Below are 139,231 nucleotides of genomic sequence, written 5' to 3'. Positions count from 1 at the left end.
GCTAACCCGAGCGACCCACCCTCCGGGCCCCGCAGCCCGACCCGCCGCACCGTTTAGCAGTTTAAGAAGACGGACTCGTTGGCCAAAACACAAAGAGGAGGCCAGGTGGAGTGAGTGTCAGTGATTGTGATGCACACATGCAGGTCAATAAAAGCACTTTTTGGATGATTTGCAGGGACCATGAATTCATCAAATCAAGTGTGTATCTTTTTTGTTTTAACAATGTTCACCTGCTGACCTTGGAATGATCCGGAACGGCTAATCCAGCCTTTGGCCTCTGCTGAGACCTGTTCGGACCGCGCGTAACTACGATGTGATTCTCTGACCTCATTTTCCTAAAATCGACTCTTTTTCAGTGTTAACTGTTGTTAGCGCACTGGCTCCCCTTAGCGTGGGTCACCATTGGTGAGATGGTCGTAAAGCCCTGCTGCAAAACCCTCTGATAGTTTTCCTTTGACGGGTTCTCTGTGTGTGTGGTTTTTGTTTCTTTTTGCTAACATAGCTTAGCGAGCCTGACGTTCTCCTCTCTGATGGCTGGAACTCTTGTAGTGTCTCGTTGCTCTCGTTGCTCAAAAGACACTCTGAACTTGTACTTGACCGTCCGGAGCATCTGGACTTAATCTGGTGAAGTCGGATTTATAATCAGATTTGCACGTCCAACCACCTCCACGGGTGATTTTCATCAAATCTGATTTGATCGGATTTTTTAGCTTTACATTTATTCATGAATTGATTTTTATATTTCATTTAATTGATTGATTGACTTATCAATCAAATGAAAATACATTTTTTAATTAGTTAAAAATCTGTTCTGCTCCAGCAGTGAACAACTTCTCAGTGCGTGTGTGTGTGTGTGTGTGTGTGTGTGTGTGCTAAAATATTCTAGTTTAGGACTAGGTTATTATTCTCGGGGTTGTGAAGGGACTCAGAGGAATATTTGTGCTGAGTGCTGAGCGTCACCATTGCATGATTGCTCGGGCCCCGCTGTGCTGATTCTGGTTTGAAAGAGGAGCCCAGAGACCAAAAACATTGTTTTCATGGCTCATTAACACATAATAAAGATTCTCACGAACTGGGAAAGGTTACTGAAACGGGCGCTTGAAGCCGTATCTGGGCTAGCGTCCGGTAGCAGCCCAGTTTCAATGAAAAGCCACTGTTCATCTCTGCCAAATCTGGTTTATTCGGGGCTTCGGCACCATTTTGTCAGTATCTGCTGAGCTAATATCTGCAGTACCTTCTGAAATACTTGCGGAGTTCATTTTTCCGTCACCACCATCGGTAACAAAGAAAGTGTCAAACGCAGACGTTATATTGCAATCATAACAACGGCCATTTTTCGTCTCCAGCCTCTAACAGCAGCAGTCTTGTTGACTCTGAGCACGGCCGCAGTATCCGGTTTCAGTCCAAAAGAACGGGACCGAAAATCGGACAGTATGACGCGGAGTGCGAGAAGCAGATGTTCTCAGAGAAGGGGCGAGTCGCTGGGCTGAATATCTTCAAGCTCTAAGGACTGCGTGAGCAGGTCCTACAGTACTTTGGTCTTACTATTTGTGTGACACGAAGACCAATACACTCAGAAATAGTCTCGAAGTCCGGTTTTAGAAATGGAGTACCTTACGTATGGCTGTACCGGAGACCCCGAATGGCCCGGGGAGTCGGACGGAGGTCCCAGAACATACATTTGACCGAGGGATCGACGACCTGCGGCGTGTGGAGGGACAGCTGCAGATCAGGGGAAACTCCACCTTCGCCCTCTGAGAGTTGGACCTGTCCTTTCTCTTACAGTCACCAAGCCAGCCTCCATGGACCGGCGATAACGTCCCCGGCAGATCTGCGTTGGTCACGGACTTCAGCCAGCCCCGTCGCCCCCGACATTAAGCCGGAATGGCAGATCCCACTGGGCCGAGCTCCGAGGTGGCAGGGGCGGGCGCGGCCGACGTCGACGCCTGTAGCTTGGAAATAGAGCGGAAGTATGACGTCATCCCTGCGGTCATCTGCTCCATGTGTTGCCTCTTCGGCATCATCTACTGCTTCTTTGGTGAGTTTTTCGTAAAGCGAAGCGAAACCGACGTCGAAAGAAACGTGCTTAAATCTCCTGGCCGCTTTTCCTCACAGGCTACCGCTGTTTCAAGGCGGTCATGTTCCTGTCCGGTCTGATGTTCGGTTCGGTCATCATCTTCCTGCTTTGCCACAAGGAGCACGTGCTGGACACGCAGCTCAGCGTGGAGGCCAGCGCCGGCATCGGCCTGGGCATCGGCCTGCTCTGCGGCCTGGTCACCATGCTGGTGCGGAGTGTCGGCCTCTTCATGACCGGCCTGCTGCTGGGCCTCCTCCTGGCGCTCGCCGCCCTGCTCGTCACGCACCAGTTCTACACTCCCACCACGGTCTGGGTCCCGCTGGGCGCTCTCCTGGGGACGGGCATGCTCTTCGCCGTGCTGACGCTTCAGTGGCAAAAGCTGTTTACCATTATCTCCACCGCCGTGTTCGGCGCAGCCATCATGACGGTGTGCGCCGACTATTTCGTGGAGATGCTGGCTTTGGCCGCGCATGTGTACGAGTGCCTGCGGCTCACGACCGGGCCGCCGCTCTGCTGGTACAGCTGGGTCATTGTGGGCATCTGGCCCACCCTCAGCCTCATAGGAGTTTTGGTCCAATGGAAACTGACGGATGACAGCTTCTCGCACACGGAAGGTAAGGCCCTAAACGCCGCGGCGTGGTCGTTTCGCTCCTTTCACGGGTCGTGATGCAGCCGCCTTCGTGTTTGCCTTTTCTCAGTCGTGATCAGCCGGAGGCAGAAGAGAGTCCAGCTGATGCGGATTAGAGAGAAGGACGCTAAGAAGCGGCAGCAGGCAGGTGGGCAGGAAGGCACGTACCGCCGTAAACCCACCCCAGTCAAACGTTACGCTGGGGATCTTCTGGCTCCGGTAAATGTTACCCGACATAGTGTGTGCCGTAGTTACCGATCAATGTTTTTCATGACATCAGTTTCTTGCAAAACCATCACCGGCGCAAAAATAAGAGATTCGGATGTGTACGAGTGCACAAGTGTTTTGACGCCGCTCCCCCGTCTCTCTCGTTGCAGAGCTACCTGCAAAGTCTGCGGGACAGACAAATGGGCACGGGTACTTCCCTGAGCAGCCAGGGCACTGCCAACCACACCATGATCGATTTAGACTATGAGACCGGCTCCACCGTGCCCCTCACGGCCACGACCCCAGTCGTCAGGGTCTGAGAAACTCAGAACTTCTTCTTTTTTTTTTTTTTTTTTTTTTTTTTTTAAAGGGACTTTGCTCTCGGGCTCCAAAAGTGTCTCTCTGACGTGGTGTGGAACTTGCAGACAAGTCTTCTGACGGACCCCTGAATGGGACGGGCCGTCTCGGATTTGGATCAGCGGTGAAGGACAACCGGTGCCAGAGAATGCTGCTTTTTATTTTGTATTTTTTTAGGGGGGAGATGAGATACTCCCACAAGGTGAACGCTACAACCACTGTGTTTCTAGTAGGAACACTTAGAAAAGGAAACAAACCCAGGACGGTCCTCCATTTCCACTCGTGTATTAAGTAAGAGCCTTAAAACTAGATGTGTTTCTGTTTATAGTGAATATGAAAAACACGTTTGTTTGAAATAACCTCATGTACTTCAGATTGTCGCATTGCCACGAAGTGTCGGTGTGTGTTTGTAGGATCTCTGACTGGTTTGGTCACCTGACTTTCACTGAAGAAGGGTGCAATGAGATCTGCAGATGTGTACACCTCATGACTTTGTAACATGAGGCAAAAAAACAAAATGGTTCTGTGACTTTTTTTTTGTATTTGCGATATAGTTCCTTTCAAAATCAGTAGGCGAAGAACTGTTCTTGTGGACTATCTGGGCAGACCTCTTCTAATTTATTTTACACATCGCACAGAGAACGTGGCCGAGATGCATGCAAAAAGCATGTTTATTCATTCGTAGGTTTTCTTTGTTTTCAAGATGATTCTGCTTTCGGTTCTTTTAGGTCTGCGGGAACATCTAGTTGTCACCTGAGCCTGTACGCAGGTGTTGATAGAAATATCCACGTTAAGTCAATAAATGTGTTTGATACAAAAACGGCTTCCACTTGTTTCTCACATTAGTCGCACTGTTTGTCTTTTTGGCTCCTAGCAACACTGGCAGCTTTACTCACTAGAATTTTCATTGGCAATAAAGAGGTCAGGGGAAGGATTTCCTGCTCTGCAATTGGTCGCGGTTACTTGTGCATAACAGAAGTGTGTGTGTGTGTGTGTGTGTGTGTGTGTGTGTGTGTGTGTGTGTGTGTGTGTGTGTGTGTGTGTGTGTGTGTGTGTGTGTGTGTGCGCACGTGTGAGCGTGCATGAACGTGTATGTGTGAATGTGTATGTCAGACTAACAATTCAGGACAAACCGGCCTTTCATTGCTTTTGATGGCAGACACTGGCCTGCAGAAGCAACTTTGCTTCACTGTGTTGTTCGGCAACGACACGGTTGCAAGAATTATTTAAAATTTCATTTAAAAAAAAAACAAAGGGACAAACCAGTGTGAGTCATACATCAGATAAGGTAAGAATTCTGTATCAGGCGTCGGTTAAACAACCTGACAAAGTGAGCAGGAAGCGCGCACTCCCTCTATCATGTTGCATCTTACTGAGTGACACATAATCAAACACATGTGTGAGAGAAAAACAGGCCTCCCTTGATTTCTCCCTGAGATCATACAAAAACTGACATAATTCCCTCAGTCATAAAAACATTTCTTTGGAGGTCGCTGGCGTCCGGTCCAGGGATCGCTCGAATGTAACAACACCCGTGGTCGCGTCTGTCATTTCCCCAAATGTCTGCACCGGAGGTTGTGCGGTTGTTGGCGCCCGGCAGAACGGCACGTCCACCGTTAGCCGCTGCCGCCCCCCGATGGTCGAAGCCTCAGCATCGCATCCAGCGTTCCTTCTTGCTCAGCGGGTAGCCTTTGTCCGCCCTCAGCTGCTCATTCACGCGCCAGTAGTCGTCCCCCTTGAAGAAGAAGATCTTCCCGTTGGTCCATGTGAGGGCCGCGTCGATGCCGGATGGCACGCCGGTGAAGAGCATGCTGAGCGGTCTGGCCGTTAAGCTGTTGTATTTTAGCTCGTCCCACTGCCAGAACTCCGAACCCTGTCAGCAAAGGAGCCAAAATATTGCGACTGAGAAACAACCTTTCCGCGGGGATCGGCGAGGCGATCCGATCGGTTCGGCCCCGACGTACTTTGATAAAGATCAGCTTCTTGTTCCTCTCCAAGTACAAGGCCGCATCGATGCTGCGTGGGATGCGTTGGACGTGTTTGGGATAGCCAAAATCCAGCGTGAACCTGGAGTACCTCCACACTTGGCTGCCTGTCAACGGGCGCATCGCAGACACGTGCACACATTTATTTTCAGACGCAGTGGCAGAGCGGAACGCGGCGGCTGGTCGAGTCGCTGTACCTTTAAAGAAGTAAGTCTTGTCGGTCCTGGGAGAGTGAACAGCTGCAGTCAAGTTTCCAGGGACTCTCCTCCACAGTCTGCTAATCTTTATGGGTTTGTTGTGTCCCAGATCCGAGATGGTCCACACGTAATCCCCGCTGAAAGCAAACACTTTCCTCCACGGTCCTGAAACAGTGAGTAACAAAGTCTCTGTGAGATGTTTAGTGGACGATTTTTGGGCCTGAAAATCTTTGGCGTGTTCTGTGCTTCCCGCTGACGCGTGTCTATGCAAATCGTCACGGCTGTCGCCGAATCATCACGCCAACAAGTCAGGAAACCATCACTGCAAAAACAAGTCTTCTTCTGATGACTCTTCAGGTGAACCTTCATTCTCAGAAACGTTGCATTCGTCAATCACAAATGTTCCCAATGTGAGTTTGCATTTTCTGTATTTTCACAAACTCTTAAGAGTCATCTCAGTCAGAGCAGTGTAAGCTCTAATCGGAGGAGGGTCAAACGTCCATGCTTTTGGGGGTTTGTCCAACGACACTAACGGCACAAATCTAGTAAATACCCACACTTTTACATATATATTTCTATGAATTCTATTTTCAACCTGGAATCCAGGAGAACAGTTTTTTATATTGCTGTGCCCAACAACAGCTATTGCCCATTGAACAGACGTTTTACCATCACCCGGGTGTTTCCCAGAGTAAATACGCTACAGTATTGATTGATTGATCAAACATTTTTTCTGCTTCCGGTGCATTGGACCGTCTGGGTGTTGTCTTACCCAACATGATGGCGTCCAGGCGGGCTGTGCACGGGTCGGGGACGCTCCCGGCCTCGGGGCTGGCCTCCGAAGGGTCGACACTCTCTGAGGTCGGAGCGGCGAAAGAGCCAGTGACGGGTTTGCCTGTGAAACAGGGACGTTAAAACCCATGTTGGTTCCCAGCCATTTGTAGAATACTACATACAAAACACCAGAAATGCAAGAGAAATGAGAGAATATCTGAGAGAACAGTGTACGTATAAAAGACAAAACATTGCTATTCACACAAGTAGCTCGGTATTTGATTGTGATGCGAGTGAAACCAGCCGGTGAAGACAAGGACAAGACCTTTAAATAATGGTCATATCTGATTCAAGAAATATGCAATGCACATTGCACAATGCACAAATTATGCACATGCAAACAGGCCCAACATACTTTTTTGGAGTGATTCCCCCTGCGCCTAGATCTAAAGTTCAGTGAAACACAAATCAGACAGAAATATCTTAAAATCTGCATATAATGTAGGATTAAAAAAAATAAAGGAAAAAAGAAAAACCTGACGTTAAGATCCACGTCAGAGAGAAACGGCTTGAACAACTACATTCACAAAAATATTGTAAAAATATAAAACACGGCATCCTTTGAGAACAATTTGTTTTAAAAATATATTCATTGTCGGGTCCCAAATGTCATTATAGTGCTGTGCCCAACAACAGCTATTGCCCATTGAACAGATGTTTTACCATCACCCGGGTGTTTCCCAGAGTAAATACACTACAGTATTGATCCGGCGTATAATAAGCTGGAAACAAACACAGGCTCTTGTGTCGCGGCTGCTTTGGTTTGGGACTCATCAAAAATCTTCGAAGAACAATCTTGATCACGACACGACGACGGCCATCCTTCGCTCACCGTACAAAGCCTGGACGCCTCGCACGTCATCTGAATGCAGTCTGAAGTTGGGGCGGTAACCGTAGTGGACCGGCGCCATCAGAGCGCTCCGGAATTGAGAGTGACCCAAACCCAGAGCGTGGCCAATTTCATGGGCAGCCACAATACGCAGATTAGTGCCATAATATGTCCCTTCGGTCCAGATCTCGTCCTCATCAAAATGGACAATACCGGATTCCGGTGGCTCAGCGTGAGCCAGCACGTGACCTGCGGACACAAACGGCAGAGGGTGCGTGTTGTCGGAGGCCCCGGAGCGATGGGAAAAATAAATAAATGTCTGTCGAGACAAAAGAAAATGGACGAACCCGGGCCATCGAATGGGCAGTAGCCTTCTTTTTCATGGAAGGAAATCTTTATGTCCGCCCTTCCACGGTCCACCTCGCTGAAGGTCAACGGGGCCGCTTCACTCCAGTAGTCGAAGGCCGAGCGTACGGCTGCCTCCACCTCGGCCCTCTTCATATCCGGCGTATAATTGTAGATGCGATACGTCAGATTTTTCTTTCTCCAGCGACCTGGAAGAGCGACACATCGTGTCTGACGAGGGTTCGACCGAGATCCTTTGAGGGAGAGAAAGAATCTGACCGAAACCAGGAGAGCAGAGGAGCGGCGACTGATGACCTCGACAACGACCTTTGTCATTAAGACATAACAGCAACACTGTGTTTTCTGGTAAAATCAATAAATACTATAAAAGTTTACAGCTCAATATTACAGGTGAGATCTGTCATGCGTGACATCACTTGATATCTATTTTACTTCAAATACTGTTAAGATGCCAATGATGCCAATGTCATGTTGTTTTCAATCTCAAATCGTTCACCAAAAGCAAATCTTGGCTCCATCAAAGACGCTCCTTCATTCCAGCATCAGGAATGATTTCTTCCAAGGAATGCAGCCTCAGGAGGGCAGCGTCTCTGAGATGAACGCAGAAGGTCGCGTCGGTCAAGGCACCCGCCGTAAAACTTGTGCCAAAACCAAACGTGAGAATCGAAACTCATACCGGATCAGTGAAAGCCCTGGTTAACAACAACTGCCATCTGTGCCGATGACCTTCAGGGTACCAGTGGAAATTGGTCTGCTGTGTTTAGAGGAAGGAGAGGAGGAAGGCGTCTTCGGAAGAGAAGAGGAAGGACGAGAGCCCGGGACTGAGAGGAGGGACTTTGAATATTGAGATGATGACAGGAAAAGCTAAAGAGTTGGACAACATGGTGGCGGAGATACTGTGTGTCCAGGAGACTTAGTGGACAGGTAGTAAGGCGAGAAGCTTAGGAGCAGTTTTCACACTGTAGAAATGGAGTAGGAGTTATCTTGAAGGAGTTTGTTAGGAATGTTCTGGAGGTGAAGCGTGCCAGAGAGACTTTTTGAGTTTGGAAGTGGAAACAAGAGGTGCAATATTGTCAGTGGGTATGACCTACAGGTGGGGTTTGCATTAGAGGACAAGGAGAAGTTCTGGAATGTGCTAGATGAAGTGATGCAGAATATCTCCAAAGAAGAGAGAGTGGTCATTGGTGCAGACTTCAATAGTGAAGGCAACAGAGGGGATGAAGAAGTGATGGGCAGATTTGGTATACAGGATAGGAACGCAGAAGCACAGGTGGTGGTAGAATTTGCAAAAAGGATGGGAAAATGATTTATGGGGAAACAGAGAAATCGAGGGATGGAAAGGATGTACAACAGGTCAGGGTGACTATGGATAGATGGAAGCTGTCAATACATTGACCATACAGGACCAGAGAGGTCAATGTATTGACAGCTTCTAAAAGAGTGATGGGAATATGGAACAAGTACTTTGAAGAGATGGAAAATGAAGAAAATGAAAGCAAGGGATGGGTGATTATGGTTGATTATGGACCACAAAGTAGCAGAGAAGGTGAAGCGAGGAGGGCACTGAAGAGGATGGAGAGTGGAAAGGCAGTTGGTCCTGATGATATACCTGTGGAGGTGTGGAAGTGTCTAGGAGAGACAGTGGTAGAATAGGAATAGAGAAGAAGCGTGATGGTGCCCATTTTTAAGAATAAAGGGGATGTGCAGAATTGCAGCAACTATAGAGGGATAAAGTGGATAAGCCATACTATGATGTTATGGGAAAGAGCAGTGGAATCTAGAACAAGAGCAGAAGTCAGTGTTTGTGAACAGCAGTATGGCTTCATACCTAAGAAGAGTACTACAGATGCAGTATTTGCTTTGAGAATGCTGGTAGAGAAGTTCAGAGAAGGCCATGGGGAGCTGCATTGTGCCTTTGCAGACTGAGAAAGATCATACGACTGGGTTGTATGAGGAAGTCTGGAGTGGCAGAGAAGTATGTTAGACTGGTGCAGGACATGTATGCTCGCTTTGAGACACCGGTACGGTGTGCTGTAGGGGTAACAGAGAAGTTCAAGGGGGAGGTGGGACTCCATCAGGGATCAGCTCTGAGCTCCTTCTTGTTTACAGTGGTGATGGACAGGCTAACAGATGAGGTTAGACAGGAACCTCCATGGACCATGATTTTTGAAAGCCTGTTTAGGGAAAAGAACTATTGCTTCCAAGGATTTTTTTTGATTATTTGTCTGTCTGTCAACAGTCTCACGATAATGTTTTGTTTTGTTTTGTTTTTTCTTTGTCAAATTCTGGAAATGCAGAATTCGGCTTAGTTGTAACACAACTGCATCTAACAGACTGACTTTGGACGCCAACACCTCCGACATGACCGAATGCTGTCGGAGGAGAAAGAACTGTCTGCCTCCGCTTAGCTGTTCCAATTTATCAAAGTGTGTTGCAATTTTATGCTTGTGGCGCACTAATCCATGATGTACTGTTAATGATAGTAGTATAAGTGAAACGTTGATCCTTGTGATAATCAAATAAACAGCGGGTGTGTCAGTGAAGAGCATATCCCTTTAAATTAGTATTGGTAACTCAATACGAGTCTCCCACAGTATTGTTACATTGCATATGTCAGATCAGACAAGTGGTGATCTTAATAATGTATTAGCATACATTTTATTAGTTATTTTAACACAGTTATTAGAAAGATCAGGGAAAAAATATTGGGCAGCGGTTGCAGACAGTTCCAGACTCACCCAGCACTCTGAATTTGTGGTGTTTGCTATTGAAGGGGTCTGCCAAGCCACAGCGAGGCTGCCTCATCACCTCCAGCGTGGCTTCGCCCAACTCGCCGCTAGGGGGCAGATCATTCACCCTCTGGAAGACTCTGGAGACAAAAATATCATTTGGAAAAATAAGACCTCCCCTCTTCCCACTCTGTCCTAAGAACCTTCTTGCGGCCGGGTTTTCTCTTTGTTTTCCATTATTTACTTGAGTGCTTCGATGATTTCCTCCAGGTGCCGCGGATCCTGGGGGTCGGCGGGGTCACTCAGATAGCCGTACTTCTCTAGGTAAGCCTGTGAAAGGTGGAGAAAACGCAGTGAGCAGTAAAATCGCACCACTTTGGTGAACATGTACATTTCTCACACAGAAACTTCAGCGTGAGCGTCCGCGGGACCGACCGCCGGGCGCCGCCTCACCTTCGCTTCCTCCAGTTCGGGCCAGTGCACCGGAGAGCCGCCGCAACCCAGCAGCAGTAGCAGCAACAGCGGCCCCGCATTCCCCATGTCTACGGACTGACCCAGATACCCAGACACCCAGATACCCGGCGCCGGGAGCAAACCAGGTACTCGCTGCAGACTGCCGCTTCCACGGAGCTCCCGCGGCTTATATCCCCGGCCGGCGCATGAGTCAGACCCCAGATGATCCATCTCCTAGGAACTGGCTGTTGACGGAGAGCCAAAACACGCCTGATGTTCAAACTGTGCGGAGAGAGAGGGGCGGGACGCGACCCAAACAGATCCCAGGTTGTGGTGGAAGCCCCTCTGGAAGCTTCCGGCTCCAAAGCAATTTTTGATGTGTCAGCGTTAAACTCTTTCTGCGCTCACAGCCGGAACCTCTGGTGGATTCAGGCCGCTCTCCTGCAGGAACCGGAGCCGGATCCGCCCGGACCAAGACCCGGCTCTCAGCAGAGTCCGGCAGTTACACTTCTTTTAAAAACCCTCCCGTGGGAGTGAAGTCAGAAAGCACACAAAAGTAAATTCTTGTGGTTGAATATGTAATTTCACTCCTTGTTCTGCTACTCCCGCTGCCGTACATTACATCGTATCATTCCCCCATGGTGCCATCACACTGTTCAAATCAACATCTGCACGCCACGCCAACATACTCAACATTCCTGACATGTCTAGACTTCACCCTTATTATATCATAAGTCATTATTATATCCGTGTGTACGTGTGGATATGAATTCATCTCATTGTATCCGTAGGTTTACTCCTGTGCCATGTTTGGATCCAACTGACCGCCATCTATCTACAGTATCCATCCATCCATCCATCCATCCACCCATCCATCCATCCACCCATCCATCCATCTAGATACTCAGGCTGTCCTCTTTTTGATCCACTAAACCTACATGGGGAAAAAGAGCGCTGTAAAATGATAGTAATAATTAGCATTATCATCAGCAAACTTGATCTATATTGTAGCGAGTCACGAATGTTGGGTTTATGTTGATGCATGTTTTCTGTGTGATTTTGGGGTTGCAGGGAATTTTGTGGGAGAGGTTTGGGGTGCAAGGAATTATGTGTTTTTTTACCTGGAATTGAGGAGGAAGTTATTTGTATCGCCGGCTCGTGTGGCGTGACTGTGGCCGACAACAGCTATCGCTTATAAAACTGACGTTTACCGTCCAGCGTGTGTTTTCCCCGATTAAAATGCTACAATATTATAAACGATCAGACAATAATGTATTAAAGCCAGTCTGTCGTCCTGTTTGTGTATGAGCCATTTATTCATGCCAAATTTAAACCTATATATCTGAACTTCCATTTCTGCTCTCTAATTTTTGTCAGGTCGTCAGCCTTGGGAAGACGGTCCGACCGCTGTGTTATTTTACGTTGTACATCTCGACGAATCACTGAGGTCACTTCAGTTCAGTCGCTTCGCGCAGCATCTTTTGTGTGAGGAAGTGTTCCTTTTTTTTTAACAGGTCAGTTAATCGACTAAAACAGCTTTGCCCGAAGTGTCCTTGACTTGATCTACACGTTTCTCAATCAAATTTGACACGTATGCACATTTCTGCCGATTGTGACAGAATTCTACGACATTGAATACGGAGCGAATGTAAGAATACGTTTCACAATTTTGAAACTCATTCCTGTAAACAAGGACTGTGTTTGAGCCGCAGGTTGACAGCTGGGTTCCAGATGTGTGGTCACGTCAAAGAGGAAAAGAAAATAACTTCAAGGGTTGTCTTCACTGGTTTTTCATTTTCTGTGCTTCCAGGCAGGCTTATTATTGCATATTTTCCATGAATGAATATTAAAAATAGCACATCCTGTTGCCATCTTGTGTGTTATCAATAATTGGGCAGGTATGAGTTTTTAATCTAATTTTGATTTTCTTTTCATTTCTTTTTTTGAGTCTGGCCCCTGACACTTTTCAAGAAGGTAAACATCCAGGCCGTGTTTCAATCCAGACCTTGCAGCCTCTGTCTTCTCTTTCAGGGTAGAAACAAACACTTCGTCCCATTGGTTCTCCGTGTGGCGTCAGCGTGATGCAGGTCTCTGCGGTCGAATGAGACGAACCGGCCGTCAACTTCCGCCTGCAGTCCTGTGCCTGTTTAAACTCGTCCCAGTCGGGAGTTTTTGAAAAACTAGTAAAAAAAAGACTGCCCTCTGCATTGGTCCGTTGCTCCAAACCATTATCATTTATGTGCTCGCCAAAACACAGGGTGTTGTTTTAGTCATTTATGACTCAGACGGATCTGGAACAAAAGAACATAAAACACATAAAAATAAACACACAACTCTCCAGAGATATGGATGCAGAGTTTTCAACATGTGGGAAATACAACTTAATCTGTTTTAAGTCAAGAGTAATAATGAGTCACTTGTATTGAGAAATCACATGTAGTGGAGAAAAGAAAGACCGGTGCTCCTCGGAGTCACTTGGCAAGTCATTTCTGATGATCCTATCGGTTTGAAAGACACTAGTGTTTCTTTTTTTCTAAAGCCGGAAATAAAAAATAACCTCAGTGTAGATAAGCCGATAAGTTCTCTTATATACCATTTCTGTTATGTTCTGGAGCTTTGTAGTCACAGGGAGGGTCTGTCACAGTTGTATTTTGAAGATCTGGGATGGAATAGTCGCACAACTTAGAGTTACTTTTCATCCAAAAATGAAAAAGATGACTTCCTTGGTCCGACGATAAAAACAAACCCACACTCACCCGAAATGATCTTTGTGTTACTCAAGCTACCGCACGACCTCTGCATTGCTACTGCTTCCTCCTGAGTGGACTACACCCCACAGATACTCTTTAAGAGCAATTAAAACTGCCGGTATAAAACTGTCTGGAACTTACCTTGAGACGTTTTCCTGCTAGGAGTCTTTTTCTGATTTTTCGGGGGACCAACCCATGACTTGCATTCTGTCCCATCTCTCTTTTTTGCTGTTGTCCCCCGCTGATGCTCATTCAGCCAGATTCTCTGGTGATCCGCCTGAGTCAGCTTACTGGCAGGTTCCCTTGGGCTCGTATTCAGGACTATGAATTGCAGCTGAGAGGAAGCTGGTTAATGTGGTGGTTAAAATCTTACATGACGCGCCCGGTGTGGAGAGAAGGATGGGTGACTAAATGCATGGTCTGATGTCTTACGAGCCCAGATGTGAGTGCGGATGACCTTTGACAGAGGTCTTCCTTGCAGGCTATTCATATCTTCCCCTCAGGGTTCAAGCGTCCCTCAAATGGATGCATTTGTCAAAGTGTGTTTGAAAGCTACTCTCAAAAACCAGACATTCGGTCTTTTTTTCAGACTTTTTAAAAGCCGGGAATGTATCACCGGCATGTGAGTGCAGCTTTCTGTTATTTATGTCAGTCTCGCTCTTGACGTCAAAATCTGCGGTGGATCTTTCCAGAAATCACAGTGAGCATCAGAATGCCAGGAAGGAGATGAGCAGCTCCTGGATTTTTCAATCTACAAATGTACAGGTGGAGTTTCAGTTCTCAAGCACATCATTTGTACGTGAGCTCAGTGTGTCGACATCCCCCGTTTGGCCAAAGCCAGAAATGAATCAGTTGTATGTATTTTTTGAACAAATACTGTACTATTTACTATACTATAGTAGATACCAAAATTGCAACACTGAAATAAATAATACCAACTGGACAACTAGGTGTTGTGAAAAAAACACATAACAAACCAGTGAAAAAAAAAACAAATATCCATGTGCAACTTTAACAGTGTCAGCAGAGAAGGAGCATCATTTATTCATCTTTCTTATGATGACATGCATGTTTACAGATAACCATGATCCGTGATGAGCTGCTATCTGACCAGCATGACATCTTGAACTCACTCATAGGTCAGTGCAACTGAAATTATCAACAATCTCTCAAAAGCCATTTAAGTAAGAGGGTTTGTTATGATTGTTCAGGTTGAAACTGGGCACAAAAAGAAGGGATGTTATTTAAAGTCAATGAACGTCTTACCCAAGTGGGCGGCCTGTCTCCCATTTTATTGATCCACTTCCAACGATCCATCCTTTTCACAAAGCCTTCCCTTTACAGCCTGATCATATCTTTGCAAATACAGTAAAAACAAAACCTGCAATAAATCAGCTGAAAACTCTCAAGAAATTCAGTAAAAGAAACCCAAAAAAAAGTGATAGAGGTGAGCTGAAAATGAGAAATGACAGAACTTGCAGTAAAGCATTTTTAAAAGACAGGAACGAAACAACTTCTTTTACACACCTGCTCAAATTCTGTACTTCAGACCCACCGGTCTGTCTTTCAGTACTGAAGAAGACACTGACACTTCGGTCTTCAAATGGCCTCGTGAATATTACAATATGCCTTTTTTAAAATATCATGCGCATTTGTCTGCCCTGCCAGATAACCGGGAAGAAAATTCTAGGATTCCGAGAGGAGAGACGCCCCACACCGCAAGCGGCCTTCGGATTATATATCTGTTTAGCATTAAAAGCACATCAAACCGCAGTGACCGACTTTGCATCCATCTTCAGCGTTAATGGCAAATACAAAAATAAATACATTCTTTTCTACAAATCTCAAATATTCAGAATTACCTGATGCTGCACAGTTTACCTGAATTAAGACAAGTGTAAGAAAATCCACACTCCAAAAATGGACATGTTGAGGTTTGGTACTTTGACAGTCTTCATGAGTCTTGGCAGAAAAGATCCAACTCTCAGAATACATTAAATAATACGTCAAAAACATCATTATGACACTGCGTCGAACCGAGCAGCGCTCTGCATCAGCGCGCATATTTTAAAGTCTAGTCCTCATCCTCATCCTCATGGATCTTCACCGTCACTCTGTGCCAGGCATTACTCAACACTCCTCTCAGATTCCAGATGGGAGGACCCGTGTCCGGCTGCATGTTGTAACTGTTGTCTACCGCCTTGCAAACTATTTCTAGCTGCTGAGCCTCTGGAGGAAGAGGAGCTGTGATTTCCCACAGCTTCCAGGCCCAGGCTCTACCAGGGGGAGGAGAAGGTTCAGGAGGTTGTCCCTTCTCACTGTTCCTCAGCTGGGCCACCAGCCACGTCTCGCCGCCGTCCAGGGACACGTCGACGCGGATCACTTCTCTTCCTCCGCCGCTCCAGGCGTAGCCCTTCACCGTCACCTCCGCCTCACTGCGGTCCACCACGGCGCCGTCCGCCGGCGTGGTGATGGCGGACTGGACGGGAAGCTCCTGGATGGCGGGAGCCGACTTGAAGTCCACCGTGTCCCAGTCGGTCGTCGGGGAGAAGCCCTTGTAGTCGTTCTGCTGCCAGTGGCTGCCGCTCTCCTCGCCGCTCACGATGATCTTACCGAGCCATTTGACGTTGCGGGCCCCGACGGTGCCCGGGACCACCACCCGCACGGGGAAGCCGTGGTCGGCCGGGAGTTCCTCGCCGTTCATTTCATAAGCCAGTAACACGTCGCCTTCCTCGCTGAATGCTTTGTTGAAAGGTATGGAGGCGCCGTACGTCGTCCCCGTCACGTCTCTGTCCAGCCCTTCGAACTGAACGTGCCGGGCCCATCGGGCCACATCTGGCGTGTAACCGGCCGCCAAGAGTACGTCACGGAGCCGGGCGCCGCTCCAAGTGGCATTGCTGATGGCGGCGATTCCCCAGTTCAGTCCTTTCACCTGCTTGACCTTATTCATCTCAGAGCGGCGGTTACCCGCACACTGCAGCGTGGCGGTGACGGTGTGCTTGGGGAATCGGGACTTCAGCTCTCCTAAAGAGAGCGTCAACCCTCCGCCGGGAAGCCCCTCCACTTTTAGCTCGTACGAAGCAACGTCCACACGAGGGACGGGCAAGTGGTTCCTTTTGAAAAAGAACGCGGAGGGGGTGATATAGCTGTCGGACAGGATTGCGGGGGGCGGCTCGGCGTTGAAAGGCTTGAGGCTGTTGATGTGCAGCACGGGATGGCGCTCAGGGTCAGATGCATAGGGATCAGATGATGCAACAGTTTTCTGCTTCTTCATGTCTTCTTCTCTCAACTCACCCACCTTCAATTGACCGCAGACACACACAGTTGCCATCAGACCACACGGGACGAGACAAAATCCCGCCCTTTCCTTTCTGCCTTTCGGCAAAGCTGCAGGAGGGCTTATCTAATGGCTCTCTTGTGAAAAATTTAAAATGGACAACATAAACACAGATATGACCTCGATCCAACACAGCTCACACACTGCCATTGGCCGTCACACACAGTGGATATAACAAGCTAAGCCTGTATGTTCGCTCATCTTTGGGAGGGAGAAAAAAAAAAAAAAGGATTTCTTTGTGTGTGTGGGGGGGGTGTTCTTAAATTGATGTTTGCAGTAAACAAAGGTGCTGTTGTTTAGGATACATGCTGCACGTGTGCATAGGATTGCAAGATTATAAAAACACAGACGGCTGTCTTTTTCCGCTCTAGGATGATCAGCTGTCGCTGTAGCAGGCCCACGTGAAGCTTGTGAGTGTGAAAAGGTGAATCTGAGTCTTTCAAATTTGGAAAAAAAAATGTTTGAACTTCTATTTATCCTTTTGATAAAACTCTGCACACATTTTTTGGGATGCCTGCACATTTCTGGCTTGTTGTAAATATTGCTTTGTAGAGATGCAACTTACTACTTGCTAGAAATTTCTTTCTCAATCAGCTAAAATATTTTCAAAGGTGAAACTTTTTTCCTCACTCTCACCTTATATTCTGAGAGGATCTCCAGCACGTGCTCCTGGTTGTGGACAGCATACAAGGCCCAGAAGGGCTCCAGAGCCCCGCCGGCAGCCAGTAAGATTTTATCCCCCCCGGGGTGCATGTTCACAAACTCAGTGATGTCGTAGACGCCGCCTCTGTAGGTGACCCACACGCCGTCTTCCAGGGAGCGGTGCTTTGCAACCTCCTCCTGGCTGAAGACTGGCTGAGTAAGGGGCTTTTCAGCGGTGTGGACTTCAACCTGCTCTGCCTTCAATAGACAGATAAGACACAAACTCATTAGTTTGGGGGTTCACAGGGGGATAGCTTAAGAATGGTGAAAAAAACAATGAATGCATTAACCCACAATCATATTCATGATTAAGTTAATGACAATTTTTAATGCACGATGATTCAAAATCCAACAATTCCACCCATGATGCTGCTTGGCGCTCCAACATTATCCAGCGGCAGAAGTAAGCTGATCAAAATGAGTAACTCGAAACAACAAGGCGACCCTATCGACGGGAAGTTTGAGGGAAAAGAAAACAGATGGGGTCATCGACTGACACGAAGCAGCCCTTTGCACTCGGGAGTTTTCATTCCACCAAATCCACCTTTAGCTTAAAGTACCGCATCAACGCCAAGCAGACGTCAGCTGGGGATTCCTCTGAAAAGGATTATAAGCTCGTGACACCCGGCTCGCGCCACACACTCACGCGCTGTCAGGGCCGAGTTGGTGGACGAGTTAGTCATTTCAGCAGCCGGCTAAAACAGGGCAACATTAATATAGATATTTGTTTGATTTAAGAAAAAAATCAATAAAATGCTTAGTAAATATAATGTGGTTTGTAGGTTTTATTGATTTATATTTTAAGTTTGCAGTCTGCCCCGGGAAAATGACACATAATTGATAATGACTGGGTATAAATTACCAGTAACCTAAATCAGCCCATAGCAGCCCTGTCATTAATCTAATTTAAAAATAAATCTCTCTATCTAGAAGTCTATTTGTACGTGTTGATATAATAAAAGAAACAAAATGTAGACCGTGGTTATTTTCCAACTTCTTCCCGAAGAATTATTTGGGGGTTAATCCAGTTGTGAGATCAAATAGTTATTGCATAGTTTTAAAAATCCTATTTTGGTCACAGTTTCAAAATCTAAATTTGAAATGTAGACACTCATTAATATGTATGAATGCAATCATTGGGTTTTCTTCCAAATTTGTTGAACACTTTAAGGAAATTAAAGCATGAAAAATGTGAGAAAATGCAAAATGCCGTGGAGCTGAGAAGCACTAGATGGTGCTAATTTGACATTGTCCTCACGACAGCAGATTAATGTTTACAGTGTCTTTATCATTCCATGCATATAAACATCTGTCATGGAAGGACTGAAAATCAGTTTCGAACCTCGTGGCGATGAAGACCATAAGCCAGTACAGCTCCTGATCCAGCCAGCAGTCCTGCCAGGAGCTGCCTCCAGCTGGGACTGTGGGTCTGATGGCTCCATCCATGTCTGTCACTGCCGCCGCTCCACAAACGAACCACACATGAGGCCGCAGCCGGTGCGTTTCGATATCGATGATATCTGAACACATCGGACAAACTCAGGGGCAGATAAAGCTGCGGTCGACAAATCTTGCCTGTATCTCGGTTCAGTCTGAAATCGTGATTTATCGCTATGGTCCAAAATAACAGCATCAAGAGGGAATAGAGCGACGACAAACAATTTCTGCGATTACACTACATTAACGCGTTCTTTCCTGGTCACACGGTGCAGTAAATACCAGTTGACCGATCAAACGGTAAACCTACCTCTGGAACTTTAGATGTCCAAACAAAGCTAGACATTGGCAGCGTCTGAGAGTCAGCATGGCACTGATTTTCTGTGGGGACATTTAATGAGGAAAAAATATTTTAGCGGTACATTCAAAGAATGGTAAAAATGTGCTAAAAAAAGACAAGCAATGAACTGCTATCTGACAAAATAACTTAAAATAGGTCTAGACCAGGCTCGATATTACCAAAAACATTTCTCACTACACCTTCCTCATCAACGCTATCGACATCATTATTTTTTTCATTACGACTAATAAAACGTGAAGCATTTTTCAACATCCAATTCCCAAAATGCTTCACAGGCAGCCCTTGTTCAAGGCAATCCATGCAGACATGACTGTTACAAAATGGCAGCGTGACTCTGGATCATGGAGCGAGAGTATAAACAAGATAATATCGGAATAAAGGCGAGGACTCAGCGTCAGGCCTGCTGAATGTTGGCCTGCTGTCAGAGTTGTTTGGGAACGCAGAGTCTGTTTCCAGAGGACTCGGGAAATGGTAAACACATCGGCGATAGCAACCCCCAGACTACATATTCTTAAAGGGGCTGTTTGAAGATTTTGCCTGCTTTTGTTGCTCTGTGTACGGCTCACAGTTAACTGCTCTCCTTCTTGTGCAAGCTCTCCTCCTCCCAGACTGGCCAACCAGCGCTTCCGTACGCCTTCAAACGCAGCGAGCCGGCAGCGGCGAGTGGACGGCGGCTCGCGGGGCTGAGTCTGTCCTTGCTCCTAAGTTGTAAAGTCAAAGTCAACTTTACTGTCAATACTGCCGTACGCTCACACATACAGAGCATTGAAATAGCATTACTCTAAGACCCACGGTGCAAACCTACAAAAAAATTGTAAAAGTTTGTCACAGAGAAAAATGAACAGCGACAAGTTATACTGAGGTAGATGTGGATAGGTTTGATTTTTAAAGTGACAGAAGTGCAAACGTGCAGTTGCAAAACAGTGCTAGCAGTGTGAAAGTGCAGCGGCATCAACAGTTTTACCTGCAGTTTGTCATTGGAGTGAATGAGTCAGTGAGACCATGGAAGAGGTCTAAGGGCAGGAACTTGATGTGTGTGTGTGTGTGTGTGAGAGAGAGTGAGAGAGAGAGAGAGGGTGAGCCAGGAGAGGTGAGGGGTTGTTGAAATAATACATTTCGTTACAGTTTATAGGAAAGTGAACTTGTGTAGTCTTTACCGAGGGGAAACTGCAGCTTGTCATTGCTGATCGCATCCAAGACAAGAGAGGTCTTATTTTAAGTGAAACCACGGCCATGATGAAAAAACATCATTCAAAATGAACAGGACGTACAGATCATACAAAGAACACCTATTTGAATATCGCAACTATGACTATGACTGTATATAATGGGGGGGGGGGGGGGGTGATTTAAAAAGTGAAGAGAGTAAGAAACCGATGACCTACCGATTGTCCAGTCCGTGTATTTATCATTATTTAACAGAAACATGTGATCAGACAGGACCGTGTTCTAGATCAATCACGCCCAGAAGTTTGCGCAGCAGGAAAACACAATATGACAGAAAATGTTCCGATCCAGGAGTGGAATAATTTGGAGGAACACGGCGGGTCCCTCCGAGGAGGCGGCGGCATCTCCCGCTGCCGCGGTCCCCCACACGCCGGTGAGCCGGTCAAGGCCACGGCGGCGTCCGTCCCCGGCATCCGCCCCCGGATCACCGCTCGGGAGGTCATCGTGTGTCCGCCGGCCTCGTCCAGATCGTTTGCTCGCTTCTTCTGGCTTCTTCGATCCGCTCGCCCGGTGAGGCTTTCCGTTCAACCGAGCGATGCGAGGAGAGAGCGCGTATTAGCGCAGTGACTCGTACGGTCAGGCAACCCTCCGTGCCCCGGTAGAAGCCGCGGCTCCTCCGGTCACCGCCCGAGCCGAACGACGGAGTTAAGCAGCTGGCGGCTTCGGCGGACAAAGTCGGATATCATTTGTCGGGCGTTTGGTTTGGTGAGACCCGAGTATGAACCGTACCCCTCTTCCGTTCCGGGTGAAGGAAGGCTCACCGAGCTGTCCGCGCACCGAGCCGGTGTCTTAGCTCAGCCTGGAGCTAGCGGCGCAGCGCGGCGCCGGCCGAATCCCCGGGCGTCCCGGCGCCCGCGGGTCCTCCTACCCGGCGCCCGCGGGTCGTCCCGGAGGCTAACCTCAGCTAACACCGCCGGAGTTAGCTACTGCCATCCCGCGCCTCTCGCCCTCACACCCGCACGGGTACGCGTACACGTCGGTCGTGAGGCAGCAGCACCGGGGCCCAGCCAGATTCATGTTTCTCTTTCCCTCGCTGGTCTCTCTGAACGGGCGACAAACAACTCACGTCTGCGGGTCTCGGCCGGGGGTCTCAGTCGCTGGGGCTCAGCCGCCGGGGTCTCGGCCGGCGGGGCTCCGGGCTCGGCTCGACTCGGCTGGACTCGGCTCAACTCGGCTCAACTCGGCTGGGGTTGGCTCGGCTGGGCTCGGTTAGGTTCGATTCGGCTGGACTCGGCCCGACTCGGCTGGGCTCGGCTCTCTCTCGGCTCGGCTTTTGTGTCCTTGGGGTCTCGCGTGTGTCCTGGTGCGCGTGTCGACGCTGGCGCAGCAGTGGGAGGCGCACGAGGCGCCCGTGGTAGAGCGCATGGAGGTAAACGCGCGCGCGCGCGACGCCAGCAGCTGACGTTTCGTCCTTTCCGAGACGGGGATTTGACGCCCATCGGCCTTTTCAAAATATAAACATGGCGAGGGTCACACCGTGTAATACCGTGGCTCTTCCACGGAGAAGAAACACCTAACGGCGGCTATAACCGTCCCGGGTTGCGCAGGTGCAATTATCATCATCATCACCATCATCATCGTTATGCCGATGCAGAAGGAGGGGAGTGAGAACAAATGGATGGTTGTTCTTCACTTTGGTTTCCGACCCGCTGCAAAAAAAAAACAGCGGCTGCGAAACGTTACAGGAACAGAGCGTCGGCGTCAAAAGTAGGTTTTTCTCTAAAAATGACTTTCTACACTCGGTACAGAAAACACTTAGTGGTAAATAGTTATATACAGTGGAGGCAAAGTTACCATTCACTTTCAACTCGCGTTTTGTTGACCGTCAGGTTCCACCCACAGTCCGGCTTTTTAAGGTAAATGCTTTGAGGACTTCTGAAATACAAACATGGTGCACCGTGAATATTTCACATGAAATACAGTAAGGAACGGCCACTTTTCACCCACGTTTGAACTGATAATCCACACCAGTGTCTTAAGATTAACCTCGTCGGTATACAAAATATGACTTTATCCCAAAAATTGCGGCAGACTTGTGTTCACGGTTTTCAGTCAAGAGTGGCGACGGAAGATGACATAAGAGTATATCTTCCACTCTGAGCGCGAATGCTGAATTTCACTGGACTTTGCTGTATGTTTCTAGCTTCACGCTCAGGATCAAACAATCCTGACCAAATCCACGAATGCAAATAACTGCATGTAGCTTTGCCTTATGTGAATCACCTGCCTTCTCAAGTCCAAATGAGGAATGTAAAGATGCATCTGGGCAATGGAACTGCAGAGAGAACTTCAGAATCCTGTGTGTATACAAGTTTATTATTTAGAAAAGGCTTTACTACAGATATTAAATACAATTTAAGGATAAAACTGAGGTGGGGAGTGAAGGCTCTCCCGTAGGAAGGCCTTAAACAACAGGGTGGAAAACCTCTGAACACCACATTTGGGTTTCGGGGTACACGATTTTACTGTAGCAAGTTAAAAATCCATTTTCCAGGTTAACCCGGAGTGCGAACTGGGGCAAGACCGCTGCGCTCGGCAACAGGGGTGATGGCGGCAGCTCAATGATGCACGGACTGACTTCAGATGAGTGACAGCGCGTTAATTCTCCAGCGAGGCCGCTCGCGTTCACTGCTGCGTCATCTTGGCAGCTTCAGCTTTTATTAGCGAGATAAGTTCCAGGTTGATAAGAAAAACAAAGCGAAGGCCTGCAATCTGAGGAGAGGAACACAGCATATCAGAGACCGCTCAACAAACAAGAAGGATTAGAATGAAAAGAGCTCCCGCAGGCGTCTCCTCCACACACCTCCACCACCGAGTTGTTGTTCAGCTTCCATTTGTTACCCGACAGGACCGGTCGGCCGTCTATATAGATGGGCCGTCTGCCTTCATTGGCGATGAAGAAGTCTCCGTTATTCTTCAGTTTAATAATTCCTTCGACATTGAAAGCAGGGTCAGTTTTTGAAGCGATGCTCATATTATGACATCACTGACGGTCCGCATCGTCGCAGGTCATAGGAATGAAAATATATACAAAGGTTTATATCATGTTTCCTATTTTAAAATGGGCTTTAATCACCTTGTTTCCTCGATATTTTCCAGGCAGGTCCCTCTAGTGACAGATCGACATCTATCTGTTTGTCCTTGGTCGCCCTGCCTAACGTGATCTGTGTTCAGGATGAGCAGCATCAGAATGACATGGACAAACAAGCCACAAGTAGGCCGCTCCTCTCCACGTATCACGCCTAGAACAATAACTTACCTCCCGAGACCGCATGAGGTAGCGCACCATTCGTCCTCGAAGCGCCGCCAGGGTCTGGTTGTCAAAGTCGGGCATACTCATCCCTGGTGTAAAGGACCAACCAAAAGATAAACAGCACCGCCCAGAAAAAAGCCAAGGTCCACAAAACAAACAAGCAAACAAACAAACAAACAAACAAACAAACAAACCAACGGTTGGTGAGAGAAGATTTGTATACCTGTGATACTGTCCACAAGAACCTGCCACCGGGGCAGCTCCTGCTCTAACTGTCTAATCTCCCTTTTCTGGTGCCGATCAGAAATCATCAGCTCTGGGGAAAAGAAAAAAACAAGTCTCAATAATTCATGTCACAAAAAATCCAATGTGGAAGGGGGCCCTCTGGGAAATGGCAGGGCATATTGACAGTACAATAATGAATATAAAACCAAACAAATCCCTAATTTTTCTTAAATTAGAGATCAGAAATTGATCAACCTAGACATTCCGATCAAAACAACACAAGGAACGCAAACATCTCATTAGCCACAGACAATAATGGAAAAGGCTGAACAAACCGCTTTTCTTATACTTTGCAATAAAACCAGACAGTCCAAGACTGTAACGGAAGACAACTACAGTCATTGTAGACACACGTCTGAGAAATGTCTGCAAAGGCTTGGGATCTCCCTACATTGACATCAGGAGAACTTGGTGACAAACAACTGTGGTGATTGAAGAATACTGAAAGAATACTAAAAGTGTAACCAGACAGAAGACAGACAGACAGAGAGAGAGAGAGGCAAACAATTATATTTTCTCAGGAAACTTTTTGCATAGGAGATCCAAGAAAACTAAAAAAAAAAAGGATATATAAAAAAATATTAGGACATTAAAAATAAAAGATAATAATAAAATGTCATCGATGGAGAATATTACATCCATACCTGGTGTTATGAATGTCACATTTTCATATTTCATCTAAATACAGTTGGAATTATTGTTATATACTCGCTACCACTGGAAATAATTAGATGTGGTTCTGTCTTCAATAGCTAGCGCATTAAATATAAGGGAAGGGATTGCATTATTTTTGTCCTGAACTCAAAATTTTTGTTGGCCCAGGATTTCTTAAAAAGAAAAAAAAATTGAAAAAGAGAAAAGCAGCCATAAAGGTCAGCCTTTTTGATTATAGCCATCATTTAAAATCTGTGTGAGGCCTTGGAAGGGCACATCAGGTAATTTCTCTATAATCAACTGTTCCAACTTGCCTTAACAATAGAAAAGCCCACAATTGCATCAGTTCTTTCAATAGTCAGTATGGGCTTGGTCCAATTATTGTCCAGAAGAAAAGGAACAGGAAAGAGAACGGATTGCAGAAACAAGGCAAAAGTAAATATTTAACTGCCTGCTCTATATAGACTGTACCCACATGTCACCATAACAGGTGGGCACAGTCTCTACAAAGAAATAGAGAGGGCTGAAAATAGCCTTGATTCAATTTAAAAGATTATTTATCAAGAAGAGTTCTGTATAGCAGACAACTCCAATACAGGTCCAGTGAACTGTAGGAGACAATCAAAGGTCCTGGCCACAACTTGAGTGAACGCTTTTGTCCGAGAAATTTGTGAAATATAAAAGTTGTATAGGGTTGTTTCTTACCATGTTCCAAAACCTCATCTCTGCTCTCCCTGCATGTGAACAAACAAGACAAATTGACTGCTGTCAGTTGGCAGACACACGAAGAAGACAGAAATGACTGTATTATCCTTTGAAATGTATTTATACTTGACAGCAGAAAAACATCTAAAGGGAAAAAATGTCTTACTTCAATTTGACGTCGTCAACCATCTGCTCGGCATCAGAGAAGTTAAGGACTTGTTCACCTTTAGGGAGGGGTTGGACTGGAAAACCAAATATCAAGATCTTTATCTGACATAATCAAACCAAGGCATTTCTAATGCAACCCTGACAATGTTCATGCTGTATGTTCCCCTGCAGTTGACAAGACTTTAGGGAAATAGCATCAGATGAAAATCTTTATTGTACAAACGTACTGTACAGTGAAAAAACACACGAGCCGCAGTGATACTTGTACTTATATTTGTAATTACATTAAATGACACTGTTGATATGATTCCACACCACTTACGTTTAACTATAATTATTCACCTGCCAAACTCGAAAGCTAACCACATTCATGCTTTGCATTTGTCAATTCCGAAGCCTGCATGCGGCCACTGTCTATCTTTGGTCACATTTTTACTGCGCTCATAGCGACAAAATAAGGCACCATAAATGATAAGTGAATGTATCGTTATTGCCTCTTGTGTCTTATCTGCTCCGTGTCATGTGGGTGTGATTGCAGAGGGGAGCTGAGCATCAGCGAACTGACAGAAGGCAGACAGAGGAGCGTGACTGTCGCATATCCAATGAAAAATCCTCCGGGAGCAAAATAAACTTATCCCTGCAATTTAGGTTTGTTAAGCAAATGGGATTTTTCTCTTTTGATTTGACCCTCTACAATTTGTAAACAGCCCCCCTTTCAACAAGCACCATTGTTTTTTTTTTTAGAATGAAAAAACTAAAGTGAAAAATAAGACGTTAACTCACCACTCTGGTCGTCCAGCAGGTAATACTGCTTTAGAAGCTGCCAGTGTACAAGCAAGCTTTTGGGGGTGCGGGACTGGTGAAAGACACAGGGATGTTTGTTCAGGAGCTCCTGGAAAACATCTAGTTTGGGCTGACTGGTCTGTTTGATGACAAAGAAACACTTGTTAATTAAATATAGAGATGTCAATTTTTCCCGAGACTATAATACACATGTAACCAAAGATGAATTCCACGTGAATATAGGCATTCGCTTACTGAACCAATCTTAGCCAGCAGTGCCTCCTCAGCCTGACTGAAGAGGGCTTTGCTTTGGATCGCTGCTATCGCTTCTGGGTGAAGCTGGCGCATAGCCTGCCATGCCAACCTGTGCACACAGCCAATACATAGGGAGCTCATCAACATGCCGATCCGGACAAACCAACAGGGTTAATTGCTGCCTCCGGGTCCCTTACTTTGAGATGACTGGATCATAGAGTAGCGCGTACCACCTCTCTTTAATTTCCCGTAACGTGAAACGACAGCTGAACTTGACCCCCAGGTGGACAGATGTGAGGTCTGTGGTCTGGGCCAAAATATAAATGCAAGGGTGGTGAAACTCACAATGGTGCAACAGCGCTACGTCCTCAACGAGTCCCTGAAGTCATTATGGATATTTAACTCTTGTGCAACTCACTTGCAACACTGCGTTTATAAGCAGCAGGTCATCAGTAGGTTTCCAGCGGCCCAGGTCTTTTGTAATATGGAGGGGCTGCTTGCTTTTCTTCATTCTTTTGGTAATAGGAGCAGGGTTTATCACCATAGTGAGAGGTGGTGTCAAAGCTGTTCCCGACTTTGTCACCTGACAATGTTACATCAAGAAACACTATCAATCTATAAATCCCCCGCGAGATTTGCCTCGATAGGGCAGTGTGAACATTTTATGATCTCGTATACCTTTTTTTTCTCACTGGATGAAGGTTCACTTCCTGAGCAGCGGACGGGTTCTATAAGTGGCGGACCTTTAACCCGACTGGATGACTTGACAAGGCTACTTTCAACAAGCTCATCATCAAACTTCTTCCTCTTTATTGATCTGAATAATTGTATGCGACAATGTCAACAAATGTTCTTCGTTCTTTATCACAACACTCTCTAACAACATACAGTAATGCATCAGACCTTGAGGAACTTCGGCGTTTGGGGACTCCACTTCCAAATGCTTGCGTTGGTGTCATTTTCACATCCTTTACACCAAGTGACTCTTCATCCTCAGACCGGCTCTGGGCACCCATTGGCGCGCCAACCACGGGGTCACCTGCTTGCATCTGCTCAGGTACACAAAAACACATCACACAATCACTTGCCTTCAGAGAACGAAGAAGAATTGAGAAGATTTTAGTTATTTCAAGAATTGTTCAGGGTCACAGCGACCAAAAGCACAGCCCTTCAACTTCTTGCAGGGTGGTAACTACAATTTCAAAGAAGGAATGGTGGTAGAGTTTGGGGCTATTGAGTTGCACGTCATCTCTGCTCAACTTCACAAAAAAAGAAAAACAAAACTACAACAACCGTCAAACGATATGGCGCTAACATTTGCTGTGAATGTTGCATCGGAAGAGGGCAGGCTACTACACATACTATGACTGCGCCTTTTGTTTACATGCAACGCCAACGACAGGGCGTTAACGGCTAACGTGAATTTGTGGAGCTCGGCGTGAACGTGGGCTCAGGCTGTTGCGTGCAAGACAACTTTGGAAGACAAAGCTTGTCACTTTGGTTCACTTCTGAAATGCAGTCGATTACATCGGTATTCTGCTGGCTAATCGGTATTAGCCTAGCCAAACGCGTCTTGCAAACAGAGCTATCGGTTAGCTCAAGCGGTCCATAGTTGTTGGCACTCTCTCTCGACTCACCGCTCCGTATTATTCTCTCAATTGTGGTATTAAATCCGTTAATCCAGCGTTGAATAGTTTACATATGCCGTGTATCAACATCACATTAGCTATTAGTTCTGGCTGGGTTTTCTAGCGACATGGCTAACTGTGTAAACCGATTAGCATTAGCCTCCTCTGGTGTTCTGTTTCTTTTTGTGTGAGGCAGCGTCACAGTCAGGAAGTAGCGTCGGTGTTCGCTACTGCCACCTGCTGGACCGGAGGACAGCGTGTATTTTCCCCCTCTGTACACAAGAAAGATTGGTATTATGAGACAGGCTGTAAGTGTTTGAAGCAGCCTTTTATCCATGTATTTGTTTAAGTCGCGTAAACTGTTATCTTTTTTACAACATGTTTCATACTGTAAAGTGAAAGAAGCTGAAATCACATTTTTTATCCAGTGAATGTCAGAGTGCCATTACATCTGGATCGTGATTAGTGTCTGTTCAAACAAGACTGACCTTCTGTTGTATCTTCATTTTTATTCGAAATGTACCAATAATGGGATTGCTTTGATTGCAGTTTTACTCAAATGTAAGTTTCTTTGAAGAAATTCCAATTCTTCAAAGAAATTTAGCCATCTTGCTTCATTTTCAATAGTTGTCACTGGGCAGATGTGATGCTGCAATGAGACCCCTCGTGCTCGTGCACATGCGCACGCACACACACACACACACACACACACACACACACACACACTCACACACTCACACACACACACACTGAAACTGCCAAAAATAATAAATACTGCTGATGAATATTGCTGATATTTGATAATTAAGATGATGAGTGTGACATGTTTTTTGTGGAGAAAACCCAAACTGTTATGAGAGTATTTGACCTTCCACACACTCCCCTCATTTAGCTTACCACTGGAAAAATGACACACTTCCTTTCCTTGTATAGGTGGTGCTTCTCATGGAGGTTCATTATCACCACCTCTCTTGGAGAATTATTCTGTATATCTGTTCACATCAACAGAACTGAGAAGATAAAGAACACATTTGTTTTCCCCCCATGAGTGCTTTCCTGCCCTTGTGCAGCCCCGCTCGCTTCCTCTCAGCGAGGAGGGCAAAGTGCTGTGAGTATACCACTGTACGGTGCCGACCTCACCTTGCCTTCTCCACATTCATTTTTGGGGGGCCATGTACTCCTCCCCACAGAGTGCTTCCCCTTTGTGACACTCACAATGTGCACCGTGTATTTTTTCCCCTTTTACAGAGTACAGAATTTCTTGACTTGTCTTATTGCACTGCACTGTCTTATTGCAATATTCATGTTATTATCCATAATCGTATTTAGAATAACGTTTACACTCTTCTATAAGCACATAGCCAAATGCACTGCAAAGTAGGAATTTCACTGTACTGGGAAACAAGTTTCTACACTTTACATGTGACAATTAATGCTTTGAATCTTGAATCTGGACTTAAACAGAGTTTCCACTGCACGTCACTGCTTTACCCATATAATGGAGACTTTGGGAAAAAAAAGCGCTGCATTACAAAAGTAAGTTCAGGAAGGGGAGGAAGACGACAGAGGACTGACGCTGAAGCAGAGAAGACATTTGACATGACATGCGATGGAAAGAGCAACTTTGAAATTGAGCCAGAGGTAATGGAATTTTTGGAGGAAGGTCAGAGAAGGTCCCCCCAACCATCTTGAGAAAGTTGAGAGTCCAGGTCTGGACGCTATAAAAGCTCAGGCCCCAAGAAAGAGCTTGGTGGCGGTCAGCACCCCATCAGTATGTGCGCCCCAAGTTGGGGCAGGTGAAGTGCCAAAGAGTTCAGACAAGCAGGATGCGGGACGTACGGGAAAGGGGTTCTGTGCTCCAACGCGAGGCCTGTGACACCTGTTTGGGTGCAAGAACATGTGTAGATTTGTAGTCACCAAGTACAATACACAATAATAGAGCTGCAGATACTGTCTGTGGATATCATAGGGATTGTTAGTATAAAAAAGGATCTTTTACAGATCCATCAACGGGGTCAGTGTCAGTCTAAAGTAGGCGAAGCCAACGTCTGCTTTAGGATACTAATCATCTCAAGAGGAAGCGGACAAGGATAAATGATCATTTTCTTTCAGGTTCCAGCTCGTTTCTCACGTCATGACAGATGTAAGAATGGACAAACTGGCAAAAAAAGCGTTTAAAACAGGCAGCTGAAGTCAAAACAGGGTTCCCAAGGTCGGAGGGGAAAGCATGGTGTTGAGGAAGGTGCGTCATAGGTGGCATTGGAGGTGTTGTCATCCAGCCTGGTCCAAACAAAGTGCAGACTAGGCAAGTCACGCTTTGCAGAATGGGGACTGGAAACAGTAAATTCGGCATGCAGAATCGAGCAGATGGAAAACAGAGCTAAAAGTATCTCATTTCAGTATCAACTATTCTGTTTTTTAAGGACGACTGAACATGAAAGATTAAATTAAAAGTTGAAACCGTGAGCATGAAGGAGAACAACGCGTGAAGCTTGCAGTGAAGTATCTCGCTGTATATACGTATGCATATATAATTTATATCTATCTATCTGCAGAGCCAAACTAACTGTTGCAAAGCTGACATTTGACTCTGCACAATGGTCCAGGTGGTGACGTTTGATCATTTAGCTGCATCAGAAGAAGACACAAGCATTTCTTTTTACTTATTTATCTTGTAGCTTGACAACGCTTGTTTTTTATTACCTTTATTCTTGACACTACTTATATTTTATTACCCTTTTTATTTATTAGATTTTTTTCACAGTGTGAAGCAGCTGTGAACACTCAGGGATTGTAGTCGACTATCTCATAACTCCTTGGCCTTTTTGGACACCTTTCCTGTATCTTCACTGTCAGGAGACATTTTTTCATCAAGCGTATTAACGGTTTACAGTTTGAAATAAAACGTCATCGCTCCTTGTCTAGTGAACATGCACACACTGTCTGATGTAGTGATGCGGTTCGAAGTGTGAACCCCACGTCACAGGACCAACTGATACTCTGCCGTAATCCTTGAAATGACGGCTCGCTAGCATCACACTCTGCAGTTCAAAGGTGGCTCGATTAGCTGGATCGGATGTTGGACAAGGACTGGAATATATTTCAAATGCAGAATTGCTGTCAAAAGATGTAAAGGGACCCAACTCTCTCTCTCTCTCTCTCTCTGTCTCTCTCTCTCTCTCTCTCTCTCACACACACACACACACAGACACACACACACACACACACATACACAGAAGCATGTGGACAAAGACAATGCTACCACAAAAAGGGCTGAACTTGAGACTATTTTTTATTGACATTTGCATTTTTCAAAATGTGTTAAATTAGAATAAATATAGTTCAGATAATGAAGTTGCCAAAGTTTACATAATTGAGAAATGTCACTCATGTAAGGTTTAGATGTAGTTCTAAAAAAAAATGCAGATAAACATGCATTGTGCACTGCCCAAAATTGACATTAGTAATAAAGACTGATTTACGAAGTCCAAGTGCAGAGTAGAGCAACAGTGGCACAAAGTACTTCTTCTTTGCGGAAATATTTTTAACAGCTGCCATGTTCTGAATAATAATAATAAAAAATAAGAAACATCACCAAATATTTTTGAGTCAGCACCATATGAAAGTCTTATTTATGATGACATGAAAAAACCGACTAGAGTATTAGTGAGAGAAGAGCTGCTGAAGTTCTCCTGCTGCTACTCCATATTCATGACACGCTGCGTAGGGGATGAAAGACTGAGTCGTGTAATGCCCCTGCTAGGAAACTGGGAAAACACTAACCACACATGTGGGCCTTAAATGAACTGGTGAGAATTTACAGGAAATTGCTAATATTGCTGTTTTGCGGTCGAGAATGTGGAAATCCATGCACAGTCACGGGGTCAGTTTGCAGAAAACTAGTAAAAAGAATAAAAATGTGGGCTGCAATACAAGCCGAAGAGGCGACTATAATGAAACACCTTCTTTGAGGTTTCCGCAATAAAACTGATTTGGTCTCCGTCCTCGAGGCATTCAAACGTGCACGCTGAAGATGGACAGGTTTCGAGCTCCGAGCAACGGGCCGTCCTCGGAGCCGAAACACATCGCGTTGCCTCTGTTCAGCCTCGACCGCCTCGCCCGGATTTATCTTTTTCCGGAATGGAAATGAAAGGGGGGCAAGATGTTTTGGTCGCAGAGAAATTGGAGGACAGAGAGCTAAATGGCTAGGCAGTTATATATATATATATATATATATATATATATCATTTTACTTCATATCACTGGAGCTGGCAGATGGTTTGCTATTATCAGCGTCCGACAACATGCAAAATTCAATACTATGGCGATTTTTCATTTAGTTATGCAGTGAGGTTTTTGGATGTAAATTGTGTCTATGAAAAATTGAAAACTGTTTTTCTGCCATGACCGATTTCCAAGTTTGTTGTAATCAGTCAAAAAATTCACTCATTCATTCATTATCTATACTGCTTATCCTCCGGTCAGGGTCATGAGAGGCTGCAGCCTATCCCAGCTGCCCAGCTGTCAGCGGCTGAAAGGCGGGATTCACCCTGGACTGCCACAAGCAAAATGGTTTTATAATTCCAGTGACAAGAACATAAAGCTGGGAGGGGTTTGTGAATGTATGCAGGGCCCCATGAGGCTGGGTCTGGGAAATCATCTCAATTTTGCATGAATATTGGAAGTTGCAGAGTGGTTTCTCATGACCACAAATGGAGCTATACAGTGGTTACAGCGTCGCTACATTCAGGCGAATACAAGGTCATGTTGTTCCGGGCAAGTCCGTAACGTGGCTAATTACTTTTTCATGGATATAACATTGTAGCGGTCAAAGAGAGTAAAGTGACCCCACCCAGCACTGCGAAGACATTACAAATACGAATCTCGACTTCGCGCATAGATAATAACGCCGCACAAAAAATATTGTGATTCGGTTTTTCTGGACTGTGCTGACCGGCCATATCCTCACCCTGCATGTTGGGAGTCATTTCTTACTGGTTACAGCCCGTCGTCAGCTGTTATTTCGCATTCAAGAGCTTTATGTTTCGACAGCTTCAATACCCCAAATTGCGTACGGATAAAACAACGTCCTCTTTTCTGAATCGTGCTTCCCGAGGCTGCTGCTGCACGGATAAATTCATGAATTTCAGTAATCCTACTGGCCCAAAAAAGAAATGCAAATGACCCTGAAGCACAGCAAGGTGTAAGAGGCAGTTGACACAGACACTGCAGGACAGCTATCGATATAAAAAAAAGATTAGACAGATATTTGCCTCTCCCAGTTGCCGCCTCCAGACGCAGGCGCCTGAGTACACATGCATTAAATGTGTATGGGAATACTTGGCCACCTTGAGTTACGTAAAACACGATGATGTAGGAGGATTTCGCTGGCTTACTCTCGGCCTTTGTGCAAATGAGCGCAATCGTGGTCGTTTCTCTTCGAAAAAAAAAAGCAATGAATTTTGGAGTTACACTCCCAGGAAATACCTCAGCCACTCCTCATTCTTCTTTTCGTTTGTCGTTCTCCACATGTCAGCCTCCGCAAATAGGGTTGCAGGTACGCAGAACTTTGGTCTCTGATGTGTCATTAGTCTCGCTTTGACATGGTCCACTGTTTGCTCCAGCCGCCCCCCTCCCCGCCTCCCCCTCCCGACCCTCTCGCCGAAAGACTCACGTTCATGTAACTGAATCACAAAGAAGAGCGGGTCATCGTTCAACAAACTGAAGGTTAATGACATTTTCAGGAACTAGGAGCGTCCTTGTCATTGGCTTCACTGAAACTCTTTGCGGATCCGGTCTGACGTCAAACTCCAACAGGATCTGATGAAGGCAGAGGCAGGAAATAAGCAGATTTACAACGTTGATTAAAATTCAAGCTTGTGTCTCGTGTCTTAAAGCGAAGCCGCACGGATGGCGGATCAGTCCTTTGAGTCCTGCCAACTCACCCTGGCGAGTGCGAGGTAGAGTTCCAACTCCGCGATCCGCCGGCCGATGCAGCTGCGCTTCCCCACCCCAAAGGGTACTGAGGCGTAGGGATGATGAGTCTGGTCCTTGTTCAACCACCTGCGGGGCTGGAATTCATCTGGATATGAAAACACCGCCGGATCCCGCGATGTTGCAAAGTGGCAAAGGGTAATCAGAGTCTGAAGGGAAGTAATCCACCGTTAGATTGTGTTGCACGCGAAATGAGACCTCATCCAATGATGCTTTCCAATACTCTTGACACACTCACATTTTTAGGGATGAGGTAGCCTCCGACCTGGATGTCTCGTTCGGTTATGACTCGAGCGTTGGCGGGAATGACGGGATACAACCTGGAATTAAAACCAAACAGTCAATGACGTACGCACACTCCAAGACGTGGCCGAGGCGTTTTAAACATCGGTGCTCTGTGACTGGACGGCTGCGTTCATCACAATCACGACAGATGCGACTGATGTGACAACGGGTGGAAACAAAGTGGGAATGAAGGACCTGCACCGGGTTCACTTCTCTGCTTCCTCCGCTTTGATTTCTGTGTCTGCCGTTCCGAAGCTGCCGAAGCCTTTTTACGCCTGTTCTGTACAAGCATGAAATCTCTAGGCTTTGCCCAGACGGGCCGCTCGCATCACAGTAAAGCATCGGAGGAGGACAGACTGCTGAGCTCCGCGATGCCAATCGAAGCACGCTAGCGTTCCCGCAGGGGATTTATCGGCGTGCTGATGAGTTAAACCTCGGCCGAAGAACAGCTCGCAAATACAACCGGTGACTAAAATATTCCGTTTTTTCTGTGCGTTGGCCGACATCTCCATTGAAAAGCACAGGACGTTTGGGCTCAGAGGACCAATAAAAACATGAAACACAGACACAACGGAGCGCGCCATCAAAACGATAACTGTTGCTTTGAGCTAAAAAGGCAGCGTCGTTCGCATTTCCCATTTCAAAATGTCCGTCTCTTTTTTCCATTTGATTCTCTCTCAAAATGCTGGTACGGGTAAGTAAACATTGAGCATTATAAACCATTTCTATTATGCGTGTGTGGATGTGTCTACAATTTTGAAATTGTCGCGTGTCAGCAGACTCCTTGTAGAGCTGTTATCATCAAGTCACTGCTGCCGGGCCCAAAACTCAAGGCAGATCTTTCACTGTCTTTCATCTTTCTCTGTCTTTTTGATTTGACTTTAACCCCTGTTCCAACCTTTACAGGCTCAGGAAAGCCCAGAATCCTATTTCACAGAAGGGGAATCTCATTTATAAAATGTCCCTGAACCTCTGAAGGCATACCTCAACACTTCTTTCACCGTGGCCTTCAAGAGAGGCATCCGGGCCACGTCCGCCGCTTCCGGAACGCTGCGCCCCCCGAGTACAGACAGCACCTCGTCCCGGAGCGAGGCCTGGACTTCGGGGTGACGGGAGAGCTCGTACAAGGCCCAGGACATCGTGCTGGAGATCTGAGATGAAGCGGGGAGCAGGGCTTGAAAAAAGTCTGCGCGACTCTGGCAAAGACGTGGGCCGAGGTACGGGATTTACCGTGTCCACTCCTGCCAGCAGCAGCTCCGTCACGTTACTGTAAACGGTCTTCATCGGAAGCCCCGTCTTCGACAGGTAATAGGTGATGTAACGGCATTTCCCCGGTTCCTGGCAGCCGCTCTTCTCGGCTTCCTTCAGCCGCCGGTCGATGTGACCTTTAGCTGGAGAGGCAGCAAACGGCACAAGTACGGGTTTGAGTCTCGGTGAAAGATCGAAAGTCTTTCAGCCCAAATGTAGGTGAAGAGGTTTGCGTCATCGTCGCAAATCATGTAAACTTTTGCGTCCGATTACGGCCGGTGGTCGTTTGAGCACGGATGATCTTGTAATGCACGAGGGTTAAGGACCGCGATCTGCCGCTCCCTGAACCACTATCTTAAACATTTTTCGATTTGGACATCTAAGGTACGGGGGAATCCCTAGGAGCAGCTTGGATAACAAGCCGGCACTAAAACAAGCCGGCGCTAATCGGGAAGTTGCTGCAGAAGCAAAAAATGACAGAAAAGGCTTGTTTTGGCTTGAGCTTCTTAAAAACCGTCTTTTGTGACACTCTGCAAGATTTGCTTTCCATTCTGGAGCGGTAATATGCGCTCATGAGACACTTGTCATTTCAAGTATTTGTGCAACTTTCAGCAGTTACTTCATCTGACAACAAAGCTAAAGAATTCTGAGGATTAAAAACAAAAAAAACCTACCAAAATTAAACATGTTGTCCCAGCACTGACAGAAGATGTTCCAAGGTTTGGGGAAGATCTGGTGCAGCCAGCTGGGCATCGCCATGGTAAGAAGCGTCATTACAAACATGGTGTTGATGGACTGGATAAAAAGTTGTGTTTCTTTGGGAACAACTGGATCCAGGCAACCTATTCTGGATTCAAACAGCACCGAGGAAATGCCTGGAAAAAAAGGATTAAACCAATTTCAAGCTGCTCCATCACACTAAACCTCCAAATGAATACAATTCATTACGCTTAAACAGTAGCTACTTGGCTCGCGTGCATGTGGTATTTATTTCGGGCTCTGGCAGAAACGCAAGTTCCCGATCATGAGTCCAGTCTATGTATGACCACAGACAGAAGAGAGTAAAACGAACAGGCAGAAGAGAGAAAAAACAAACAAAAAAAAAAAACCTTTTGTGGTTTGAGTCACTGCAGAGTGATTAATACGGGTTTGTTTTAGATTCATGTTCGGCACGGTTGTGTGAGGTTTGCTTTTTTCTGACTTCCACCTCAAAATAAATGTAAATGGCAATTTGCTTGACTCAATTCTACCGGGGTCCCGACAGCCTCAGCCCGGCAAACCAAGGTGAGATAAAGGTTACTTCTAAAACAGTTAGAAGTAAAAAGTTGAATCAGTTGGGAGATCTTTGATAGGCGTGTGTTTGAAATACCTGCTTTATCACATAATGCTGCTTTCAGCTCGGAGCTGGTCCTAATTACCGACGTTTACGTGGTGCGGTACACACTACGGTGATGCGTGTCACGGCCTTACCCTCGAGGCCAAAGTAATAGAACTCGCTGGTGACGTCAGTGACGAGGCCTTGAGGACATCTGCGAAGGCGAAGTTTGCCGATGAGGTCACTGACCACACCGTTCAAGGTTTTGTCGTAAGCTTCGACCGCCTTTGGCCGCAGCATGTGCTTCCCTAGGAGGCTTCTCACGGTCTGCCACTCCTCCCCCTCGCTAGGTATGCGGTGAGGGTAACGAAAAAAAAGAAAAAAAAGAAAAAAATCAACAAATGCACATTTCACTTTGAGTGCAACTTTACTGGTCCGGACTCTTGATTGATCTCTGAGGGCTTTCGGACTTCATTCGCATGGCTTACAGAGCAAGATGAGAGACATTTATGCCCATATAGGATTCAAAGGATCATTTTATACAATAAGAAATGTTAATCCTCGCTGTCGTGCTTTTTATCGCGAGGGGTTTCGCAGCGTGCGGTTTTTCTCGAATATTGTAGGAGCCGATTTGTCTCCTTAGAGATCGAAATGCCGCAAATCTACATTTCAGCGTCATTGCCCCCTTGATTATGTGAGTCTCCCTTCTTGCCTCCTCACTCTGAAGAACCGTAGTTGAACTGACACACTTACAAATACAAATGTGGAATGCATGACTTTGAGCTGGCTTGCTTCGATCCCCCTCCGGAGCCACGCGCCGTCACAAACAACGTATGTCGTGTTTCAGGGCTTTGGACATTTAATAAAAATGGGAGGGAACGTTTCAAGGGAGGGCGTGGAGTCGAGGACACTTACGACGTTAGGAGGCCATAATTATGCCCCCTTTGCTTCCTGTAGTCCTTCCAGGAGGAGAGGTCCGAACGCATCGGATGCTGGCCCTCCTGCCTCAGAACCTGCTCGATGAGCGCCGGATCCGCCACGTGGACGGTCAGGATGGGGCCGAAGCTGGCCTTCCACATGGGGCCGTAGCGCCGCAGTCCTTCCAGCTGGGGGAAGAGGCACACATTTCACCTTAACAGAAGCAAACCCCTCCGCCGTGGCCGCGACACCGCCGACGTCACGGCTTTGACAACACGTGGAAAAAAGCATTTTTGAAAGACGGCAGGCGTGTCGGCTTGACGTTATCATGACGCGGCGCCCCGAGGAGACGCCTCCATGCGCGGCAGCGTCCGGGCCAGAGCCAAAGGACAGGTCGTGAACTCGCCGAGCTGGGAAAGCATTAACCAGAATGATCGTCGCGAGCGACGTTCAGGCCGTCGCGGGTTTTGAACGTGGCTTTCCGCACGCTCCGTTCCCGCGTGAACGCTCGACCGTGACGTCTGTCGTTTTAGAATCCGGAATGTTTTCTTTAGTCGTTGAGGGGATTTGAACGCCACGGTTTGGGGTTGTCAATCACACCGAGTCTCCTTCGGGCCCACCGGCTGATATTTTTACTCCGAGCAGACGGGTAATTATCTGGCGGCCACCGGTTCCCTCCTTCTTTATGAAAGAAGAAAACAAAATAGCGGCAGGACTTCAGGGAGGGGGCACGATCAATTCATTTTTAAGCAGAGAATGCTTTCGCACGTCCATTTAATCTGCCCTTTCCAGAGTAGTTTGCCGGCGAACCTCGGCTTACACAACCGACCCGGCCGAGCTCCGGAGGCTCCGGAGCCTGCGGCCCCAAGCGAGGGCATCTCAGCGGCCGAGGACAGGCTCCACTTAGACAGACATCCAGGGTTCGAGCACCTCAGTGCCGTGCTTTGGCTCCAGGTGAGTCAAAAGTTATCAGTGAACTCATTTCTGACCGCACACGTCCGAATGGGTATCATTATTTTTTTTTCCTGCTTTTGACGGTCTCTGTCATCAACACGCCTCCGGCTCGGCGTCCCTCTCGTCCCCTCTCATCGCTCAAGTACGGGAGAAAACGTCTACGGGTGCGCGCACACGCACGGGAGCGGGTTTCTCAGGTCTGCTCCCTTTCGCCCCGGCCAGCTCCATCCTACCTGTAACTGGTGCAGCTTCGACAGCCCCCGCCTGGCGAACAAGTCCCAGGCGAAGCTGGCGACCGACGGCCCGGGCATGTCGTCCAGGGTTCGCGGCGCCGTCTCTTCCGGTCGGGCTGCGGCCGCGGCGCCCTCGGCCCACCTCTCCATCCACTTGACCAGGGGGAAGGCGCTCCGGCCGGATACTCTAAGAGCCTGCTGCAGCATCCTTCTCACAGCGATCATGGAGCGGTTGCCGGCTCCTTTGGAAGTCGATGCTCATTTTCTCTCCCCCGCCGGCTGCAGGCTGTATTTATAACGCGCGACCTGCGCTTCGAACCCGCGGAAATAAAGCTGTAAACTTACTTATTCGGGGCCAATCATGGGTGTAAAAGCGGCCGAGGTCCCGCCCCGCCTGGATGAGGATGTGAAGCGTGAGTTGACAGGAAGGTGTGTCCAATCGGAGGCCTGGGCTCGGACCATCCCAGCCGCGGCACACGTGGAGCTCCGGGATAAATAATACATGACTCCTGCTCGGTCGGCGGGCTTATCTCCCGCCCCGGCGAGCACTTTGCTCCCTGACACCGAGCCGTCCGGGGCGGTCGAGCACCGGAGGATGCGGTGTCTCAGGGCCACCGCGACGAGAGACTCTCTGTCCGGACCGGAAGGGGGACTCCAGGTCCCGCACCCAGACCGGACCCGACGCCGGGGGATCCATCCCGGCGTCGTGCACGACTAAAGCGCTCGCTGGGAACGCCAAAATACCAAAATACCTCCGACATTATTTCGAGCTTAAATCGGAAAAATAGGCAGGTCCGGTGGGGTTCTGTTTAACCAGCTACGCTCAGTTATTTTGCTGACTTGGTGGGTTTTCCCAGCCAGGGAAAAAATCCTGACCTGATTTAATTTGAAGTGGAATTTGTGTAAAGCACCATGTGTGCACACTGTGAAGTAACAGCCCGGGGGCTCTACTCAGAATCTGCCTTGACATTTGCTCCCACATTTTGTGTGCTCTAACTAGAAATCTTGGAGCGTGCGGTTTCAGGGAAACACGGGGAGCTGACTGGCGATGGGCTGGATCCCTGCGGGAGCGGCGTGTCACGGCCTGACGCCTGCCGTACGCCCGCTTTGTTTTTCTTGTCCGCTTTTCATCACGACGCCGCTCCTCGCGCGGGATCGTCTGATCGGCTTCGGTCACGGCGGTCCAACGAGGAACCCGTGTCGTGAAAGTGAGGGCGACACGACGGTGACTCTGGCGGCGCGTACGGCCCGCTGCCGGAAAGTAAATAGCAGCATCTTGCATTTTCCGGCGGCGATGTGAAACTGTACGTTCGAAAGCTGAGCGAGACAACGAACGAGGCCGTCTCGCCGCGCCGAACGCCACGTATCCACGGTGTCCTACCAAAATGTGATCGGAAGCGCTGACTTTTAGCCGCGTGAGGTCGGAGCCGACAGACGTCACGCGCACGTACAGATGAAATGAATTACAATGGCTCTGATAGGGGGCTTCGGTGGGGACGACGGGCACGTGAACGCCCCTGCGAACTGAGTTTTATGAAGTGCTTCTGGCCACTAATGGCCCAGATGATCTCAGCCGTGTTCGTGATACATCTGCAATTGTCTGTGTGGAATGCAGGAGATTTATTGTGATACGCAGAGATCATTTTTCTATTACTTTTGAAACGGCGCGGGTGGAAGCAAAAACCCAGACCCGACCAGAGCAGGAACATCGCGGAGAGCCGTTACGTAACAGAGAAACATGAGGTTGCACAATGATCTGGGACGCTAGATCATTGAGATGAAAATCGATGGAGTGGCTGGATCGTCTCGGGCTGGAAGTGTTGCGGTGTCGTTGTTTGAACCCGAGACACCCGGCCCCGGCCTCGCTGTTTACTTGACCCGAACATGTGAATCCGCTCTGTGCTGCGGATGACACTCGCAAAGGGCACTCTTGCGCCTACGGCGATAAAAGTGCTGCAAAAGAGCGAGTGTCCCCTGCACGGGTCGCATTCACACGACTTCCACAGTGGAGGCAAATTTGGTTCCTTCACCGGCAAAAAGGAGGTAAATAATGACCTCGATGACACACACGAACACATAAACAACTTCTGCATCTTCCTGAGGGTCACCAGAGAGCATGTCCCGACAAACCATTACGCAAACAAGCCAAACACAAGAGTCACTATTTGGATGTGGATAAGATGGATAGGCCCGTCGCATTTTTTTCCTCCTTTTTTTCAATAGACATTAAAAAGCAGCGTACCTCAAATGCCTGGTCTCGCTCCTTTTGTTGTCATAAAGTCCGACAAACGGTCACATCTTCATTGGCACGGCGGCGCGGATGCTCCTCTTGGAGTCCCTGTTCCTTGTTCAGCAGGCTGGTAATGGAAGACTTCACAAGGAGCAGACACACATTCAGCCCTTGGGAGGATATTCTAGGAGTAGTTTTTCTTTTCTTTTCTTTGGCATGACGTCACACTCGCAAATTCCTCGCGGCGCTCTTGACCCATCTCGATCGCTTTGGCGACAGACCGACAGGCCACAGTGACGGCGACATTCTCTTGAATTCAGCGGGACATAAAGGTACATCTCTGTTTTGTGCTCATGATGCAAACAGAATCCTTGCAAAACAAATATCAACAGATATGATTTGAAAACGGCGATCCTGCAGGTCCTCAAAGGCTCCTAAATATATAAATCAAAAGGGTTGTTGACATGTCCTTGTGAATGAGGACTGAAACGTCTACGAGTGAGGAACTCCGACTCCAGTCGCCACGACAAGAAGATTTCGACAAGAACTCGCCGCGACCCGGACGACCGAGAACCTCCGCAGACGGCTTTTCTACATGCTTTCTTTCTTACAGATCATACAAACGCAGGTTTGCATTGGCGTTTCTATCGAGCCAAAGGGACAGTGCGTGTTCTTTCAGTTTGAGGGAAGTATTTGGAGCGGCGGCGATTAGTTCGTTACATCGGAGTCGAACGCAAAGGTGACCTGGCAACGCCTCCCGACCGGCGGCTTTCACTGAAAGCGGAAAGCTATTTTCAGAGGTTGAATCTGTCGAACGACTGAAGGTACGACAGGAGTTGCAGAAACTGGCTCATTACTGGCACAATGTTTTGATATTCAAAGATAGCGGCAGTCCGATCGGACAGTTCGGACCCTGCTGTTTCGGCACGCGGCGCAGGAGGTCGAGCCATCGGCTTGGAAAGCGAACGTTCCATCGGCTTGGGAAGCGAACGTTCCCGGTTGGATTCCCGGCTCCTCCTGGCGTGTCCAAGCGTTGCTGAGCAAGACAGCGAACCCCTCACTGCTTCCTTGGCAGCCTCCTGCTCACGGTCCATCCATGACCGCTTCATTGCAGAGAACCAATTTCCACACAGGATCAATTATTATCATTGCTATTATCATTGTTATTTCGAAAACATCCAAACCTCTGGGTCCGTTCAACCGGACACGGATATCGAAGCTGACCGGATCTGACATGAACGGGCGCTCCGTCGCTCGGACGAGAAGTCGACTCACCGGAAACCTTTGATCGGCCCTACAGGACGAGGCGGGTCAAGGTCCTCCCCCACACCGGCATATTTATTCATTGGAGTCCGGCCGAGAACCCGGGGATTATATCGATCATGAAAAACATAATAAGACATCCCGGGAAAGAATGGGCTCTTTGTGCGGTTGTGCGGCGCGAACCGACGCGGCCCGGTCGTAGATCACGCCGCAGAGTGCGGCGGGGGCGGGCCGAGAGGTATTCTCCCTGGCCCCGTTGGCCCCGAGCCCGGAGGGGAGACTGCTGTGGACCTGCTCCCAGACGAGTATGTCAAAGTTCACGGTTGCAGTCTGACTGGCTGTCTGGTGAGCTCAGAGCGGTGTCTGCATGCAGGAGAACGCCGTGCACGCACGCACGAGCAAGTGCACGCACACACATCATATGAATGAGCGTGTGCCGGCTGGTTTTGATAAGCACTTTCCTTTAATCGACAGACGGGTGCTGACGGTGCGCTTCAGGGACAATCCTGAAAACCGACCATCCTACCTGGTCTTTCACGGTCAGTGTTTGTTGTAACGCTCACCTGTACAAATGGAGCCCGGCTCCCACGGCTTTCCTTCTTTTTAAAAACCAAACAACGGTTCCCATCATTTCAAGATCAACGCTTGTGTCAACAAAGAGTGATCAACAGTGCTCAAAGAGGACAAAGCTAGTGTTTTGAATAGAGCACAGACATGTTGGCGCAACATTAGCTGTAAACCCGGGTTTGGCTCAGTCAAATTTCTATCATCCGTACAAAAAAAACAATGTTTTAGCTCCGTCTATTGATACACATCTCAGCGGTTTACACGTTCCCTTTCGTTCTCATGCCACTGTAGCCTGAAGTACAGAAAACCTCCGAGCCAGACACTTCGTACGACGGCTGGACAGGATGCTACAGTCTAGGGTGTAAGGACGCGTTGCGTTACATTACTAGCCGCAGCGCGAGTGTGTTTACGCACGCCTAATAGTTTACTGCTGTTTTTAGCGTGCCGCTTTGTGTTTTTGGAACGGGATCCCCGGGGTCCTGGACTGGTTCCGAATGCTCCGGCAGTCCCGAGAGGAAGGTTCGGATCTGCGCCGGGGTTTTGCTCAGGTGACTCTTTTTTGTTTTTTCAACTGTCGGACACCGATCCCGTCGCAGACTTTCCAACGACAAGTCAAAGTTGAAACGTGTCTTTTAGAAATACTTGCTGCATGGTGCGCTGGCGTCACAATGAGGGTAATACCATTTTAGGTCAACTAGGGACATTTAGGTATGTGTTTAAGCCGACTTAATTCAGTAGCAAATATGCAGGCTGTGTCAGCGTGTCAACAACTGTTCCGGCGCGTATCGAGGGGCTGCGTCCTCGGTCTTCGGTAAAAGAAAACTCTTCACGGTGACTGACCCCGGAGTATCGCCACCTTTCTCAATTCCACGATTCTTTGGTCAATGTGACTTTTTACAAGATGTCACGCTGTTGTCCGAATGTTCCTGGGATCTTGGCGTCACTCGAAGGCCAGCCAGGCTCCTCACGGAGACCAGTTCACGGGTTTGATCGGCGTGCACATTCTGACATTTCTAATGATTAATATGCCATTTTACGCCTTGCACACGCTCTGCATGAAGAGCAACTGACCCAAGGTAAGACCTTTAAATCCCGTCTTCAAAACAACAGCACGGCCCTGGCTTTTTCCATTGAAAAAAAAATAGGTCATCTTGAAGATGTCTGTTTTTACTGCCGCCTGGTGTGTATATATTTAGAGACAACACACACACACGATCATTCATTAATTTTCATTTTCCACAATGTTTACCCGGCACACAGGCTCATGGTGGGACTGGTTCCCATCCAAACTGACAGCGAGAGGTGGCGGGGTTAAATCTGGACCGGCCGAACGCAGGGCCGTGAACGGTGACATCCAGCCGCTCACGTTCTCATTCACACCTACAGACAATGAGGGGTCTTCGCTTCAGCCGTCGGCTGTTTATAGACTGCAGGAGGAAGGCGGGGAACCCCGGGGGAACCAGGATGCACTCAAAGTTGTTCAAGAAAAACGCTATACTTGTGTACACCTGCCGCCTCCTGGTTTCACGCGGTCCCGGACGAGGGCACGTCGTCTTTGTCCTCACCGTCCCTTTGCAAACACGTCCCTCTGAATTTGTGCTTTGGAAAGATCGGGGTGGCTGGACGGACGACTCCGGCGCGGCAGCGATCCAGATCACCGGGCACCGCGGGAGCGCTGCGCCGAGAGAGGAGGGATTGTTATTGGTATCGAGCGTGCGGCCGAGACGGACAAAGAAAAGACGTGAAATGTCTCCCTAATTCACTTCAAACCTTTATTTGTACTTGTAAGACCACCGAGGTCTCCCTCATTTTCAGGGTCGACAAGTTTACAAACAAAGCAGAGCACAGTACAACAATAAAATGGGATCAAATTAAAAAATAGTAGATAAACTAAAAGCAGGTGAAAATGAGATTAAATTAAAGACAGTACGGAAGCGGTAGATAAAACTCGAAACAAGTAAAAATGAGATCAGATTAAAAAGTACAAGGGCAGTGGATAAAACTAAAAACAAGTGCAATTGGCAGTCCATACATTTTTAACCAAGTGTTTCAAAACAGCGGCAGAGGGGAGGGCATCTAGTTTTAGGGTTTGTTGCAGAGTGTTCCATGTGTTGGGGGCATCAATACAAAAGGCTGTTTTACCCAGATCCGTGCACGCAAGCGGAGCCATAAGAGTAAGCCAACAGCTGGATCTGGTCTGGTAAGTACCGATAGCCCAGTCGAGTAGGGAAGAGATGTAGGAGGGAAGTTTGCCACTGACGGCTTTGACGATGAACAAGTACCAGTGATAATCACGCCTCAGTGAAAGAGAGGGCCAGCCAACCTTGTCATAAAGAATGCAGTGGTGAGTGTCGTAGCTATCATCGGTGATAAATGTAAGAGCAGAATGCTCTTAGATTGCTTGTCTGGAAAGTTCCAATTGAGTCACAGGGTGCCCTGACTTATTCTAAATAGCTGAGACTTAAGTTTATTTTTGGATTGGGTGGGCAAAGCGGTAATTGGGTCACTTCTCCCATCCAGTTGAATGGACCGAGGACAGGCCGGGGCAGCGGCGGGCCAGGATCTGATTAAATTGCAGGGCTGCTGTCACGACTCATCGGATCCCCAGGCAGGTGGCACAGCAATCAAGGCAGTTATCCCCTGCACCTGGTGAACACGCCTCACCAGGAAACAATCCCACTAATTAGGCAAGAGTATATAAGGTGGACCCAAAGTTGCAGACATTGTCTGATCTCGTTGCTATGAGAAGTCTGCGTAGTCTTCTCCCTGATATGTGTACGACCTCCCGGTCTATCCACTTATTAAACCACCTGCGATTCTACGAACCTGTGTCTGTCCTCTTGGGAACCAACCGTAACAGAAGATCAGACCTGGTATGGAGCCCACTAGCTCTTCCACGCCTCATCAGGTCATCCAGGCTGCCCCGATGGCTAGCCCGGCCACCTACTCCGGCGCAACAGAGAAGTTGTAAGGGCTTTCTGTTACAATGCTCGCTGATGTTTGAGATGCAGCCCGCTCGGTTCCCCACGGAGAAGTCCAAGATCACCTACGTCATCTCCCTCCTGTCGGGTAAGGCACTCCAGTGGGCGGAAGCGATCTGGAATACCCCAGGCACTGTGACGGCGACAGCGCAGAACTTCATGGAGCACTTCCGAGAAGCCTTCAGCCTGCCCGAGGGGGATTCCTCCCTCCAGGCTCGACTTTTCAACCTCCGCCAGGGGAAGGGGTCCATCGTGGAGTACGCCCTACAGTTCCGGACGCTAGCAGCCGCCAGTGGATGGAATGAGCCAGCCCTTCTGGCCAAGTTTCAACAAGGCCTGAACACCTCCCTGCGCCTCCACCTGGCGGCGTACGATGACGGCATGGGGTTGGAGAGGTTCATCCAGCTAGCCATCCGGGTATCGCACCGGAGAGAGGCCTGTTTCTCTGTCCCGGGAAGGTCTGCCACAGGGCCGTCCCGGAACCAGCCGGAGCAAGCAGGAGAGGCCATGGAGGTGGATGCCCTCCAATTATCAACCACAGAGAGACGCAGATGCATAGCCAACCGCCTCTGCCTCTACTGTGGAGATAAGGATCACCGGATATCACACTGCCCCACGAGACCTCCAACACCCCAGGTAGGCGCTGTGCTTTCTCCTAACGTCTACTTGACACCATTGACTATCCCAGCCCAGCTTTGTGTGTCTGACTCTACCCACCTGGTGCACGCCCTCCTAGACTCCGGCTCGGCAGGGAACTTCATCTCCGGTGCACTCTGCCGACAGCTACAAATTCCCCGGCTCCCGCGTTCCCCCTCCTTCACCGTGCGATCAGTGATGGGAAAACCTCTATCTTCCAGGCAAGTCAACACACAAACCTCCTCCCTTCAGATTAGCATTGGGGTTCTGCATGTGGAGAACATTTCGTTTCATGTCCTGGAGGAATCACAAATAGATCTGGTGTTAGGCAGACCTTGGTTGAGGGCGCATGAGCCGACGGTTTCCTGGGCCACTGGGGAAATCCTGCGCTGGGGTGAGACTTGCAAGGAGCACTGTTTTCCCCAGCTCCCTCCGAGGAGAATAGTGCATCTCTTTGCCACATCAAAGCCCCAAGCAAGACCACCGGGCCCAGATCCCATCCCAGTATGCGGGTTTTCAGGACGTCTTCAGCTCCCAACGAGCCGCCGCGCTGCCTCCCCATCGTCCCTGGGACTGTGCGATCGATCTACTTCCAGGCCAACCGCTACCGAACGGAAAGATCTACCCTCTCTCTCTCCCTGAACAGGCGGCCATGGAGACCTATATAGAGGAATCCCTGCGCCAGGGCTATATCCGACCGTCGAAATCCCCTGCGGCCTCGCCATTCTTCATCGCAAAGAAGGATGGAGGGTTGAGGCCCTGTGTGGACTACCGGATCCTGAACCAAGCCACCGTAAAATTCCGTTATCCTCTACCCTTGGTGCCAGCGGCTTTGGAGTCCCTCCGGGGGTCCAAAATATTCACCAAACTGGACCTCCGGAGCGCCTATAACCTGGTGCGCATTCGAAGAGGGGATGAGTGGAAAACTGCCTTCGTAACCCCCCTCTGGTCACTGGGAGTACAGGGTCATGCCATATGGCCTAGCCAATGCCCCTTCCGTGTTCCAAGGCTTCATGAACGAGATATTCAGAGACTTCCTCCAAAAATTTGTGGTCGTCTATATAGATGACATCCTGATCCACTCCCCTGATCTGTCCAGTCACGTTCGCCATGTCACCCAGGTCCTCACCAGGCTTCGCGAACACCAACTGTTCCTCAAGGCAGAGAAATTCCTGTTCCACCAGACCACCGTCCAGTTCCTCGGCTACCACCTCCATCCACAGGGAGTGAGTATGGATGAAGACAAGGTCAGTGCCGTCCACTCTTGGCCTCAACCCCAGACAATCAAGCAACTACAGAGGTTTCTGGGGTTCGCTAACTTCTACCGACGGTTCATAGAGAACTTCAGCCAACTGGCTACGCCCCTCACCTCCCTGTTACGCGGCAAACCAAAACGCCTGCATTGGAACCCAACCGCCACACGAGCCTTCCTGGAGCTCAAGAAGGCCTTCACGTCCGCCCCTCTGCTGCACCACCCGGACCCAGATCTTCCCTTCACAGTGGAGGTTGATGCTTCGACCACGGGGGTGGGAGCCGTCCTGTCCCAACCCCATGGAAAGCCAGCCCGACTCCAGCCCTGTGCTTTCTTTTCAAAAAGGATGAGTTCAGCAGAGAGCAATTATGATATTGGCAATAGAGAGCTCCTGGCCATCAAGCTGGCATTGGAAGAGTGGCGCCACTGGCTTGAGGGCGCAAAATACCCATTCACGGTGCTAACCGACCACAAGAACTTGCAGTACCTGCGCCAAGCCAAGAGGTTAAACCCCCGCCAAGCTAGATGGGCCCTCTTCTTCACCCGATTTCAGTTCCACATCCGATATCGCCCTGGCACTCAATGGGCGAGCCGACGCTCTGTCACGGATTCACTCTCCAGAAAACGCCCCAGAAGAACCGGAGAAAATCCTGCGTGACTGTGCTTGTAAACCCCATCCGGTGGAGCCTGGATTAAGAAATCCGGGAAGCATCAGTGTCCGACCCCGCACCACCCGACACTCCGGCCAATCGTACCTACGTACCACAAACCATCCGGGAATCTCTCCTCACCTCTGCACCAGGTACTGGGCATCCAGGAATGAGTGCGACTCAGAACATACTTCGAGACAAATATTGGTGGCCAGGAATGTCGAGAGACGTCCGAAGATATGTCAGCCAATGCCCCGACTGTGCCCGGGCGAAAACGCCTCGTCACCTACCAGCAGGGAAACTGGAACCCTTACCCATCCAAAATAGACCCTGGTCCCATCTCGGCATTGATTATGCCACAGACCTTCCCCCCTCCAAGGGATACACGAGCATCCTAGTGGTTGTGGATCGATTCTCTAAGGCATGCAAGTTGATCCCCATGAGGGGAGTCCCTACAGCATCAGAGACTGCAGAAGCCCTCTTCAACCAGGTCTTCCGGAACTTTGGACTGCCGGAGGACATCGTCTCTGATCGGGGACCTCAATTCATATCCAGGTTTTGGAGAGCCTTCCTTCGCCTGCTGGGGGTGACGGTGAGCTTGTCGTCTGGTTACCATCCCCAGACCAATGGACAAACAGAACGCAAGATCCAAGAGGTATGCCGCTACCTCCGAACGTACTGCCAGCAACACCCTGCAAATTGGAGTCAATTCCTTCCCTGGGCAGAATATGCTCAAAATTCCCTCCGGCAACCAACCACCGGGTTGACGCCATTCCAGTGCATGCTTGGCTACCAACCACCCATGTTTCCCTGGACAGGAGAATCCTCAGAAGTCCCAGCAGTCAATGGTTCAGAGTGAGAGGATGTGGGCCAGGGCCCACCGGCATTTGCAAGGGGCTCTACGCCGCCGCCGCCGCTGTGCAAATGCTCACAGAGCCCAGGCCCCTGCCTATGTCGTGGGACAAAGTGTGGCTCTCGACACGGGACCTTCGCATGAAACACCCCTGCAAAAAACTCAGGCCAAAGTATATCGGGCCCTTCAGGATCTCCCACCAGATCAATCCGGTTACTTTTCGCCTTCAACTCCCGCCTGAATATAAAATTCACCCGGTATTTCATGTATCTCTGTTAAAACCGTGCTATTCCTCTGACTCTGACGCTGCAGGCCCTGGGGTTGCTGTGCCGCCTCCGCCACCTCCCCTCCTTGACGAGGGACCCATCTACGCAGTACACCAGATACTCCAATCTCGACGCCGCCAGGGTCAACTGGAGTACCTGGTCGACTGGGAGGGGTACAGGCCAGAGGAACGCTCCTGGGTCCACCGCAAGGACATCCTGGACCCAGGGCTGTGGGAGGAGTTCCATAGCACCCATCCAGATCAACCGCGTCCCCGTCGCCGTGCGCCCTCGTCCAAGGAGGAGGAGGCTGGAGGGGGGGGGGGGGGGGTACTGTCACGACTCATCGGATCCCCAGGCAGGTGGCACAGCAATCAAGGCAGTTATCCCCTGCACCTGGTGAACACGCCTCACCAGGAAACAATCCCACTAATTAGACAAGAGTATATAAGGTGGACCCAAAGTTGCAGACATTGTCTGATCTCGTTGCTATGAGAAGTCTGCGTAGTCTTCTCCCTGATATGTGTACGACCTCCCGGTCTATCCACTTATTAAACCACCTGCGATTCTACGAACCTGTGTCTGTCCTCTTGGGAACCAACCGTAACAGCTGCGCAGCCCAGGCAAAGGAACGCACCTCACTTTATCGAGAGGGAACAAAAAAGGCCATTGCAACAAGTTGGCTGGACTTGTTCACACGCACCTTAATTGATAAGGAGAAAGCTGAGAAAAGCCGCCTTTCCTGCAAAATAACACAAGACTCCTGGACTTAGTTTGCTTTTAGGGAGAAATCAAGAAATTAAATAGAGAAATTGGAGGGAGTTACTCGGTACTCCAACATGGAATACTGTGCAGAAAACTGGTTTGGTTTATTGGATCAGCAGAAGCGGTGAAAAAAAAAAAAAGATTCGCTACGCACAGGAGCCTCGATGGCACATTTCAGTTCACACCTTTATAAATATTTAGGCAGATTTCAACTTTCTGTCGGCCCGTCACTATTCTATTCCTGCATTGAGCAAACCGCTCTTTCTGGATCATTGCTGATCTGCTCCCTTTCAACTGCTGTTATTTCTGTCTCAACAATTTCACTGCACCAACTTGGAGCTCTAACAACCTTCTCAAGGTGATAAAGAACCACAGTTTTTAATCGGTCCACATTTTTCACGTACGATTCAGCATTGGATTTTTTCACTGTGGCACAACCTGGCGTTCGGTGTGCAAAACAGCCACGAGAGGGTTGCCTGACACACTCTCTCACACACACGAGAATCCAAACGGACGACAATACGAGGCAAAGGATGTCGGACATGGGTTTTGAGCACGGAAACCGGCCGAATCACCTCCTCGGCCGATCTCTGCCGCCGCGGCGCCAAGTGTGCGACATCATCGTGGAAAACATCAAAAAGATTTTTTTTTTTCTATCCTTCTCGGGGGTCGGGGGGGGTGTCGGTCTTCCCCTGCATTTAGAAACTCGCAGGATTTGTGCCAGAGAACTTTCGAGCCATTTGTGCCACTCGTGGTCGACACTTGCCTCGCTGAGACATTTTATGTCTGTTTTTCCTTTTATCCCTTTATTTGTCATCCATCTGTAGGGATTTAAGGTGTGGTAAAAGGGCATCTGTTGAATTAAGAGCACATCTGGACACCATATGGCCGCGGTCATGTGAGTAAAGACTTCTTCGACGTCTGTATAATCTGGCGCACGGTCCTCCGTGGCACTGGCGCCTCTGCGAATGTAATGACGGACCTTTGGCGGTTTCTTCGAACCCTTCGGTCCGGATCCGATCGCAACGATCACAGAGGAGTCAATGAAATAAAAGATCAACCAAGATCGTGACTTTCAAAGTTATCACAAATTTCTTTTGAAATGATTTTTTAATCGGGCTTCAGTGTTGCTCATTAGCTTTGCCCTCGGCTTTGTCCTGATGAGGACGTCTGTTCCAGAATTGCTGTGGCTTGGTTTTATTTTTTGACTTGAGACGGACGCAGGCGGCCCAGCGAGTTCTCTGGGATGAAAGTCCGGGCCGTTTGGGAACGTTTGGCTTCCTCCCTGCAGTCATTTACATGGCTTTTTCTCTTTTTTTCTCCTTTTGTCCACGTCTTTTACAGAAGTGGGATTTCAACTTGATAAGCGCATCCATTAAAAGGCTACTGTCATTACGTTGTTTTTATTACCCGATCGCCATCTTTTCAAATGATTCGGCTCATGAAAATAGGCTCAGTGCAACTCGATATTCAGGTTGACAGACGGTCACATTTTTTTTCTGGCCTCAAGAAATGAGGTAAGTTATCAGGGACTTTGTCGGTGGGAAGACTTGGTTGGTTCACCTCCATTTTTCAGTTCCTTTTTCAGGCGAAAAGACACGCCGCTATTCCTGAAGTCCTGACTCCATCTCGGGAGGTTTTCATGGCGTCCACATCGAGGCGCCCCGACAATAACTACCCAGTAGAGGTTCGCACAGCTCAGAACCGCCACTGTCGCATCTTGCCGGGTTAGGGTTATTGATTGATTGACGCAGATCCAGTTTCTCCCTTACAGGCTTTGACACAGAGCCTCTCGAACAGCTCGGGATTCAGCAACACAAGATTTGTGTCATAACACAAGAGGTGGACAAACAACCGGGACAGCAGATACAAAGTGAGCGGCCGACTCAGTCCGGAGTCACTTCGGGCTGGTTTGAGTGTGATCCCGATCAATCCGACCCGTTACCTTTAAAGAGCAGATGCCCGAAATAAAACAAGATAATATCCATACTCTCCGCTTTGCACGGATGAGGCAGACCTTTCTTTGGACTCGCATGACATTCACTGTCCCACATGTGGCCATAACAACGGTGGCAGGAGGAAGACGGGAAATCAGATGATGTAAAAACAAGCAAGAGGACAAAGCTCCGGGTCTACAATGCCTCAGTCATCTCTGTCCTTCTCTATGGCTCCGAAACCTGGCCGCTGAACAACACGCTGGCAGCCAGGCTTGATGGATTTGACTCCAGGGCCCTGAGGACATTAGAAGGCATCAGCTGGACCCAGCATGTCACCAACAAGACCCTAAGGGATCGAACCCGGCGGCCCCCGGCATCTCGCCTCGCGGCAATGCGGCGAGTTCGTCGGTATGGCCACATCATCCGCTCGCCTGCCGAACACCCCGCAAGCTCCATCTTGGCCTTTAATCCCCAGCTAGCCGGATGGAGAAGACCCAGAGGTGCCCCCCGCACCCGCCGGCTTGGTGTTGTGGCCCAGGACCTCAGGGCCTGCGGTGTGAGCCTGGCACAGGCACGGCAACTTGCCAACGACAGACCCCGATGGAGAAACCTGGTAGCCACGGTTGGCTCTGCGCATCTCGTGCAAGAGGACTAACTAACTAACTAACTAAAAACAAGCAAGAGGAAGGCGGAGAAGCCGCCGCACGCTCGAGCCGATGAGCGGCGCATACAATCGAGAGTTCGATCTTGAATAACTGGTGTCCTAAGAAGGGGGAGAATGGCAGGCACGGCCGCGCTCGCCGCCAGCCCGCCGATAACTGACAACCACTTGGCACCGTGTCGCGCTGCGGTCGTCCGACGCAGGCCGACTTTCAGAGCCGGGCAGCCGCGACGTCATGAGCGGCAGGTGTAAACTGTTAGGGAAGCTGGAGAGGGCCACAGCTGCTCCTCGCTTCAAAATAATTACACTTGTCCATCAGCAGTAAAGATTACTTTGAAAAGTTTGAGCAGATCACATTTCCCACTATTTATCACTTACATATGGCGGCGGGGCAAAAATGGACTCGCCATAAAAAGGGCCATTTTGTTCCTCCTCCGTCCCGCAACCTTAGAAAGCAGCTGAGCGGGAGGGTGGCTTTCGTCATATTGAAACGGTGGGAATAAGCGGGTCAAGATTTCCACACGTTTCGCTTCAGAAAATGCAAAGAGAAGCAAATGTCTGTTAAAGCCCGGGTGCCATACGTGCTTGTTCCATGAACGTTAAAACCGTAATTGTTCCAAAAAAGATCCACATAATACTGTGCCATTTGGCTTTTTTAGACAAAGTATTACCCCGGATTAGAGATAGCGAATGTAGATGTAGAGAAATCTTACATCCCATAAGCTTTATCACAACAAACCCTCCGCGGCGGTCAGTTATTTCAGCCCGGCAGCCGAGGATCCGAATCATTTTTGGAAAATCTCGGACCACCTCTGCGATTCATGGGAAATAGTTGATTTTCCTCTTTTCTTTTCTTTCAATGGAGCAAATGAGCAAATGAAAGGGTAGGAAAGGGTGACTATTTTTTTCCTGAAAAAAACGTTCGAGAGCCGATCGAACACCGAAAAGTGATCGCAAGGTGAAGAGAGCCCGCCGGGTCGGACGGCGCGGGATCGATGAAGGACTGTTCATAGATCCTTAAGCTTCAGTATCAGCCAGGGTCGCACAAGCTGACATGGGAAGAGAAATGACGGGCGGGCGTCCGGCCCGCTTCATAAAGCACTGCAGTTTTGTCTTTTAAATGAATAGTCACAGGTTTTCATTGTTGAGTTGAAGGGCCTCAACGCTGAATCGATCACATCACAATTCTCATACCTGAAGGAAATTATGTGTCAGGATTTTTTGCAGAAGTCTGAGGAACTTTTACAAAATTGTACTTTTTAATCTGAAACTCCATTTGTTTTTTTCTCCATCATTGGGGTGTAAAACGATCCGTCGGGAAATAATACGAGCAAATGTTCTTTTTTGCGTCTAAATGACTGCAGCTTGATCCCACATGTTACTTGTGTAACATAAGCGCATTGCTCCGTCTGGGCCGAGTGGCTCCACACCGACGGCCGGTTTACTCCCTTCGGACTCGGACGTTCTCCGGAACGAGAGGGAAGTCCTTTGTCGTTGACTCCGGTATATTCGAGCCCGCCAAGTAATGCCGTGCCACCATGTCTGAACGTCTCGAGTTCGGATTCACACAAGATCAACAGATATCGCTCCCTTCGTCACCGGCGTTGCCAAACGCATTACATTTGCTGTGAATGCGCTCACACCAGCTCTCGCTCGATGACCAGACGGTATTTAAATATACAGCGTATTAAAATATACACTGGCTTACCTACGACATCAGATTCCAAACAAAAAATTGTGTCAATATGCGCCATATTTACAGAACTCTATGCAGACGTGACGAAAACACTCAGCAGCACATCCCCGCCTGCAAACGGGGTTCATCCGTTTTCACGCTAAGCAACAGCATGTGGCCAAAAACGTCAACACGAACAATCTGAAGTGAACCATTCCTTTAAGCTATTTGGTTTGGCTATATCTCCACGGAATAATTAAGGGGCACAAAGTTCACAAAGTGTTGTCTGACACCAGCATTACTTTGTTTTTGTTAATTAGTACTTGAACTCACTGTTGCCGGCTCACGTTTTCCAATATTTTACTTTCATCCCAGAGGAGCCGTGCCACTGTTCATCACTCTCCCCCTGCACAGCCGCTTCAAGACTTTGACCCTTACTCACAACTTTCATGTGAGACGGACGAAATGACAAAGCACACACTCCCAAGGCACGGGGTTCTGTTATGGATTTATTTGCGAAAAAAATCGACGACAAACATCCTCACCAGACGCCCGTGGGTGACTGAGGGTGATTTACGATCGCAGTGATTTAACAAAACAAACAAATAAGGCTTGACCTCTTTCAGTTCAGATATCTGCAAATGCATTTACGTGAAAAAAACTGACCTAAAAAAGGAAACAAGGCCACACGCTGTCAGAGAAAATGCTCTTCACTGCAGAGTCTTTCAAGAACTGTGGGTCGTGTGTCATGAAGACGAGTGAACTTAAGTAGCTGGTTTAAGGTCCTGAAATGAATAAACCAGATGAAGACTGAAAGTAAAATGAGAACTCTTACGCCGTTGAATTGGAAGAAAGCATGTAATGAGTATTATTATTACTTTTTAACAGGGGTTGTCGTCGTATTTAGCATGATGATGCTCAGGCAGGAGCAGCGCCGCACAAAAAAAGGCAACATCTGTCCATGTGGTTTCATCGGCAGGACCTTCTGACTTTGTGAGATGGCAGTTCGAAGCAGGGATGCGGCGATAACGCACACGCGACCCTTCAGTGAATGAAAGTCATCGGTGCTGGCAAACGAAGGTCATAAAAATTAGCGGGAAACCTGGTAAATGAACCGTGCGATTTGACGGCGGGCAAATTCCATTTGTTAGTCCATGAGCAGGCCCGCGGGGCAACCCTCCAGCCTGCGAGAGACTCTTTATTGCTGCTCCGAGGCTAAACTTGAATCCTCGGTCCTCCTGAAAACGGCGAGGAAATTCTTCCCTCCGTTCCTCTGCACTTTCTTCCCTTCCTCCGTGCAGGTCCCCAGACGACTTATGATGACATCATCGGCCTGCCAAGAGAAGTTTATTTTAGTGCCCTGAAAATAAATTCAGCCCTAATCAGTGCCAAAGTACACACATATGCAGGGCAGTGAATTTGAGACTTGGTGGGCACGTGTCGGGGACGTCCGCTCTTGGGGGGGGAACCCCTCCGTTTGGTTTTGACTGAATGGCCCTGAAATTCCAGGGATCCTCTCGAATCATGAGGAGGTCGCCAATCATTTGACAGCTCTGGACATTAAGGAGCAAAGCGGGCTTCAGGAAACTACCTGGCCGGTGAGCTGGAAAAAGTGCAAACAGATAAAAAACTTTTATACCTTTTATTGACTTCAATGACGCGTGATTTATACCCGCTCGACATCCCCTACACGCTTTCCAAAGAGGAAGCAGAATCTGGGACCTCGGGGGGGGACTCCCCTATTTCTGGGGCCGTTCTTGCCTTGGTGGTTAAAAAGCTCCTCGGTGACAGATCCCCAAGGGGGATTAGATCATCCCAGAGTTCCTCGGGGGCCTGGATGCTGCAGGACCGCCTTGGCCGACGCGCATCTGCGGCATCGTGTAGACTCTGGGGGCAGGGCCTCTGGATGGACAAACCAGGGCGGCGCAGCGTCAGCATTAAGGAGGACAAATTAGTCTTCCCTGGTGAAGAAAGAGCTGAGCTGAAAGGCGAACCTCTTGATTTACCGGCCTATCCAGGTTCCCCCCCCCTCACCTATAGTCACGTGATCAAAAGAACCAGATCTGTCCAGGACACCTCCTGGACGCCTCCCTGGTGAGGCCTTCCTTTCATGCCCCAGCCGGAGGAGGCTCCGGGAAGACCAGGAACCCCAGAGGGACTCTGTCTCTCCGCTGGCCCGGCAGCGCCTCCGGATTCCCCCCGGAAGAGCGGGACCGAGTCCCCGAGAGAGGGACTCTCCCGGCTTCGGTCGGCGCCGCTGCAACGCCACCGCAGATAAGCGTCGTAAAACGGATGGACGGGCATGAGATTTAAACCTGGTTTCAATAAACCTTGAACTAATCATATTCAGCGAAACCAGATTTGAAGGCGGCACGCTGACCGACCCGCTCGGCACCCATGTAAACTTTTTCATGTGGTGAAAATATTTTCTTTTTTACCGTCCTGAAAAACTCTGAGCACTTTCTCCACGACTGCGAGATCTTCAGTTCTCTTTGCCGTCGCTCAACAGTATCCCTGGTCCTGGCGGCTCGGGTTTCCTTTGAGCACAGACAACCATTTCCACTCTCCCTGACTGACACCATTAAATCTCGTCAAACCCGCTCTTTTATAATACCATCGTCGCCAATTTTGCCTCCGCAGTCATTCGGCCAGCCCTTTTTATCTGATCGCAAGAAAGAAATAGGTCAAATAAACAGGATTGTTTAGAATTGGGATCTTCGTAAATCAGGCGTCCAGGAGAGGTGGGAAACGAGAAAAGCCCCGTTCTGAGTTTCGGCCTGGGACCTGTAGTCTGCACCCTTGATTACCAGCCCGGGTAGTTTCTGTTGACCGGGAATCTTTTACAGTTAAAGCGGTTTCATGTCATTTTAATTTTCACAGAGAGCTCTTGGTTTCAGGGAATAAGATAGGGGTGCACCTTATGCAACTCATGCAACTCATGCAAACACGCCAGATAAAATGCCATTTTCCTTAAAGGTCTATTCCTATAAAATTCGCAATTTCAGAACCAAAAAGATAAAATTCTGACCTCATTTCTTTGCACTGAGCAGATGAGCAAACAAGGATGTCATGACATGCAAACACTGGGATGCAAACGTCACCGTACCAGGTCTCCACTGGGAACCCGTGTGAATAGCGGATGTTCATCGAAATGCTTCACCATCCAGAGGTGGACTTCCTCCACGTCCGTTATGGTATACACCAAACCCTGAGGGGGGGAGATGCAGAAAAACGATCAGTTTATTTAGTCCTTGCAATTAGTGCAACCCTGATCAGACGGTATGCTCTTCACGACTGGGTTTTGATCTGCCGTGTCAATCGCGTCGGTCCGAGTTACGTTGTTTCATCAGCTCTGCGGAGCAGCGGTCTTGCACAAAAGATAAAAATAACCTACAGACAACACAGAGGTTAATCCGCAGTGTCACTGTACTTTACTTTGGAGGCTGGAGAGATAGTGTAACTGGAAAAAGGATTCATAGAAGCATCGGCGAATGGCACACATTTCTGCTAGGACGCTCATTAGGCACGTATGCAACTTGTTTTTTTTTCCTCTTTCAGAGAACCCAGGATCGGAATGAGACCGGGCGCACGTTAGCTCCGTACCCGCATGGCACGAGGCCTTGAAAACCATTCACTTTCAAATGTTGTCATTAATAAGGCCTACGTTCAGGCTAATTTGAGTGTGAAACTGCTGGTGTAAATGAGCACTTTTCCTGACAGCCTCCCCGGCCTGCAGCACAGTCATGGCCACGAGCCAAAAGTGAAGGCCCTCGTGGTGAACACACACACACACACACACACACACACACACACACACACACACACACACACACACACACACAGCACATACATGCACAGGGGTACATACATACACAGACACACAAGAGGAAAAACGATAAAGCCAAATTTAGACACAAGGCCTTCCATTGTTCCCCGCAGCCTCCATCAGCGCTCGCGCCCCATTCGAGTGTCCCAGTGCTGCTCTGACAGGCGGGAGCAGGGCGTGCACAGATTGCAGCCAGCTGCGGGCCACACCGGCTGCTTAAATGCTGAGGAAGGTGGCGATATATTATTTGATGAATTGATGTTGGCTGACTTTACATGCAGAGGGTTTGAGAGTTTTTTGTTGCTCTATAAAAATCGATAAACCAGCTTTACTTTCCACGTTTTGATTTTTTGAGAGGAGGGAAGTGTGATGGGCAGACATTTCGAAACCTCTTGGAATACAAGAGATACCAGTGAAAGCGGGTGTTTTTTTAGTATTTCTATATCTTCTTGCAAAAAGAAAGAGCAAAACCAGTAGTCGAGTGATCCCGCTCGCCCCCGAGCCAAAGACAACTGAATAATGAGGACAGTCTTAGTAGTTTCTGCTCAAAAGATTGGCGTGCTCACCGTCCTGCTGCTGTAAATCCTCGGTAGATCAGCCCCCTTGACTCAAGAGACATTTGGATTCACGGCTAAGCGGGATCCTTTGGTACATGATTTGCTGTATCCAGTTGCAGCTCACATTCTGCCGCTTTGAGCAAATACTTGTACGTAACGGCAGATCAGTTTGTCTATTGGATCTAAAACTTTGAGAGGCAGAATAACTATTTCTTTGGCAACAGCAGCAGCATACCTGGGCTACTTAGAAATCTCAGGGAGACCCAGAGGACAGGAGGATTGGAAGAACACAAAGCTCCGATGTTGCGAGTGCTTTATGTCACGTATTCAATACTTTGGTCCAAAACTTTAAGTCGCACTGCCTCTGCCTCACATAGATGGTCTCTGTACAAATCCAGAAAATAAAAAGCAAATCTGGGCACTTTACCAGCCAATTACTGGGATCATTGACATATGGCGCTATCAGTCAGAGTCAGTGGCAATTATTGCAGCAGAAGATGAGTGGAACCATATGCCGATGACTCAAAATATAGAATTTGTGTTTATTCAAGGGATGTCGTAGTTTCCTCGTCGCCCTTTGCGTCGCCGCCATTTTCCGTGTTTCTGTTCATCACCAGGTATTCACACTGACCTGCATTTATGATTCGCTGATTGTTCCCCCGTGAACGAATTTGAAGTGTGCATTAAAACAGAAAGACGGAGACCCCACTGAGCGGGTTTTCCACATGTGATTCTCTCATTTCAGTTTTGGATCAAACCTCTGTGAACGTACAAGCCATGTGAACGCGCCTTTAATTTGCAGCTGCAAATCCCAATAAACTCTACTTTTACTGCTGTTTAGAAACTGCTGTAGAACTGCACATTTTGGAGGATTTAGTGAATGTTAAGATATAATGTGATCTTTGTAAGTTTAGGCAAAAGAAATAAAGGCTAAAAGTTCAAAGAATCTGTAAAGAAGTCCCTCACTGTTGCCTAGGAAACATCCACATGTTGGACACCAGCGCGTATCTCAAATATCACTTTGATAAGCGTCACTCGCTAATAGAGCTGGAGGGTTTCGGCGCTGCACACTTACCCCGACCCTCAGCGTGTAGGCGTACTCTGCTAGCAGCGTGGGACTGATGATCCTCCACTTGTGTTTGGTCTTCTTGAAATGGGGGTCGGGGAAGAGGAAGAACATCTTACTGAGCTGAAAGACAGAGAGCCAGAAGAGGTGAGGTCGGTGGGCCCGCGTCCCGCTTCTTTGACTTCTGCCCATTAGTTTACATCATTCCTGCGTTCGTACCAGACAGGATTCTGTCCTTACGAAACGTACTTTGATACCGCAACGCGAAAAGGAACGGACGTCGACGCTTAAACATAGGCCGCATTATATTGCGGTATACAGACGTTAAGTACCCCGGGCTTGCAAAACTACAAATTTCCTCTTTCAATTTTCTTCCATAAAATTCCCCCGTGTCTCCATCTCTGACAAGTGCACAAGTGCAGGCTCAACTTCTGTTAGTCTGGCTGATACATGGAAAAAAGATTCCTGCAACTTTTCATTAGTTGAGATAAATGATGTCAGGTACAGACAGAAAGATGAGGGTACAATCAGTGGGGACTGCTGGTGCAGCGCCGGCAGAAAATGGAAAAACCCTAAAATGTTAAACTATTTTGGGCAACAAAAACATTCTATGAAGAGAGAGAGAGAGACAAGATTCCCGGGTCTTTAAAATGTGCTGTTTCAACTGCTGAAGCCCATCATGCATGTGAAAGGTTTGGAAATAGATTGAGCGCTGGTCTGGGTGGTGCAAAAAATGCACCGGAGGTGATGGTGGCCCAACAGAGTGACGCCGCCGTGGGAGAAAGTCGCTCGAAACTGACAACCTTAGGTTCTGCTCAAACCATGAAAATGCCGGGATGTTCGGCTCAAGGGGTCTCAAACCTCAGCACAGTAACAAGCACTGATGCACGTTGGAAAAATAGATTTGCATCATTCTCATATCTTGAAATAGCGCATTCAAAGGAAACCGGATCACTTCTGCCAACAAGTCAAATTGCAGTTAATATCAATATCTCTATGACGCTTATAGGAACAAAATCCAAGGTCATAATTAAGTCTTTGGTTCCGGATTTACAGCTTTGACTATTGTCTGGAAAAATGTATTTTAGAAATATTTAGATGTCCACAAGCATATGGGACAACGGGGAAAAAACAGTTTTTCAATAATTCTGTCTCATTGCATCCAATAACTCCGAAAACAGACTTGCTGACAAAGAGGGGAAAAAAAATGGCTTACCAAAGGAAACAGACCCTAAGAGACCAAGGTCCGATAAAGTGCAGTATTTCAGCCTGCCATGACATGCACCCCCCCTTCACACACACACACACACACACACACACACACACACACACACACACACACACACACACACACACACACACACACACACACACACACACACACACACAGCAGCGAGGGTAGGGGAGTTAAGCGAGATCTGGTGTTGATCAGCGTCTTTAAGAAGTCAATCAAGTGAGCTAAGTGACGTCCAACCTCCGGAGCCAAACCACATTTCGCAAGATCTCGGGCCCCCAGTATCGGCCCCTGCAGCCAGAAACCTGTGAGTGGGAGGTCTGGGAGGAGGGAGCCCCCAAGACAGTGTCGTGACAATAATTCACCTTTTGATTTGGACGAGATAACTTTATTCTTGGGAAATCAAATAATTCATTTTCAAATGATTTCCAGAGACACGATTTTCAAAGTCACGACGACCCCCAGAATTCGAGACTAGCTTCCAGTCCAAGAGCGCAATTGTTCTAGATGTAATGAAATTTGCTCAGAGCGTCCCTGAGAAATCGCACTCGCTGGAGCGGGCCATATTTACTCTCTGAGAAACGGTTGCCATGGTGCATGGAAACAAAGAGATGAAATTGAATTTGTATATCTGGATGGAACCCAGTGCATCCTGTGGGACAAGAGGTCTGGTTCGGGGCCCAGAGGACATTCAAGGTCACAACAGGCTAATTGTGCAGTCCTGTTATAGACGGCTGAATAAAAGCCCTGCTCAGTCTCTCCTCTCTCATATTATCCTCCCTGGATGGCGTTCCAGAAAGCGGGTCAGGGGGTTTGATCGGCAGAACTATCTCACCTATCTTGACTTATCGAAGAAACTTAAATTCCAGAACCCCAAATATCCTGCATTTGCTCGTGTTCTTGCGCCACGGCGACAACACGACTAATGTTTCTATTGTCCAAACATGAAGCCCGTTGTCGGTCCGTGGTATCACACCACGCTCCTGACTCACGGCTCAGGGATAAACCTCTCCTTTCAAATACCGCTGTGACCGGCTTTCGCCAGCAGGGCCGTGACAAAGGAAGCACCTCTCTTTTCTTTTATTTAATTTTCTGCACCACTTCTCTGCACTCAGGGATCTTGGAGGCCTGGTGCCGATTGCAGCTGTGGAGCAGGATTTGACCAAGACCAGTCGGCAGTCAATCACAGCGGCCACAGATTGAAATACTCATTCAAGCCGGTTGACAATATGGAGTCTACAATTAACGTACTTCTCATTTTTGGACAGTCGAGGGAAATGGTTGGAGCCCGAGCGTGGGAAGATCATGCGAGCTCCACACAGAAAGAACTCTGCTGAGTCGTGGAATCAAACCGGAGACCTTCTCCCCTGCGAGGACGAACGAGTCGATCGCCGCACAACCGTGCCACCTAGGATTCTTACAAGAGGTAAACTGACCAATGCCAAGAGAAGATGAGAAGGACGCCGGGTGTAAGAGTGCGCGTTTCAGACGTTTGTGTGAAGTGATGGTGCACTAGATTGAAAAAAAAAAATCCCAGGTGGTTAACGGTTGAGGCTGATTGTTGGTAAATAAATACTGAAACTCCTCCGAAACCGGTCTGACTTCCCGTGGTCCGACGACCATGTTCTTCAAGCCATAACTGAGGCGGTGATATAATGGCGACTCTCGAGTAGCTTGTTGTTTTTCTTTTTCCTCTCCCTTTTTCACTTGAGTTTATGTTCGCTCCGGGGCATTTGAGGTGAACCTTTTATCTGGGGTCCCTCGATTAACCCCAGTACAAAAAGCCCACTGTGTAATCTATATGAGTTTTAAGAAGTCATAGATTACCGTGGCTAACTGGAACGGATAAAAAGCGTCTTGCCCTGCCTGGTTCTCAGCTGATGCGATTCAATGACCCCATTGTTTTGAAATCCCGGCTTTATTAGGCGATCCGTGTAAAGTGATTCAATCCATATGTTTTACCTGGAAAGGAATTAATTTTGGTAAGACAGTTTCTGGCCTGCGTTCTCTCGTTACCCCGGCAGTCCCAGGACATAGTGTTAGGATTCATTTAACCTGGTTACAGGAACTTGTGATACTGAGCTCTTACAAGTGGAGCGGGGATGGGAGACATTGTGGGAAAAAAATAGGTTTATTTGTGGTAAGTAAATAAATGACTGTTATGGTTAACTTGCATCAAACGCACCCATGAAATCATCATGAGGATCGCTGCCTTTAGTCGGTTCACATTCAGATATCCACGATATGGAAACATTTCACACGTTCCTTTTTGCCACCTAACAATGTCACAAAAAAACTATTCAGAACTGGTGATGCAGGTTTAAGACGTTACCTCGTCATACTTTTATTACATTCCAGAGCTGCAGAATCCACAGTCGCGGGGCTGCAGAAATTGCATCTATTCACAATGCAGTGTGGAAACAGATCCAGTTGAGAAGGGACATTAACAGTTTAATCAGCGTTTTTTTCAAAGTCATTTTTATGATTTTTCCCATCTGTGTCTCAGCCTTGACTGGTTCCACTAATGCACTGCAGAACCCCATTCTGAAACCTGTCGAGGCCCAAAAGGTGTAATTTAATTTTGGATGGCTTCTCTTTCTGTTTTTGATCAACAATTTCCTACTTTGAATCAAATCACCGTCGCTTTCTTTTTAATTATGGAAAAACTAAAGCTGTTTTCTTTCCTTTTGTTTTTAACACAACATTCAGAAATTAAGGCTTGAGTAACGTAGAAAATCCACAGGTATGGCTCAAAAAATGCAAATATCATATTCACAGCGAAACTTGCGTATTATATAGTGTCATTACACATAGAGCAAAGTATTTCATGCCTTAATTTCTCGAAATGTTGATGAGTATGGCTTACAGACAATGAAAACAAAAATTCAGTGTCTCGGAAAATTGAATACTACACAGGATCAATGAAAAAAGAGAGTGTTTTAAACAGAAATGTCAGGCTTTCTGAAAAGCATGTTTCTTTCTATGCACTCAATACTTGGTCGGGTCTCCTTTTTGCACCAACTACTGCATCGCTGCGACGTTGCATGGAGGGGATCTGCCAGTGACACTGCTCAGGTAGCTGTGATAGCAGCCTTCAGGTCATGTCTCTGGTGCACCTATTCCTAGCGCGCTTTCCTTCGCCTCAACTTTCACTGAACATTCTTGCATACAGTACTTTGTGAACAACAAGCAACTCTCGCAGTGACCTTTCTTGGCTTCCCCTCCTTGCGGAGGGTGTCGATGACTGCCTTCTGGACATCTGTCGAGTCAGCGGTCTTCCCCATGATCGTGTGGCCTACTGACCCAGACAGAGAGCATTTAAAGGCTCAGGAAACCTTTGCAGGTGTTTTGAGTTAATTTGCTTCATTTGGCACGTGGCACCATACGTTCCAATTTTGAACTTTTGCACAATATTGTAATAATCCGAGACACTTAATTTTGCACTTCATTATCTGTAAGCCATACTTTCAAGAAAAAAAGGCTTTAAATAATTCGCTCAGTGTGTAATGAATCTGTTTATGGGCTTCACCTGTGGAATCGAGGGACAGACTGAGTGTTTTCACTGTGTTTTTCAAGCCGTATTGGTGATACATAAAGGATACCTTGCTCTGGTTACAAGTGTAGTGTGATAGAGTGATCTCCTCTGGAGCTGGTCCAAGCCCAACTGTGGAAACAACAGGCTGAACCTACAACCCGTCAGGAATGAGATGCTGCCCACAGAACTGTTGCAAGTCCAGCAAGAAAAGCTTTATGGACTTAAACCAACCCTGGACAGTCACAGGATGAGGAGTGTGTCTGATGTGACCCTCTACTTCCTAGCTTACATTGTGACGTAAATGCTTTTTCAAGAAATCTGAACCTCATGTGATGCTTGTGAGATCTAACCTGATGCATAATAAAAACTGCATTTGCAGACTGGGGAATTTGGATTTTTGATGCTGAGATGAGTGGTGTTGATTAATCTGAGCTGCAGTGTGTGACAGGCGCAGAACCTACCTGACCTTTGGAGAAAAAGTTGGGGAGGTACTTCATGGCGTTGCTACGGATACACGCGATGTTCTGGTAGCTTCCTGGTTCTGATGCGCGCAGGGATTTGATGCGATCCTGAACGTAATCGGACACTTTCACTCGAATCTCCAGACCCAGCATGAGTTTCTTAGGAAAAAGTGTCGATAACTCAACTGAAAAAATATAAAAGTTAATCTTAAATGGGGTCAATGGGGTTCACATGTGATGGGTGGGAAATCGACAAACGAAGTACCTAAAAGCCCCCCATATCCACAGCCAATATCCGCAAACTCGACCTTGGCGTCCCCTTTATCGGACAGAGAGCCGGTGAAAAACTCTGGATACAACCTGGACCAGGTCATCTCCTCCGGGCAGACGGGGCTGACAAGAGAGGGGTCAAGCACAATCACCACAGGGGACGAATATCTGTTCGGGAATGGGGTCGAGACAACTTGAAGCAGAAAGAAGAGACGTTTTTATTGTCACACACAGAGCACAAGGTCAGTGAACTTGGAGGCCATCACGGGAGAACCATGAGCATCGGGCTGCTAACCCTAACCCTGCCGTCCACCAGCGCCAGGACACCACCGAGGGCTTCGGCGTGTCGCTCAACAACAGCCCGGGGACTGGCTAGGAAGAGCCGGGAACCCGACCAGGAATGTCTACCTCCTTAGCCCTAAGCGTAACACGGCTACGTGCGGGTCGGCAGCCGGGCGTACCGAATGACCTGGCTGGCGTGAAGAGGAGCGGCGAACCCGGACGTCACTCACTAGTCGAACGTGTGATGAGCCATCGGGTTCGAGTGGGCTCTCTGTCTGTAGTAGCGCTTCTGAGGCATCGACGAACTCATCTCGGCTTCAAGCAGAGACGCCTCTATCATTAAGACTCAAAACACTCGGCGGGTCGTGCGCGGAAACCAACGATCCCCGTCGGACTCGCCGGCAAGTTGGTCTCCCGGTAAACACCGGAGAGTCGCGGCTCTACTACGTCATCAAAGTGCGCCCGCTGCGGGTGGCTAGCTCGCCGCGGCTAGCCACCCGCAGTAGCTAGCTCCGCCGCAGCTAACTCGCCGCTGCTAGCTCGTCCGGCTAGCACCCCGCAGCTAGCTCGGCGGAACAAAACAGCGCCGCTCACATGCAAGTACTCTGTCACGGCTGCAAAATGGCAGAAAATAGTCCGGCACGGACCCTTGAAAGAACACGTTAGGAAACCACAAGTATCGCGTTGAGTGCAAAAAATGACCGATATGGTTTCTGGGGTCAGATGAGACCAGATTGATCGAAAGGATTTCCAGCTCTCAGATTAGCTCATCGATTGTGTTTAAAGGGAGAAAAACCTTCTCGTCCGTGACTCATCTCCAGATCCAGGTCACTGATCATCACAGCCGACCAGTCTGAAGGACTTTAAACAAACTGACCAAAGCCGAGAGAAATTGATTTTTCAATGAAATCGTTCAAAAGACTGGATCTTCCGCCAGGTACATCTTTTTCCTTCAAATAAAAATGGGTCAACAAGTTGCAAAAGTTGGGGTTTTAAACCGGTGTAAACTAAGTAAACACATCAATAGGTAGTGTTGTTTCTCTCACTCTCACGAACACAGCTGTTATCTAACTATATCACATTTCACACAAACACACAGTATATATGTATACATATACATACATACACAGACAGACAGACACACACACACACACACATATATATATATATATATATATATATATATATACATACACACACACACATGTGCACAATGTGCAAGAATGTGCCCCTCCAGCTTGTCCCTGGACTGGCGCTCATCGCCACACTCTCCAATTTGGACTTCTTCCCAATAATTCTGTGTATGTTCTTTTCCCTCTGTTTTTTTTACTTGTGAAGCGTCTTTGAGTGTCATGAAAAGCGCTATAAAAATCCCATGTATTATTATTATTATTAAGAAGTGCATCCGCTTTGTTGAGTTGACGACCAGGCTGAAACACTGCAAGCGTGCTCATGAGTTTTCCATCTGCCTTCCCAAGTATCTCTGTGTTGATGCATTGTTGTCAACATCTTCCACCTCTGTTGAAAGATTGAAATAGATTGATGTTTTTAAGGACTGCAGATTTAACAGTGAGCGCTCCAAACGTGTACGCCGCCTCTCACCCAGTGACAGCAGGAAATGGCTTCACACGGAAAGTACGATTCTTTTTATTGAAAACTGTAAAAAACCCCAGTGATGTCAAATCTAACTCTGAATCATTATTTACAGTGTCTTGTCAGAAAAAAGCAAAACATACCATGACAGACAAAATTCATAAAAAACAGTCTTGTTTCAGTCTTATATTTTTGAGATTTGTATTTTTTTCTGATAATTTAATGTAAATAACATTTTTCTGTGGCGCATTTTGTGAGTTGTTTCCTAAAACATCCAATGTGCAAAACAGCATGCAATGGCACATTTGTCTGTCCCAAGTCTTTAATAGAAAACATGACTAGCACTTTGAGGGTATGCTTGAAGTGACGGCCATGTCACAAAGAAAGGAAGAAAAGCACAAATTACATTGTGTGATAATTAATCATCATGACGGTAGAAAACAGGGATAATAACCGTAAGAATCAACTTTTTTAAATAGTCCAGTCCTTATTTTTTAGAGTCAGATAAAACTGCTCTATTTGGGCCCAATCAAAACCTCTGCCTCCATACTGTCAGAGGCCGGTTCTGTTGGCAAAGCATTAAACCAAATTTTATTCGCAGTGTTTGTTCAGCAGATTAGCTTTGTGTGTATGTGGTGTGCCCCCCCCCCCACAAAAAAAAAAAACAAAAAACTTTGCGACTCCCCAATCTTGAGAGCACATTAATCTCTAACACCAGGCTTCATACAGTGGTCACCCTCATGACCATCTCATGATTGGTACCTTGAAGGTTGTTGAGTCTTAATTCGCCGAGAATGTGCAAAATAGTATAGCCACAGTGGTGGTGGAGGAAAGTCCTGACTCGATGCCTCGCCCTCCGCCTGCTGTTCGTGACGGAAGGGTTTGTCTCGGCGCCGCTGGAGCTGACAGGGTCACCTAAGTCCTTTGCTTTCTCGTAATTCAGCACTTTCCACTTCTGGTTCACCGCCTGCCAGCGCTTAAAGATCCGGTAAACAGACGGTCCTTCATGGATTATAAGTCCTGGGTATAAGGGGCGGCAAGGAAACAAGGTTACATACAGTTGTTTGTTCGGGGACAATCTGGAAATAGCAAACAGGTGCAAAAATGCACTGAGTTTTGAGTTAAGAACTCTGGGACTGGAAGTTCCCACGCAATAAAGAGATTAAAATGTAATGTGCTTGTTTGTGGATCGTTTGGATTAATGTCAGTTTGTATTCATGTCATTACGCATGAATGAATAAACAAAGGAACAATCATCAAATAAAAATGGACATTATTTAAAAGAAAACAAATTAAGAAAACCATGTTCCCACTTTAGTTAATTCTGTCTTTTTTCGTCTGTGTTCATGTTAATGGTGGGGGATAGCCGTGCACGGGTGGGGGGGTCTGTCTGCCGTTTGTCTGTGCTGGTTTGGTCATGAGGGAGAAGTGATGCCTTGGATTTGATTGCAAAATGTAATGCTCCCCACATGACCCAAAGTTATATGGGTAAATAGATTGAGGAATATTACCAAGTATAAATAGACTTGTGGCGGAAAAGCATATGCAAATTGGAACAGCAGCAGGCAGCGGTTGTCTGACCCGCACATCTATTGGTTGAAGCCTTTATTTAAAATATCTAATGTGTACTTTAGTGGAAATTCCTTCCCTGCATTGAACCCATTATGGATGAACCATGAGCGGTCGGCTGCCGTCCATTAGCGCCAGGGGAGCAGCGAGGGGTTCAGTGTCTTGCTCAACGACACTCGGACACGCTAAGAAGAGCCGGGAATCCCGCCGTGAATGTTTGGTTCCAAAGACGATCGCTCGACCTCCTGCGCCACGCCGCCGCCATCTGCTCTCTTTGTATTCAAGTCTTTGTCAGCTTTTGCTACTCACAAAACAAAACCCATTTAAAAAGAGATGTTTTGTATTCCGTATGTGACCATGACCTTTATAGCAACTAAAGTACAGACTAATACATCAGCTAAGAGGGTGATTAACTGCTTGTATTAAAAATAATCCTTTTACAGACACAAGCTATGAGTCAGTTGAGGAGCTCTAGATGCAAATGAAGAGACCAAATGGCAACAAGCCAATTTAAGTGAAACGTGGCGAGTGAAGCGTGTGTTCGAAAATCCTCCTTGCCAACATCTATAGTACAGCTTGTTAAAGTTCCTCATCATTTCACTTCATCTGTATGTCAGCAGGGAACGGCACGGCCGCGCTGCGGTTAGCGCTTCGGCCTCACAGCACCAAAGACCCTGGTTGGATTCCGACAAGGGGACCTTTCTGTCTGTGTGGAGTTTGCGTGTTCTACTGTGTCACCGTGGGTTTCCTCAGGGTTCTCCGCTTTGCTCCCACTGTCCAAAAACATGCAGCAGGTTCATTGGAAAACATTGGGAAAATCGCCCCTGATGAGTGACTGAGGATAAGCGGCAGATAATGGATGGATGGATGGATGGATGGATGGATGGATGGATGGATGGATGGGTGGGTGATGGAGGGAGGGATGGATGGATGGATGGATGGATGGATGGGTGGGTGATGGAGGGAGGGATGGATGGATGGATGGATATCATCGGCCTTGCTTGTTTTAATCCCTGGCATAAATATGGTGGTGGGGAAACACTGCCTACTGTTGCTAAGGCTGCAAATACAAACTTAGAATCCTAGCAGGCAGGACCAAAGAAATGTAGTGAACCAGATTACATGCATTTTGAAAGCAAGGCCCCCCCGGCATCTGTTTTTGTCTCTATTTAATGTAAACAATGCAATGTAAACAATGTCCCGGAAAATATCATTAACGATGTTTTATTTTCTTTGTCTGAACTGCAGCTTATATATTTTGGACTGATGCATTTTTAGACCAGGGCTCCAACGTCTTGTGGATTAAAAAAAATGCTGCAACTTTGTTGTGATCTTGATTTCTGTTGTCCGCTACGTTGTTTTCCACCGGAACCTCTTTCAGGTGTTCCGCACTGTATTTTTAAAACCTGCACTTTTGTTTTTTTCCTGTTTGACTTCCCGGCAACCTGAACTCTTTGCTGTGTGTCATCAGTTAATCTGTTTATGTCTTTCCAGTTCCTGCTGTTTCTCCTCCTGTTCTTGATGGATACACACCGAGGTTTGAAGTTTGCAGGTTAGGAGGGTGCAGAGGTTCCATGTGGAGTTTGCAAGTTCTCCTCGTGCTTGGGTGGGTTCTCTCCAGGCTCTCCTGCTTCCTCTCAAAGTTTGAAAGAAGCGCCATGTAGGAAGGTGGTCCTGCGATTGAAAGGGGACCGTCCATCCATCCATTCATCATCTCCCCCTTCTCTGGAGTCAGGACGCAGGGGAAGCAGCCGGAGCGGTGAGGCCAGGACCTCCCTCTTCCACGCCACGTGGTCCAGCTCCTCTGGGGGACCCGAGGCGTTCCCAGTCCAGCCTGGAAACATAGTCTCTGTCCTTGGTCTTCCCCACGGTTTCCTTCCAGATGGACACGCCCAGAATACCGCCCCCCCCGAGAGGCCTCCTGACCAGATGCCCGAGCCTCCTCATCGGGCTCCTTTCTACGCGGAGGAGCGGCGGCTCAACTCCGAGCTCCTCCCGGGTGACCCAACTTCTCACCCCATCTCGAAGGGAGAGTCCGGCCACCCTGCGGAGGAAACTCATTTCGGCAAAAGGTGACCGGTCCAGGTTTAATTAGTTCTAACCAGACAATATTGCTGAGGAAGTAGTGACACCATTTCCAGCCTGGAACCCTCCATGAGCTTCATCTCCATGGTCCTTCCACCATAAAATGGGGCAGAAGTATCTTTGTAACGTGGTTGAGTCAGTTATTTATAAAAGGTTATTCACAGATAATGATGGGGTCCAATCCTGCTCTTGAGGGGTGATCTGATCTGGTGGACGCCGTTGGTTCTAATTACATCTTATCCACATTCAACAAGTTTGGCAGTGGCAATTCCATTTAATCAACATCACTAATTATATTTTCATTGTGAAAGTTATCAGGGAAATTACAACATAGCGCTCCGATACCCGATAACATTTCCCGAATGAAGTGATTGAGGAGAATGAAACCCCTGGGTCTTGTGTCTTACCTATGCAAACTATGTCCATAAAGCCGTACATGCCGTAGCATATCTGGAAGAGAAGGTCCTGGCGCTGCCATTTGGCTGAGGGGCTGAGAGAGGACCACACCAACCAGGAGATACTGGCGACGAGGAACAAAGAGCCAAGTATAATGGCTGCAATCTGCACTTTCTCGATCACAGTCAGAGAGATGGCTTGCCACTGCGAAGAAAGCGACGCACAGAAAAAAGAAATTGAATGAAAAGAGCTAACTGCCAAATGTGTCATGGTTATGGGAGATAATGGCGAAGGGTTTGTCACAGTCTATTGGAACCTCACTGCCACACAAAATCAATCTGCCTATGGGCCTCTTTTCAACTTGGATCACCAAATCTTTCAGGTTTTTTTTTCTGCCGTCGACATTTAGTGCTGGGAACAGCACTGTCTTCGGCGTCAAAAGATCCTTGCAAAGGGGTGGAGCGTTTTGCCTCGGATTTGAGATATAACAACAAGGCAAATTCTCCGAGGCAACTTCTCAAATGAAAATGTAACAAATAACCATTTATATGATGGCACCAAATCAAAGATTTCCATGAAGGCTCTATTCAAAGTAACGTCGCTGTTACATTTGATGAATATCCTTTGTCACTTCTCTATATAAGAATGTATAAAAGGTCAAAGAAAGTCAACCCTTGTTCTCTGTCTCATCAAAATTAATTGTTGAGACAGAAACCCCCAGATGGTTTATTTGCGGGAAGGTTTCGCAGACACACTGTTGTAGGCCGCCCCTGTGTCAGTGATGGATGTAATGTATGTAATTTGTCAACGGACGGGCGTCCGCAGACTTACATGGCACGGCCTATATCTTCTGAGAAACATGCGGGTTATTTTCCCCGATGTATTCTGCGCTTTCGGCGTGCCGTAACCACAGAGCAATGCTTTTCTGGATGAACTGGAGGAGGGGGAAGAAAAGAAAAAACAAACTTCCGAGCCTCCCTGATCCTTCTCTACCGATAAGATCACATCAAACCTATTAGGGACTCAGACTGTACATAGGTCAATCTGACCGAGGTAAATGATAAAGAAAATGAGAGAGTAAATCCCATATCGGTCGGGCTCATTCGGTACGGCTCGGGTTCGGATAGCAAGACGAGCGACGGAGGAAGCGAGTCCTTCGGAGTCCGGGGTCGTTCGATGATACTCCCAGTTGGTCTGACAGTCTCAAAGAGTCTCTACTTTGGAAAATAATGCACAGACTCTTTTCTTTTCGGTGCACAGCGTCTTAAGAAGCCACTGCATCCTCGTGCATACCAAATCTGAGTAGCTGTTCGAACATTTGCAGTGGGTGACTCACTCCGCGCCAGAGGATCATTTGCTTTCCATTTGGGTAACGCCGCATTCGATGCAACGAAATCCGTAAGCAGCAATTCTTGCAAGGGCAATTTATTTATGCACCACCTCATTCTGCCACGTAAATATTTTAAATACAATTAAAAGCCGAGTAAAAAAGAAAACGATTGCAAGTAACATTACAGCAAACAGCCCTAAACCAGACATGAGAGAGAAACAACTAAAAGACAAGTCACTCTTATTTATTTTGCTCTCAAATGTTGAGCTCAAAGCCTGAACACATATGGCTATTCATCAGTAATTACACACACTGGGTTTCATTTCTCGTTTCATCTGACATCTAATTTCTGTGATCGCTTATAACTGCGAGGCTAAAATTAATCTAGGACGGCCTTTTCCGTAAGAACAGACAATTTTTATTTTTAAAATTTTTCAAAGTTTTATACCAGTTCACTGTTTATTGTAAACTGTCTTTCAAAGAAAAAAAAATCTTTTTTTTTTTTTTAGGCCAAAATGATCCAGGGTGGCGAACTCGGATCGTCCCCTGGTTCTGTCATTAAATTATTCGGTGAAGCTACGAGTAGCCTTTTGTGGAGGAATAGCCTTCAGTAGGAATCCAGAGGGGCTGAGAAACATTTTCTTTTCAATCAAAATCTAAAAACCCATCATTTTATCTCGATTTTATGTTTTGTTTGCTAGTTTCAGTGAGACACACTCATTCAATATCACTTGTTTCATTAAGCTAATCTCGTTTAACCGATCAAACTTGTGCCTTCTTATTTTTACTCTAGTTGCCCTCTGCCAGCTCATCTCGCATCGCCACCGATGACGCCGCGTCTTGTTCGGTTCTGTACCTGCAGTGGGTTTTTGGTGCTGATGGCAAGGACCTGGTACTTGAAGTAGCAGAGCTCACAGCTCCAGGAGCCTCGTTCGCTGATCCAGCGGATGAGACAGGCCTGGTGGGTGCAGCGGACAGAGCCGTCGCAGCGGCAAGGACTCAACAGCTCCCCCTGCAGGACACAAGGACCAACTCCATGAGACATGCCATGTCCCGTGGGGCAGCAGGCCAGCTCAGGGGCAGCTCGGGGGCAACTCAGGGGCAGCTCGGGGGCAACTCAGGGGCAACACAGGGGCAACACAGGGGCAGCTCGGGGGCAGCTCAGGGGCAGCTCGGGGGCAACTCAGGGGCAGCTCAGGGGCAACACAGGGGCAGCTCAGGGGCAGCTCGGGGGCAGCTCGGGGGCAGCTCAGGGGCAGCTCGGGGGCAACTCAGGGGCAGCTCAGGGGCAACACAGGGGCAGCTCAGGGGCAGCTAAGGGGCAGCTCAGGGGCAGCTCGGGGGCACCTCGGGGACAACTCAGGGGCATCATTTGATCCTCTCCTGTGGTGGAAACAGCAGTTAGAAAGAGAATTTGTCTTCACTGGGCGGAGTGGGAGGAAGAATTGACAAAAGCTCTGAGCGTTAAGGACAGAAAAATGACCAGAAAATTTGCAAGAAGAATCAATGCTGATAATTGTGGTGATAAAAAGATGATCATTGATTCTCTGTCAGTTATTTTTATTGGTTCCTGTAATTGGTTCCAAAGAAACTGTTCAAAGGCCACTGTGGTTGTTCCATCTCAGCAGGAAGGTGTCTGGTTCGAAGCCCGTGGCCTTCAGAGCATAGCCTTCATGTTCTCCCCCCCGCACGCGTGGCTTCTGTTCTCCAGCTTCTCACAGTCGGCGGATTCGTCCACGACTGAAATAGTCCTCGAGTATGAATCGGAGAGGTCGGTCGATGGTCTCTTCATGCCACCCTGTGATCGGCTGGTGCCCGGGCAGGGCGATCCTCGCCTCATGCTGGGACAGGTCTCAGCCCCGCCGTCGTGGTGGATAATTGAGAAGGCCACCCGTCGCTCCACTTGTGATTCAACGCGTTTATTGTCACGTGCACGGTGTAGAAACATGTTTACCTGTACAGTGACATTCCTGCTTTGCTTTCCGCAGTGCATTTGGATACGTATAATGATAGTAAACATTATAATAAGTATGAACAGTGTGGGCAATGCAATAAGACATTTGAGCCCAGCTTGGTGTGAAACCCCCAAAGTGCAGGTGCAAGGATGAGTGCAGTTTGAATGGGCAGTTGTTCCATGTGCAACTCGTGCAACTCCATTGTGGTGTTGAAAATCATAAATGCGAAGGATGTGGAAGGCCTGGTCATGTGGTATTTTTAATCTAAATCAAGACAAAAAAATGCTCTTAAGATTCTAGTGAGTTCCGTGGAGATGTGCATGTTTAGCCAATGAAATCTTTGCCATTTAAACCGTACGCAGCAATGCACTCCACAGCCAAGAGCTCCGTTTCCCTCCAATTGGCTGTGAATTGTGCAGAGGGTTTATACCCGGGGGTTCCACCTTCAACTGGCTGCTACTTTTATTTCTTCAGGTTCAGCTCTTCCCACAACTGTCTCTGATTGTGTGATCTCTCTCTCTCTTTCTCTCTCGCTCTGCTCTGTGAGGGTTATTTACTGTTGCCGGAGAGCGCCGTCATTCCCCGGCGTGCATTATTCAGTACCAGTTGTCACAGTGCCAGTCATTAAACCTCAGTGTTTAATTGCCCCCCACCCCCTTTGACGCTGCGCTCCTGAAAGGCTGGAACAAGCTGTTGGCTCTCAGCCTTCGGTCAGACATTTCCTGTCCTGCTCAGTTTCACTATCATCTCGTCCTATTCGGGACAAAAATGTTGCTTTCCCAGGAGCTATTTTGCGCTCAGCGCCTCAGTTTTGCTGAGGAGAGGCGATCAAGCCAATTTACATTTCAAGGTTATGTTGATTCATTTCACGAGTAAAAAATAGCCAGACTAGGGTCCGGTTTCTTCCCAACGCTCACTGTTGTCTTGTATACAGAAATATTAACACAGCCTCTGTCTTCTAACATCTCATACTGGTTGTTGCCTGTACATCCGTGCTCTCTCTCGCTGATGGTGGTGAAGTGAAGGGGAGGTTTCATTTCAGAACATCGGGGCACTAATCAGGCCCATAAATTAATACTTTTCATTGTCAAAGTCTGTCAATAATGTCATTTGTAGTCACCTTTCCGCCCTAAGTAAAGGTTGTTTTTTCTGCGGTAGTGGCCCACGCAGATGGAGTTCGGGACGAGGTGAGCTTCTCTCGCTGTTGGTGATCCACGGTTTTGCAGGACACAAGTCTTCTGGGGGGTTCGAGCCTGATTCAGTTGGTTAGTTGAGAAAAGGGGATATGGAACCTCACAAAACACTGCAGATGTATTTCCATACATTGTGAAGGCAAATGTGCTGATATGAATGGAAAAGCAAGTTATAGAGAATATATTGGTAGACGGATGCTGGAATTGGAGCTGCCAGGCAAGAGGTCTGGAGGAAGACCAAAGAGAAGATTTATGGACGTAGTGAGAGAAGATATGAAGGTAGTTGGTGTGAGAGAGGAGGATCCAGAGAATAGGGTTAGATGGAGAAGGTTGATTCGCTGTGGCGACCCCTGATGGGAAAAGTCTAAAGAAGAAGAAGAAGAAGAATGGAAAAGCAAATTGATTGGTTACATGACGTCTTAGGCGAACATAATGTAACCAAACTGCAAGCGATCAAAGGGAAAACATTACTGAGGGTAATTTGACTAAAACAGTAACTGTACACTTCTTATTGACAAGTGACAGTCCGACGCGTCATGGTTTCAACTGAATACGCACTTTGCCCTCGAGTAGATTTTCTGAAACCTCGTGAAAAACAAAAATGACCAAGTATCCTCTTGGGGTTTTTTTTTTTCTCAGAGCACCCAAAGGATCTTGGGCTGACAGTGTTTGTGCACTTCTAACTTATTTCCTGTTTGACACAGGGGGAAACGCTTCATCTCTTAATTGGTCGAACATCTCAAGGGCAAACACAAACTTTCTGATGTCCGCGGCAAAGCGTCTGTGTTCAGGGCTGATGTCTTCAACCTGCTCTGACAAGCTGGGATGCCAGGCTTCCCTGGAAAACGCCTGCGAATAACATTTTCATCACATAAATTGGGAATAATGGCAAGATGTGCGAATGAGAGAGTAATGGAAGTCTGTCTGTTCATGTGGCCCAACGATTGACTGTTCCAGGGTGAACCGGCCCCCGGCAGCTGGGATAGATGCCCCCGGTAGGAGAAGCGGTAGACAATGGACGGATGGATTTCCATTACACCTCTCTGCACCTGACCACTTTGCTCAGTCAACGCAAGCTCAGGTTTACATCTGGATGACTTCGTACAGAAAGGAATATTACAATGTTAAGCAGCAGATTTATTGTGTTTGGAGTCAGTTATTGAAATCATCACGCCATACACGATTGATATACACTGATATAACGTTGCTGTGATGTTTTTTGTCTCTGTACATACAAACCACTGCTGCTATTTATCTTATCTTATCTTATCTTATCTTATCTTATCTTATCTTATCTTATCTTATCTTATCTTATCTTATCTTATCTTATCTACCACTTTCACCTTACCTACCATCATTTTTTATGATTTATATCTGGGTACTGTAAAGCTGATGCCCATCCAAACCAGATTTTGTTCTGTGCACACCTGCTGTGTACAGAATGACAATAAACTCGAGGTCAAGTTGTCTGCGTTCATTACCTTTCTGGACAGAACCTCTGGATGCAGTCAGGCCATGGAGGGCATGTGGTTTGGAGTCCTTGCCATTGGATCTCTGATTTTTGCAGATGATGTGGCACCTTTTCCTGGCTGTTGAAGATAGGAGTAACTTTTCCAACTTGGAGATGGCATCTTGCCCCAAGTGGAGGAGTTCGAGTATTTTGAGATCTTGTTCACGAGAGGGTAGAATGGAGCAGGAAACTGAGAGGAGGCCCAAAGAGTTGACCATGTCTGCAGCGAGTGGTCATGTTTAAAAAAGGAGCCGAGCCAAAAGGCAAAGCTCTCGAATTTCCAATCTACATTCCTACGTTCACCTGTGGTCACGAACTGTGGGACGTGAACATAAGAACGAAATCATGGATACAAGAGACAAGCGTCTGAAATGACTCTTCCTTGCAGATAGGTTGAGAAGCTCGGTTATCCAGGAAGAGGTCAGCGTAGAGTGGCCGCTACGCCACATCCATTGGAGCAAGCAGAGGCGGTTCTGGTCGGGAAGCATCCTGGATTCAACCCCGATGAGGGGTTCTGGGAATGTCCTGCTGGGCTGAGACCCCGGGGAAGAACCAGGACAAGCCGGAGGAACGATGTCTCTTGACTGGCCTGGGAACATCTTGGGTTTCCCTGGAAGGCCGGGACAAAGTGGCCAGAGAGATGGAAGTCTGGGTCTCTGAGCTGCTGCCCTCATGACCCCACTCTGATGAGCATTAGAGGATAGATAGATAGATAGATAGATAGATAGATAGATAGATAGATAGGTAGGTAGGTAGGTAGGTAGGTAGGTAGGTAGGTAGGTAGGTAGGTAGGTAGGTAGGTAGGTAGGTAGGTGAATGGGTGGATGGACAGATGGACGGACTATGGATAATGCTTTACTTACTCACGCTTTACTCACTCAAAGGCCCCTGAATGAGTATTAATAAGCAAGCGTGTTTTCTAAAGCCGGGGATCTGGGGATCACCAAGAGATTTGCAGAGGCTGAAGAAGTGACCCTGATGATTTCACAGCGGCGTCATCGGTATCCTCGCATCGAGGCGGCGGACAAGAATAAGGAAATAACTGAATATAGACCAGGCTTACACCACAAATTTACCAAGGACACCAGAGCAAACATTTGAGGAGCATTACGGGGTACAATAGGTTTGAAGCCGCCACATACCAGGGATTCAGATGTAAAGATCTCGGCCGCCCGACCGGTCCTTAAAGAACGAAGACGTTTGACGCCGAGTTGAAGAAGTCAAGTTCCCACATCATCCTGGGCTCTTCCCTCTGCGGGGAAGGCTGACTTTTCCCTCCCAAGACTCCGAAGCACAAAAGAAGAAATTCCAGTCCTGTCTAATATGCCAGGCACTTTTCTTTGGATGTTTATTTTCACCGGTTGATAAAAAACAATCGGTTTGCCCCTGGGTCAGCTTGCTGTTCAGCTGCTCGCACGACTGCATTTGGTTCCATCTCTGGGTTTCGACCCGAGTCCCCTGCCTCCTGCAAAGCCCGTCATTCATTTCGCCAAACTTGGAGCTGCTCCCTGCCGGGTAGCCTTCGACCCAACACGCGTTTGCATTCGTTACTTTACCTTCTCCGGGCCCTGGAAGCAGATCCTGCACTGCGGAGAGCGCATCCCGCCCTCCGAAGGACTCGGGAGGGAGGTGGGCTCCGAGCCGGCCCGGTCTTTGGCCTCCCGGTCCTCGTAGGCCAGGCTGCGCGGCCGCGGGTCGGAGCCGTGATCCTCGTCCTGGTCGTCCCGCCGCCCGCAGCCGCCCGCAACCTCCGCCTCGGCGCCGCCTCCGGATCCGGAGCGCATCAGAAGAAGCACCGTCCGGATCCGGTACTTGAACATCCTCCAGGAGCCGGGCTCCGCGGACTCGCTGCTCCGCGGGGAGCCGCCGCCTCCAGCCCGTCACCGAGCGCCGCATCCGGCGCGGCCGCCGGGAGGAAGCGCGGACGAGCGGCCGGGCGTCGGAGCGCTTTCGATCCGCATCCTAGCACGTAAAGAAAGATGAAAAAAGAAATGGCACAGGAAGCAGAGATAGGCTGCTGCTCCTTCGCGCCCTGTTGTCACAGCAGGCGCGCCGCCGTGCAGCCAATGGGAGGCTCGGTCCTCACGGCGGCGGCGGCTCCACGGAGGCGGAGGAGCAGCCACGGCCCGGTCCTCTCCCATCCGCTCCTCCTGATAGTCTGTCTCCTTTCCACTCAGCGCTGTCACTGCAACTAAATATTGAATGAAAAGCAGTGGGTTGGGGGCGGATCTATTGAACCCTACAAACAACCAAGAAACTACGTTCGTGTTTCTCATTTCGCCCACAAATGGGCTGAAACTGCACCGAGTCTCCTCGGCCCACCACCTGCAGCCCGCCGACCCTGCAGCGCAGACCGGCCCGGGGCAAAGTGGAGAGATGGGAAACGATTGTCACATTTCATTTCCAAAGATCGAGCAGGATCACTCACACGAAGCCGCACTCCTCCTCTCCCGCGTCTCCTCGGCGCCACAAGCAGCAACGACCAGGAGGACCGGTAGAGGTCCTGCAGCCCCCTTTCGGTTCTCAAACAGTACATCATCATCATCATCATCATCATCATCATCATCATCATCATCATCATCATCATCATCATCATCATCGTCGTCGTCGACGAACCAAAGCCTTTCCGATAAATTTGAAGAACGTTGAAAACGTCAAAGTATCAGCGTTGCGTTCATGGTCGGCTCGGAAATCCCGACTCCCTGTTGTCCGACATCCGGTCCGGGACGCTGTGCGCGTCACGTGCGTGGGCAACGAGCCAATCTGGAGGCTTGGTGCGTGTTTTGAAAGCAACGCTGGCAAAGAAGCACCCGTCGTGGGTTTGCACAAAGTATTTCAGTGACCTGCTGAACTTCGTATTACTGTGCTGCTTAATGCCATCGATGCCACAAAAACAGGTGAAAAGACGTGAGCAAGGATGCACATTATGTAGATTAAGATGACAACAACAGTGAATGTAATAGCAGTACTTACATCTGCACAGTACTCGTCTGTTTGTCTGTCCGTTTACGTGGCAGACAAACTGAGCCGCCATACGTGCACGCCGTGTGTTTCCATCCACATTCATTTCCTTCACGGCCAAACCGAGGACAGTGTTATTCAAAAGGCAATCGTGACATTTCTGTAAACTTTATTAGTATCTTAGTAAAAACCCAACGAGTCGTCAGCGGTCAGCCTCGCCGGTGTATGCGAAACCATCTCTAGGTTTAATGGTCAATAAATGTGACGAGTCCGGGTTCGAAATATTCAAATCGACCATGCCGTTTAATATTTAATAGCAGATCCAACACACCGCTTTGTCAAGACCATAGTTGTGGGATTGCATTTGCAGAACAGAATACACGTGTGTGAAGGAGAGGAACCCAAGTGAGGCTACAGGGAGCGGAGATAGAGAAGGTGGAGGACTTAGGCTCAACAGGTAAAGGTAGTCCAGAGAGGGTCAACAGTCCAGTGCAATGGAGAGTGTGGCGAAACCTGTTCCAGCAGGTTGGAACGGGTGGCCAAAAGTGTCAGGGTTGATGTGAGATAGAAGACTATCGGCCGTAATGAAAGGAGAGGTGGACAAGGCGGTGGCCAGACCGGCCACGTCCGATGGTTTGGAGGCCGTGGCGCCCAGGAAACGACGGGAGGCAGAGCCGGAGGCGGCGGAGGTGACGATGTGGAGGTTCTCTTTGGGGCGACCGGGATGGATAGGACCAGGAATGAGTCCTTCAGGGGGACGGCACATGGTAGATGTTCTGGTGAAAGATGGCGTGAGAATAGGGTTAGATGGCGAAAGTTCATGGCCCCGAAGGGAGCAGCTGAAAGAGAGACAATAAGAAGTTGCAGGATGTTTTTCCAAGACACCGTCTGTTCGTTGGTGTTTTTCAAAATGAACTTTTTCTTTGTTTTTGTCCGTACCCGTCCTGTACACTGGGCGGGGCTGCCGCAAGCGTCCCTTATCTGAGATTCTTCAAGTCGTCTCGGTGTCTAAATCCAAGCCGGTCCCAACGCGGCTCGCTGGGCCGCCCCTTTGAAAATGCACTCTTCTTGAGCAGATGCATTCAATTTTTGCTCTTCTCGCCTCAGGACAGTTCACATGTTCTGCCTTTTTCAGATAAGATGACCGTGTCTAAAGACAAAACCTTACAGTTCCAGATGCAGCGCGTCTGACATAACCCGATTGCACGTTTAAGTGCTATTTCTTTGAGAAATCACCCAGTCGGTTCCCATTTGTCCAGAAGCTCTCCTGGTGGAACAGAGAGCCCCGGAGGACTTTAGCATTTTCAGAGTTGTAATTTCCCCGTTTTGGACTTTTGTCCCAGCCGCTGAGCCATTCTGCATGTCGCCGGCACTTCGCAACACTCCTGCTTCTGGTTACTAGTATGGACAGTGACAGCCTCCAAAGCCCTCGACCGTACCCCCGCTCTCACTCCCAGCACGCAGGCAGAGCAAAAACAAACCATTTTGGACAGTCGAAGCGCGCAGAAGCGGTCACGTGCACCGTACCTGACCCACCAAAGTTGTATTTATAGGGCATTTATAGGCAACCGCGAGTCTATCGTGTTTTCTTGAAATGGAACAATCCAGTTTGTGCAGACGAGCCGCCCGTCCACCGACAGGAAGGAACATCGCACACTTCCAGGTCCACCAGTATCATCTGGAAGCAAACGCCGAGATGCATTTTAATCAATTATCTGATTTAGGATCTTTGCAGTACTGGCAAATAACTGAGTATAAAATTCCCCCCTGAGGCAGGATGAGGATTAGGGAACAATCTGAACTGACCAATTGCATTATGATGATGCCGCTGCTATTTAAGCTACTGACGATCAATCGGAAGCACAGCACAATGTACTACAATGTACTACTTTTACAAGAGACGTCAGATTTACAGATTTCTGAAAAAAATATATTAAAAAAAAATCAGGAACAGAGAGCATCACAAATGGCAATTGGAGACTGATTATATCATAAATGTCAATTTTGTCTTGTTATATATATATATATATATATATATATATATATATGTATATATATGGAGTATCAGGAACATGCTGTGACAGAGGGATATTTAATTGGGTTACAGATAATTCCTTGTTCATAGTTAATTGTTCAGACAGTTTTCACCAGCTGAGCCAAGAATGATGACACAGGTTTGCTTCTGAGTTTATAAAAATGTTTATACCCTAAACGGATTCCTGCAGTTATAGAAAAATCAAAAGTGCAGACATAAACCATTTTTATTACATTACATTCAATGACAGATTCACGGTAATTGGGAGTATTCTTCAAAAGAACAACAACAAATTGATTTCGTAATCAATGTGGTATCAACCTTTTCCTAACGCTGCGGCAGAAAAATAATCTTCCGAGTGTGTCATATTTTAAAACATTTATCAAAAGATGGGCTGATTCATTACAATGTCAAATGTGCCAAACTTCCAGAAGGAGCTCGGCAGTCCGTCTATCTATGGCGGTGACACAGAAATGACAGAAATAATGGAATTTCGAAGAGCTCAGATAGATGTATGACTGCAGTTCAGGTAGTTATTTCCAAAACACCCAGTTCAAATCAATTTTCTCAATAAAAGAGGTTATTAGAGGAGAATGAGAAGGGCCGTTCGATAATCGTCAGACCTAATCAGGATTCTTACTTGTTCTTTGGTCTGTTTGCCAGGTTTGAGTTTAGCAGGTTTGCGAAAAATGCCTAGCAAAAGATTTCTGGGGGCTGAATTAATGTTGTTAAATTCTACACTTCCCAAGAATTATAAACTCCATTATTTTCAAAGACAGCCTTTGTCAATATGCTACGTATGAAACAAATAGCTGCTATGGAGGTTACACTCTGAAATGAATCAAAATTATGTCCAGAAAGGAATTTTGACATTATCCCATTGAAAATTGAAAAATTAGTCACTTTAACCGGACCTGAAGCCCTGTCTTGCTCTGTATATTAGTCAAACAAACACCAAGTGCAAGAAAATAGATTGAGTGAGTCACCGTCCCCGGAATTATTTTTATGCCTATCTTTTATCAATCCGGTCGTGTGAAAAGAAAGGTATCGGTTACAGTCTGTGACAAACAAGCCAGAAATCGAGGCATCTTTGAGCTGTATCCTTGTCTCCGTGAAATAAAAATAACGGGTGACATCGCCATGGCAACATCTGATTTGGATCACCCAGTCCACCGCGTTTCCGATATCCGTGGGGTTTCACAAATACTCGATTGATATTTCTGCCGCCGGTTCTGTGTCACCGCGTGCCACGGTTGGTGCGCGGCGTCTCTTCAACGCATTCGGCATCCGGGGTCCGACCCGGTGACCGGACCTGTCCGACCTCATGAGGTCTGCCCGAGACGAGAACCCGGCACCAGACGCCTTTGAGGTGGCTTCAATCTCACGGTCGACGTCCTCATTTGTTGTCAAGCGCAACCATGGCGAGTTGGATCCGTTTGGGTTTCGGTCATTTGGTGGGATACCATCTTGAGCTGCGTCTGAACTGTACGGGATTACTAACAACAGCTCTATTTTGATTTTTAATGTAATGAGTAAAAACTATATTCAAAGTTGCACAAGTGTGTGTGTGTGTGTGTGTGTGTGTGTGTGAGTGGGGGGGGCAGCATGGTGGTTTGTGCTCCCACCGCCTCTGGTAGGATGCCGACAGGGGACCTTTATGTGAACTTTGCATGTTCTCCCCCTTTTGCCCGGGTTTCCTCCCGCAGTCCAAAAACACCCCGGAGGTTCTTTGAAGATCCGAAGCACTGGATGTGGCGTTGGGATCGAGCGGCGCCGGGTCCACGGCGAACCCCACCTCTCGCCCGATGACAGCTCGGATAGGCTCCGGCATCCCCCCGACCCCGAGCGCCGGCTGGCCGGTAGATAATGAACGGATGACAGTGAAGAGAGGGGGCTTTTACAGGAGTAATGTAGAGTTGGGAACCTGCGACGTGACACCATCCCGATAACGGTAGTATCACAATACAGTGATTACAAGATTTACGGGATTTGCTCAAGATTGTTAATCCGGGATACATGTATCGGGCACCGTTAGAGACAAGGAATTTATTTTATCATTATTGCAGCGTCATTTTCACGGAATCTGAAAGAAAAACAAGAGGAAACGGCGCCGAGCGACCACTCGGGCTCTCGCTCGTATCTCTGGTGACATTAAAACACATTGGTTTTCAGCAAAACCAGCCACCGACATGTGTTTGTGTCCTGCTGCAGGAAGTATAACGATTTATTACAACATCACCCAACCCACAAACACACGCACACACACTTACACACACATTAGCATCCACCCAGATCGATATGTAAAGAAGGAAATGTTGAGAAAAAGAGGGATTTGGGCTCCGGCTGCAGAAATGTGAAATCTAATCTATATTTCTAATGTTTTTTTTTTTCAAAGTTGATTTGTGGACGGCTGTGGCTCCGCCTCCGATTGCTCGAAGCAACAGGAAGCGACAAACCCAAACTAGAGTGCAGGCAAGAAGAAAAAGTAGTGGAGGCCGGCGTCGTATCGTCTGATAGCCGTCAGCTTCGCCCCGTCAGCCCCGGTCCGGCGACACCCGAACCTCCGGTACGACCCGAACCGGCGCCCCCCCCCAGCCTCCGCCCGAGCCGACTCCTACGTGGCAGACATTTGAGCGATGTCCACCTCGCAAAGCTGAAGGGAGCGTACCTGCCTCGGAGAAGCGGCCGCCGCGGTAAGTCGCCGAGTCGAAACGGCGTCGTACGGTTGCGTGTGTGTATGCGTGTGTGCATGCGTGTGTGTGTGCGTGTGTAAGGGGGGAGGGGGGCGCTTAGCTGGCGGCTGTGCAATTTTCTCTCCTAAGCGTTGTGTTGTGGTGAAGGAAGTTTGTCTCGGCCGGAGATGACTTTCGCCGGCTCCCGTACTATTACGGTTCCCCTCCGCCACGTCAGTACGCGCGGAGGTGCCGGGGCTCCGGGGGCCTCCGCCGGGGCCCCGGCTGTCCGCCCGCCGCCCCCCGCTTTCTGGACACTTTAATTAACAAAGGAGGCGCTGTGGCCGCGGCGCCGCACCACGTGTCGCCGCCGCTCCGAGCCCGCACTTCCGCGGCGCGTCTCGCTCCGCCTCCGCCTGCCGGCCTCGGGCTTCCGTCCGCCGGCTTCCGCCTCCGTCCGCCGTCCGCCGGCCTCGGGCTTCCGTCCGGTTGTCGGCGGCTCGGGAAGAAAAGAACCCGGAACTTCCGCCGGGGCGCAAACCCCGAGCCGCCCCGGTTCCGTTCTTCCTCCGCGCAAGAAAACAGTCCCGGCAGAGGGGGAGGGGCTTATCGGCCGCGCGCCACGCGTCGGACCGCAGGGACCGGGCACGAGAAGATCGCACGCGCCCCGGTCGCTTCCGCCAGACAAGGAAGACCCGAAGACCGAGGACCACATCTCAGGACCCCCTCCATCTGTGGACTACATCTCCAGACCTCCTCCATCTGAGGACCACATCTCAGGACCCCCTCCACCTGAGGACCACATCTCAGGACCTCCTCCACCTGAGGACCACATCTCAGGACCACCTCCATCTGTGGACCACATCTCAGGACCCCCTCCATCTGTGGACCACATCTCCAGACCTCCTCCATCTGAGGACCACATCTCAGGACCCCCTCCACCTGAGGACCACATCTCAGGACCTCCTCCACCTGAGGACCACATCTCAGGACCTCCTCTACCTGAGGACCACACCTCCAGACCTGTCTAGTCCTTCTCCACCCGTGGGGAGCACCGGAGGCACAACATCTGGCCCTCCATCCGAGCCCGATGACTTGCTCTTTGTCCTGGGCCCGTTTGGTCGTGAGAAGTAAAATGGAGCCGATGACCCTCCGGCTCCGTCCTCGTTGTCGCAAAGGATAATCTAGAAGAATGTGCATGCAATGCGTTCACGCATGAGCCGCAGAGCTGGAACTTCTCGCTACTTCGCCGTGGTTCCGGCGCCACATCCGTCGAGGCGGAGCTCGAATCGCTATTTTCTGACCTTTCTCACGATGTCGTCTGAATATGTAACGGCAAACGAAAACACGGCCGTCGAGACCTTTTGAACGTGGAGGCGATGTTCGCCGAGAGCCAACAGCTTCAAACCCGCCGCTCGACGGAAACGACCGCGTGCCACCGATGGACGCCGGCGAGGAGATGAAGGCGAGAGGCGGGACCTCGGAGGAACGCACAGTGAAACGGCGTTTCCTCCGGGACAGGAACCGAACACGCGCTTTGACCCAAATGCCAGTAATGGGTCTGACAGCCGCCGCAGACATCAGAGAGGCGGTGTAATCAGCTGATCGTTCCTAATCAGCTGATTGCCCGTAATCAGCTGGGCGGATTCGATTGTTGCCGTGGTGATGCAAACCTCCCATGCCGTCCTGTCACACTGCTGTTGCTGTGTTACTTAAAAGTAGGTGAATAAAAACCCCCTTTGAGTAAAAGATTCGTGGAAACGTTGTGAGAATTGAAAGTCCAGTTTTTGCCCCCCCCCCCCCCCCCCCCCCCCCCCCCCCCCCCCCCCCCACACACACACACACTCACACACACATTCTATTCCTGTTTAGCGTTAAAGTCTCCTGCTTGACCTCCCGTCACCTGCAAGGTCACGCGTGACTGTTTTTTTCCTCTTATGGTAGGAGGCAACCTAGCTGTAATTTTATAGAAAGAAAAGAAATGTTTGAGTGCCATTAGTGAGAAGCTGAGAAGATCTGTTGAGTCCTCCAGCCTCCCAATGTTTTATGGGTAAATGCAGCGTGTCACCTTGCTGGCCAAAGGGAAAGCTTATTCTTGATACTTAAAATGGGTGTCTCAGTGCCATCCATCCATCCATCCATCCATCCATCCATCCATCCATCCATCCATCCATCCATCCATCCATCCATCCATCATCTGCTGCTTGCCCTGCACTCTGGTGGGGGGATGCTGCAGGCCATCCCAGCGGTGGTGGGGCGAGAGCCGGGGTTCGCCCTGGACTGGCCACATAAACAGACATACAAGTCGTTCACTCACTTATTCGAGGCAATTTTTCCCCTTTTTCTTCCAATGAACCTGCTGCATGTTTTCGGACCGTGGGGCGAAACCGGAGGAACCCCACGAAGACACGAGGAGAACGTGCACACAGGAAGGTCCCTTTGTCAGAATCCAGCCAGGGTCCTGTGCGCTGCGAGGTGGATGCTAACCGCTGCGCCGCCGTGCCGCCCAGGCGTCTCAGTGTCCTGTTTCTCCAAAATATTGTCCCGTAGGTTTCGTGCCATCCCGACCTGGTTTACGAACGGCCCTCAGCGGCAGGGCTCGAGATCACCCAACCGTAGGGACCCAATAGCTTTTCTTCAATGCTAATTGTAATATCTCTGCTATTAAGTGCTGGAATCTTTGAAACACCGACTGTTTTTGTGTTGTTTATACTCTTGATAATGAAAAGGGCCAAGGAGCTGTTGGTTGTTAGTATATCTCTGGTTGAATTCGGCGGTCAAGAAGAAAAGAGAGGGATCGCCCTCATAAATTTGAAGGGGTGCAAATTCCTGCCTTGAGAGTTAGATTTTAAAATGTCATAAAACCTTCCAAGCACCTCACAGAACAGAGATAATAAGATCCGTACTTGATACTCCTCGATACAGTGGTAACATATTATTGCAGGACTGTTGTCTCATACTTTGGCGTCATTGGACTTTTACCCAATAAAGCGGGACGCGTGTTTTGTCGTCAGTTCGGTCCTGAGGTGAATAACAGGATTCTAACTCTGTGGGATGATACACTGCATTGTTTGCAGACCCACGGCCGTGTGCAGGAAGGTTCTCCCCGGCGAGTTTCCTCGCCTGATGAGAATGAAAGCGAGGCGTCCGTCCGGACATGTAAGTCGACCAAGATGTTGAACTAGCTTGTGAATTTTTGGCTCCGTCCGTCCGTCCATTGCGTACCGCTTGTCCTACTCAGGGTCGCGGGGGATGCCGGAGCCTATCGGGGGGCCGTGGGGCGAGAGGTGGGGTTCACCTTGGACTGGTCGCCAATCGGGGTTAGGGTTAACCCTAACCCATTCGCACATCTGGCCACTTTCCCCAATTTTTTCCAATTAACCTGGTGCATGTTTTTGGACCGTGGGAGGAACCTGTAGAACCCGTCGGAAACCCACGCAGACACGGGAAGAACACGCAGTCCCAAAAGCACGCCCGAAAAGAAAGCCCCCTTGTCAGAACGGGGTCCTTCGTGCCGCCTGAATTTTTGGCTCGCAGCAGTCATTGGTCACCAGAGTGATTCAAAAGGTAGTAAAACCACCACTAGTTGAAGAGGATCATCTTTATATGTGTCGCCTGCAGTTTTCACCCTACGTAACCTGGTTTTCCCTATAAGCTGGTGAAACCACTCTGCAGAAAAAGTCAGTGGCGAGGCTTTCAGCGAAAGGCTTGATTTGCGTTCCGCAGGCTAGATCCTGCGGTGTCGCCTACAAAAAAAGATGAGCGGCGTGCAAAAGAGAGTAAGTTTCTTATTGGATTATTAGGGTGGCGGTCGAGTGTTTTTGCTGCAACTTACCGTTGCATCTTTTATCACAACTTCTCTGCAGAAACCATTTTAACAGGTCCTCCTACTTATCTGTCTGTCTTTGACAAGTCCTTTTGCACGCAGCTGAAGACAATGCAGCTCAGAATTTGCATCTTTTTTCCCGTAATGGCGACAGTTTGTTGGAATTAGAGAGGCGGAAGCTGCTCAGTAGAGCTGGGTTATACAATACTGTATTGTTACTACAATATATATACAATATACTATACGGGGTTGTTTATTTATTTGTCATTTTGGTAAACTTTTAAGATTAAGACTGCTGAAGATAGAAGCTCAATATAGCCAATAGCAGGACCTCAGGCAGAGGCATGCTCTGGACTGGAAAGGTAGAAGGGACTGTGAGTCGCACAGGAAGTTGTGAAACCCCAAAACACTTGTTAAACAGCAGGTAACCACAGCAGATTTAGGTCCCCACAATATCAGATATGATAGAGAAGGTTGCAGTCGGAGGACATTTCGTCGTGTCACATCATCCAGTAGATGTGTTTCCTATAAACCGAGTAGAAATGTGAACCATCTTTTTGTCTCACGACGTTTGGGTTTATCTGTTTTACAGCCCGTACACTTTTAGAAGCCAGAAGAAAATGTGCCCGAAAGGACGGCGCCGGGTTCATGTGAAGAGTCAGGGCAAAAAAAACCTCCCCGGCCAAAAAGTGTGGGTTGTGTGGCCGGCAGGGACTTCCTGCGCAGGTAGAGCTGCCCCCTTCTCATGCCATCACGCGATCGCGCCATGAGAAGTCGCTAAAAACGCGGTGTTCACTCACTTCAGTGAGTCACTTGACTTCTCACAGGAGTTCAGGTGCTTAGTCAGGCACTCACAGATTGTAAAACATTCGGTGGATGTGGTTGTAGCCTGAGTAGTATTGACCACACTGGAGCGGACCTTGGCTCGGTGGAGGCAAAACAGTTCCGGTGCAGAGCAAAGAGAAATGCGATCTCTCGATGCATTTCCACCTCGTCCGATAACACTTTAGTGTTCCAGTTCGGCGGCTTTCATATACGAAATGAGTTAAACCCAAAAAACAGAACAAAAGTCTTGACTTGGACATCCCGCAGCTACACGGGAGGCCTTTAAACTGTGCCTGTTATTTCCCGAGATGCTTTGTTGCCGTTCTAAGATGGGTTGTTTGCTGTTAGCGCCGTCCAAAATGCCCTGGAAGTTTCAAAAGGAAAACTTCTGATGATGCTACTCATGATGCAAAGTGACCAAGAATAGGGATAGTCATTTATTCACTCACAATTATGTGTCCGCTATGATTGCTCTTCTCAAGGGGGAAGGGAGACATTGAGCAGGAGGCGGGGCACAACCTGGACCAATGATCTGCCAATCGGGGCCGCATATCGACACATGCAAGCTTTCACGGTCGCTTTTGCACCTAGAGTCAATTTATAGTCTCCAATTATTATTATTATTGATGTGTTTGGACTGTGGGAGGAAGAGAGGGAACCTGCAGAAAACCTTCTTAGTGTGCAGGACATAACTACCTCGGCCAGCCCGGACTGTGGGATCCTGTTGCTTTAAGGCGAGAGTGCAAGCCCTTGCGCTCCTGGCAGCCACTCTGTAGTGATATATCGGATCATCATCGGCTCATATTTTAGTAGCTTTGAAGTTGTTACAGAAAAATGGCCGCACTAATGTTTTGCGACCACGTTGTTTGTGTAACAGAACATTTGAAATAAACCAGTCAATGCATGGGCACAAATAACATCTCTTATGGCAAAGTTTTTCATGTGAGAGCACAGCGACGAGCCAATACCGACATGAAAGTTGGCATTAACAAATCCACAGACCATCTGCGCAGTCTTCCACAACCTCTTAGCACCGTTCAGAGTGCCGAGGTTTGGTTTTCCAACCCGCAGATATGCTGCCCTGTGCACTCGCGCTGCTGCTGTCTACGTTCATCAATATTTGAGTCGGGTTTTTTTTTTTCCCCTCCGAGCATTAGCTGTCTAATAGTGCGAGCATTAGGCCTCGCCAGTCTGCTCCACAGCACCTCTCTGGACAGCTGAAGGGTTTGCATGGACAGAACTGGCTGGCTAAAACACAGGGTGTTGTTGCTGAGGCTGGCTGTTTCAGGGGGAAAAAGCCCTCATTCTGAAGCTTTCCTCCCCCAGCCTCCATAAAGTCTGAACATGAAAGTGTCGTCTGTTAAAACTTGGAAGTAGTGGAATAGTTACTTCTGCCACAAACTGGAAGCAGTTTGACTAAAAATAGTTTTGCTCTTTTTTAAATTCCCATTCAGTTCCTGTATTGAGGTTGAAGCTCAAGAATTTTGGAAGAGCGCTCTTTTAACCGTCATTTCAAAAGACTCGGGAACAGAGAGGCAACCCGGGTTAGCTTAATGTAGTCTCAGACCGGGGAGGTCTTCGTCTTCACCGATGAAGATTCCCCGGCTTCTCTCTGCCTCGGCATGAGCCCAACCAAGTTCATTCTGTAAATGAGAACACCGCTGTACTGTAAATGTTGGAGCTTTACTATATTTAGCAGCTGAAGTGGTGTAGCACTGTGGATCACAAGTCTAGCTCCGGCCCCTGAGTGAAACATTTCAACACCTATCAGGGCAGTGCTACTGGGGTTCAGGAAAAATTCACGTTTCTCTGAGAAACAACTTGATGAACTCCAGTTTGGTACATTTTTGTCTGGTGCCATCATTTGGAATTTCAAAATATATTTAATGGAGAAGAGCATCAAACTTTGTCTTGTAAGCAGACAGACGATAGAAGAGATAGCTATGCCTTGGGGTGTTTGCCGTCTTATGTAACCGAGGAATCCCCTCCTGAAGGGAAGGAATCACAGCTCAACTCTTGATATTTTAGCGGTTCGCTTAGAACAGGGACATGGCTTCTCTGGCTTCTCCTGCTCACTGTCCATTATCAAGCTCCTACGAGAAAGGAAACGTTCCCATGCTTGAAACGGACCGTGGTGGAATGACTCTCTGAAAGTTGATTTTCCAGTGTTACTCTTATACAGAACCCGGCAGATGGCTAATATTAAGGCTAATACGCACAGGAATATAGTGCCACGTTTCATCACGTCACTTATCGATGGTCAGCGTTTCCATGTTTTGTATCTCATATCTGTCATTTCAGTTTGTATGAAACTGGCCATGGCCCACTGCACCAGTATCCAGTATGAGCCAGTGGCAGAGATCGGAGGAGGTGCTTACGGGACCGTTTACAAGGCCCGTGACATAGAAAGTGGAAAGTTTGTGGCCCTGAAGAGCGTGCGCGTCCAAACAGACCAGAACGGCCTCCCCATCTCCACAGTCCGAGAGGTGGCCCTGTTGAAAAGGCTGGAGCAGTTTGACCACCCCAACGTGGTCAGGTAAGGCCGCCGTCACACACGCGTGTCACGCACAGTCCGATGTGAAGCGTCCTCATAGGATATTCCTGCATATGCGCAGGCTCATGGATGTGTGTGCCACCCAGAGGTCGGGCCAGGAGACCAAAGTCACTCTGGTGTTTGAACATGTGGACCAAGACCTCAAGACATACCTAGAGAGAACCCCGGCTCCCGGGCTGTCTCCTGGCCGAATCAAAGTGAGGACCGACTTCAACCATACCTAAATACTCCTCATTACATCAGTGTCAAGGAGGGAAAAAAAAGGGCCGCAGTCATAACCTACTGCACTGTCTAGTTTCTGTTAAAATGTGTCTTCCTGTTTTGGCAGGACTTGATGAGTCAGCTGCTGTGTGGGCTTGCATTCCTGCACTCTAACCGTGTAATGCACAGAGACCTGAAACCAGAGAACATTCTGGTGACCAGCCAGGGTCAGGTAAAGCTGGCCGATTTTGGACTGGCCCGGATCCACAGCTGCCACATGGCCCTCACCCCTGTGGTAAGAATCGGCTGCATTTTTGGATTGAGAGGGTTCACCAAAGCACACCCTGTTTTTTCTTTTGTTTCCGTATGACCTTTTTTTGAAGGATTTTACTCAGTAGATCACTCCATCAGTCCAAAGTCTCTTTTCCACGCAGCTAGAAAGTATCTGAGGTGAAGGAAATTCCTGAGCACTTTTACACAGTGTCGTTTGAGTCAGGAATATCGTATTGCTTTGTTCCATCTCGCTCTCTTTGTAAAGGTAAAGAGGAATACAGTCTTTTGGCCTCAACTTCTTTGTAAAGTGCTGCAGAACATCAGAAAAGGTTCTTCGTTCGCACTTGTGTTTGTAAATCCCAATCCATTACAGAGCACCGGAACCCTGCAAATAGTCACACGCTGCGGAAGGGTTACATGAGGGCTGTTTGGGTTCCGTGTAAACAAGGAAAGTAGAACAATGGTAGGGTCAGTTTAGCGACCTTTGTCTAAAAAGGGCTTGGATTTTCAGAATCGGAACGAGACCTGACTAAAATAGTGCGTCCTGGAGACCTCGCTATGGCAGTGCTTTTGAACCTTGTCTGAGCCGCAGCGCATTTTTTCCATTCAAAAAATCCTGCGGCACACCACCAACCAAAGATGTTATGAAATGACTCGAGCCTCACACAGTAATGATAACATAGTCTTTTAATTTATTTCTTTTCACTCAGCGTGAAACCTGGGCCTGTTCAGACGGATACCATGGCAGGAACTGAAGAAAGACACTCATAAAGTTCTTCTTCAATTACTCTCAGTCTCTCTCTGTTTTTAGTCTACATAGCAGTCAGGCTCGAGAAGCTCAGCTCACATAGGTATGTGGTGGAAAACGGGAGGAGCATCGAAATAGCTGTTGACCAAAAGCTGTCCAAAGGTAGATCACCAAGGCTTGGCTTTGAACCGTGATCTTGTCTGGGTTCCTCGAGCTCCTCCTGCTCCTGCATGTCCTTACCAGTAACTGCTGCCGAGCTATATGGTTCTCGAACTCAGTCACGGTAGTTTTACCTATTCTGTCACAGAGCGCAGCAGTGCTGACATCATGCCGTTTCTGAGTGAGTGAGAACATGTCAAGGTTCGCACTTTTCACGTGTTGTTCTGAATCGGTTTTATTTTTTTATATGTACTTGTGAGCAGCTCTACATTTCGAGCCTTGCATACATGTGTTCAGTTCATTCGGATGCTGAAAGATATCCGCCAGGTACGCTAGCCTTGCAGACCACTCATCACTTGCAAGCAGCTTTGCGTTATCCGACCTCTCATTAGTCAGAAAACCTTTCAGTTTTTCGAGCAGGTCGAGCACAAGCGCCCGCACTCTCCTGCACGACAACCAACCGACCTCTGTGCGTAGGACTGAGGCTCCATGCTTTGACACCCATTTCCTCACAAAAAGTTGCAAATACCCGACTTCACAAGTCTCTGCTTGACAGTGTTGACCATGCGCACATCATCATCAGCACAGGAGCTCTGTCCCCTGGTCAAGTCTTGTCAACGAGTGCCTCACGGTGCAAAAAGCGGTACATAACAGTAAGATCAGGGTTTCTCCCCTTCACTCCGCTAACAAAGCCTTCGGCATGCCCAACCATGCCTGCTGCTCCAACAGTGCGGACGCTTGTGCAAGGGTGTCACTTAAGTCTTCCTTGTACAAGATATTCTGATGTGATTGGAAAAAAGTCTTCACCTGTTGGGTTATCTGGCAAAGCCTTGCAAAATAGGAAGTTTTCTCTGATGGCGTCTCAATCCACAAATCACACGTTGGCCAAGAGCTGTGCATGTCCACCAACATCCATCAACTCAAATTTCCCGCTGACTCATATCATTTTCAAGACGTTCGATGTCTTCAGAAATGGCAAATACATTTGCCATTTGCCTCTGGCAAATGTGTTATCCGAGAGTGGGACTTTTGCTCTCTTTAACTGGGTCAGGGTCGAGCGTCCCGTTTTCAATGGCTTTGCAGACAGGTTGTATCAATGTCTCTGCTACAGTGTGTGGCTTTTTTGATTTGGCTACAAGTTCAGCAACTTGGTAGCTCGCTTTAAGTGCTCCGTCATTCACCGTTGAGTATTTTCTCATGATCGCCCAAAGTTTTCTCCACGGGTTCACACAGGCAAACATATTAGTCCACATCCTTGCTTTGAGGTGACAGGTGCTGGGTTTTCAGATGGTGTCTGAGCATGCTCGGTACCACGGCACCGTCGGACAGGTTTTTGCTGAACACCAAGCACTGTAGAGCCTTCTTATCCTCTAATTAAAGTAAACGAGATTAATTCTCTTACTCGAACTTCCTCTGTTGGTCAGAATTTTGTTCAGGGCCCAGGACGAAGTTTGTTATTTTTCCTTTTCAAAAACCTTTCCATCACGGTCACCGCCATCTCTCACTTGTATCACTGATTCTATCGTCTTAAGTAATAAGGTTATTAGCAACCTGCTGCCGCCCACTGTGAAATTACTCTACCTCTCACTGCCTGTTTGCAGCATACACACTCACAATAGCTAATTATTCACAGGTAACAATTGATTCGTTTACAAAAATATTTTAGACCAGCTAAATGACATTGAATAATTTCACATGGCACACCCGATGAGCTTTCACGGCCCCCTCGTGTGCACAGTGGTTGAGAAACACTACGCTGTGGTATGACTTAAGCCATGTTAAATAACACCCCCCCCCCCACATTCTCTATCAAGCTGTAAATCTAAATCTGCTTATTTTTCTTGTTGCTTCTTCTCGTAGCAAGTGGACTTGATTGTCTTCAAATCAAGTCCAGTTGCTACGAGAAGAAGCTTTTGACAAGAATTGACTATGATTTAGATGACTGAGAACGTCCACGGACAAATCAGCCCATTGTTATCATTAAAATATTCATGATACTTGATAACGGTAATTAGAATTGTAAAGATCAACATCCGGCTGAAGAAATATTACCACATCACTAAAGATAAAGTATTAACTAACGGTCGAACTTTCCAACTCGGACCGGTATCAGGGTTGTAGGGTCTCCGAGCTGTCGTCGTTCGGCGGTGGCGTCCGTCCCCCGGCCGGGGTTTCCCCGCACAGAGAGCAGGGAGTTCTGTTGATGAATACTGTGTATCAGCGACGCAGCAAATCTCGTGGTCTGTAACCATGGAAACTGACTTTGTGAGGCTAACCTGTCAGGGTTTCACCAACTGCCAGCCACTCCTCCCTTTAACAGAGCCAGACACTTTCCACATTCCCTCGGACCGCAGCAAATGTCACATCAAAGCACATTTTGGCACCGCGATCGAGATCTTTGCCGGATGTCAACCATTTTCATGCACAGTCATCCCTTTGGGCAGTTTCTCAGTCTCACATTCAAATATGACCAAGGCTTATCTCACCCGTTGCTCACAATAAAATCCAGCCATGCTGTTCTCCGGAAGTGGAAGTTCTTTGTGCAGGTGGTTCCAAGAAGGCTTTCTAGAACAAAAAGTGTCATCTCAGGTCAAATGTGAAAAATATGCCCTGGACCAATAGATATTATTGGTCAGAGTGATGGAACGTGGTTATTTTAATTTCAAAATATTTCATGCAAAAAGAGCTCCTGAGAACAATCACTTTAATGTGGCTGATCTGTAGGATCCAAATAGATATCTGAAGACCCAAATGCCTGTTTGAATGGAAACAAATAATGTTGCGATCTTATGCTAAAGAATGCGTTTGAGTTTTTGGCACTGAGGTTCTGTGGTCAGCATTCTCTCCCGACAGTATGAACGTTTTCAGGTTCTAACATCCAACCGGCTTCCCCATGAAGCTTGCATGTTCTCCCCATGCCGAAGCGGGTTCTACAGTTTCAAAATAGTCAGCAAGTTCGTTGAAGAGCCTTAATTGTCTAGAGGTGGGAATGAGCTGCGGCTCTCATTTGTACATGTCGCAGCTGAATTTGTAGTGGCTTGGATGAGAATCAGCACCTCCAAATCTGACGTCGTGGTCCCCGGCCGGTAAAAGTTGGAGCGCCCGCTCTCCCTTGGCGATGAGCTCCTGCCTGAATGGGAGGAGTTCAAGTATGTTGGGATCTAGTTCACGAGTGACGGAACCATGGACCGGTAGATCGACAGGTGGATCGGCGGGGCCTCGACAGAAATGTGGGCTCTGCATCAGTCTGTCCCGCTAAAGAAGGAGCTTTTCCCAAAAGGCAATGCTTGCTTATGGTCACTTGGATGCGCTTGGTGATGTGTGGTTTAAATGCAGCTCTCTGCACACTGTTCTTCAGCTCATCTGAAGGCCACATGAAGTTTGGAGGTCTGTAGCCATTGACTCTGCAGAAAGTTGGCGACCTCTTGGCACTATGCGCCCCAGCGTCCGCTGGCCCCGCTCCGTCAGTCGACGTGGCCTACCACTTCCTGGCTGAGTTGCTGTTGTTCCCAAACACTTTCATACTCTTAGAATTCAGTTGACCGTGGAATATTTAGTGGATTTGTTGCTCAGGTGGCATCCTATCACAGTCCCACAGTGGAATTCTCTGAGCTCCTGAGAGCGAGCCATTCTTTCACAAAAAAACAGCACGCATGCCTAGGTGCTTGATTTTATCCACCTGTAGCCATGGAAGTGATTGGAACACCTGATTCCCATTACTTGGATGGGTGAGCCAATACTTTGGCCATATAATGTAGAATCACTCATTATGTCAGTGGGGTCTCAAACTCAGCACAGTGACATCTGCTGGACTAAAAGTCGCCAAATCATTCTGTCAAAACCAGGATGTATGAATATTTTGAAAGTCAGCCGGACCAGGAGAGAGTGTGTCGGTTGTGTATTGATTTGATATTTCTTGCCATTTTATGTGATGAAGATCATGCATGGAATTAAGACGCTGTTAACATTCACAGATCGCTGTCAGTGGTGTCTCGTGCTACGCTGCCTTTTTGTTTAGATTGTTTAGATTGTTTGCCGTTCTGCCTGCCGGATCAGCTCCACTCAGATCAACATGGCCTGTGTCATAAATTTACTCGCTGCATATTTCATAAAAAGCGGAGCCTGGTGTGTCTGGGAGGCTGCTAAAGGCACCACGGCACTTTGGCTGGCTGAGAGTGGAAGTGCACTGACAGACTCAGCTGACACCGCAGTCAACCTTCCTGCTGCTCGGATCAGATTCAAACTGATGACAGTTAGAATAATAGGGCATTTGCCATTTCATCTGACAGCTGAATAGATAAACAAGAGGGAAAAAACTACATGGGGTTGTGACTCAGTAATAATTGATTTTATTTAGAAGGGCCAACATTTCTGACAGCACAGAGTTGATGCGTTATACATATAGTATGTGCCGTTTGTACATAAAGCATGTACATAATAGCTATGTCCAAAACATCTAATGGCTGAAACGGTTAAGAAGTCTCATAAAAATAATAATGTTGTGTTCCAAAAACCTTTGCACTAATAACCTATGCCAGCGCATGGTAATGAAGGGGCAGCTGCGGTTCTCTTGGGTGTCCCTCCACTCGAAAGGTTGGTGGTTCGATTCCTGACACCCGCTGTTTGCCTGCCAGAGTTCCTTTGGTAAGGCGCCGATCCTCCACTTGTGTGAATGTAATCCATTGTAAAGTTCTTTAATACCATGGGGTGATGAAAGCGCTATTTTAATGAAGACTATCTATCACATCCTGAAGTAAAGATACAAAACCTCAGATCGACCAAATGATGAAAAACAATCACAGCAACATTGACCAGAAAACAAAAAACGATCTCACAAAATGACAGATTGTGATGCAGATCAGCGGCTCGACATTTTACAAGCCTTTGCCGAGCTGCGCATCTGGGGCCGGGCCAGACGGAGGCCGAGTAAGTCAAACGAGACGGCGGCGCTCTCCAGGTCTTCCGGGTGGGGGGGACCTGTGACGGCCGGCTGCACGATCCCTCTAGAGCAGTGGTCCTCAACCCCCGGGCCGCGGACCGGTACCGCTCCGTGGATCAATTGGTACCGGGCCGCACAAGAAATAATCAATTATTTCCGTTGGATTAATTATCTTGGGTCTGAACAATCTTTATTTTGAAAAATGACCAGAATCTCTCACTTACATCACGATCACTTGAGCGGCAAAAATGTAACCCACAAGCTAGCAAAATGAGTAATAAACAGACGTCAGACGAGAAGTTTCTTTTTCGAAGGGGAAAAGGTGGATCCACGTTTTTTATTATTATAGTCGCAACATAAACAATCTACATGTACCCCCCCTCCCCCAGTAAAATTGTCAAGCGTTGACCGGTCAGCGGTGATAAAAAGGTTGGGGACCTCTGCCCTGGAGGGTTTTTGGTTCACCTGCAGGGCCTGCTCAAGCCCTTTAAAGCTGGAGGTTTTGGTCACGAGAAGCTCTTGACCATCGGTGAGGATCAGAACTGTGAACATACTGATTTACTGGGAGCTCTGGTTTGTGGCTTGGCTAATTTAGACGTCCCCCCACCCCCCCCACCCCCGTGTCAATATAAAGTGTATAATAGGTAAGTAATAAATCGTGTAGCCAGTCCTCAACCTCACTCACCTGTGTCTTGCAGGTGGTGACCCTCTGGTATCGACCCCCGGAGGTTTTGCTGCAGTCCAGTTACGCCACACCCGTGGACATCTGGAGCACCGGTTGCATCTTTGCCGAGATGTTCCGACGCAAGTGAGTCAGCGGATTGATTATCAGAAACAGCATCGTCGGCTGCTTCTTTGTTGCGTTGACATGGCTGATTGAGGTGCTCATCTGAAAGTTATGAGAATTTGAGTTTTTTTTTTTTGCTTGTAACGGAGCCTCCGCATTAACCACGTCACCTAAACACATTTCAGTACTTGCTATTTTGCTTGTTTGTTTGATTAAAAATATCATTTTTTGACCAGAATGATCAATTATTTGCAAACAGCCACATAAAAGACCGTCAGATACCCTGTATATTCTGTGGATTATTTCTGCAGAGGAGAAAAGTATTGCCGGTTAAGGCCGCCGCCAGGTTTTACTTGATGATGTCATGATCTCATGACTCACAGCTGTGACACCCGCAGGTCGGGATCTTCCGATGGCCGTGAAGAGTCACCCGGATGTAAAGAGAACAGACGATACGCAAACTGCATTCCCATTTGCGATCAAATTATCTTACTAGGAATTTGGGAAAGTGTGTAACAGTGTTTTTTTTTCATTAAATGAAGTAGCTACTTTGAGAGGTAAACACATACCTTGAGAGTATTTTCTGTCTAATTTTAAGAGTAGAGACCCAACAAATTGACCGCTGTAATAGTAGTTGTAAGAAACCTGGCTAGTATCAGGAGTGTACAAAAGCCGGACGACTTGTTACGTGAACGTTTGGATAAAAGGGTCGCGTCATATGTAAACTGAACACTGCCCGTCCAGCTGTGGGCGCACTGGCTTCATCTGGTGGTTAGAATGACGCACTGCACATAGTCAAGCCGCCCACTCGATTGTTGATAAGGTACTGGAACAGAATAAATGCGACTCAAAAATGCCTCTCCAATTGTTCTGAACTTATTTGTTACTTGAGATACTTGTAATCAAGCCTTACCATCAGCTGCTGTTTGGTTCCTGCACTTAAAGAAAACGTTAATGACACATGTTTACATGTTTAAGACCCCTGTTCTGCGGAGAGTCCGAGGTGGACCAGCTTGCAAAAATATTTGAGTAAGTAATAAATATCCCGTTGTGTCAACTCGAGCAGACGTGCCTGCCGATAACTAAACTCCACTCACTGAATGATTTTATTTTTTAACCATTTTCAGAGTTCTTGGTTTGCCACCGGAGGACGAGTGGCCAACTGATGTGTCGCTTTCGAGAAGAAATTTCCCCCCGCTCTTATCCCGCCCGGTGACGGACTTTGTTCCAGAGATAAATGAGCAGGGGGCTCAACTACTGCTGGTAAGATTTTTGACGGGAAATTTGAAATTAATGCGGCGGCCTGTTCTCTCCAGTCTTTTCCCCCCTCCATCTTGGCCAGTTGAAATGTCAAAATTGAGAAATTAACAGATAAGCGGCCTTTAGACTGAAGCTGCTGTTCAGTCAAGAGGTCCAGGCAATATGACTGGTCTCTCCTTCTGTTGAAACTTTGAGAAACAAACTGTCCTGTAAAAGTTATTATGAAAGCATTTGCTTAGGAGAGAATGGCGCTGATTAGGGTTACGTTTGCGTGCTATGAGAGAGAAATATTTGAAACCAGTATTTGAAAGTTTCCAACATACTTATCACTTTTGGGGTCATTTTTTTCCCCATGAGTTCCATTTATTAAGGAAAAGTTCAATATTTTCATCAGTAATTTTGCAGAATTTCCACCGGTTGCTTGGCAACTGGTTAGGTGTGGAAAGCACAGATGGCAAATTGCAAATTTTCCAATGGCAGATTTCAGGAGTAGAAAGTGATGATCCCTTTAGCCTATAGCTGGACTTGAGATTAGTCTGAGTCGTCACTCTAATGTCCGGTTGTTCTCTTTCTTTCTCCACAGAAAATGCTAACATTTGACCCCTTCAAAAGAATATCTGCCCTGAACGCACTAGACCACGCATATTTCCAAGACGAGGAGACATTGACTCAGACAAAAAGCTGAAACAACGCCACTTAAGATGCAGCAGGAGTTAATGACATCTAAGTTTAGACCTAGCCCCTACCAGAAAACATTTTAATTTCTGTTTTTGCCTTTCAAGATGTCTGGCTTGTGCTGTGGGATATATTTCATTACTCCTGCCTAAAAGAAAAAAAGGAATCAAAAAAATTCAAAAAAAGGATAAAGGAGTCAGTGATGTGGAATTTAAAATATGAAGAGGAGCAAGCTCTCGGATTGCTGACATTCCTTTCAAACATATAAATGTCACACTTAATGATATTAACATGTCACGGATCAAGGACAGTACCAGTATTTTGATGTTTGCTTTCCGTGTCAGTCTTGTCGGCAGGAGTTGTTCTGCAGCGCCCGGCTTCTCCTTCAAACGTAGACCTTGTTACTTTTCGTACGGTGTTGAGGGGAAGCGCGCACGTCTGATTTAAGCGACACGCCAGAGGGCCGGTGCTGCCAGTAGTTTGTCAGTCACTTGTATTTGTGTTCATATTTATCATGCAAAAGGAAGTGATGACGTCCCATGTCTGTGCCAGAAACGAGTCTTTACGGTAGTTATTACGACATAAGTGTATTCAATCCGTGCAACATAAGGAAAGATACGTGTGATGATATATAGGTATTATCATCAAGTTCTGTTGCAGAATATCATCATTGTCTCTGGTGGAGGACTAAAGGACTTACATGTTTAACATTTCTTGTCTTTTGCTGAAACCATGTGAAATCAACAGCACTGCCAACAAAAAACATCTATTAAAATACACTTTTAATCACATTTAACCCACAGTATGTGTTATTTATGGATATAAAATCCATGTGTTTCCCGTTAAGAGTGATTGCAATTTTGCCATCATAGTTCGTGATGATTCAAGTGGACAAGCGGACCTTTGCCCAAAACTATTCATGTGCACAGCTGACTTACGGTCAAGCCCCAAGTTATACATATACCCCAGGGGTATGAATAATTTCGGGCTTGACAATACATTTACATATTCGACAACCTCTCCTGAAAATGGTTGCGTGTCAGATGTAACCCAGGAATATGGCAAGTAACTGGGATATTGCAAATATCTGCACAATATTTGGAACACTGCAAATATCTGCACAATTAATATGCTAACTCTTACACAACCACACACTAACTTAGGCATAGAAACTGTCACACAAGAGTCCACTTTTTGACGGAAAATTGTTGTATCGCGGCACAAATTAAAAAAAAAAAGGTTTTAAAGACCCGGTCATATTGCAATTATAAAGATGCATGGAAGTAAATCATTTATAAACAGTATTGATTTATTATGACATAGTCAGCACCACAAACACATTCTCCTGTGCACACTTTCCAAGTTGTGCTGACTGCTCCTTATGCCAAGCAAGGTTTTTAGCTGCTGTTATTGATACGCTGGTATCACACAGGGGTTTTACTGTCATCAGCGCAAGTTGCGCGATCATAGAAATGGAGTTGATTATTTTTTCAATTTCTTGAGTTGATGTGAGAAACAAATAGACAAATGTAAGTGACAAGAGTCACAGAATAGATCAAATCCCCAGCCAGAAGATAATAAATGATCTTTATTTCAAGTGAGATCTACAGCCCGTTAAGACACTGTAATTTGCATACCGAACCCAGTAACGCAGACCCTTAAATGATGGATAACGCAGTTGTAACAAGAGCAGTTATACCGCTTAACGCAGTGATCTTTTAGAATCAGTCTTTGTGTGCAGTTTTGTATTTTAAGGATTCATTATGCAACTGGCGAGGAGGGGAGATTGTGCTATAAATGGCTGGGGACCATCTACCTCCATTCAACGGAGAAAATATTCATGCATTTATGACGGTCCTAATTTTGATGTCATAACTCTCTTCTGTCACTTGGATTTTTTAATCACGATCATCCATAGAAATCTTGATTTCTCTGCCCCTGTGCATCATCACTTTCATGATCGACTGTGAGAGCAGAAGATGCTCGTAAATTGCTTTGGAACGGAGAAAGAAGGGAGAGAGAGAAAGAGAGGGAGAGGAAGGAGACAGCAGATGCAGCGGAAGGAAGGAGCAGAGGCTGGGATTTTTTATTTTCTCACCCTCCTCCCTCCCGTCTCTTCTGTAGTGTCGGCACAGATAAAAAAAAAGAAATCTGCAGAAGGTGGGCCAGGACTGCCGCCACCTCACCGAGAGCTTCTCCATCCCAGCGCCTTGCCGGAACAGGATCCGGCGTGGAGCAGCTTTTCCAGCAGGCTAACGGCGGGCTAACTGTGGAGCTGCGAGGCGAAGGAGGCAGGGAGGGGAAGAAAAAGGAGGAGGGGCAGCGTTGAGCTGTTGGGCTTCCTCTGCCTCACAGACACATTTTATTGACTTGCTAATTGGATGAGGCACTCGGAGGAGAGGATGCGGTGACCGAGAGGAGCTGTTCTCCTGAGCAGGGAACCAGGCAAAAGGAAGCCTTGAAATTCAGCTCTTTGGAGGATTTTTTTTCTATCTACTGGAGACGTAACAACAGATGTTTTGCAGCCCCCCCCCCCCCCCCACTCTGTGAATGCATAATTTCATGCATGACATTGTCAAATGGAGGCTCCGGCCGCAAGACGCTTCGTGACAAGTGAATGGTTTTCATCTGGATGTTTTTATTCCGCCTTTTTTGGTGCTTGGACCAATCGCCTCTTTTTTTGTCACCCTGTCTGATATGCCATTTGATATTCATGATTATCTGGGGGAAAGACACAGTCTTCATTTGTGCACAAATAAGATGTGCAAGCAATTTTGAAATGGATATTCTTCGGAAAATGACGAAGGTATGATGTGAGCGGAAGCCAATAGCCGAAGCGTAGTAAGGTGGCTTTATCCAGTCAGTATTCATTTCGGTCCCAGTCAAGGAATGTATAGACTGTTGCGTAATTTCAGGCTTAAACCCAAGGCTTCACTTTTAAGGCTGCTGAAAAGGGACGCCTTCGTAAAGCTATCCGTGCACCGTGTCACATTCGTACAAGACAGATGAGGTTAAGATGGAAGACAAAGCAAAAGAGGTACGGCTTATGAATGAAGCACCCGTAGAGACCAGGATCAGGGATCATTGAAAGGCTGTCGGAGACGTAGAGAAACAATCGACACTTGTTTCACCGTCAGGTAAGTCATTTAAATGTTTCCGGAACCCCCCCGCAGCCTATTATTCAAAGAACGACGTAAGATTCTTAACAAAACTATTTTTTGAACAGGTGAATCGGCTACACGGGATGCGATCAGGTGTCCATGTTTGATCTCCATTTACGACTTTCCTCTCTCCTCTGCCCTAGTCTGGTCATGGTCGCCATGACTGAGGCTTGCGAGTCTGGCTAGGTCAGAGAGCAGGTGCAGCTGTGCCGAGGACTGCTGCCCAAATGAGCAAAGCAGGCAACCCACAGAGACGCACCACCTACCTCATCTCCCTCACCCTGGTGAAGGTTGAGGCCTTGCCAGAGGAGGTAGCTGGGATCCGGGAGGAGAGCGACCCGCCTCCCCCTCCAGAGGGAGAAGGGAGCCTGAGCGAGGAGGAGGTCATAACTGCCCCCAAAAGGGATGAGGGAAGTGTGTGTGCACAAGTGGCCGATAAAGAGAGCACACGGGTGGAAGAGGTGGAACAGGTGGCGGTCAGGTATGGAGGCCACGGCGAAAGCCGGGGTGCGCTTGAGTGGAGGGACGCTTCTGGACACCAAAAGGACATTGTCACGGACGGTAAAAGCAAAGACGCTCCTTTTGTGCACGCGCCTGTGAAGCAAATGGTGAAAGTCTACAGCGGGACGAGCTTCGAGGGAACCGTGCGCAGGGACGGGCCTCGTCCGGACGCCCTGCGTCCTAAGACGGAGCTGTACATGGAGCCCCCCGTGCTCTTCCTGAAGGGGGAGAATGGAGCCGACCCCAACAACCGCTCACGCTGCAGCCTCCCTTTTTCTGTCCCACCGCAGGCCAGCCAGCGCCCCGAGGTACTGATGAGACCCCGCACGGGGCCAAACTCCGCATGCTGGAGGGAACTTAGAGAGGCCAACACGGGTCTGTATCACTCTGCAAAGACTCTGGACCGGAGGGAAAATCGCATGGGGGACCAGTCCCCCTTAATGGCAGCTACAACTCTGGGGCCGTACAGGGCTTCGTGGGCCGACAGCGATGGCAGGGGGACACTCATTCGTCCCGGAGCTCCCGTGAGCGGAGGATTTTCGGGAATAATGAACAGGGACAGTCCCCAGGGGGATAGATTCAAGACTGTTTCAGTTTCCTTGCCCGCACCGCTTTGCTCCGACATGACGAGGCCTCAGAAGAAAGGTACAAGTCGTACCCTGGACAACAGTGACCTACATTCACTCTCTGAGGATCAGAAGAAAGCCAAGGACAGCCAAGGAGGGACAATCCAGAGAGCTCCCCGGGACAGCAAGATGTTGAAGTTCATAAGTGGAATTTTTACCAAAAACACAGTTGTGCCCCCCAACACCACGCCGCCCCCATATCCAGCTGTAGAGAGGGGCTCCAGTGAGGAGGAAGGTGAGTCCATCCAACAACTCCCCACACTGACCGAAGGCATCCTTGACTTTAATTATACTCTTCTCAGTGATCTAGCTCTCTCTGTTTCTTTCGATGCGAATGCAGCTGCTTGTCAAATGAATTGACTTATGCCCAGTACTCCACAGAAGGGAGGAAGAAGCCCGTCTTTCCCATGGATGCACTGCAAATCTGTAATGACCTAGAAATTTTGCTGGCTGTGTGTGTGTGTGTGTGTGTGTGTGTGTGTGTGTGTTTGTCTAAGCTAATGTCAGATGTTGTTAGATTGGCCACCAAGCAGTATTTACACAGCCAGCTCCCTGGTGCCAATGCTGCGTTATAGCACACTGGCCAACAGCTGGGAGTTCACAGCAGGAGTTTGGCTTTGTGCGTTATGTGCGTGCGTGTTTGTGTCTTTGTTCCGAGGAGTTTGTCGAGTGGCTAGAGCGAAATAAAAACATGCACAGATGAAGACATTCGTAAGAGAGATTGAAGCAAAAGGCAACAATCACACCAAAATAAGCTAATGATAAATAAGGACCTCCTTGAGTCGCAGGTCCTCTTGCTACAGAGCAAAATGTCCCGATGTCGTGAAATCTCCCTCGGCAAGCGGCATAAGCGAAAAGCCCAACTCTGTGTCAACGCCGAGGCCAGATTTTCGATACACCTACCGGCACGTCGGTTTGTCTGAAAGGTGGTGACGTTGATTTTTTTTGACAGGAGCTGTTTCACATGAGCCATCAGTCATCTCCTGGTGGAGTCTAACTGGCAAAGGAGTTGCTGTTTTAATGCCTCTACACCGGATTTATTACCTTTTACTTTGTCCGCCTCCGGAGGTGTGCAGCCCAACCCCTCCCCAACATATCCAAAGAGCCTAATTTCATTCATTATATTTGCTGCTTTGCTTGGATATTTTAGTCACTGTATATTATCATTAGCTATTATAGCTACAGTGGTAGATAGCGTGACATGGCGGTGTCGGCGTAAACCCTCCCTCCTCACAGCAAGAAGGTCCCTGACGGATGTTGTAGCAGATAACTTGATAAGGTCGGTCAGGCCTTTTAAAATATCTGAGAACATTTGTGTACTTCATTGGACTTCTTTTAACAAATTTAATATAGCTTATGATGGTATTTCCCATTCAGAATAAATGATCGTATTTCTGTTCAGCAAAAAGATAATGACGGTGGGTGTAAAATCTACATAGATATATGTGTGTGTGTATAAGCTATATGAAACATAAATGGTTTCCACATAGTGACCCATCACAGAAGGGAGGAGCCTCAAAAGTCACACCTTTCTCGCATAATATATCCAGGGAGCTTAAAAGCTGGTAAATATATGAATGAATAAAATGAACAGAATCGGTCAGAGAATACAAAAGAGAGAGAAGAAAAGAAAAGAGGAAATTAGCATAAGTCCAGCTGGAAACAGATGCCTGAGAGGCGCTTTTAAAATGGTCAAAGTTCTGTTTTTTAGCGTCATTCAGAAACGTTCACTCCCGATCGACTTAATCGAATTGAACAACTCAAAGGAATTTGACAACTCACTGGAAATAGTTGTTATTTAAAGTCCTATGTAATTATTTGGAAACCAGAAGAGCTGTCCATATTCTGTATCAACATATTATCAAGATACTGAGTCATCGAATATTAATAATCGAAGTAATTAATGCAAGCTAAATGAATCACAAATGGAGCTGCTCAGAAAAGCTGTAAATAGCCGAATCTTGAAATACACATGACAGCAACTGGTAATGAGTGAGCGGCGTGTCTCTTTCTAGCTCTTTATCAAAACAGACATTAAAGCATCTCAATGGGTAAACAGCAGACAGAGTTACAAGGGTTTTTGTCAAAATTTGTCTGTCCCTCCACTGATCTATTCAATTATTTGAATGTCTGTTTTGTGGATTCTCTGAAACTCTTGACATGCAAAGCGATAGGATATCTTGTCAAAAGCGGCGAAAACACCCCATGAAATATGAAGATGTCTCAGGTTTTCGTTCAAACAAAGGAATCTTCACATCTTTGTTCTTTTATTAATGTATCTAAAGAATACCCTCTGTGACAGAGGATGTCAGATCAGAGCGAGCTCTGATGGTTTGTCAGGAGTAAGCGAGACATGTATAATTAAGGGTGGAATACACTGAGCTGTGTTCATGGGGGGGGGGGGGGGGGGGCTTCCTTTGCCGCTACTTCCGGCTCTGTGCATCGAGTTGATGAGCCTTCAAATAAAGCCCAGTCATTTGTCTACAATACGTTTAGTGTTGGTGAGCGGCATAGTTGACACCGAGCCTGTAATTTGTGCATGTTGTGCCAGTATTCTGATGACAGCTAAACGATGCTAATTCCATCTGGGAAACGTTGCTCGGCAGTGTCACAATGTGAGACGCGTGCACCATTTTCAGCATCTCATTTAGCACAAGGAGGCACCATCTCCCCCTCCCTCTCCTGCCTCTCAGACACATCGCTGTATCCATGAGAGACCATTTATTGTATAGAGACCCGGGCTGGAGGCTTCTGGAAAATGCAGTTGCCGTGGCAACAGCAAGCCACGAGAGATGCTATTTGGTTTGTGGCGTGACGCTGCCGATGCAGGGGAGTAGCGGGCGCGGGGATTGCCCAAAGATGGGGATATTGGGGAGTCAAGGGGGCTTGAGGTTGGAATGAGGGAGTGAGCGCGGGTGACGATGACGCTTCGACTGCCACCATGTGAACCAGAGACGTCAGCGACAATAACGCCCATGACATCGCACTCAGGCTTCGAATGCACAAGGAATACAAACAGAACAGGGCACAACCGGGATCCTTTTCACCATTCCCTGATTTGTAGCATTTACAGTTGGCTGAATTTGGTTGCACTCCAGTTATTTTATCACTGAAGCTATATGAGAAAGCAGGTCACTGATGTGCTTCTGGATCTTGGTCGAAAATCTAAAAATGTTTGAAAAAATTCTAAATGAGAAGAGCATTACAAAGGGCAGGGACTGAAAGTCCCATTTGTATTGTGCTGTAAGTCCTACACAGCGACGCGCTAACCTTGATGTCTGTTATTATGTTTGGAACATTGGCTTTGTCGAGGCTTTAGTCCGTAAACATATTCAGCCTTTTAGCCAGACATTTATTCCAGTTGTGTCGTAGCAGCTTAACTAGACACGTCACGTCAAATCTGTCAAGTGCCATTCCGACTATAACGGAAAACCATCTCTAGCTCGATTCAAGGTTTTCTCCAGAAAAATCTATCAAACCACGTAAGATGTGTCAGTTTCACAACATGCCCCCTGACTTTAGAACCATTTTGTTGGTAAAAATCATCACGCCACAGTGCTGTTTGACGTCCTGCACTCGTGGTTTACATTTGTTTCCTCTGATGCAATTCGCAGAAATGCTCGTTAACCTACTCCGTGTGTTCTGTGACCGAATGAGTCATTTATTCGCGGCTCACTTTTCGTTCCTGATCTGTTTTAATCTGATGCACAGACAACAGACAAAGTGAACATCAGACTCATCGAGGTTTCTGTTTAATCACAGTGATGCTGCATACTGTCTTATTCCACTGACTTCTCATAACAAACTGTCACAAGATCCTTCATTTGGATTCAGCGGCGCTTTCTGATTACCCAGAATGTGAAGACTGCGTTGCTTTTTCGTCTGTGTGAAGGTTTTGATGAACGAGAGATGTCTGATGCTCAGTGAATCGCATTTTTGCATTTAGCTGAAGAAACCGAACCCCCTGCAACTGAATGCTATGGAGATCAACTAGATCAAAGAAATGTACCTCCAGCTGTCAAACATCCAGAGAGGAACGGAGGGAAACCTTCGTCTCTGGAGGCAAATAGCTTTTTGTACCATATGGTACATCTTTTTGTATCATTATTGAAAATGTATGGCTCTGACTTTTGTTTTTAAGTTACCAAGTGTCCGTCTTTCAAATTTCTTGGGTCAGGCATCTAATTACTGTTATTTCATTAATATTGGCGATGCGAGGCACAGGCCGTGCCGTGGTTGTGGAACTGCTCGTCTGCTGTCTCGGCGGGAGGCGGCACAAGACTCGTCACTGCGATTGCTTCGTCTCTAGATTTTGGATACGCAGTTTACTGCATATAACAAGCCCATTCAAATATTTAGACTCCTTGTATCTTCGAAATGATGCCCCCTCGGCTTTTAGTAACTCAGTTATTTTTTTGAAGCAGCTGCCTGCACAAGCAGCCGAGACTGGACCATCAGCCAGACCGTACAAGAACTTCACCTGGTAAGCAGTAAGACTCTTCTTTTACAGACCAGTCTGCACATTCTTTTCTCCTAGGGTAACAATCTCCTTGTGTGTGTGTGTGTGTGTGTGTGTGTGTGTGTGTTTAAGGGTGTTTTGGGAGGTATCTGCAGTGGGAAGTCCGCCTTGGTCCACAGACACCTGACAGGAAGTTACCTGCCACTGGAGAATGCAGAGGGTCGGTGCTTTGCAGTGTTGCTACGGAATATGATAAAATAGATTTAGCAAATGAGTGTTTTTTCAGAGTAAACCAGGAAGAGCATCATAGCAAGTCTGAATTCACACACTGTGGTTCACGATGGTTTCTACATCGGGGGTTTTGACCCAAAGTAACTGCATAAAATTCGGCATCCTACTTTTTCACCAATTCACAATCGCGTGACTGCGGGCACGTTGTTGTCACCCGAAAGAAGTCATGTAATTGTTTGTTGATTTCAACTCGTCATTAGACTTTAACGGCCCCTGTAATTATTTTCCTGACTTTGTCGCAAGCCTGAGTAGCTACATAAATTCTGTTGATGTCTAGAACAGACGTTCATATCTGTGGAGGCCGTTGCCTAGTTGGCTGACAGGCTGTCCCTCCAATCGGAAGGTTGATTCCCGGTTCCTCCTGTCCGCCTGCTGAAGTGTCTCTGGGCAAGACGCTTAACCCGAAATTGCTCGCGATGGCCCGGTTAGCGCTTTGCGCGGCAGCTCTGGCGCCATAAGTGTGTGAGTGTATGGGGGAATGCAGACAAGTATAAAACACTTTGAAACCATAAGGTGTGAAAGCGCTTTTTGACTGATCACGTCTTCATATCATCATGGTCCATACGGTTTCTCCTTTGCTCGAGTTTGTAAAATTACCGCAGAACTTTGTTACAGTCAGTATTTTTACTTCAAAAACACTAAGAACACTGATTTTCTCTGCTGGCTATGGACTGTTGAGGTTTCCAGCACATATTCTTCTTCTGTGCATGCTTGCCTTGTTGCTGTGACTTGAGTGATGTCTGCTTTCGCGTTTCCTCGTCCAGAGCAAGAAAAGTGTCTGAAATAACTTCAGTCCTCAATTCTCCAGGGCGCCAGTACATTAAGGACGTCCTGGTTGATGGGCAGAGTCACTTGTTGATAATCAGAGAAGAAACCGAGCCCCCAGGTGGTCAGGTGGGTTGGGAAACGACCTCAGCTCGGATTGTATGGGCACCTAATTAAACATTGTGTCAATTAGTCCCCACAATTAGCTTCCCCTCATGTATTTTGAGTGTGATCTGTTCTCTGCCTTCTTTACAGTTTGCAAGTTGGCTGGATGCTGTCATCTTGGTCTTTAGTCTGGAAAATGAGGCCAGCTTCCAGGAAGTTTACAAAATTTACCACCAGCTTGCGGCCCACCGGCCAGTCACCGAGATACCGTTCGTGGTCGTCGGCTCACAGGGTGAAGCACGCACACACGGCACGCAGATCGCACCCTTTTGGGTTTTGTTTGTGACAAAGAGTGGGATTTTAGTCCAGTCAGTCTTGTAAGAATTGCAGCAAAATGCTTCACAATCGCGTGAAGCGATTGTCCTGCTTTTAAATTGCAAATAATAAAACAAGTTTTTAATTGGATAATTGTTCTTGCACGCATCAGTATCTGTATGTTTCTAGAAAGCAACAGGTACATTTTCAATGGCTAATATGGAAGTTTCATATTCTGCAGAGCAGCTGGAGATTTCGCCCCAGAGGTCAAGTCTAACCTTGCCTTTACAGGGATGAGAATTTAATGAAAGAATTAAGCAAAGCATGCAAAAAATTTAGAGCAGCATAAACGAGCTTGCTAAGCATTTTGTTCTCTTTCTCAAATGGAACCAGAATCATTTAGTGTCACGATCCCAAACGAATGCAACCAAAATCCAACACCGTCACCAAAACACAATGAAATAGCAGCAAAATCAATGAAAGATAGAGGAGCTCGATTTCCCTTCCAGGAGTGTGTGTGTGTGTGTGTGTAAGCACCGGCTGCATTTCATAATGCAGTACATCAGCCCGACGTGGGATGGATAAGATTATTGATTGAGGGCGATGGAACGTGGTCTCACTCCTCTGCTGGACGTGTTTAGGGTTCACGGATATTCACGGGAACATGCTCGGGGCCCCGCGGCTCTCAGAGAGAGGGTGGACAGATGACTTCCTCTAATGGAATTAGCTTAGAATGACGTAAGAAATCACCAAAACCGACAGGCCAACATGCGAACAAGGTTATTTTCTTCATCAACAAACTGTACACGACCCAGCACCACGGAATCTCATCGCTTCCATCTCCTCAGGTTCGGACCCTCGCCGGCAGAGGAGAAAACCGGATTAATCTGAACGCTTCCCGTCAGAGTCCATCAGAGTTCATGATACGGGTCAGGTCGTAACCTCCGTGACAAGGGGGAGCATGTAGGCCAGATTCTCTCAGCTGGTTGCGAAAACCGTGTGTGCAGAGACTCTTGGGCTGTGCCAGAGAAGGATTATCTTGGCAAACAAAATCACTTGCTAACAGTGATAGAAACGAATAGGGAGCACACTGTGTCTAGAAATGAGTTACTTGAACGTAGAGATGCATTCTCCGAGGTGTTACTTCATCCTGTTGAAACTTCCTTGCACTCAAATGTTTAATGTCACATTTAATTAAAGCTTAGATCCTTCTGAACAAACGTTACAGAGGTTATAAAGTAATATAGCATGGTTAAAAGGACATCATTAGCCGCTTGTGGCCAAGATACGTACAAACATTTTCCTTTGTTAAAAACAGTCTTAAGTTAACTTCAACTGCTGATTTGTTTCAATGTTGCTTTTCACAGATAAGATCAGCAGCAACAACCCAAGGGTAATAGATGACGCCCGGGCCCGACAGCTCTGCTCAGATGTGCGCCGTTGCACCTACTATGAAACCTGCGCAACGTATGGTCTCAACGTGAACCGTGTCTTCAATGACGGTAACTCCACCTGCAAAGCTGAAGTCAATTCCGCTGCTCCTCAACATATGATGTATACAGATCGTGTCTCTTCTTGTACCGCAGCTGCCCAGAAGATTATGGCAGCCAAAAAGCAAGCTGCATTACTGGCTTCCTGCAAATCACTTCCCAACTCTCCCAGCCATTCTGGGGGCTCCACCCCAGTGTCCGGGGTCTTCCCGGGCCAAGTAAGTCTTACCATCCAGATCGGGTGTCAAAGTTCAAGGGGATGCCGTGTACGGTACGCGGCACCTGTTTGGCCCGTGAAGAACACTTATTTTCGTTCAGTTAAATTCTTTATAACGGAAATCTGCATACTCCTCATCGAGCTTGTATTTGATTAGTGGAAAGGAAACATACGAGTTGCACCTGCTCCTGGTTAAGACATGACTGCCTGCTTATCAGGGCCACTAAGAGATCTGCAGGTCTTGGAAAAATAATGCAGAATTTGTTGCACTGGTCAACCAGCTGGTTTACTGCCGCTAGTCATACTCAAAGCATGACATCACGTTGTCCGAGTAAAAAAAATTCACGGCCCAGAGTGAACTGATGTTTTGGATTTTCTCACCCGATTAGAGGTGTTTTGATAGTCAGTTCATTTTCATGAATGATTCACCAGGTGCATATGAAAAAACACTTGAGTCTGTCTAATTTGGTGTAACTTCATCATATGGATATAAAGCGGAAGAGCCCCGGTTATTTCCATCATCTCAACCCCCCCTTCTCCCTCTGGCTCTGGAGGCCAGTAATGGTGGTCAGAGTAGCGACTACTCCTCATCGCTACCCTCGACTCCAGTGATCAGCCATAAGGAGATCGGCAGGGCGGCCAGAGGGGAGAAATTGGACAGCGCCACCCCCGGATCGGTCCGCAGCACCACCCGAAGACGCACCTCCCGATTTGCGGTAAATACAACGAGGCTAAACAGAGCCAAGGGCAGAGTTAGGCTTTAGTGAATGCGTTGAAATGCTTCTCGTTCCTCTTCTTGGGGCGGTTGAGGCTCAGATGGTAGAGAAGGCGCCCCTCCCGCTGGAAGGTTGGTGGTTCCATCCCAGACTCCTCCTATCTGCGCTATGAAGTGTCCTTGGGCAAGATACTGAGCCCCCTCCGTTGCTCCTGATGCTCTGATGAGCACCTTGCATCGCAGCTCTGCCGCCATCGGCGTGCATGGGCGAGTGCAAAAGCCAGTGTAAAGCACAGCGGGATGGTGACAGCGAGCATTTCTAGTTGTAGTTTTCCCTATTGGTCCAGGTGAACGATTTAAGGGTGTGTGTGTGTGTGTGTGTGTGTGTGTGTGTGTGTGTGTGTGTGTGTGTGTGTGTGTGTGTGAAGGTAATGGTGGAAAAATAATTAATCCAGATGCCTGCATCCAAAGAAAGCCTCTGAAAGTTTTCAGTTTGAAAATGATGTGGATCTTGAGGCCGTTGCGTTCAACAGATCACAATCTAAATTCTAAAATACAATGGTGGCGATTGCATTGACACATGTGATTGCACCGTCATCAAACTACCTGGTATAGAAAGATACTTTGGAATGAGTGATATTCACCGCTTTTGCAAAGGATTCCCGTAAATCTGGTATGACAACAGCTTACCAAAATGGAGACTGATGCCCCTGCTCCCATTTTATTTATCAACTGTCTCTGAGCTGTTTAAAATGGTTTGGTGGCAACGGAGTGGTATTTTTAGACCTGAGAAATATTAAAACAGGACAAATACAAACAATATTTGATATATTCCCCTGGTGTCATCACATTGCAATTTGAATACTGGCCAAATATGCATAAAAATCAATACCTGGATTTGACAAATGCTGCAGATCAGCAGAATCGCCATACAGCATTTCATGACACAACTAAATAGATCCAGCCTGTTCTAATGTATAACAGACTCCTGTAGCTATGGGGGTGAGGATAAATATTATATCCATTCTTGCTTTAAGCTCCCTTTTGAATCGCCAACATTTCTAGTGACATATCCTGGTTATTCAGTAGCTCAGTGCAGGAAACTTGCAAAATGATAGCGTCCAGTTATTCAGTTCTTAAGTGGCCCCTTGACGTTTTTGACCTGTCATGTCCATTTGTTGTCGTCCTTGCCTCGTCAACACAAGAGACTCCCGTTACATTTCTTTACTTTCCGGTGATCTCTGCAGCTTTCTGTCAAGGAGGCCAAATGGCACGAACACTCAGTTACTTTCTAATAATGCCTATATACAGGACCTTACTGGCAGGAAATCTGGTGCACGTTGTGTTTCCTCCCTGAGGTTTGTCCATTCCAGAGTTAATTCATTTATTACTTTTATTGTTCTTTGTCCAGGGCCGGCGAGGCAGTGACTCAAATAGACGAAGCGCAGACTGTAAGGGAGACCTGGGCAGTGGGCGCTCCATTCCCATTAAACAGGTAAACATCGATTTTCACTTGGTGCGGCAACAAATCTTACCGATCTAATGACCGTTCGCAAAGACAATCGCACCGACAGTCTCATGAAATTCGATGTATGAAGGCAGCTTCGTGCCACGGAGTGATCTAGTGTTGTGATCTCCAGTACTGGCCTGACGAATAGATGGCGGGTGGCTTTGGCTCCCAGAACATGTCAGATTTGCCCACGAGCCACAGGCGATATATTTTCACCGTTCTCTCTCCGCCACCCCCGTCAGGGCATCTTGCTGAAGCGCAGCGGGAACTCTCTTAACAAAGAGTGGAAGAAGAAATATGTCACACTTTCCAACGATGGCATACTGTCCTACCACTCCAGTGTCAATGTGAGTCAGCGTGTTGACACAGCACTTTGAGGCCTCGGGCTGCTGAAAATCGCCAGTGACAGCTGCCTGGTGGGTGGTAATGGCTGCGGTTTGGCTTTGCAGGACTACATGCTGAATGCCCCCGGGAAGGAAATGGATCTGCTGCGTGTGACAGTGAAGGTGCCGGGAAAGCGACCGCCTCGGGCCGTGCCGACCGGCGGCCCTCCTGCGGGGCTCAACGGGAGGGTCAAGGACGCCCAAGGTCCCGAGGGCGCCGGCTTAGGTCAGAAGATGCTTTCTTATATTTTACACCATGTCAGAACGGAAATATCCCGGTGCCTCACGGAAGAACAGCTTAAAGTCTGTGGACATAAAGCATTTTTAATAAAAATCATAGAAACACCCGCTCGAGTCAGTCTTCAGGCCCATTTTTGCTTACCTGACATTCATAAAGAGCTACGTCCTTTTCAAATCCTGCGAAACATCACTGTCCTCGTGTCCCATGTGCACTGCACATTGCCATGGTCTTTAAGCAATGCGTCCACTAGAGGCCATTGGAGAGTTCAGAATTCACTGCCAAGTTCTGAGCTCGGCTTCAGACAATAGCAAACATGGCAATCGTGGAGGAGCTTGTAATCATGTGCGTTCTAAGAGACTCAAAAAGAGGAAGACGGCAGTGGTCTGCGCAGCCAAGAGTATACCTTCTGGTATGCGGAATTGAGAATTCTTCTCCCTAATTATACTGTTGCCCTGTCGTGTTCTTCCCTGTTCCTTTCGTCGGCATTATTTGAGCATACGGCGCAACTCTGCCCTCACGACTTCCGCTGGTACTGCTTCATTTGGCTACGCATACACAAGCTCCCTGGAACAGAATTACGCATGAGATAAATGCAGGATAACGGACATAAGGCCCCGTCAGTTTGCGAATGCGTATTCAAAGTTGAGAACGAATGAGCCCTTAACAATAATCCTGATTACATCAGAGAAAAAACGTGGGCGGGAGGGACGTCCCGGTGAGACCTTGAAAAATAAATGGAAGTGCCACCAATTGCTGCTAGAGGTCGGCGACACACACAGATTACCACGTCATCGAAAATCGTGACGTGTGTTTCTGATTAATATCTAAAGATAAAGCTGAATGACGACCCAACTTCAAACGTGTAAAATTTTTAGAAAACACAAAACAGCCGCCATGTCCGTTGAGAAACTGTAATAGTTTTGGTCATGAAATCATCGATTGAAAAAGGAGCGGGAAAATGTCAATAGAAAGGAAAAAAAAAACAACACTTTGGGAGAGAGCATTCTGTGGATTTGAAGGTAAATGAAAGATGAAAATGACAAATCGAAGTATTCTTGTTTTGTGTGTGTACAGTTAAAACGCTACTGCTGTTCTTTTATTTCTTGGTTTCTGCTGCTCGGCTTGTAGCTTGACACCGAGTTCGTTTCTTCCATAATTAGATATCGTGCATTAAAAGAACTGCTCACTTCAAAGTATTACCTTTTTATTAGTTGTCCGTCTTGAGGGTTGGTTGTGTGAGGCTTTGGAGCACCTCCTATAAATACAGGCCTGTGCTTGTTGTCAGTGCCTCTAAGTGCCAGCGCCCTCCTGCAAGTGGAGGAAATGGAAGGACTGGGCGGAACCCTGTTTCTGAGGAGCAACAGGGCTGTGCAGCGGTGTCCCTCTACTCTTTCCAACCACACCCACAGTGTTGGTGAGCATTTTCCATGGCAGTGCTTCCTTTTGCATTAGACGGACTTTTTAAAACGATTCCCTGTGGTGACTTCGCCAGACTCTGCCGTCGAAGGTGTGTCCAGCTCCTCCTCCACCAAAGACGTGGGTTCCGCCTCCCCACTGGCGGACAGGAAGAAGCATCGCAGGAAGAAGAGCGTCAACCAGAAGGGAGAAGCGGGCACTGGTCAAGCCGATGGTAAAGACATTTTACATCATGTGTACGGCGCATCATGATTATCGTCATTTGCGGTGGAAAGTAAATCCAGCCATCGATTGTAGGGATTGCATTTTGATTTTTCTTCATCTTATTCATGCAGCCAAGCGCAAAATGTGGAAACTTAAAAGCTTTGGTAGCTTGAGAAACGTAAGCAAGACAGGTAATGACGCATGTCGACCACTGTTCTTCTCGTCTCAATCTTTCTGTGTCCGGTTTGTTTATTTCCCTGTCTCCACGTGGAATCTTCCTTTTGCATGGTCATGAGCGATGTCGCATGTCCACTTAACATTTCAGTCATAGTAATATACTTGATTGTGACATTACAAACTGACAACGCTTCAACCACGTTAGCTGTAGCTTCGACGCATATGAAACGGTCAGTCCATTCATGTACGGAGCGATGTATCTCTCTGCAGAGCGATAACATTCACCGCTCTCTGTTTATTTGTGTCAGATGAGGACAATTTCGACTTCCTCGTCGTGTCGAGTTCTGGCCAGACGTGGCACTTCGAGGCTCAGAGTGTGGAGGAGAGGGACTCCTGGGTCCACGCCATCGAGAGCCAGATCCTGGCCAGCCTGCAGCTGTGTGAGAGCAGCAAAAACAAGGCAAGGCGCACCCAAGCCAGAGCATAAAAAAACATTTACATTGAAGAGCAGGCTAGAGCTTGATTCTTATTTTTCTCCTTTTTTAAGTCCCCGTCAGGCAGTCCACACCCAGCATGCCCGCTGTCCCACTTGCCAATGAAATGTGTAAGGTCACTGTTGATGCGCTTGTATGTGAAATGGGATATCAGGGGCAAAGATAGAATTCTGCAATCATAGACTCTCACTTCTTGTACTAAAAGGTGCGGTACTGTTGGCCATATTTGCAATACCATGTTCAGGTTCATGTACAGCAAGTAACGTGTTGACGGGTGGTGTCACTATTAGAATTGAAGTTACTCTCCGGTTTCGAATGTAAATTAGTTGCCCTCAAAAGAACAGTCAAATCACGTCACTTTCGCAAGTTCAAATCACAACACGGTTGCCTCATGACACCTTACACGTGGAGCCCGTCTGGACTTCACCGTGTACAGAAACCCAACATTCCTCGACGAGCAAGCACTTGATGACAGCGGTGTGGGAAATACTACCCTAACAACAGCAATAACACATGCCCGGAGGACTGCCGCAGTAGGACGAGCTAGGCCCCAGGGAAACTGCGAAGTGAGAAAGCCAAGGGACTCGCTAGAAGACATGAGGCTCCGATCATGCATCGGTGATGGAACATGTGTACAGACTGGAAAGGAAGAGAGGGAGGAATGAGAGAGGTGCATTGTGGGATATCCCCTGGCAGAGAAGGCCTAACCCTAACCATAAGCTTTCTCTAAAAGGAAGGTTTCAAAACTGTTCTTAGTCTTAAACAAAGAGAGGGTGTCTGCTTCCTCCCCCATGCAGATAGGAAGAAAGTAAAGAAAGTGAAATTGGGATTCTGTGTATTTGCACCCCGTGACTTAAAAATAAGAAAAATAATTTCCCCTCTGGACCTGCCTGGATGCTGCCAGCTTGGAGGTTTATGTCATTCTAAAGAAAGAAGAGAAGTCTGACTCAACAGCTTGCTGGGGGTGGAGAAGGACCAGCTTTTAAATGATAATAATCTCCGTCGCATTGATTCTGCTGGATTGTATTTACTCAAGCGCAGAATAACCTGTAGGTGTTTTGGTCAGTGCCAGATTTCTTAGATTTAAGTTTATTACGTTCATCCTCTTCAAAACTCTGGATTATTTGATTTCCCCTTGAAATGTAGATCAAAAACTTATGAAAGTTATGTAGACATGGTAAACATGTCATCATGGTTTTGTTCCCTATTTGTTTCAATTATTCATTTATAGCTTCCTCCAGGTGGCACAGCGGCTAGTTCTACAACGTCACAGCAACAAGGTCCCGGGGTCGGTTCTAGCATGTTGTCATTTTGTGTGGAGTTTGCACGTTCTCCCGGTGTCCTCCTCTCACCATACGAAACCATGCAGCAGGTTAATTTGAGACCCTAAGTTGGCCAAACATGTGAATGAGGGCGTGACTGCGTATGTTTCTGTATGACGTGTGAATGGTTTCGTGTCTCTATATTTGTCCCTGTGATTGACTGGCGACCGGCAAAGGATGAACCGTTTCCTCTTGCCCATGATAGCTGGGGTAGGCTTCAGCCCCCTGCTGGAGAGCAGGAGAAGCGGTATGGATAATGTATGACTGAGTTAACTTCATTTATTAATTGCCCCCTGTGCCCCGTGTCAAATGGCTAGAAACCATGCCGTTTCACAAAGATAATTCTGGTCAAATTAATTTGGTGATGTGACGATTTCTAATTACTTTTACAACTATTTTCTGCAGGCTCACAAGAACAGTCTGAGCGAAGCGATTGCCCTGCAGGCCATTCGCAACGCGAAGGGCAACAACTTCTGCGTCGACTGCGATGCTCCAAGTTAGTGACTCACCGAAGGCCCAACTGGCCTTTTTCTTACCTCCGAGCGGTTGTTTCTGGGTTCGCCACCTCATCCATTCTCATTTTCAATGCAGATGCATTATGACATTCTCACTCCCAACGCCGAGCGAAGTTGAAAACAACTGTCAGTAATGACTGTTTGGTTTTAGCCAGCTTAGTTCTTGCTGTGTCTTGTTTAGAGACACAGTTGTAATGGACATTCAGATGTTTAGTTTAATATGTTCTGTTATTACCAAACCAAAGCTGTCTCTGTCTTAAAATCTGAGTGGCGTTGCAAAGGAGCAACACACATTTGTGCACACACATTTGTAGCCAAGCCAAGCAGCCTTATTCCAGTCCAAACAGAGGGCTCATGTTCACCCCTTCACCTAGTTACGTGCAACTTTGTCTAAATTCTCAGCAGGATTTTACTGACAGATTAACAAATGTGTGGATGAAAATGTAACCTGTTCGGCGGATTTCGGTAACAGGAGTCGCCTTTTTCAAGCGGAACCCTTTTCAAGTGAAGAGACTGACTTGTGCTTCTTCTCCAAGATCCGACCTGGGCCAGTCTGAACTTGGGTGCTCTCATCTGCATTGAATGTTCTGGGATCCACAGAAACTTGGGGACTCACCTGTCTCGAGTTCGGTCCCTGGACCTGGACGATCTGCCCAGAGAGCTCACTCTGGTTCTCAGCGCAATTGGTAACCACATGGTTAACAGCATATGGGAGGCACGAACCATGGGCCACCGCAAACCTATACCCGACGCAACCAGGTAAGACCGGAGTGGCCAAACACAAGAGTAGGCTGTTTGTACTGGGTCTAAGCTTTTGTTTTACGCCCAGTGGTGCTGAGTTAATTACTACACAGGAGTTGAATATAATGTGAAGTGACCTGTTCTCCACGTCATAATTTCAACTCTTAATTTTCCTACTTCCACTGAAGTGTATTTCAGCAACAGCACACCCCTCATTTTATATGTTTGCATTCATGACTGTACAGGTAAATTAGATAATTAAGCACCTAGAAATAACAGCCATTACTGCTGCCTCTGTGACTAGTTAAAACCGACTAATTATATCTGAATGATAGTCTTTATTGTCATTGCACATTTCATAGGTACATTGCAACAAAATCGATTTCAGTTTCTGTTGCACTGCCAAAGTATTGTCACCTTTCACCAAAATACTTGCCCATTGCAAGTTTTGTTATTCTACTATTCTGAGAATTCTTTTTCCTGTTGTAGCCTAGCGTAATGATTATCAGTCTCTTGCAGTGACACACCTCTGTACTCCAGTTTTGATATTTGTGCCTGGGAGACCATGAATGCACAAAAGGATACATTTGAGTCCGTTATGATTTACGTATCTGCGAAAGAAAATGCTTTCCTTCGGGAAATGAGGATGTTTCGTTTCACAGGGTTTCGCAGTATTTCACAGGGTTTCACTTTTCAATTTTCCTCCAAAAAGTAATCAGAGGCAGAGTTAATGTTAAGCATTTCAACGATTTCTCTGTCTCCTCTGTGTTTTGTAGAGAGGAGCGCGAGCTGTGGATCAGGGCCAAGTATGAACAGAAACTGTTTGTGGCGCCGTTGCCTCCCCCCATGCTGAGCGAGGGCCCAGACATCACATACTCTGGGCGTCTCCTACTGGCGGTGATGGAGCGCAACCTCCCCAAGCTGCTGCTGCTCCTGGCCCACTGCACAAAGGAGGACATCAACGCCCCGCTCAACCTGGGGCTCCCCTCCAAGTCCTTCCTGGTGCTGCGGCTGCCTGACTCTGCCCTGCACGCTGCCTGTCAGCAGGCTGATGTGGTGATGACACAGCTTCTTGTTTGGGTGAGTTTCACCCCCTGAGTTAGAAATTGCTTTATCTGTCACGTTGAGCTATACGCATCGCACAGCATCTGTTAGATTTATCCTTTAAACCATCATGGATGAGCACCAAGTAAAATGTCCCTGGGAAAAGTGGCGGTTCGGTGCCTTGCTCACTTTTGTTTTGGCAGGCTAGGCTAGGAAGAGCACAGGAATCTTATCACCTGACCTCGACCGCTCTTTAAAGCACTTTGCAAAAAGAGTTCAAAACATTGTTGGTGGCCAGAGCAAAGTACAGCTATTTTGAATATGTGATTTTATTTGGGATATTTCCCCAATGATCATACATTTATTGTGATTCATTCTCTGTCATTATTTAGGGTGCATCGAAAATCCAAATCACTGCAAAACAACACCAGTGAATTGTCACTCAACTTAACAGTCCCCTTTAAAACAGGAAAGGGGGCGTCATATGTGTTTGCGGACACCACGGTGGCGTTTATCGTAATCCTCCATCATAACTCTAGCTGCTTTCTTGTCGGTTCTCCCCCGTCAGTACGGCTGCGATGTCCGATATCGAGACGCCCAGGGACATACCGCGCTGTCTCTGGCTCGCAGCGCCGGCAGCCAAGAGTGTGCTGACATCCTGCTTCAGTATGGATGCCCGAATGAGCCCACCCCACCGGCGGTAGGTTTTGCAGCAGGGTCGTCAACCTCTGGATTCTCCGTTGCCCTGGCGCCAAGCCACACCACAGCCACCACGCTCAAGATACCGCACAAGACCAGTGGCGGCGGCTCCAGTTTGGGCTACAGCACCACGAGAAGAGCAGTGTCATGAAGCACCGGTGGCAAGGTTATGACCCTATGTGTGCGTGTGTGCGTGCCTGCGTGCGTGTGTGTCACCTTGTCTGCCAGCCTGGCCAATTTCTGTCATTCTGCATGGCCAGCAAGACCGGGGAAGATGTTGCACTCCTACCCTACGGCCACATGACCCAACAAAGTTTGTCCCTGGTAATCAAACACACCTTCTGCCCGCTAAAGGAACTCTGTCAAAACCCCACGGACCCATTCACCTGAACACACTTCCTGCGAAAATTAATAGTGATGTATTGGACTGCGTACCAACTGGTTTGACTCATAATCCAACATGCAGTTGGTATTTATTATCCACTCCAATTAAGCCCAGCCCAGAGGTATGGAACTGCAATAAGTTTACCATCTGATGATCAGATGTTGGAAATGCCTTGGAATTCCAATGTCACCGGTGTCAAAAAAACAAACACAAAACGGACTTAACTTTATCGCCAAATTGAGAATGTTCGTACTGCATTATACGCAGTATATGATAACAAATGTGCTATTCAGCCATGTTTCGCACCAATAATGTTGCGCGGCCGATTATAGAAAAACGAGACAGTGCTCTTTAAAGAAAATAAATGAATGAAAAAAAACTGTATAGAGATGAGTTGATAAAATACTATAATTCAAAACCGATTCCTTTTCAAGATTGTCATTGTATGATTTGTATAGTTGGTTCTGTGTATAAAACAGGAAAAAAGAAAAAATCTCAAATGTTTTCTCCTCGCTGTCGATGCTTGCGGCTCCTCGGTTTCTGTCCTTTTCTTTGATAGAACTACCTGATCGACTGACATTCTGAGATGGAGATTTCTATGTTCCGTTTGTATCACTGTGTGTGACATTAGGACTGTACACAGTGTGTGTGTGTGGCCTTGACTCGGACTGAATGTATTCAAAAACCGATGGTGTGGGGTTGTCGTTTTTAAACACTGATGTGTGTTAATCCAGATAATTAAGCTGTAGTTCCCTTCTTTTTTCTTTCTTTTTTGAATTTACCTAATATCATTCTTACTGCTGTGACTAACAGAAATGATGTTGTAAGGATTTAAAACTGCTTTCAAAGGTATTGATTGATACAGAAAAAGGAAAAAAAATGGATGACAACAGTTGCTAAAAAAAAGAGGAATGTTGCTCAACACGAATAAATACAAACAAAAAAGTCATAAAATAGCAATCCTCCTGCAGTATTTGTATTTACTTTTGTTTTAAACTAAAGAATGTGTACATGTCTGTGATGTAAGCATCTCTTTCCATTTGTATTTTTTTACTCATGCAATGATTCATATCGCATACCTTAATACACGGTGGCAAATGCCTGCTGTGTGGTGTTTTGTTTAAGAGTCGTGTGTGTTTCCCTGTTTTAAATGCCAGATGGGGGGCTGGGCTAAATTTGGACAGGTCCTGGATTATTGTTCATCTGTAATATAGACCAGAATAGAATAAATCTTTATTGTCTACCAAGGTGGATATTTTTGTCTTTTGCTCACCAGTTGTGAAAGACAGTTGTAAACACAAGACCTAAGAAGCAAAGCCTCAAACCACAAATAACAACAACAGAGCCTTCAAAGTCACGTCAAAAACGCACTGTTTTGAAATTGATTAAATTACTGGAATTGAAAGCAGACAGTGGGCCAGTTCAGCTAAAATGGTCTGCTTTTTGGTTAATTTTCTGCATGAATGATATTTTTGACATTTGGGACAAGAGATTTTGTTGCGATATCTTGCGACCGCTTTTATCTATGAATATATTTAAATGTGCTTTATTACTTTACAATCTTCCCCGAGACATGGGTTAATTTCAACTTTTTTTAAGTTTCGCCATGTAACCAACATGTGACTGATTCTTATTTCTGTCCTCAAGCTGATGCCAGGACATGCAGAGATGATGTCAAAAGCCTCTGAATGTGACAAAATCAAGACCTTGTTTACATGACCACCGTCTGTTCTGTTTTCAGACACTGATCTCAGAAAGTTACATGAGATGACGGCAATTTTTGAAAACAATTGGCATCCATACCAAACCATAGGAGCCCCAGAGACACTGTGGTACGTACAGCTGGCCAGTGGGTGGCGGTGTGATTTCTTGATTTGGTAAAAGGCACATACGGTATGTAGACATTGTTGTTCTGGTTGACCCACCTGCATATGGCAACTGACTCCAGCCTTAGTGAATTTTCAGCGTTGTGTCTTCCCTGTCCACACGGAAACAGAGACAGCACCTGTATTTTGCAAGATGGAAAATTGCAACAAAAGTTTTGCATTTTTCACCCAAAAATGTTATATAAACGGGGTCTTATCATTTTTTTCCTCACATCACCCAACGCCTGATGATAACTTGGAAGTATCTCTTTTCTTGACTAAACCTGACCCTTGGAGAGAGGGTCTCCTGGATGGTGGGGGTTGTCCCAGGATCATTATCAGAGAGCGGTTCGCTGATGCGACGGGGAGCTCGCTTTTCAAGCAGTCAAGGCTTTTCTGGACAGCTCCCTGCCGCCAGCCATGGGTTGTACCATTTGAAAAAGAGATTTTCTGGATCAAACCTGTCCCTGTTAGAGGCCCCTGTTGGCTCTGACCTACTTCTTTCAGGGTCAAAGCCTTGAATCCCATTTTTATTCTGTGACTCCCCCTGCCACTGAGCAATCAAACTCTGCTCTTTAGATGTAGGCTGTGTTTCGATAAGAGGATACCACCGATGGGATATATCTCATCACAGCGAACCACAACAGAACTCTACTCCCAATCATTCACCAGCAGGGGAATGTCTCAGGTGCACTATAAATGCTTTTCACTGCATGCAGCTGTGGCCTTTTCAGAGTCCCTGTCTCCTGGATGACACAGAAGTGCATTATGGAAACTAGCAGCTATAATATTTCATTATTTAGTTCTTTAATCTTGTATTTTTCCACAAATTTTCATTGGTGAATGATGTCCGCTAATATGGTGTTTTCATCACCTTGTGGTTTCAAAGTGCTTTTCACTGGAGGGTTCAGTATCTGGCCCGAGGACACTTAGGCATACAGATGGGGGCAGCCAAGGATGGAATTATCACCGTTCTGAGTGGAGGCACAACTGCTCAACAAACTGAGCCACAGTGGTGGGTTGGTGGAATCACCATTTCATTTGTGGGGATGTAAAGATATGGGACAATCACGGTATTGAAAGGGTCCCAATTTGAATCCCCAACCCTCCTCTAAATATGACCTCCAGTGCAATTTATTATTGCACAGGAACAGGGTTTTCCATGTGTCAAAATCCAAGGTAAAACACATCCAGAAGTCCACTTCAGATAGTAAAGAAGCTATCAAGCACTACAATAAACAACAAGCAGTCTACCAGCGAGCTAATACTCTAACAGACTATCTATAATCACCAATTACCTAACCCAGTCATCAGCAGTATGCAGCATGTCATGGGGGTTTTCAAGAGGGCACCTTCCTTCCCTCACCAATGTTTCCTTAAGTTAGGCCCATGAGACCTCAAGAAGGCTTAACTGTGAAATCCAGCGGCCTTGAAACATCCCCCTCTGTGCCACATTACCAATCTACAAGCAGACAGCCATACCTTAGCTGCGTCCCCAGCTATCACGCTTCCTCCTTGACCACAAACACTCTCTTGCTCATTCTACCAAAGCCATGTTGCTGACTGCAAGTTTCAGCCCATCTTGACAGGCCACACCCAAGCCCTCCAACCTTGCTGCTCTACATCTGCTGCCATCTCACGTCCTCACAAGCCTCCTCAACTCGAAACTTCCCTGGGGACCACAAGTTCAATATCTTCCCTATCTTCCCTCTCCCCTAGTTACGTATCCAGTCTAACCCTACCCCAGCCACTGGGTGCTAACTATGATGGAATAACCGGCTTCTTATTCAGGTCAACCATCAACTCCAAAATCCCGCATACACTTAGCTGCCCTAAGTAGCACCTGAACCATAAGAGTCTAACCTTTCTCCCTCATGCACATATTTAATTTGCCTAGCCTCCTTACAAGCAACCACAGAGTTTACCCATTGATGTTTTTTCTGAACTGCTGCTGCCAAACATTTAACCCCTGGTTATAACACCAAATGGACTGCCCCTGGGATAGAGTGATCTTACAACCTAACAATATATGCCCAAGTCTGCATATAGCAGAACAAAACGGAAAGGTAGCATCCTTGCCCAATCACCTAGTAAGCAGAGATGTTAGCACGTCATAAGTAGCCACTATGATGAACCAATTCCATACGCCTCTATGCTTCACAACTCTCTCCACTACAACTTATACCTCTCGACATTCTTCTAGTTCACCCACTGTCCTTGCTTTGCCTGCAACACTGCCTCAGTATGTCTTACTGGCGTCCTCTTGCCCATGCACTTCTTCAACTACCATCGTTCTTTTTTCTATGACTGATGCCTTGTTCCACACCAGTTTCCCTACACTCAACCCCAAGCCTCAATGTCCATGCTGATCCCCATGTCTTAGGGCTGCCTGTGCTTGCTGCACTGTCTCTTTTGGGTTCCACTCCCTCCTTGTTCCAACTATTGGTACTACATTCCTAACCACAAGATCCTTTGACTGACTAAGAGTCAGGGTTAGGGTTAGAATTAAGGTTTAGGGTTTAGGTTAGGCCAAGGGTTAGGGGTAAGGGGTTGGGGGTTAGGGTTACAGTTAGGGTTAGGGGTTAGGGCTAGGGTTAGGGGTTAAGGGTTAAGGGTTAAGGGTTAGGATTAGGATTAGGGTTAACAAGACCTACATATAGCAGTCTACAGTCTCCTGGGCATCACAGGGGCACGCAAAAGGAGAACCATCTGTTCAGCGTCAGAGGCCGCTGAGAAGTCATCCAGATGGCTCTGGATTCAGAGGGACAAAGTGTGGATGAGCGCTTCTTGGACACAGGTTGGGAACTGATCCCTCCCGGCTGGGTCGCCTGGGTGAGGGGGTCTGAAGTTGAAAGACCCGAAACCCCCCGTGACCTCAGGAACTATCACTGATGATGTGTCCAAGAAGCTGCCTCACAGGATGTATCTCATAACCATAATATATTATTCAGCATCATAGCATCATATTAGATAGATAGGTAGAACTCATTTAGGAGCTAAAGTCAATGTGCTCCCGTGGCAGTTTATTAATCATATTCTTTTAAAATGGAGGGGAAAAGGGCGGTCATCAGTTTAGAAATTAATGGAAAACCCATCCTTGCCATTCTTGGCCATGTGCTCTGTCTCCGTTAGTTATGTGACATTATTTTCACAAACTCTGCAAAGTGAACAAAAAAAGAATCTATCACCATTTTTTAAGCACTGCTTTCATATGAGAAAAATCACAAAAAGGATGTCTACTCTGTTCAAAATATTGCCTCTGGCTTTGGAAGGAAGGGTCACTATTTGTGGAATTTTGTTTCTTAAAAGAAAAAACATTAGTGTTCAAGATTGTAAAATTAAGCTTATAAGGCTGATGTGAAGTGCAACTCAACGTTATTTACACCTTTGACAGGAAAATGGTCATCTAGGTCAGGGGAAATCGTAACCATACGCCATTTATTGAGGTTTCTGAACACATGAAATCAAATCCTACTATCACTTATCACATGTTACTTTGAACTCACATACAGTATGATGCATAAATATATGCATTTTAAAATCTTTCTGAGTTTAGCTGACCTCATAAAAACCGTGATAAACGTAAAGAAGAACTATCGGTCTTAAATCTCTTAAAATAAATCTAAGTCCTGAGTAGTTTCTCAGCTAGCTTTTCAAGTTCACATTGTAAGTTATAAAGATATTTCTTGATGATTTAGATCACCTGAGTATCGTAGAGGTCAGAGGCCATTTTCATTTCTTCTTGTATTATTGAAGTCTAATTCTTAGAAAGAAAAAAATTCGAAAAAATACTGTACCTGAAGTGACAACTCTAACAACAACAGTACTGATGATAATGATGACAGGATGTCACATTTAGAGGATGTTAAGCCCTTTATCCTTTTTTTACAACAGCAAGGTCAATAACCTGGCACAACAGTGGGATTTTACACACATAATATATTTTAATGATTCATTCTATTAGGTTTAAATTCTGTGACTTGGATTATAGCAATTTAAAAAAGCAACAAAAAAACTCTGTGCCTGTGTTTATGTTTTTATTTCTCACCCTCGAAGTCAGCAGTTTCATCTCCGTTGTTGTCAGCTTCTTTCACCACAGCCTCAATTTTCTTTTTGCAGGTTTGTTCACCCAGTAACTTCACCATGGGACTCCTCAGCTCTTCAGATGTGATGGCACCATCGATATTGAACTGGAGCGGAGAGGAGCGCAAACAATCGTCATGGAACGTTGGAATAGTGAGTTTTATCGTTCCTATGTGCGTCCACCATGTGGTGCCAGAGACCAAGAGGAAGGAGCGTGGAGACGTCCTTCGCTCACCTCCCTGAAAGCATCTTTCAGTTCCTTCAGTCCAATCATGCCTTCCGTTTCTGCTAAGAGCCTGTGGGTCATCAGTTCCACAAAATACTAAGTTCTACCCGTCCTCCCACTGTTACAATACAAACAAAATAACCAAGTGTGTTTGTGTGTTAGATCGATACAAGAAACCAACTGAGACTTCTCAGCAGCAAATCAACTTAGAATATGGAATAAGTTTCAGTATTTTGGATCTAAATGGCTTCTATAAACCTTTTTGTCTTGTGTCGGCATAGGGCTTTTGAAATCTGTTGTTCTGTAATAACAGATTAGATAACAGATGATATTCCCCGGGCCACATCAACAATTTGAAAACATTACTCAAAATATTGGAGCTGATGCAAATGAAAGCACTTGCAAAGTGAAGAAATGCATAAAAAACATGGATTTAATTTTTTAATCAAATGCAATTCAAGAATTATCCACTAGGGTGCACGATTTTGGTCAGAGTAGAAGACAAGCCACATTACTGAGACCAAACAGCAGACATTACATTACAGTCATTTGGCAGACACTTTTAACCAAAGTGGCTTACAAAAAGTGCAATACAGTCAACGAAGTACCAGTAGTCGGAAGTGAACGCTCGACCAAATAGCCATCTCAGAACCATATGCATACACGCTTTTTTTGGGGGGGGGGGGGGGGGGGGGGGTAATTGCAATTAGTACGATAGTGCTTGGCGAAGAGGTATGTTTTCAGCTCACGGCAAAGAAGGGCAGCAACCCAGCTGTTCTGACCTTTTTGGGAAGACGGTATCAATGCGCCATCTGCTGCTTGTTACGATGTTTCTACCTTGTTCTCTACCTCCCCGCCACACCCTCATTCGCAAAACAGAGTGTAGAATTTTTAAAGGAAAATGGGCTACATCCTATTTATCAACGGAGATGCACGGGAAACCTTTGTGCTTGGTGTGTTTGCAACAAGTTTCGGCATTTAAGGAATATAATGTTTGGCGCCACTAAAAAACTCATCACAGCAAAAAATATGACAGGTTGCAAGGACAACTGAGAAGAGATAAGATCAAAATTGGTTCTTGGCCTCTGTACCTGGATGCCTTCTGTCTAAAATGCTAGTGTACAATTTTTGTAAGCATAGAGGAATAACCGCTTTCTGTCCTTTCATGACAATGCTATCTTCAATGATCAGTTCATCCCTGAAAGTAAAGTAGGGACGCACTGCATCTGGGAGATTATGAAGCTTGTCTGGCCAGCCATGTCTTATGGTGTTGCTGAGCATCAGGAAAGTCGGATCAGTGGCAGTGTGTTCTCTTAGTTCCTGTAAACGAGCAGATGACACGTAGCAGACTAACATCACATCAAAATCATCAACTTTGTCCGCCAGCTGAGTTTTGGTGGTACTGGGAGCCCGTGATAAAGTATCAGCCAAATGCATTTGCTTTCCACTTTTATACATGAGCTTGATGTTATACTTCTGGAGCTTAAACATCATGCGTTGTAATCTTGCTGGTGGTCGCATGAATAGGCTTTTTGATGATTGTAACCAGAGGTTGATGGTCAGTTTCTATGGTGACTGGTTTGCCATAAATAAAATCATGAAATTTTGAACATGCAAACACAACTATTAGCAGCTCTTTTTCTGTCTGTGCGTATTGAGTCTTTGTGGGTGAGTTGTCGAAGTGAAGCAGCGATTTGGCTGAAGTTGGGGATAAATTTCCAAGATAGTTTACCATACCAAGAAATCGTTGCACGGCTGCAACATTGGTTGGCACAGGCATGTCGCTAATCGTTTTGTCTTAGATGGGTCAGCTTTCAGACCCCGAGCAGTGAAAACATGACCAACGTAACTGACCTGGTTCAGCCTGAACTTGCATTCGAGGGGGTTGAGTCTCAACTTAACCTCTCTAGCTCGGTCGAGCACTTTTCTCAGGTTTGCGTCAGCTTCCTCGATGTCCTTGCCTCCAATCAGTATATCATCCACAATGATTGCGCAGGGGTAACCAGCGAAAATCTGCTCCATGGAGCGCTGGAACACCTCACTGGCAGAGCTGATTCCAAACGGCATCCATAAGAACCTGTTACATGGTTAACATTGAGGATTTGTGGTCGAGGGATATTTGCAAGAATGAGTTCTTTGCATCCAAGACTGAGAACACTGTTGCTCCTGACATTTGAGATGCAACCTCATCTACTGTTCTCATTGGGTGATGTGGTCTTTTCAAAGCACTGTTCAAGTCTTTAGGATTGATACAGATCCTCATTTCCTTTTTGTCCTATTTGTTGGTAGCGACCATGGAGGAACCCCAGTCAGTGGGCTCTGAGACAGGTGTGATTACACCTAGCTCCTGCATTCTGTCCAGTTCAGCTCTGACTTGGTTTTTCATTGCAACTGGAATGCGGTGTGCTGGTCGAACTACGGGTCTTATCTCTGGGTCAAGGGTCATAGAATATGTGACTGGTAATTTTCCAAGCTCATTAGCAAAAAGGTCACTGTATTCACGTTTCGATTTGTCTCGTAAAATCTTGAACCGTTGAAATACTCACTTGGTGGACTTCTCTGCTGAGAGACACAAGTCTCATTTGGAGTGAAGTACTGAGTCCTAGCAATGGTAGCATGTTCTCATTTATAATGAAGAAAGGTAAAGTATAAGGTTTGGCTCCTAGACGGCAGCATATTATGTCAACAAGTCCTAGAGTCTGTATCTTACTACCACCGTATGCAACGAGGTTGGTAGGTTCAAAAGTCTTTACTGAGAGAACATTGCATTTAGCACCAGTGTCCACTTTCATTTCAACAGGATTGCCATTAATTTGTAAATTGGTGTGAGGGTGTCTGTTCCCTTTCCAGCATCCGTGCATTATCTGAATCTATGCTGTCCAATATAATTCCATTTACATAGTAAGTATCACTGTCACTGCCCTCTGTGGTCCATGTCCACCTGGTGGACCGTCTTCTTTTGTCTATGCCTCTCAAACTGAGGTCTGGATTTATAGCACTCTCTAAAGTGGTTCATTTTCTTGCATGCATTACACTGTTGGCCAAAAGCTGGGCATTTACTTATTTTTGCAATATGATTACCACAACAGTTGTTGCAGTTTGAGATGTGCTGAGAAGCAACTGGTTTAGCATTAACCTTTGCCTTGTCATACTCTCTCTTATTGCTCTCTCTCTTTGCGTATTCGTTTTGCACGGCATCCATGTGTGTAACTGAGCTATTTGGGGTCATTAGCTTTTTTTTTGTGCTCCTCTGTCACTTCGTGTATTTGACACACAGAAATTGCCTTGGCTAAAGTTAGACCACTGTCATGCAAAAGACTTTTCCTGAGATGGTCGTTATTTATACCACACACCGGTCTGTCTCTGATAAGTTCCTCACACAGATCCCCAAAGTTGCAGCTCTTAGCTTTAATTTTCAAATCACTTACGTAAGAGTCAATAGTTTCACCAGCCTTTTGGTTGCGCGTGTTAAACTTGTGCCGTTCCATCGTCACGTTTGTCTTTGGATTGCACATTTCTCTGAACTTTCTTTTGAGGCATTCAGGATCCTCCTTTGACTCTGCGGGAACGAGGACACGTCCACTGTCGGCGCCACCTTCGCGCACCTCCGCCGCGTACACGAAAGACCTTTCCCGCTCGATGGCTTCGGGTCCGGCTAGGTTCAAGAGAAGGTAGGCTTGAGTCCGCGCTGGCTTGTCCGTGTGTGCTGCAGCAATTGAAAATGTCATATTCCTGCTCGAATACGCGACAGTTTTCTGCTATGTTGCCTTCGAACATTAGTGGGTTGGGTCGTCTGAAACCCTCCGCCATGTTGGTGGAAATAAAATGTAGCGCGGTAGCAAGATGGTCCCGCTCGATAAAAAACAAACCACCAGAAACACACAGGTTTCCTGTGAAAAATGTATGTCCGAGACTTCTGACACCATGTTGTGTGTTGTGTAAAAGACGACCGGAGATCCGAGTAGCACTTAGTTATTTTACTGAAGAGCAGGGCACAGGGGAGAATAGCAATCCGTACCAGTAAGCAAGAGCCCGCCTACAGAACTTCTGCACATGTGCAGATTTCCAGTAAACATGTAGGGTAAATATTCAATATTACTGTGTCCACAGTCCATATTCTACATGCATTACTATATTTTTCAATACCAATTACTTGTTAAAGTTTTGTGCCTTTGTAAAATCAGTGGGATCAGTTGCAGTGCATACATGTGAATGATAAAAGTAAATTGCACATTTGTCCAAGGAAATATATGAGGTGTTTCAAGAAATGTTTTGTAAAAGGCTTGTTTATTAATTTTCAATATTTTCCTAAAGTTCTTGTACTTCTTTACACCAAAGCAAAGGAAAGGCATGATATTATGATATTTAGGTTATTTAAAGCTGAGTATGCTATAATTTTAATGGTCCGGGCCACTTGACATCTACCGAGGCCGTATGTGGCCCGCTATGTGAAATGAGCTTGACACTCCTGGACTACTTTATCTGTCTTAAAGAAAAAAACTTGATAAAAGCAGTGGCCATGTCCATGAGTTCCAATATGCAAGTAATGATTTCCAGATGAGGGAGCAGCAGCACATACAGAAGTAATTATATAATCTTATAATAGTTTGGAAAACTTATGGCTGTAGCACAGCTCAAGTGGACTGTTGGAGAGTAATTCTAATTCATGTTGGTCTAAGTTAAAACCTGTAAAGAGGAGACTGAGGTTATCATAAGAAATAACACAGACAAGCGACTATTCTTTTTGTGCTCTGCAGAGGGGGAGACTCAGCGCGCTCTTTGGAGCCAAGATCCAGAGAATCCCCCCGAGTTCCTCCTTGCTCGGCTTTTTATTGTGTGAAAGTGTTTTATTTACATATCAACATTCATTGGATAGTATAGTTCATGCATATGTTAAGTTGTCCAGGATGATATACAGGTGTGGGCAGGTTTCTGTCCAGAAGTGTTTATCCTTGTTTAGATTTACGTTTACGGGGGGTAGGTTTTTATCTAAAGATGTTTACGACCATTGGAATCTTGGAGGGCCCAATTCTTGTTAGAGGACAAAGGTCTTTTGTGCTCTAGCATGTCTGGCTAACTTCATGTGAGTAGTCGAAATAACATAGTTATAGAAATAGAGAGAAAACTCTAACAATTCCCTCCTGTTTATGAGATTACGAACAATGTTAAACTCTTCAGCATCATCATGCCATTGTTAGTACATAGTTTACAGATAACACTTCATACAACATCATCGTCGTCCTCCACAGTCGAGACATTATCATTTTCTTTTTCTGAATCACTTATAGGCAGTTGCTCATATATCTGTCCAGTGTAGTGAGTCCTTGGTTGGGTCTGCACTGCTACTATTGCCATCTGGACAAAGGCTGCGGAAGCCATTTTAGCAATCATGTTTCTCAAACAAGGAATAACGCACATAGTAAATAAACAAAACAAAATAAGAATCACAATCACAGGCGTAAGGCATTTTAAAAGTATGTGCCACCAAGTTCCGTTGATGATCCATCCAAGAGGGTCAAACTGTAAAAACGACATTACAAAATGGCGCTGTCTTTTGTATTGTTATTAGAGTGAATCCCTCAATGACAGTTTTATTGGTTACCATAGAATAATTAGCTGGTAATTGCCATTTGGATGGATCGTACGGCAGAAAAGGAAGGACTGAGGTATTTGTTATATTCTGAAAAATTCCAAATCTCTGACTCAGTCCTTGGGAATACACCCATATTATAGACAAGGTCTCACTTTCGTTAATTGGATGAGGTTGTATAGTCGGGTTATGAGACATTGATATTGGCATTACCGTACAAACATAACAATCAGTTTGGTCTCCTGCCGTTACATTTACCAATCGCCACCAGAGACTGTCTCGGTGTGGAGCATGATCAATTTCACTCCTCCGTAATCTGTACAATGTGTTGTTCACATACAACCAAACCCATAATATTAGTATTACAAGCATAGCAGTTGTTACAGTACCCATCATTGTTCTCATTTCATAATGTTTTATCAGTTTGAGATAGGCCCATCTTTTTTGATCAGACTTGTCATTATTTGTCTCTGCCTTCTCCTGCTGGGTTGGGTTCTCTTGTTTCGGCTGACTCATCCTGGATCCCTCTAACCTAAACGGCTAGGGATCTGGTGGTTTCTTCACTGACACAGCCGATGCCTTGAGACGAGTAAGACTATCCTTCTCACTCCCCTTTGTAGTCAGCCTTCCCCACTAGCCAGTGTCAGTAGGATCAACAGGGAGTACCTTACAGTGAGATTGATGAATCCAAGTGGATCGTTCCGCAATTTTCACAGCGGTTGGCGTGGTCAGAAAAACTTGGAATGGTCCTTCCCAGCGTGCTGAACTCCAACAGCTTCTCTTTATAACTTTCACGAAGATCCAATCACCAACTCGGACCTTCACCTGTGGAGCAGATTGAGATTCGGGCAGAGCATTTGCGTCTGTTACATCTCGTTGTCTTAGTGTTTTTCTGATGTATTCCACTAAGGTTTCTTCCATGTGGGCCTTCTCTAAGTCTGGATGGGTCATCGGTAACCTAAATGGTCTACCATGTATTATTTCAAATGGTGTCAATCCATTTGCCGTGGGAACTATGTGCATGTACATTCTTACCATATCTATGCACTCTAGCCATGTCTTTCCTGTATGTTCCATACATTTTCTTAGTCTGTTTTTTACTGTTCCATTTGTTCTTTCCACTAGCCCTGCGCTTTGTGGATGATAGGAACAGTGTTTCTTTAAGACAATATCCAAAGCTTGACCCATTTTATTTACAACTTCATTTACGAAATGTGGGCCATTATCACTGTAAATTCTCTGCGGTATGCCATGGGTTGGCAGAATGTATTTACAAATAGCTTTAACTACAGCTTCTGCATCAGCTTTTGTAGTTGGTGCAAGTTCCACCCATTTGCTGTAGCCGTCAATCATTACCAGACAATATCTATATCTTCCTACAGAATTTAATTCAATAAAATCCATGTGTATCACCTCAAAAGGATATTGTGGATCTGGAAACCTTCCTTTCTTTGGTCTTAAGTTTCCTTGAGCATTATGTTTAATGCATGTTATACACTGTGCACAAAAATTTTTTAAGTAGGAATTTAGGTTAATGGTATAGAAGTGTTGTGATATGAGTACCTCCATCCCTCCTGTTGACACATGGCAAGGCCCATGAGTCAAAAGAGCTGCTGCTTTAAATAATGATCTCGGTAGGATAGGTTTCTCGTTTATCATCAAAGTTCCATCAAAAGCCATTGCTCCTCTCTTGAGCCAGGATTGTCTTTCAGCAGCTGACGCATTCTCCTGAGCGTCTTTTAGTACATCATTATCAATCAATGATGGTGTGGTAGACGGTTCGACAGCATACATGCTGGAGTTTTGTCTTGCTGCTTCCTTTGCTATTTTATCAGCATAGGCATTTTCCTTTTGTGATATCATCTGTACCAGATTGATGTGCCCTGCATTTTACTACTGCTAATTTCCGTGGGTGCAAGATAACCTCCAGAAGTTCTGTTAAGAGTGCTGCATGCGTCACTGCTTTTCCTGTAGACGTCACCATGCCTCGCTGTTGCCACATTTTTGCAAATATGAAGAGTGTGGAGTAGGCATATTGACTGTCAGTGTAAATTGTTACATCAATCCCTTCTGCTGCCTTGCAGGCTTCCGTCAATGCTATAATTTCTGCTGCTTGGGCTAATAGTGATGTTGGTAACGCCCTTGAGGTTATGACCTGGTTTGGGAGTTCTACCACAGCACAGCCTGTGTGTGTGACTCCTCTGTCATCTTTAAAAGATGATCCATCTACAAACCATACACGACCAGTAGGTAGTGGCGTGTCTTGTAAATCTGGTCTTGGTAAAACTACTTTTGATGTTTCTGTTATGCAATCATGAGGTGTGCCATCCGTTGGTAAAGGTAAAAATGTAGCTGGATTTAGTTGTGTACATCGTCTGATGATAAGATGTGGTTGACTTAGCAGCACCGCTGTAAAATGTAGTTGTCTAGCTGGAGAGAGAAATGATAATTTAGCTTGCAGCAGGAGAACATCTACTGCATGTGGTACTAATAGTTCTAGTGGATGAAAGAGAACTACATCAGCCGAATTTTCTACAGCTAGAGCAGCTGCTGCTACTGCTTGTACACATGGTGGGAAAGCCCTAGCTACACTATCCAACTGCTTTGAATAGTAAGCTACTGGTCTAAACTTATCCCCACATTTCTGTAAGAGTACTGATGTCATATGTGATTGTTTACAGTCCACAGTTTGGATGAATAGCTTATTGTAGTTTGGATGTGCCAGTACGGATGCACTACAAAGTCGTTGTTTGATTTCCTCAAATGCTTCATCTGCCTCTGGTGTCCAGGTAAGAACATCATTCATAGCCAATGGATTTTCATATACCACTTTCAAAAGCGGTGCAGTTATGATTGCAAATTCTGGAATAAATGCTCTACAATAATTACATAAACCAAGGAAAAACAGCATTTCTTTCTTTGTTCTTGGTTTAGGAGCTTTCTTCACAGCGTTTTTTCTTGCTTCAGTTATTTGCTTTCCTTTTTTGGAAATGCTGTGACCCAAATAAGTTACTTCTTCCTGCACCATTTGTAATTTCTCCCTTTTTACCTTTAGACCATGCTTATATAGGTGCAGGAGTAATTGAACTGAATCACTCCTACATGCATCCTCTGTGTCTGCTGCTAGTAAAAGATCATCTACATAGCTTAACACTTGGCTGCCATGTTTAGGCCTTAGATCAGCAATAACTTTTTGAATTTCTGCTGCAAAAATTGATGGACTTTCTACATAACCCTGTGGCATTCGGGTATATGTATATCTTTTTCCATCAAATGTGAAAGCAAACCAGAATTGGCTGTCTGGATGCACTGGTATGGTGAAGAATGCATTGCTTAAATCAATAACAGTGAAATAAGCTGCAGATGGTGTCAGGTTATTTAACAATGTATGCGGATCAGGCACAGTAGGTGCTCTAGCAACCACTGCTGAGTTCATTGATCTGAGGTCTTGTATCATTCTCCAGTGTTCACCATCAGCCTTTTTCACTGGAAAAATTGGTGTATTCACTGGAGAATCAGAACATAGTCTTAAAACCTCTGCAGCTAATAATTCTTTAATTACTGGTTTTATTCCTTTGATAACATCTGATTTCAAAGGGTATTGTCTCACATTTGGCCTATAGTCTGTTTTTGGAACGATCACTACTGGTTCTGCTATTTTCAAATTTCCCACATCTGTAGGACCATTAGTCCATAGATCTTTTGGCAGTTTGTTAAGAAGTTCCTTTGTAACATCATCAATTAGGAACACCTCTTCTTCACTGTTTTGTCATTCCCTTCCTGAGAAATGTTTGGTTGCATAGAGTGTGCACTTCCAATTTAATTGAACTCTGTACATTCCCAATGAGCCACTTACATGTGTGTGCCATTTTGGGCCTAGCACTGTCTGCCAGTCTGTTACTTCTTCTGCTTGTTTTGCTTTCGTTGCAAAATCTTTCCACTGCGTTTCCATGACTTTAGTCAAGGACATGTATGGTATCCCGTTTGACACAGTGTACAGTTTCATCTCTTCTTTTGGTAATCTTAC

The 139,231-nt window shown here is 46.9% G+C and overlaps 9 protein-coding genes and 3 long non-coding RNA genes across 27 annotated transcripts in view; 6 read left to right on the top strand and 6 right to left on the bottom strand.

Moving 5' to 3' along the window:
• Positions 1–3,786, top strand: part of LOC147221804 (transmembrane protein 198-like) — an 11,771-nt gene extending 7,985 nt beyond the window's left edge. For 2 of the 6 annotated variants that reach the window (XM_086168554.1, XM_086168555.1), the window contains exons 2-5: positions 1,786–2,038; positions 2,116–2,691; positions 2,776–2,924; positions 3,083–3,786. In XM_086168554.1, coding sequence (XP_086024680.1) covers positions 1,885–2,038; positions 2,116–2,691; positions 2,776–2,924; positions 3,083–3,232 — 1,029 coding nt within the window. In that variant the 5' untranslated portion in view covers positions 1,786–1,884 and the 3' untranslated portion in view covers positions 3,233–3,786. Of the gene's footprint in view, positions 111–1,785; positions 2,039–2,115; positions 2,692–2,775; positions 2,925–3,082 lie in introns of all 6 variants that reach the window. The other 4 variants (XM_086168556.1, XM_086168558.1, XM_086168557.1 and 1 more) reach the window with 4 other exon arrangements.
• A 136-nt stretch (positions 3,787–3,922) lies between these two features.
• Positions 3,923–10,795, bottom strand: mmp19 (matrix metallopeptidase 19). The gene is made up of 9 exons (XM_086168553.1): positions 10,663–10,795; positions 10,454–10,539; positions 10,219–10,349; positions 7,462–7,668; positions 7,118–7,363; positions 6,224–6,346; positions 5,452–5,616; positions 5,234–5,361; positions 3,923–5,142 (listed from the first exon to the last, which is right to left on the bottom strand). Exons 1-9 carry the CDS (start codon positions 10,747–10,749, stop codon positions 4,918–4,920), a joined length of 1,398 nt encoding a protein of 465 aa, XP_086024679.1. The 5' UTR covers positions 10,750–10,795; the 3' UTR covers positions 3,923–4,917.
• Positions 5,581–11,940, top strand: LOC147221802 (uncharacterized). 3 transcript variants are annotated; one of them, XR_015107783.1, is made up of 5 exons: positions 5,581–5,624; positions 10,480–10,533; positions 10,614–10,808; positions 10,901–10,989; positions 11,073–11,940. It is a non-coding gene; the product is annotated as an uncharacterized LOC147221802 (long non-coding RNA). The 3 variants fall into 3 exon arrangements; XR_015107784.1 differs by having other exon boundaries at positions 10,901–11,218; positions 11,454–11,529; XR_015107782.1 differs by having other exon boundaries at positions 10,901–11,940.
• A 2,482-nt stretch (positions 11,941–14,422) lies between these two features.
• Positions 14,423–21,510, bottom strand: suox (sulfite oxidase). The gene is made up of 6 exons (XM_086168131.1): positions 21,450–21,510; positions 19,816–19,950; positions 19,199–19,269; positions 18,794–18,971; positions 17,386–17,649; positions 14,423–16,710 (listed from the first exon to the last, which is right to left on the bottom strand). The coding sequence occupies exons 3-6, from the start codon at positions 19,255–19,257 to the stop codon at positions 15,487–15,489; spliced, it is 1,725 nt and encodes a 574-aa protein (XP_086024257.1). The 5' UTR covers positions 19,258–19,269; positions 19,816–19,950; positions 21,450–21,510; the 3' UTR covers positions 14,423–15,486.
• A 369-nt stretch (positions 21,511–21,879) lies between these two features.
• LOC147221800 (uncharacterized) lies at positions 21,880–26,318 on the top strand. Its single transcript, XR_015107759.1, has 3 exons — positions 21,880–22,183; positions 22,306–22,332; positions 26,080–26,318. It is a non-coding gene; the product is annotated as an uncharacterized LOC147221800 (long non-coding RNA).
• Positions 22,772–28,409, bottom strand: mcrs1 (microspherule protein 1). Its single transcript, XM_086168132.1, has 14 exons — positions 28,217–28,409; positions 27,483–27,628; positions 27,258–27,396; positions 26,998–27,162; positions 26,777–26,886; positions 26,580–26,688; positions 26,325–26,463; positions 25,540–25,615; positions 25,374–25,402; positions 23,953–24,045; positions 23,736–23,818; positions 23,553–23,640; positions 23,280–23,407; positions 22,772–23,188 (listed from the first exon to the last, which is right to left on the bottom strand). Exons 2-14 carry the CDS (start codon positions 27,626–27,628, stop codon positions 23,102–23,104), a joined length of 1,392 nt encoding a protein of 463 aa, XP_086024258.1. The 5' UTR covers positions 28,217–28,409; the 3' UTR covers positions 22,772–23,101.
• A 3,072-nt stretch (positions 28,410–31,481) lies between these two features.
• cyp27b1 (cytochrome P450, family 27, subfamily B, polypeptide 1) lies at positions 31,482–39,459 on the bottom strand. The gene is made up of 9 exons (XM_086168096.1): positions 39,155–39,459; positions 37,965–38,155; positions 37,205–37,395; positions 36,409–36,609; positions 35,717–35,877; positions 35,471–35,637; positions 34,440–34,521; positions 34,153–34,350; positions 31,482–34,027 (listed from the first exon to the last, which is right to left on the bottom strand). Exons 1-9 carry the CDS (start codon positions 39,377–39,379, stop codon positions 33,914–33,916), a joined length of 1,530 nt encoding a protein of 509 aa, XP_086024222.1. The 5' UTR covers positions 39,380–39,459; the 3' UTR covers positions 31,482–33,913.
• A 15,924-nt stretch (positions 39,460–55,383) lies between these two features.
• Positions 55,384–66,592, bottom strand: mettl1 (methyltransferase 1, tRNA methylguanosine). 7 transcript variants are annotated; one of them, XM_086168208.1, is made up of 9 exons: positions 66,349–66,592; positions 65,832–65,959; positions 65,567–65,751; positions 60,346–60,459; positions 57,994–58,095; positions 56,922–57,144; positions 56,649–56,848; positions 56,289–56,490; positions 56,102–56,220 (listed from the first exon to the last, which is right to left on the bottom strand). In XM_086168208.1, the coding sequence occupies exons 1-8, from the start codon at positions 66,456–66,458 to the stop codon at positions 56,467–56,469; spliced, it is 1,086 nt and encodes a 361-aa protein (XP_086024334.1). In that variant the 5' UTR covers positions 66,459–66,592; the 3' UTR covers positions 56,102–56,220; positions 56,289–56,466. The 7 variants fall into 7 exon arrangements, with proteins under 7 accessions (XP_086024338.1, XP_086024339.1, XP_086024334.1 ...); XM_086168211.1 differs by having other exon boundaries at positions 56,649–56,789; XM_086168207.1 differs by having other exon boundaries at positions 56,289–56,848.
• A 299-nt stretch (positions 66,593–66,891) lies between these two features.
• On the top strand, positions 66,892–71,486 carry LOC147221796 (uncharacterized). Its single transcript, XR_015107766.1, has 2 exons — positions 66,892–67,055; positions 70,775–71,486. It is a non-coding gene; the product is annotated as an uncharacterized LOC147221796 (long non-coding RNA).
• LOC147221795 (E3 ubiquitin-protein ligase MARCHF9-like) lies at positions 67,752–80,277 on the bottom strand. The gene is made up of 5 exons (XM_086168214.1): positions 80,178–80,277; positions 79,306–79,940; positions 73,948–74,103; positions 71,773–71,965; positions 67,752–68,731 (listed from the first exon to the last, which is right to left on the bottom strand). The coding sequence occupies exons 2-5, from the start codon at positions 79,567–79,569 to the stop codon at positions 68,433–68,435; spliced, it is 912 nt and encodes a 303-aa protein (XP_086024340.1). The 5' UTR covers positions 79,570–79,940; positions 80,178–80,277; the 3' UTR covers positions 67,752–68,432.
• Positions 80,278–85,173: 4,896 nt separating this feature from the next.
• On the top strand, positions 85,174–102,455 carry cdk4 (cyclin dependent kinase 4). Its single transcript, XM_086169038.1, has 8 exons — positions 85,174–85,438; positions 92,370–92,604; positions 92,684–92,819; positions 92,951–93,118; positions 99,641–99,750; positions 100,708–100,758; positions 100,857–100,992; positions 101,573–102,455. The coding sequence occupies exons 2-8, from the start codon at positions 92,375–92,377 to the stop codon at positions 101,672–101,674; spliced, it is 933 nt and encodes a 310-aa protein (XP_086025164.1). The 5' UTR covers positions 85,174–85,438; positions 92,370–92,374; the 3' UTR covers positions 101,675–102,455.
• A 1,291-nt stretch (positions 102,456–103,746) lies between these two features.
• LOC147221793 (arf-GAP with GTPase, ANK repeat and PH domain-containing protein 1-like) lies at positions 103,747–124,683 on the top strand. Of its 3 annotated transcripts, none has more exons than XM_086169037.1 (20): positions 103,747–104,801; positions 104,969–106,187; positions 110,377–110,435; positions 110,544–110,631; positions 111,511–111,596; positions 111,723–111,864; positions 113,255–113,389; positions 113,474–113,595; positions 114,149–114,310; positions 115,721–115,804; positions 116,062–116,166; positions 116,269–116,428; positions 117,729–117,857; positions 117,936–118,073; positions 118,195–118,254; positions 118,549–118,700; positions 120,462–120,552; positions 121,108–121,330; positions 122,089–122,392; positions 122,925–124,683. In XM_086169037.1, the coding sequence occupies exons 2-20, from the start codon at positions 105,053–105,055 to the stop codon at positions 123,204–123,206; spliced, it is 3,657 nt and encodes a 1,218-aa protein (XP_086025163.1). In that variant the 5' UTR covers positions 103,747–104,801; positions 104,969–105,052; the 3' UTR covers positions 123,207–124,683. The 3 variants fall into 3 exon arrangements, with proteins under 3 accessions (XP_086025163.1, XP_086025161.1, XP_086025162.1); XM_086169035.1 differs by having other exon boundaries at positions 110,374–110,435; XM_086169036.1 differs by having other exon boundaries at positions 104,891–106,187; positions 110,374–110,435.
• Positions 124,684–139,231: the final 14,548 nt, after the last annotated feature.

This window comes from Fistularia commersonii, chromosome 21 (assembly GCF_037954325.1).
Source record: "Fistularia commersonii isolate RoL2024-O1a breed Wild chromosome 21, RoL_Fcom_v1.0, whole genome shotgun sequence".
NCBI classification, from domain to species: domain Eukaryota; kingdom Metazoa; phylum Chordata; class Actinopteri; order Syngnathiformes; family Fistulariidae; genus Fistularia; species Fistularia commersonii.
Note: the sequence above shows the minus strand (reverse complement) of the source record. Positions and strands in the feature narration are given on the sequence as shown.

What these genes read in the sequence shown, in the direction of transcription:
- mmp19 (XM_086168553.1), bottom strand. Translation starts at nt 10,749, where the DNA reads ATGGGGAATGCGGGGCCGCTGTTGCTGCTACTGCTGCTGGGTTGCGGC. An exon ending in GAAATCATCGAAGCACTCAA is followed by an intron (nt 10,350 to 10,453) that starts GTAAATAATGGA and finishes TTTTGTCTCCAG; the next exon opens with AGTCTTCCAGAGGGTGAATG. An exon ending in AGAAGCTGATCTTTATCAAA is followed by an intron (nt 5,143 to 5,233) that starts GTACGTCGGGGC and finishes CTTTGCTGACAG; the next exon opens with GGTTCGGAGTTCTGGCAGTG.
- LOC147221795 (XM_086168214.1), bottom strand. Translation starts at nt 79,569, where the DNA reads ATGTTCAAGTACCGGATCCGGACGGTGCTTCTTCTGATGCGCTCCGGA. An exon ending in GCACCAAAAACCCACTGCAG is followed by an intron (nt 71,966 to 73,947) that starts GTACAGAACCGA and finishes CTTTCTTCGCAG; the next exon opens with TGGCAAGCCATCTCTCTGAC. An exon ending in TATGGACATAGTTTGCATAG is followed by an intron (nt 68,732 to 71,772) that starts GTAAGACACAAG and finishes CCTTATACCCAG; the next exon opens with GACTTATAATCCATGAAGGA.
- cyp27b1 (XM_086168096.1), bottom strand. Translation starts at nt 39,379, where the DNA reads ATGATCGCTGTGAGAAGGATGCTGCAGCAGGCTCTTAGAGTATCCGGC. An exon ending in AATTATGGCCTCCTAACGTC is followed by an intron (nt 37,396 to 37,964) that starts GTAAGTGTCCTC and finishes CCGCATACCTAG; the next exon opens with CGAGGGGGAGGAGTGGCAGA. An exon ending in ACGGTGAAAGAAGTGTTGAG is followed by an intron (nt 34,522 to 35,470) that starts GTATGCCTTCAG and finishes TTTTAATTCCAG; the next exon opens with GTTGTATCCCGTCATTCCCG.
- LOC147221793 (XM_086169035.1), top strand. Translation starts at nt 105,053, where the DNA reads ATGAGCAAAGCAGGCAACCCACAGAGACGCACCACCTACCTCATCTCC. An exon ending in GCCACTGGAGAATGCAGAGG is followed by an intron (nt 110,632 to 111,510) that starts GTCGGTGCTTTG and finishes TCAATTCTCCAG; the next exon opens with GGCGCCAGTACATTAAGGAC. An exon ending in GACGCACCTCCCGATTTGCG is followed by an intron (nt 114,311 to 115,720) that starts GTAAATACAACG and finishes TTCTTTGTCCAG; the next exon opens with GGCCGGCGAGGCAGTGACTC.
- cdk4 (XM_086169038.1), top strand. Translation starts at nt 92,375, where the DNA reads ATGAAACTGGCCATGGCCCACTGCACCAGTATCCAGTATGAGCCAGTG. An exon ending in ACATGGCCCTCACCCCTGTG is followed by an intron (nt 93,119 to 99,640) that starts GTAAGAATCGGC and finishes TGTGTCTTGCAG; the next exon opens with GTGGTGACCCTCTGGTATCG. An exon ending in GCCGAGATGTTCCGACGCAA is followed by an intron (nt 99,751 to 100,707) that starts GTGAGTCAGCGG and finishes TACATGTTTAAG; the next exon opens with ACCCCTGTTCTGCGGAGAGT.
- mettl1 (XM_086168207.1), bottom strand. Translation starts at nt 66,458, where the DNA reads ATGATAGAGGCGTCTCTGCTTGAAGCCGAGATGAGTTCGTCGATGCCT. An exon ending in TGGATATGGGGGGCTTTTAG is followed by an intron (nt 65,752 to 65,831) that starts GTACTTCGTTTG and finishes ATATTTTTTCAG; the next exon opens with TTGAGTTATCGACACTTTTT. An exon ending in TTTTGATCACGTGACTATAG is followed by an intron (nt 56,849 to 56,921) that starts GTGAGGGGGGGG and finishes TTTCTTCACCAG; the next exon opens with GGAAGACTAATTTGTCCTCC.
- suox (XM_086168131.1), bottom strand. Translation starts at nt 19,257, where the DNA reads ATGCTGACTCTCAGACGCTGCCAATGTCTAGCTTTGTTTGGACATCTA. An exon ending in GGACATCTAAAGTTCCAGAG is followed by an intron (nt 18,972 to 19,198) that starts GTAGGTTTACCG and finishes CGATGTGTTCAG; the next exon opens with ATATCATCGATATCGAAACG. An exon ending in ATGGTCTTCATCGCCACGAG is followed by an intron (nt 17,650 to 18,793) that starts GTTCGAAACTGA and finishes TGTCTATTGAAG; the next exon opens with GCAGAGCAGGTTGAAGTCCA.
- mcrs1 (XM_086168132.1), bottom strand. Translation starts at nt 27,628, where the DNA reads ATGCAAGCAGGTGACCCCGTGGTTGGCGCGCCAATGGGTGCCCAGAGC. An exon ending in TTATAAACGCAGTGTTGCAA is followed by an intron (nt 26,887 to 26,997) that starts GTGAGTTGCACA and finishes ATTTTGGCCCAG; the next exon opens with ACCACAGACCTCACATCTGT. An exon ending in GTTGACGACGTCAAATTGAA is followed by an intron (nt 25,403 to 25,539) that starts GTAAGACATTTT and finishes GTTCACATGCAG; the next exon opens with GGAGAGCAGAGATGAGGTTT.